Source organism: Scomber scombrus, chromosome 15 (genome assembly GCF_963691925.1).
Source record: "Scomber scombrus chromosome 15, fScoSco1.1, whole genome shotgun sequence".
NCBI lineage: Eukaryota > Metazoa > Chordata > Actinopteri > Scombriformes > Scombridae > Scomber > Scomber scombrus.
The window spans coordinates 10918970-11039954 of NC_084984.1; the positions used below are offsets into that span (position 1 = coordinate 10918970).

Sequence of the window (120985 nt, forward strand, 5' to 3'; positions counted from 1 at the left end):
TCATTAATTTGCCTTCTCATTTTTTTTTCTTTTTGCTTTCTTGTTTCTTTTGTTGTTCATTTTATTTTGTTGCAATATATATATATATATATATATATATATATATATATATATATACAAAAGAATATATATATATATATATATATATATATATATATATATATATATTCTTTTGTTGTTCATTTTATTTTGTTGCAATATATATATATATATATATATATATATATAATATATATATATATATATATTAACCCTATATTAACATATTAACCCTAATGTAATGAATTTAACTGGAAGTAGATGCAAACAACAGACATAAGGCAAGCAAATATAAATTGTGCTTGAAAAAAAGTGGTATTATTATAACAATAAACTTTGCAATACAGTCTTCAGTTCTGTTTACATCTGTACACACAGAATTTAGCATGAAGGGATTTGCCATGAGACTTTTTCCAGTCCTAATGCTTGTGCATCTTGTCATCTTGGACTGTGTGCAAATATGCTACCTAGATGGTCAGAGTGTCGGTCGGCTGCCTGGCTGTGATGGCCGTAGGAGATGGTTGTTTACACAGAGCATATTTCCATCCGTCTGGGGAATCATCCCTCCAAGGAATTTTTAGGGCCACGCTTAAGGGCTCCTTAACGTCAGAAAGTAAGAGAATGTTTGTTAGCCTGTTTGTGATGTGTTAGTACTCTCTTGGCAGAGTTAATCTAAGATGATGAAAATGAGAATATATAACCAGTCTGTGTGATTCAAACTGTTCATATATTCACAATACACAACATTCAGGGAGATTAATGTGTAATGAACAATAATGGAATATAACTAAGTACTTTTATTAGAGTACTGTACCCAGGTACAAATTTGAGGTACTTTACGAGAGTATTTCCATTTTATGCAACTTTATACTTCCAGTGCACTACAATTTAATGGGAAATACTACTATAGTACTTTTTACTCTACTAGGCCAACATTTATTTGCACTAGTAACTAGATTACTAGAGTTCATTAGGTAATTAAGTACTCTTAAATTTATTGCTACCATTTATTTGACATCATAGTCACTGCAAAGCCAGGAGATTAGCCAGCTGAGTGTTTATGAGTTGTTTGGCAGGTAGCTACTGTGTACACGTGTTTAATCAAATGTCTCTTAAAAGTAGATATTAAGATGGCTAATGTCTATTAAACTGCACTGAACTATAACAAATGTTAATATAGTGAACAATAAAATAATGAATAGGAAACGTGTAAGAAATATTTATAGTGTATGAGGTTAACCTAAATATCCAGGTATGCAGGTGCTAGCTCCTAACAAAGTAGCTGAATAAGGTCTAACAGGCATGTATGTGAACTGTAGCTTATGTACAGGTATTTCACATTCATACCACAACAACAAACACAAAGCTTCGGCTTACTTTGAGCAGAAATCTCCCAGGGCCTCACACAGCAGGATTAGTAGGTTAACTACCTTTCTTTGCTGAAGCTTTCAGGTGTCACGAAACGGCTCAAGTTCAAACTCCTTCACAATCCAGCTGTTAAAATGGAGTCACCATTTCTGCCCATATAGGTAAAACTTATATTCACATAAAGTGACATTATAAGTGTTAAAGAGCACTAGTGTCATAGTATTGCTCTCTCTAAAAATAGCACGATAGTTTCTGGAAATGTAGCTTAGTAATGAATACAATTTATTCCGGTGTTTTACATTAAATGTCTTCAAATTTATCATTTTAAGTAGGGCTGTAACTAATGATTATTGTCATTGTTAATTAATCTGCTGATTATTTTCTCATTGAATTTATGAATTTTTCAGAGTCGACAGTAATGTCATTAATTAGATTATTTTGTTCGCCCATTACCTCATTTCCCAACCCATTTCCACACAAGGACCAACAGTTTAATTTGATCTCAGATTAAATCATATTGTTTATGATCTGTTGTTGTTGCTGAATGTAATCAGGTGTTTGTTTTAACCCTCATCAAGTGATTGCACTAAAGATCTGGATTGACAAACTTGCACAGTTGAAAAGCAGCATTGTGAGACAGGTAATCCAAAAGTTCATCTGAATAATTGACCTCACATCTTGGCTTACTGTTTGACAAACACATACCCAAGAGCAGGTGGATTTCATAAATTATATGCATTCAAACTGAACAATATTTATCTAATTTAAAGTCTCACAACCTAATAATGAGTCTTGTTGAAAGGTTTGGAAGTACCTCACTCTTCTTGCTTTCAGAGACTAAAGTGATACAAAAATGACAATTCTTTCAACTCAGAAATGTTGTAAAAAAAATCATTCAGAAACTTTCCCATGTGTGTGATTTTTTTTAATTTTGCACAGACCTGAAAACCTGATATTTGAGGATAGACAGAAAAATCAAAGCAATATACAGAGTAGCCATGTGTTCCCAGAGCACGTTTCTGTCTTTCTGTCTGTAAATTTATCACAGCTGGTGCAGATTGAGCTTCTGATACCTGACACAACTGACCATACAAGGACAGCTACGTCTCCCTCAGCAAATGTGGGACCTCTCCTCACTGACAGATTGAATGCAGGCTCACTGCTCGCAGCTGCAACAGCCACAAAGTTGTAATTTTTAACATTGAGACATATTGATGTACACAAATACCACTGAATAAATGACCTTTGTTACATAGAATTTTTTTTTTTAACATTTTGGACAGTTTTGCAGTGTCATATTGCATTTTTTATTATATGCATACATTTGTGTATAGAAAGAAGTACGTCAGCATGTGTCCCTTACTAATATGGAAGTTGTAGAGCAGAATCGCTCTTAAGATGCAAGTAAAGGACATTCATCTCATGAATTAATGTTAAACATGTGAAGTTACTCTGGGAATTAGGGACCATGCAATATGAGGTATGTATCGGGATAGGATTATAGGGTTTCTGCAGAAAAGAAACACCTGCAGTATAATGGCTCCTGCAGTATTTTTACAGCCATGCAAGACAATACTGCATCAATCACTGGTATTATTATCCCCATTTTCACAAACAGTTCGACAGGGCCTTTCACTGACCTGCCACTACTGCTTATTGGACTTCCTTTCACATCTGTTATTGTTGCTTTCCCTGTTTAATCATTGCTCTGATGTCTTCAGTATTGTTCTACAATGTAGGAAAAAAGTAAAGAAAAACCCTTGACTGAGTAGGCGTGTCCAAACTTGACTGGTATTGTATTTTATGCCCTTTTGCATTAAATTACCTAGGACCATGTTCTAGTTCTGGAGGTAAAACAAAACAAACAGCATATCTGAGACTTACATGAACTGTTATATGTCTTTCCATTAAAAAGTTTCATGTGATGTGCAAAAAAAATATTTTGTTTAACGGAAGACATTTAGACATCATAGCAAGGAAAGCACAGGTGTAACTAATAACCCTAATTATGGCTGCACTCAATTACAGTCTCAAGGCCCTGCACATGCTGGAACATTAATATTATATATTACACCTCTGCTTTTCCTGCTATACAGCAAAATATTAGCTATGAGAAAGATCTATTAAACCCATTGGCAATCCAGCCTGTGTCTGTGAGTTTTGTCCAAAACTTTCCACTACTTCTTTCATCCCTTCCTTCACGACGAGTCCAGTCCAGTCCTGTCCTTTCACAAAGTAACAAGATGAGGAGCGGACTGAGTGGAGGATATGGGTGGGTGAGTAAGGTGAAGTGGAGGATAGTTTATTTGCTAACGTCATCATCAATAGTGGACCAGTGCCAATGATCAAGTGGTCCTGTAATAACATGCTGCTCAAGCCAACAGTATGCGGCATCACAGGAAGAAGAATATATCATAGAACAGAAATAGAATACAATAGAAAATAACACTGATGTGATGTTAAGTGCTATATACACACAAATTAGCTGGTGTTTGTCTTTATTGGTGTTATTTAAATGTGTCCTGAGTGAATGTAATCTAGATTTTTTTTTGTCAGTGGTTACAATGAGCCTTCCTTAATCCCACCACCTCCAAAACAAACATTAAAAGAAAAACCCATTAGTTTACCTGAAGAGGATGTTAAAGAAGCATTCAGTCGCAAAACTTTCAAGGAGGGGACAGAGGCCGACATCTATGTCCTATACCAGTGGTCTCCAACCCTGCTCCTGGAGAGCTACTTCCCTGCATGTTTTAGGTATCTCCTCACTCTAACTCGTTATCAAGCAGCTGAGGCTCGTCAAAGGGCTTGATAACGAGTTGATTATTAGAATCAGGTGTGTTAGAGTGAGGAGATACCTAAAACATGCAGGGCAGTAGCTCTACAGGAGCAGGGTTGGAGACCACTGTCCTATACGCAGGCTGCCCCCTTGTGCTGACATTGTGTATTACACTGTTTGATGGCTTTTTGTCTCAATAAAATGTATATGTTTCTGATTGTAAAGGATATTGTATAAATGTCTTGTTTTATATCAAACACCTAAAATGGAGATCATGGAGTGTCCTTTCATGTCATAGACCAATGTTTAAAACTAACTGGAGTGTACTGCTGAGATACCCTATTCCAAACTTGCACACAGTTCCACACATACACTTAGAAGATTTACAGTATACCACAGTGTGATCTTTAGACCAGTGGTCCGGCTTACGGGCACCTCAACATAGTTAGTAAAGGAGGGAGGGAACAATGGACATTTGTAAAACAAGGTCAATTAACAGGTTTTTGCCACCTGTTGTAGTGTAGCTTATTAGTAACACTGTACATTTACAGAAAAGTCCTACATGCAAACTTTTAGGTTACTAAATTGTATTTATGTAAACATCAGTTCACATTTGTATGTTTTGAAACTAAGCAGTGAACTGTACTGTGGACTGCTGAGTTAAGAAACAAACTGTGAGCTGGGAGGAATTTGAGGGATTTGGCCGGTGCTATTCTGTCTAAAACATTCTTTCAGTATCAAATTTTAACTCTTTTCTTTTTTTTTGTATTGTTGCTTCTTTTTGCAACTTTTACATAAAATACTTCTATATATAAATAACCCAATATATAACACTTTATAATAAGCTTTCAGAAGGGTCAAATGTTTTCAACTATTTCTTAGCAAAGGCTTTGTGTCATGACATGCAAATTAAGTTTTCTTATGGGGTGCCGATTGTAAAATTTCGGTTACACTTTTATGGCAGAGATATATATAATATTTTGCTTACTATACTCACATTTAGCTCATTTTCCATTCATTTGAGACAATTATTCATGTAAAACATGTTATATAGGGGTTGGAATCACCAGAGGCTCCACGATACGATAACATCACGATACTTGTGTCACGATACAATATTATTTTGATTTTAAATATATTGTGATATGCTGCCATATATTGCAATTCATTCCATTTTTTTCAACTGCAAATTATATCCCCAAATGAAAACTTCCTCCTGCACACTGACTGTCCCTTCTGCTCCACAGAAAACAAACTAAAGACCTCTAGTGGACTAAAAAAGGAATAGATTTTATTATTCTAGTACCAAAAACTTACATTTTCATTCGGAATGTATATAATAAAAGATTGATTCTTTGCATCTGTGTATTGATACAATATTGCCACACAAAAATATTGCGATACTATGTACCATCAATTTTTCCCCCACCCCTAATGTTATATAATAGTTAAAAATGTGAATGCGTAAAAAAATATAATATAAATGTTAATTCCAAATCTAAATATTAAGTCTAAATATAAATGTTAAATATTAATATTACATTTTAAACATTTAGACTAAATGTTAATTCTAAATCTTAATCTAAACATGAAGTAAATCTAAATCTAAATGTTAAATGTAAATCTAAATGTTAAATGTAAATCTAAATGTTAAATCTAAATCTAAATATTAAGTCTAAATCTAAATGTTAAACCTAAATCTAAGTGTTAAATGTTTCATTTAAATATTAAATCTAAATGTTAAATCTAAATCTAAATGAGCTAAATGTGAGTAAAGTGGCCTAAATGTTCTAAATATATCAGCTTTAAAACTGTAACCAACATTTTACAATCGGCACCCCATATTTCTCTCATTGTGTTCACCATATGTGTTGTTCCATGTGCCGTTTATTATTGAAGAGATGTGTTCAACTCTCAAATTTACATTTTTTCCCGAAAGCACTTGAAGGCAACAGGAGGGATGCGTTTACGGTCAGTTCAGACCTCATCCGACGTCACTGCCACTGCCACCATGTTGGATCAGGAAGTGGGCAGAGTCGAAGCAGGAATGCCGATCCGAGCTTAACATTATAAGCGACCGTCTTTACTCGATCGGTCGACCGTTTTTCACATTTAACACTCAGGTTAAACACTTGTGTGGCTTTCTGACCGATCGAGTAGGCGCTTTTCTCCGGATTTGGGTGTTCGTTTGGGTTTTTTTTTTGCAGCAGCCAGATATGACTTCTCTCACGCAGAGGTCCTCGGGCCTCGTCCAGCGGAGGACCGAGGCTATCCGCAGCGCCGCCGCCGACAAGGAGAGGGACTCCGACGGGGAGGAGGACGAGGCGCGCCGCGGGGAGGAGGAGGAAGAAGAAAAGGGGGACTCGAAGGAAACTAGACTCACATTGATGGAGGAAGTGTTGCTCTTGGGCCTCAAGGATCGAGAGGTGTGGGCTGTTTTTTAATCTTTTTTTTTTTTTGCTGGTAACTTCACTCCACGCTAGCACTTATATTGCGTCACCAAATCGTGTTTGCAAACGTCAACAAAGTTAGTTAATGTTTTCCCAGGTTTTTCTTTAACCCACAGCCACAATTATACGCTTTAACATGAACGCTAACCAGGATGTGTTGTAAAAATATATATCAAGTAGCCTGTATATTTGCAATGCTACTGTTTTAATAAGTACGCATAGTTATTGCATTTTTTGTGTGTGTTTTAAGTTGTGCAGATTGGTGCAGACTTAGCCACATAGCTTTGCATTAACTTACCCTAGCAGTTTTCTTGACAGCTTGCCAGCAACGACGTGACTCCCCTTTTTCAACCTGGAAGAGGTTTACCTACCACCCATCAACACGTCAGCGTGGCGAGCTAACAAGCGCTGCACCTTAGCTCATGTTTTTTCTATTCCTCGTTTCCTCACTCCTCCTCCTTCTACTCCTCCTCACAGGGTTACACGTCTTTCTGGAACGACTGTATTTCCTCCGGTCTTCGTGGGTGTATGCTGGTGGAGCTGGCCCTCAGAGGGAGGCTACAGCTGGAGGCCTGCGGTGTGAGGAGGAAAAGCCTGCTCTCAAGGAAGGTGAGAGCTTACTGGTGATGTGGGTCAGGTGTTCAGAGGAGGAAAATGAAACGATCCTGTGTTTCAGTGTACCCTGACAAAAATGTTCGCCTGTGTGAGCAAAAATCATGCATTTCTGTATCAGAAGAATCTTTATTTGGCCAGTTGTGTTTACACATAAGGGACTTTGACTCCGGTGTACAGCACATACACTAAATAACACTATAATGTTGAGAAATATACTCAAGGAATGGCCATAGACAGGTGAGTCACTTTCATCTGTAGCACATTTCATACACACAAGGGCAGACTTTACAGTTAGTGAAGTTAGGCATCTGCCTGGCGAGTAATGTAACTATTTTAATTCATCATGCCCCTTACAGAAGGTCCCCAACGCACTTAAAAAACTGTTTACTTCTGCTTCAGAGGCACACATCATACTACTACATTTACATGTTAGATAAATGTTACCGTTGATTCAGTTTCTGCTCATAAAATATAGCAAATAAAATATGATGCATTATCATTCATGAAGCTATACAACATTGTACAAAAAAGTTAGATTTAAAAGCTCTACTTTGAACACAAGTTCAGTACATTTAAAGACATTTTGCTGATAATCCCTCTCTGTCACTCTTAACTTTTGAGTAAAAATTTGAATGCAGGACTTCAACTTTACAGTATTTTGTAGTGTGTGGTATAATAGTTCTACTTAAGTAAAAAAAAAAGTGACATCTCATGTGTCACCACTACCATTACCAACACTCCCAGTTTTCCCAGCTTTACAGTAAACCATTAAACAAACAGGATAGAAAACCTATGCATGAAAATCCTCCACTTAACCTTTCAGCCACCCATACAACATGCATACACACACACACTAGTGATTTGTAGTATCTCTCTAAGATCATAATCTTTTCATTAAACTTGTTGTATTGTTGGCTGAAAAGCACACAGGCAATTTGAGATTGTGATTCCTGTTCACCCAGGATGTGAGTTTAGATATTAGCGGGACTGACGGAAACAGTCATCCTAGTTCAAACATGTGTTTTTTCTTTTGTTTGCTAAGGTGATCTGCAAGTCGGATGCCCCGACGGGAGATGTATTACTGGATGAGGCCTTGAAGCACATTAAAGAAACCCAGCCGCCAGAGACAGTTCAGAGCTGGATAGAGCTTCTGAGTGGTGAGATAAGCCTGCTGAGTTTGTTAACCAAAGCCTGTTGTAATCTGCTCATTATTCCACCTGTTGACCATGTGGATGACATGTTTTTTTTGTTTTTCGTTTGATTCATTCTTAAACTTATATTGAATCAAATTAGTAATCATCTTTTTTTAAATTACCCATCTTGAACAACTATATTAAAAGCTATACACACACATCATGACTAAATTCAGACATTTACAGTGATTAAAATGACATTTACATACAGAGTGTGGCTTTAATGTCTTAAACTGGATTTCTTGTTATTCTTTAGGAGAGACCTGGAATCCCCTGAAGCTGCACTACCAGCTGAGGAACGTCCGAGAACGTCTGGCAAAAAACCTGGTGGAGAAAGGCGTTCTCACCACAGAGAAACAGAACTTCCTGCTCTTTGACATGACCACACATCCGCTCACCAACAATAACATTAAACAGGTAAGGCGCAGGGGTCGTCGGTGACTCTTTGTCGTGTAATGAAGGTGATCGAGTACAGTTTTCCTTTCATGTGGCTCATAGTTTAAATGTAACCTTTCCTGATTTTGGATTAGCATCATGACAAGCATAGTAATATTGCAAATTAGCAATTACTAAACTTCCTCCAACAGTATACGTTCATGAGCCAGATCTGTTGTACTGCAATAATGTTACTTGACTGCTATGCAAAATATAGCCATGCACTTTCTATCCTGCAGCGTTTTAAAAAACTCCTGCACATTAAAGCTGTTCTCTTTTTTCTAAAAAAAAAAAAAAAAAAAAAGGCATTTAGACGAGAGACAGTAAAAAAGATCTTGCAGTTTTGCTGGGTTGTGTTTTACAGAAATTTATTTGAATGCATTCAAAATTAATATATCAATGAAATGTAAGTTTCGCTTATGATTTGTTTGTTAATTTTAGGGCAGCATCAAACACTTATTTTCTTTTCTTGATTAGTGTTGTAGTCAGAAAAATGCTAAAAGGGTGAAAACATTTTCACAAATTCTCAGAGCCCATTGTGATGCCTTCAACAGCCAATTAGGGCTGGGCGATATGGGCAGAATCAAATATCACAATATTTTTGACCAAAGACTGCCTCTTAATTTTCTTTCTGTCGACGAATTGTTGCCGCTCTCGCTATTTTCTGTACTAGTTCCTTCACCTGGTTGAATGTATGTGATGTTTAAAGGTGATGCATATAACAGCCATAAAACACAACGGTTGATGTTTTTGCCTGCAGCGCCTCGTCAAGAAGGTCCAGGAATCCGTTTTGGAAAAGTGGGTCAACGATCCCAACCGCATGGACAAGCGGGTTCTGGCCCTGATCCTCCTGGCCCACTCATCCGACGTCCTTGAGAATGCCTTCGCCCCACTCCAAGACGACCAGTACGACCTGGGCATGAAGAGAGTCCACACCTTGCTAGAGCTGGAGCCAGAGAAAGAGAGTGCAAAGCCCAACGCCAATGAACTAATGTGGGCTGTGGTAGCCGCATTCACCAAATGAAAAAAAATCCCTGATTCGGTTGGACTGGAAGATCTGGCTATGGTCTGTTATTTAATTGGTTGAAGGACTTCACTCTATTGAGACAATCTATTTTGGTTGGGGAGCTTGTTTTGTACATCTATATCTGGATGACATTTTGGCGGTAGTCCATATTAACCCAGTGCAATCTGATTGGTGGTGGGCCTCACCAAGTAACTTTTGGTTGGTTGGAATGGTCTCTAAATGACAAATGACTGGCCGCTCTCACACAGGGAGGTAAGTTATCTACCGCTGCGAGACCGGATATACTTATAAAAACATCAACACTACAAACAGACGGGCTTCTGTTATGTTAGATGACATCAAAGAACAAAGCAGGTGGCAGCAGTAGTCATGGTGAATATGAAGATTTTGACTGGGGCCAAGTTTTCCCTTCTACACACAGGAAACATCATCTCTCCGTTACTGCAAGATCAGGCCAGAATCAAAACCCTGGTCTCATCTCCACACACACACTCTCTCTCTCTCTCTCTCTCTCTCTCTCTCTCTCTCTCTCTCTGTCACACGCATATGCAAGGATAAAGGATAGCAAATCACACGGTTGATGGTCTCCTGCTTCCACGTGTTCGTTCCCGACTTGCATCGGGAGTACACGCTGAGGGTCACAGTGAGAATAGACTGTCTGAATGTCTTATTATTCATTTATCTCTCCTCTTTCTCTTTTGAATCCTCCTTTTTTTCTTCTTCACTTCAATTTTTGAAGAGGAAAGAGAGGACCCAAATCAACACAGGGGTTCAGTCGCTGCATCATCGAGCGCGAGCCGGATAATTTGGCCCTTTTTATAGACCTGAATGAAGAATATAAAACTTGAGTCTAACAAAACTCTTAATTAGTTTCCTGTTTCTGCAACGGTCCAGTCTGTGCGACCAGTCTTCCATTTGTACTTATGTTGCTAATCAATGCTTGGGAGTAGCCTGCCATTTATCAACTATTTTGCACAGTCAATAGCCCTGTATGTAGGATGATATTTATAGGGATTTTTTTGTTTGTTTGTTTTGTTTGTGAAGATGAGGTTGAAAAATGATAAACTTTAGCAACCACAGTATAAATATCTCACACTTCGTCTACAGCTATTGATCTTGATGAATACTTAAAAATCATTCCTCTGGACATGTAGAAAAAACTTCTGCTCACGATTACCAAGCGGAGCTGAGATGTTTAAAAAAGAAAAAAAAATACAGTTATCTAATCTGCTCCAATTTGAATCTCTGTGTAAAGAGCCTGCACAAGATTTACAGTATGATCATTAGTGGTCACTTAGACTTTACAAGCAGGCTGGGAAATTAGGTGAAGTTAGGCAAATAGGCTGGTTTCACTTCAGAAAATGTTACAGGGTTGATTCACCCAAATCATATAAAGAAAACACATTTTCTCAGCCCTGATGATATTGATTCATTGATCTAGGTTTTGAGATATTTGCCTGCATCTTTAAAACAATGAGAGTGAAAGGAATTTCCTTTTTTTAAGATGCTCATCAGCAGGAAAGCATTCAGAAGGAACATTTCTTTCCAGTCAGTTTTCCAGTTACTGAATAAAAAGCAAACCGCAGTGCGAACAGCTTTTCAATTGAGCAGCCTGAAGAAATGATAAAAACTGATAATGACGTGTGGTTTATATGACCAGAACAGAAAGAGGTTAGTGAGAAAATGTATATATTTTTATTTTCTTTGGGTGAACCATTCCTTTACGTTTCCCTCTTGCAGTATAATGTATCTCTTATTTTGTACGTCATGTCATCATTGAGTGTTATTTCTATGTTGTACTGTTTCATCATACATGCAGATGATGGGAGGGATACCTGGGCCCCAGGTGAATCCTCTTTAAAGAGTGAAACAGTTCGACAACGACGCACATCCATTGAAACAAGAAAAAAAAAAGGATCTCCAAACATGCTTTTAGCGCAGGTGTAAGAAAACTTGTGTTTCAATGTGAAATTACGTCTGTGAGCATCATTTTGGTCTCATCTACGTATGAAGTTACGTCACCTATTGTTTCATGGCATACTTAAAAGTTATGTCCTTTTTTTTGTACCTACAAGAGAAAAAAAAACCTACAGGTATGAAGAAATGTTGACATCTGTTTACAGCAAAGAGACCATGCATGCTATTGGTGGAGGGCCGGGATACTTGTGGATTTAGCTGCAGAGAAAAGGCTTGTATGTAATTATTAGTCATTTTATGTGTACGATCTAATGGAATTCAATGAAAGGGATCTTCTCTCCTATCCTCTATAATTCTGTATGCTTTTGTATTACCACACAAAATAAAGTAAGGATCCTTTAAGTGCCTGAATTTAGAACTTTTGCTGTGATGGTTTTTATTTTGCATTGTACAGCCTGTATATCAGCTTATTCTTTCCTATTTAAAATCTTTAGCTGTTAACTAATTCAGAAGCTACTCTTCCTGGGGTCCATGGGGTGAAAAAAATTCCCTCGAATTTTATATAAACCAAAAGTTTGGAATGGGAAACTCCAAACATTTGTGTGCATACAGATGGGTGACAAACTAACGGAAAACCCAACAGGAAATGACTTGGTGTGGAGTAAGGCTGCCATGAGCCTCCATCCTCAGTGCAAGTCTGTGGATCTCTATTAGAGGGATGAACATTCCTCCACAAGATATTCCCTCATTTATATATACAACCTCTATTTAATCATGCAATCTCATTGAAACCATCACAGACATTAAATAGATTTGAAGATGAAATATAATATATAGAGATGCTGGTGGAGTGCGTTGTTGTACACATTGGTCCAACTTATTTGAGATCTAGTGACTGTAAAGGCCTTTGCATTTTATTAACATCATTTTCATACTCACCAAACCATTCAGTGAGTCCTGGTGCACAGAAGAATCAGCATTTGATATGTTTCTTCACTCTTTTATTCAGGTTTTTCTTTTAATCTGTTCTCTGTCTGTACATGTACTTAAATATATAGATATATCTATATTTTGACAATGGAATAAAATAACTAAATTAATAGTTTGCTCTCATATAACTTGCTGAATTGTCCCCTAAATGCATCATACAAATAACTTCATGTGCCTTTTAGTCTGATCTGATAAATTGTGTCAGATTCAAAACAAACTCAAAATGCTGAAATGAAACGACACGATTTGGAAATATGATTACATTTGTAAGCTGATCACGAGAAAAAACGAGAAAACATGGAAACATTTCCTTGTTGCTTCCTTTGTGCTTCTTAAATGTGAAGATTTGCTGGTTTTCTCTGTTTTTTTTAACACTAAGCTGAAGATTTTAGAGTTTTGGAATGTTCAATTTTAAGACCTCCCCTTGAGTACTGGAAACTAAAGTTATTGTTACTTGTTATTATCTTGCATTTTATCAAGTGAATCATTATCAATTAACTCAAAACAAAATCATTGTTAGTTGCATTTGTTTTTTCTTACTGCCATTATGGTACACATGACTAGATACAAGATTGAATGAATATGCATATTTTATTAGCATCTCAAAAAGATAGAGAGACAGTGAGAGTCTCAATAATTCCAAGTCTTCAATTAACATAAAGGTTACAGACTTAAAGAGCAGTGTCTTTCATGCATTAATGCCCATGTACGGTATATTATGTGTCCAGATTACATGTGACAGTCAGCATCTTCCAACAGTTAACTCTCCTTCAGATGGTGCTCTTTGCCCCAGTCGCCCACAGCTCTGAATCAGTGTTTCAACAGAATCCAGATTTCCCTGCAGAGCTCCAGTCTCGTATATGAGAGCAGTCCAGGTGACGGTTCGCATTCAGCAACTCCATCCAGGTGTTTTCACCAGCGTACTGTACATCCCGCTTGGGAGCCAAAAAAATGTCATCCATGACGAGTCCACAGCAAACACTCTTCTGCTTTGGCTTTGGCTTTGGCTGCCATCCAGTTTGATATATCTGATTTTTCACGATGTACCTTAACATCAAATCTCATTTGATTTTAGTAACATTCTTGTAGTTCTTGATCAATATTTCCAGCAGTTTGTATCTCCAGTAAAGATCATCTCCAACTTGACGCAGTTCGCGTGCGCAAAGATCAACAGTGGCAGGAAGATCTGAGGGAAAAACAAGAATTGGTTGAATATCCATGTTAAAATATAATACACTTGTAGAAAGGTAATTTGGAAATGAACCAAATTCAATTAAACTTAAATAACTCACCTTGGTCAGCCATTTTTATAGAGCAATAATGTCTGCCTATTTGGAAAAGAGAAGAAGGCTTTATAGATACAGCTTTTCTTTTCCCTCGGCGATAATGTAGCTCTGTAGTTATTGTTTGACAAGAAGGAACTAGTGTGAGATATTGAAAGCATTGCAGCTTACATAGGGCTTCAGTCATGACGTCACAGCTGAGGAATCCCCTTTAGTCTCAGCCAAGCACCTCCCTCACATTAGGTACACAACTCTGTTTACAATATTGTTGTGGGCTCCTGTAATCAGCTGTATTACATAAAATGTTCACCATTTGTACATGTTGTAGATGACAACACACACCTGTATTGTTTGTGCAAGGAGGTGTTTTGTACTTTTAGTTTTTAATCGACATGAATGTGATTTCGTGGGCAGACAAAGGGAAACTTTTACAACAATATATCACGCACATGTGATGTAATAATGTTAGAGGAATTCTGGTTTTTCAAAGAGGTCACATGTCAGATGGTTACTTCCCTTTGTACACAGAGTAAAAACAACATCTTATCCAGCTGCAGTGTCTCATGGAGCAATGTTTCATCATGACAGACCACGCTGTCCCATAGATAGAGGCTGAATTTTTGAGAACACTTATATAATCCCACCATAAAGATTTATTGCGTTTTTCAGAGTCAAGTTTGAATGCACAACAACAGGAGCATCAGTGGCTGATGTTGTGTGCTAATGGGGCCGATGGTGATAAGATATTTGGACGCTCAGGTTGTTTTTTTGTCCTGAATGTACATCACGATCAGAACAAAAACACGGATTATATAAGAAAAAAACACCTGAAATTAAAAAAACCTTTCGTGTCATGTTATCACAGGACTCTTTCACATCAAAACATGATATATTAGCATCAAGATAAACCATCCAAAGTAGACCACCTTCTTTGGCTGCATTCATTTAACAACAAAGAAGCATTTATTACACCAACGCCACCCCTTATTATATGACACACACACAGGTAGTGACATAGATACAGCAGGGACTTAAAGGTTTGGAATGTAAAGTTAAAGATAAATGCGCATTAAACTTCCTTCAAACCCTTGTGACTGCTATCACGAGATGTAGCCTTACACTAAATACGTGACATTATAGACAAGTTGAGGCTTGCCCTGCTGCTGTGGCTTTCTTGAGAAATGGGGAAGTACCATGGAAATTACAGCAGCCTGCAGTCAGGTGACCTGAGCGCTGCCGGCTGACTTCATACAGTGTTTTATTGTGGGCCAGTTAAGTGTGATAGAATAATCCAAAAAGGACTCAGGAGAAGCTTTTTTTTTCAATTAAAGAATAAGATGAGAAGATACAGAAACGCAATTAGAAATTAGTAAAGGGAAGTACAGAGAGGGTTTAATGCTGAGCAGATCATGCAGAGTGATCTCATGGTTGCAGAAGGCGCGAGCCTCGCTACTGATAACAGTGTTAGGAAATGTTTTGTCCTCCAGGATATCTCTTTTACTGCCACATCTTGAGTGAGGAATACGAAGAAAGAGAAAGAGTTAGAGAGGGCGTTTTCAATGTACATGCTTATCAGTGTTTCTGTACTGACAAAATATTTTGTCATGTGCTATTATGTATGTCAACAAACAGCTTGTTATTGGTTTTGACACAAAAATATCTCCTAATGTGTGTCATGGAAGTGCGACAGGCAACAAAACATTTAACATCATCTATAAATAATGTTACACTAAACATGATTGACAGGCTAGTTTTAACTGTTATTCTCAAACTCCTGATGGGAGTGGATAGATTGTATACAATCTTAATGGTTATAAGGATCCTTTAATGATATCAATATTGTATGGATCAGGAAGAAAAATTTGAGGTATTTATAGTCTACTTTAATTAGCATTTCCATTTTATGCTGCTTTATACTTTCACTCCAAAGGAAAATATTGCACTTTGTACTCCACATTTATTTTACAGCCTTAGTTACTTTTCACATGAGGATTTGGCACAGTGGATAATATAACAAGCTTTATACAACACACAATACACAACACATTGTTAAAGATTAAACCAGTGGTTTGACTTTTCATATCTTACAACAAACAATGTCCAATGTGTGACCCCCCCCCCCCCCCCCCCCCCCCTCTAAACTTCTTACATGGTTTCATATCAATAAATGTTCTAATGATCCAATATTTTTTATCCAAGATTAGAAAAAAAGTTCAAAACCTGAAAACAGATTTGTGTATCAGAACTTTGTGTTTTCTTCTTTCCTTCCCCATTAATCAGCTCATGACCCCTCAGATTTATCTGGTGACCCTTTGGAGGGGCCCGACCTCTAGGTTGGGAACCACTGGACTAAACTAGCTAACTATATATAAAGTAGTGTAAACTAGCTCCACCTCCAGCAGCTACAGCAGTAACATTCTGCTCTAACACTGATGCTTCAGTATTAATTATATAGTAGTATATATATTAGTATATCAGTCAGATAGACCAAACTGATACTTTAGCTGTAATACTGTAATTACATCAAACTTATAATACTTTTTTTTTTTTCATGCAGGCCTTTTTCTTGTAATGGAGTATTTTTACATTGCTGTATTGGTACCTTTATTAAAGTAAACGTTCTGAAAACTTCTTCCACCACTGCTGAATTGCAATCAGTGAAGTTGTAGCAGAATTAGATTACTAGATCAAAGGTCATGAATGAGCTGCTGCTGACAATATATGTTATACAAAGAGTTTTAACATATTGAAAGTGGTCTGTATTGAATCATGATATGCTAAGGTAAGACCATAAACAGTACCACACAGGGATCTTTTTTGAGATGTAAGAGAGTGCAAGAGTCTCATTTCTAACACTGAACACACCAAAATTAGGCTTTTCCACACCATTTATTTATAACAATGGTTTCATTGACAAAATATATATTTGAATGTGTTTTAAGTAAATTTTTTTATCATAGTATTATAATGAAAATTCAAATACATGATCTCCAGTGTTTCTAACATCCATTGAGTAAAATGAACTCTTGTCTTAGAAATGGTTCATTCTATAAAAATAGATAAATGCATAAAATCAAACTCACGTTCACGACTAACTTCATTTAGGTGAAAGGAAGTGTCACCATTTATTGTTTTATCATTTATACTATACTAGTTTTATAGTAGTATAGAATTTAATAAACTAATGTAAACATATTTATATTATATTATTATTCAGAAGTGGAAATAAAGTACATTTACTTCAGTACTGTATTTAAGAACAATTTTATGACACTTGCATTTGACTAGAGAACAACTTTATATTTGTACTTGTATACATAATTTAATAATGAGGTACTTATTGTTACTGATCAGCTTACTTACATTTTTACCTTTACCTAGCCTCCTGCTTACATGTCAGTATGTCAGTGCATTAGTGATAACAACAACTACGATAACAGCTAATATATAACATGGACAAGGGCCATTCTGCGTGATGAGTACTTTTAGTACATTACTTACAGTTTTTGATAATATCTCTGTTCTTTTATGTAAATAATTAATGCAGGACGTTTTTGTTTTTTTTGTATATTGCTACTAGTGTATTTACTTCAGTAAAGGATATGAGCAGTTCCTCCACCACTTAGAAAGTGCAGTAATATCTAACTGATGACCTGTACGCACCTTCATTATTCACCAGATGGCAGCACACTCATATTCAACATTATAGTTTGACACACGTCAACACCATCTACCCCATGTACTACAGTATCTATAGCTATACTGTAAAATTATGCAAAGGGTTTTTTTTGTTATTTTTTTGTTATTTTTTTGTTATATACATTTAGTCAAAAGGAAAAAATTCTTGTTTACCCGAGAAGAAACTTGGAGCTAATTTATGCATATAAAATTGTCCTTAATAAATTATATATCACGTCTTAGCATTTTATTATTACGAGGAATACAAGGTGGGTTGTTCTGTATGTTTGTTTTTTCTCTCCAATTCTAGGAAAACAGTCAAATTCAAAGAACTGTAACAAAAGAAGTGTGAAAAACAAAAAGAGGAACTAAAATGTCAGGGAATTCAAATATGACATAACAAGATATCATTGAAAATAACTTCTTCTTTCTTTTTAGATTCAATAAAAACGAAATCACTTTTTTGTTGCTTTTTTATTTTGCAGCTTGAATAGAGAATTATAGTATAGTATAGTATAGTATAGTATAGTCCAGTATAGTATATTATAGTACAGTACAGTATAGTATAGTGTCGTATACAATATCGGTTACAAATAAGGAAAAAGTTTGTTTGTCTATTCGTCCAATTGATTTTATGTATATATGGTATGAGCCAAGACTTGTAAGTAGTTAAAAAGCTTTGAAAAACATTGTTGTCCATTATTTAAATAAAGTGCTATTTAAATAAATACATTTAAATATCCCTACTATAAAGCGTGACCATGCCTGATTTTCTAGATAGGGAAATACAAGGTGCACATCAGATAGACAGGTAACTATGACGTAAGGGGTGCGGTGTGAGCGCTAGGCCAGCCCACACTGTGGCTTTAAGAAGTGAAACAGTCAACTGTCAGTCAGTCAACAGACCTGCTGTAACTGCACTCTCTTGCTGCATCTGTTGCATTTTTCAAAACCATGAAAAATCTCCATTTCAAGGATTTCTTTTGGGTGAGTTTCTGTTTATGTGTTTTGAGTTGTGTGATATCTATTAATATATTACTTTAAACACAGACCTTTGGTTTAAAAAGGAAGGTGTGTTAGTAGACTCAGCCATAAAGAGGACTTGTTGGCAGTGTAACCCCGCTGAGTTTCACAGAAGTTTCCCTTTCTATTTTTATTTTTGTAATGGAAAATTGAATATTTGTGGTTCTCATAAAATAAGCTGCACTTGCATTACATATTCCACTATAACTGAATAAACACACCTCTTGTATTTTATATGGATAGACAGTCAATAACCAGGCACATGATTTTGACATGCACATGGTTCGGGTGATTATAGGCTGTTGCCCTCAGCTTACCTAAATTATGGAGAAGTGCAGTTCAAAACATCAATTTTCACTCACAGTCAAAGACACTGAGGTTATACTGTTTATTTATGTCTGTATTCATTGTTGTCTTGGGAACTTCATTATGTGAATTTAGAGTAAAATAAGCTTAGACAGTCTGCCAGTCGTACAGTAAAGGATTGGGTGTTTTCTGAGATCTGTCAAGGTACAGCATCTGTTTTGAGGCAATACTATTTGCATAATGTAATTCAATATAATTTAAACAAATAACAAAACCGTGGTGCACTTTCTTCAACCAAAGATGACGATTGAATGAAATATTTTCCATCTTATCGACAGAACTCTGAGCTGACTTGCACAGGAGGCTATGATGCCATCATCCAGTATCTCAATGATGGCAAGAGGACATGCAAGGAGATGGAGGACTTCATGAAAGCCAGGTAATGAAATACTTAAAATACATCATGATTTATATATGTAATAATGCATAAATATCTCCATGTAAGTTGTGTTCTAGCTTATCAATATTGTAATCTAGATCCTACTTACTGGTCAGCTGTGCCATTTGGAGCACTAGACTGATTGTTATCACACAATTAATAGGCAACAGGACAGATAGGCACAATATGAGCTGTAATGACTAGTCGATAAACTGATTAGTCGATTGGAAAAAAAATTAATCTGCAACTATCTTGATAATCATTTTTCAAGTAAATATACCAAAATTGTTTGGTTCCAGCTTCTTTATTGTGAGAATTAGCTGTTTAGCCTACATAAGTTTGGGCTACAAAAACTGACATAACAAAATCATAAGTCCTGGTAGTTCAGTCTCATGGTGGCTTTGTAATTAACTGTATCCGTGAAGAGTGCTTTTCTGTGTTTGTAAGAAAGAGACAAAAAGAAGAAGAGAGTGTTGAGAAAGTCAAAGGTGAGAGACGAGAGGAACATGAACTTTGTGGAGTCATTTTCTGTGGGTTACGAGGTTTATTAATGAGATGTTTATGACGGATTTGTTGTGAAGGTGGACAGGTGGAGATCAAAGACAGCAATGAAATAGAAGGATTAAACATCTCCGCAAGGTTGAAGTTGCTCAGGAATGAACGCTCAGATGCTCATGACGGTGAACTATGTGCAATAAGGTCAATACTGAGAGAAGGATCAACACGAGAAATACGTAATTGCAGACAAAGCTTGAACATTTTGCTAAAAATTTACAATTATTATAACATCTTATGTTGAATTTGTCTGAATAAAGTCCTAAAGTGTTGGTACCTGGACATTACTAGCTACCACTGCTAAGAAAATTCAGTGTAATTATCCTTTTTAATTTGAAAATGTTCTCTTTTTTCCCTTTCCATTCCTCTTCTTATTTATTCATTTATTTATTTATTTTGTGTTAATAATAGTATCATCATTAGTACTATTTTTTAATTTTTTATTTACTTTCTTATTTATTTATTTGCATGAATAACCACATCTCTTGATTTCTCCTCTGCACTTACATACACAGTTACACCCACACATACAGGAATTAATTTGATTTCTCTTCTTTTCTGCTGTTACCACTGTACATCCTCAATGCTTGTTTTGTCTTGTTGCATGATTCCTGACAAGTCATTCATTGTATTATGTTCTGTCTTGTCTTGTATCACTTGTTCACTTATATTTAATCTGTGAATGTTGTGGTAGAAAAAAACAGCTGTAATAACATTAAATGCCAGAAAGCAAGGTTTTCTGATAAATTAAAATAGTAATTACTTAAAAGAATTGATGTTTGTCCAGTTTGATATGCATTAATGAACAGCTGGACTTGAATATACAGTTAATCAAGGTAATTGTAATATTCTGATCAGGATGATAAATCCTAACTCTGCAGGAGCAGGAACAGGAAATAGTTTCTACAACACACAGTGCTGCGGCTCTTAACCTCTTATAACACACCATTTATTGTGAAGCATCATAAGAATAGATTTTATGACATTTATAAAGTTTGGAATTTGAAGTTCCTACTTCCTCATTTAATAATTAATCTGGCCTCTCTTTCTCTCTGTACCTGCATGAGTCCACTTGACAGCCAATGATTCAGGAAAGTATTGATAAAGCAAAGGCGGATATGGAATAATATCTCAACTGGAAGTTCCCCAATGTGAAAATGACACGCTTTTTTTTTTTATAAACCACAATGTTTTGCAAAATATCAGCAGTCACAAATGTACAAATGTACATTGTATTATACTTATAAACAAATGTGTGTTGGTATGCATACCCCATATATTTATTCATTACATAACATCCTCACCAATTGACTTGTAAAAATGCATGCAGTTATTTGAACTAAATACTATGCACTATGCACATGCAGCTGCACAGAGAGCCCTTGGTGTGTATTTTGTGGGTTGCACTTTGTCATATATCAACCGTTCACAAAGTTCCCCATTATGTAGACAGCTCTGACTATCTTCCTTTTTCCGTAATCAGTACTGTGCAAAAAGTCACGCCTGACCAAAAAAATGGTGTAAAGTGAGAATGCGTTCAAACATAATGCCATGAAAACAGCAGCAGTCCTCCTCAGTACACTTGCACACAGTTTTAAGGTATTTGACAGGTTGGTCGTTCATGCATCTTGGAGAAGTTATAACAGTTCTTGTGTGGATTTCGGTGTCTCAGCTTCTTCTTCCTCTTCATGTTCTTTACAACTCTGGCTGTATGTTTGGGGTCATTGTCATGCTGCAGAATACATTTCAGACTAATCCCTCATAGTACTTCATTATGGATAAGAATCTAAACATCTAAAGTGCCTAAAACCTTTGCACAGTACTGTATGTATCTAGCTCTTATGTTGGTATTGATATACAGTACCAGTCACATCAATGAGAAAGTGTGTCCAAACTTTTGACTGGTGCTGTATATTTGTATATATACTGTATTATACATTCAAATCACTTCGAGAGATGACACACAGAAAAGGCTCCCAGTTTAGCACATGTGATCTAGCAATTATTAAAGGAAGTATAAAGGCTGATTACCTTGTACAATTCATTTTCAGTTCAACAGTTAAAGGGTTCCCCCATTCTCTGTCATTCTTTCTATTACTGCAACAATTATTTCTGGCGTTTGGTCTATAAAATGCTAGTATGCAACTTAAAATGTTTTATTCCGATCAGCAGTTCATAATCCAAAGACATTTGGTTTACTATCATAGAGGGCTAAAAAAAAAAAAACAGAAAATATTCACATTTAAGAAGCTAGAAGCAAATTTATTTTGTTTTGGGTTTTTTTTGGTTAAAACATGCCTCAAAATTATTTATCAAAATAGTTGATGTTTAATTATCTGCTGATTGACAAATTGTTGCAGCTCTAATTATTTATATGAATGCTTCTGTTCTTATCTGTTTTGTTTTTTTCCTTTCAGGGCATCAATTGAAGAAAAGTATGCCAAAGATCTCCTTAGTTTGTCCAAGAAGGTGTGTGGACACAATGAGATGAAGTAAGCACGCTCAGTGTTGAGATGCTGTTATTTGAGATTTATTTAAAGTGAGCCTCAGATGATGAAATGAACGAGTCTGTCTCTGCAGAACTGGCAGAGTACTTCTTAATCTGGATTGACAGGCCAATGCAGAGAGAGGAGAGAGAGAGAGAGAGAGAGAGAGAGAGAGAGAGAGAGAGAGAGAGAGAGAGAGAGAGAGAGAGAGAGAGCGAGAGAGAGAGAGAGCGAGAGAGAGAGAGAAAGGTCATGCGTGGGATAGTTGTGACTCTGTGGTTCACAGTGCAAATGTGCAAATATTCTGTGGAAACACTTCACTACAAAACTAACTATTAAGCAATATGTATATTTTGCAATGTTTTTGTTGTTTGTTTTAGAGAGATTAAATATAGAAAAGACACCACAAAGTGAGTCAAACAGCTGATGCATTATTTTGCAGTCTTAATAACGTGGTTTCGGTTGGTCAGATTTAATGTGTTGACATAGTTGTGTCTGTATCAGCAAATCTAGTTCCCATTCTGTCCGCGATCACATGGCGAGTGTGGCATTGTGTCTGCTGTTTCTGTTTGGAGGTGTTACGGTTTGGATGAGGAAGGAACATTAACGGTGGGGGAGGGTGAGACAGGGAATATTATTTACTTAGTTGATTATTAATAATCCTATAATGGTGCCCTCTGGGCTTTTCTAGTAAGCAAACAAAAGTTACCATGTATATTCAGAGTTTCTCATGTTAATCAGTAACTAATGTGTTGACTGCATTTCCTCCCTCAATACATTTGCAGAGCAGATTTTGAAAATATTTGAAATCAAACATGGACTACATCTATGTTTTGCTTCATTGCTGTCTTCTTGTTGTTACCTCCATCAACTGTCAATTGTTCAAATCGCGCTGCACACGCACCCGTAAAAGAAAAAAGGGACCCCACTTGTAAAACATGTCAAAAATATTACAAAAATATTCATAGGGTACCTTTAATATCATCAGTGCGTGCTGAGGTGGATGATAAAAAGTCTTATTGATGTTGATTTTGTAATGTGTGAAATCCCTCTGTAATTCCCTTTTCTTTTGTTTTTTAAGCACGTTAAAAAGATCCCTGGACGTGTTCAAATTACGTAAGAGCTTAAGATATTTGAGTTTCTAAAGTTCAGGCACCATTATTTACTTGTATGTCTCAGTTCATGCTTTCTATGTTGGCAAAAATTTAAGTTTGGTTTTTTACCCCTGCAGAGACCGAACATGTGAGTTTGTCACACTTACAACTGGCACAGAGCATGAGAGAAGAGGCCAAGAAGCTGGAGGAATTCAGAGAAAAACAAAGAGAAGTGAAGAAAAAGGTCTGCGGTTTTAGTGTTGTGATGCATTATTGCATCAAGCTGACACGTTTACAGATGGTGACTAGATATGATGTTGCAATTCCAGATGGAACTACATATGGACGCTCTCCACAAACAAAAGTCTTCACATTACAAGAAGACATTGGATGTAAGTAAAAACATAAACATGCTTAAAGGTCGCCCAGAGTAAATTATTACAAGCTCAATATCAAATAATCTACTTCAGGGACACTTTTGGACTTTCCCTGAATATATTTTCTCACTTTCTTTTCCTTGTAATGTGTTGAGCTGATTAGCTTGTGGACTTTGAGTCATGTACAAAATCCCTAATACATGTTGACTGACCTGCAACATTTTAAGACACAGTGTGTTATCTGCATTTAAATATCAAGAACTGATATTGCTAGGCTTTTTATAACTGGTGCCACACAGTCTCCAAGGTAAATGAACACCAGAAGTATTTAAACAAAGTGACTCCACCAGATAACCCTTTTTATGATTCATGCCAGAAGAGTTTCAGGTGTGTTGTGAAAGCAGTGAAAAAAGCCATTCTTATCCCTTCCCTGTTCTTCCTCTTTGGTAGAGGAAGTTCTGTAGACCAGTCTGGGAAGTGAACTGCAGGGCATCATCATACACCATAAAAGCATCGCCAAAAGAAGAAGTGCTTCTCATGCACATAAAAATTAAAAATAAGTCAGCAGCACTAGCAGAAATGATGTCAATGGATATAGGCTGTCCAGAAATAGATTCTGCTGAATGTGCCTTTTACAGATGTTGCTATTGTTCATAATTTAACAGCATTAAAAAAAGATTCTTTGATGGTAACTGTGGTGCCGTCCCCAGTCAAAGAAGACGTATGACCAGAAGTGCAGAGATAAAGAAGAAGCAGATCAGAACGTGAACCGAAACACCAATAACACCAAGAACATGGAGAAGGTACAGTGATGACAGTGAGCTTTCGCACTGATGACACATTATTATGTTATCCTCTATCTTCGGTCTTACCCATGGTTTGATCTGAATTCACGAAACATTAAAATTTCAGTTCCATTGTGCATTACTATTTGACTTTGCTGGAGATATGGCCACTGTTAAAACATAAGTGTTTGCATAATAAATGCACCATTGCCTCAAATTTCCTCCATCTACTGTGTGTGTATCTTATTTATCTCAGAGAGACATCAGCTTGACGTTAACGCTGCATTATTTCCTTATGGTTAGTCATGTCTATATTTGTTGCATTTGTTGCACTTGTTCTGTTAGCTGTACACACATTGTCGATGACTTCATGTGGTTTTTCTTCATTCTCCTCCAGCTCTCATCAAAAGCGCAGCAAGCAAAGCAGAATGCAGAGGAAGCAGGTAAAAATAAAATGTGTGAGGAGCTCTTGTAGATTCTGAAATACACAACCAGGCTGATTTGAATATGGCTTTAGCGTTGATACACATAAGAGACTCTAGTATGTAAAAGTATTTTAGAGGAGGCACTTGTATAACGGGTGTGTTGGTGTGTATTCAAAGCCATTATAATCAACATTTCTAAATTAACAATGCACAACTACGTCTATGTAAAAGGAGTGACTCATAACGATGAAACCACAGATAACTATCACAGGACTCAGCTTTACAGAGCATGTTCAGCTCTGTCTTTGTTTTACAGCATGCACCTTCATTGGTTTGGTTTAGCATGTTTTCCTGACGCAGCAGGCAGATGTTTTCAGTGAGAAAACTTGAAAAAAACCAAAGTGTCTGCCCTGCACCAAACAACACACAGCAGAAAGTTAATGCAGTGGAGAATTTAGCAGGTAAAAGCGCAGTTGTTTCATTCAGGAGCTGGTGGAGAACAAAACAGAGCTAAAAGGAGAGTGAATATTGGACATACATTTGCCAGGTGGAAAGACGTGGCTTAAAATAATAGCTAATGTTCCTCTATATCAGCTTGATGTATAGATAGGCAACTTCATATACTGTAACAAGTTTTCCATGTTATAAATTCTGTGGTATGCTATTAGTTCATGCTATAGGCTGGAAATTCCCCTATACAAATAAATCATATGTCCCTGTTGTTTTTACAGATTGTTTCTATGGGGAAAAAGTAATAATTTGAGGTTGAAATACTGATGTATGTGTTTGATTCTCAGACAAGATATACCACCAGAACGTGGCTTCACTGGGAAAGGTTAGAGATGAATGGCTGAAGGAGCACATCAAGGCCTGCGATGTAAGATTCTCAAAGACTCAAGATTGATAAAATATGAATATGGCATCACACATCATTTTAAAATGAGTTGAATGTTTCCTCCACAGATGTTTGAAAAACAGGCCACAGAGCGGATCAGCTTTCTGAGAAACACAGTCTGGACTCACCTCAACCAAATGTCCCAGCAGTGTGTGAACAGTGATGAGGTGAGGCCCAGTTCCAATAATTAAAGGCAAAAAAGATTATTATAAGAATTGTACTTTATTACAATTATTTTAAAAAACCATCACGTTTATAAATAAAAACAAGACATAATCGGATTGTGACTTGCTTGCACTTTCCCCTGTTTGTGTGTGTGCATAGTTGTATGAGGAAGTGAGGAAATCGCTGGAACAGTGCAACGTTCAGGAAGATATTGAGCACTTTGTGAACCTTAGACGGACCGGTGACAAACCACCAGGTATGACTGGAGGAATGCTATGTCATTAATAATAAACCGGTGCAGGGGTGCTAGGAACGCAGCCGGAGGAAGTTTATTATCAGACAAAAAGAAGAAGAGGTGCGGAGTTCAATCTAAAACCTTTTACAAGTTGCCAGTATGTGAACAGTGTCAACCTTCCTCTCTAACAGCCCCAGTTATGTACGAGAACTTCTACAGTGGTCAGAAGCCTCAAGCTGGAGCTCCACCCCCTCGACAGCCTCCACCAGTCATCAGGTAAAGATCCATCTACTTCTTCATTTATACTTGCACTGTTCATTATTGTTTACTTTGTTTTGTGGATTTTCAGGAGAGGGCCATTACCTAATCCCACGCAAAACAGCACCGGTACGTCTTGTATTTACTCTCTTTAATTTACAATTCAGACATTGTGTATTAAACAGGTATTTTTGGTGGTGGGATTGGAGCTTGTAGCATTATTATAAACTACATGCTTCTGCTTTTAATACTTAAAAATCCCCTTTGGATATGTTTTAAGATGTATGTAAAGTACTCTACTTAATCCATGTCTGATATAGTATTTACCAAAAAAGTAAAATGATCTTGTTAAAATCCCTAAAATTAAATTTTTTCCTTTTCCCTCATTAAAAATTACAGAATCTATAAATATATTTAATTTCAAAGGTTTTTGTGCTGGACACAAGATGTCTTCTATGTCACTGTAAAGTCGATTGTCAGTCTATGTGTACTGCAGCTGGAAGTTTCCACCTCATACTTGTCTTAGTTGAATATTTGACCATGATTGGTGCCAGACCAGTTGTAATTTCACACATAATGCTCGAAGGCCTACCCTTTAAAATGAGAATTTCAATGACCATGAAGAAACCTTCCACTTTCAGAAGATGGATGTGGAAATAGCCTTCTAGTTTCAAACTCTCCACAAACATCATTCTGCACAGTGAAACTTTAAGTAGAGGAACTTTAAACATCACATAATTTTTACTATTCTTTGCTTGGTTGCAGGAGACATAATCTACTCAACCGTGCAAGACACAGAGTACAGTGTTGTCCAGTACTAACAGAAGAGTCATTGTTGATCCTGTGCAATGCTGGAGCTTCATAATGGACGTTAAGGCTACATACTCCTCATCACTTCCTCCTTTATGATTTCCTGTAAAGATAAGGCTTTACCAGAAATTCAGTGTCATATACATATATATGACGGTGAGGTTTGTAGCATTTTGAAAATATCACTGTGTTATAAGCAGTTCAGAAAACATCATTATTTTTATTTTTATATTCTTGTGTCAATCAGAACATGCTAAAAATGAGACTCAGTATTTTTAGAAATAGGAACCCTTACAATACAGAAGCTAATTAGACAATAAAAACATAAAACCAGCTAATCACTATATAAAAATAAGTCAAATCTGCTGTTCAGATATCAAGCCTCTTTATTACCCACATTAATGTGCAACACTATACTCTGCATCATTGCATCCTATTTATCTTCAGTTTTGTATTTATTTTTGGGTCTGCACTTGATTCACAAAATGAGGTAAAGTGTCACCTGTTTACTTGTTTTCATTTCCTCTTAAATGTGAGAGTAGCAGGTCAGCTGACTGTCATCTTGTGATTAGAAGCTAAAGGCTTACTGTTATTTATCTGTAGCGTGCAGTATATGGATTACACACTCTGCATCCTAACATATTGAGTCTTTGTGTTGGCTTTATGTGCTGAGCAGGGTCATTTTAATTGTAACAGAGCTAGTGTGCCCCACATTGACATGCCAATAACTTAAATACATATTGATATTTTCTGCATACCTGAGGATGATTGTGGGAACATTTGCACATTTATTTTGCTTTATTTATGTCATAGAGCACATGAACTGTGAAAGGAAAATGCTACTGAAACTGCAGGAGAGATTATTATATATGGCATTGCACTGTGCAAATAACCTGGTGTTGGTTTTATATCAATAAAGTTATTGTTCTTCACAGCACTTGAAGTCTGAACGTTTCTCTGTTTGTCTTCTTGTTTTCATAATTGCTTCTGGCAGGTGACAGATTAGATGTTTTCATCACTGACCTGGGTGTGGTGACCTGCCCCACCTAGATTTAGAGGCTGGTTGAAATCTCACTCTTCTTCCCGGTTAACTTACTGTGAACTTTGCAATTACAACAGTAGCTAAAATTATAGGAAAAATTAAACGAAGTTGGTTTAGTTGCTAAGCATCCACTTAATTTTTGGGTTCATACATAAAATTCTTAAATAGATTTCCAACAAATCTTTAACAGACAGAAAAAAAACATACTTTTCTGTGTAGTTTGGTGTGTCAAATAATATACTTTCATATTAGGTTTGCAAGTTTCCATAAATTCATAAGAGTAGCTGCAAATAGGACATTTCTTTGAAAGGTTTATGTAATTTGGTACTATATGGGAAATGCCTTCATTATAGTTTTTAAGAAATAATTCAAAATGCTTTATATACTTTAACACAAACAAACTACACACTAAAACATTTTTCTGCCAGTTAAAGAATTGTTAAAAATCCAATTTTAAATTAAATTTATAAAAATTTTAAATTATATATATTATAATAAAAACCTACCAACAACTACATACACATGAATCCAATTACGAGTGGGTAAATAACACTGTTATCACATTTTTTTTCTTACAATTTGTACCAGATTAAACCATCCTCGCTGTAAAATGTCTTTAAAAGTAAGTGTTAAATGCCTGCAAATTACACAGAAAAGTTCCAGGAAACTAGTATATAGTTAAAAAGACAAGTAAAATAAAATATTTCCCATCATTTACATAATACTTAAGGTGCAAGTTAATTTTGACAATCAATCATGACACATTAAAAGGCTCAAATAAAAATGAATACAGTTTTATTCCCACCATATTTGGCAACATAATTTTCTCTGTTTTTTTTTTTCCTCTCAAATTTCAGTCTCTTTGCATTTCATATTAGTCAGTCTTCCTCATGTGGGTGACAGTTCATGATAACCATCATTCATCTTTAGGATGCCCCACATTATGCCCACTGATTATCCGCTGGTGTCCATCCTGATTCCCGGAGTCTAAACAGGAAGCACTTTGTCAACAGGGCTTAACAGTATGTGCAAAGGCCTGTTGATAGTCTAAGATAAGGGTATGCAGGTTCTTCAGTGGCAAATAGATCCTTTGTTGGTCCGACATCACGCAGCATGCTCTGATTTGATCAGATCCAGAATCACATAGATGGCCTTCTCACCTACAGCAGAAAGACATGATCAGAGCAGATTTAATGCTGGAGAAACACAAAAACATATTTAATTTTTATGTGCGGACAAATCTGCATAAAAAACATATATCTCCATAATATTAATATTGTTATGGTTTTATTTTTTGATTTAAAGATTTAACAAATTGAATGTATTATTTAACAAAAATAACTGCGCAGCCATGCTTTCATAAACTTTAGAGAAGAACTGAAATGCTTCCATCTGTTAACCCATTTAAGCCAGCCAGTATTTGTACACATTTTTCCACCATATTTCAGGTTTTGCAGTACAACCTTGGAGTTATAGAGCAGTATAATTATAATGAAAAATGTCATTTGTCATGTTGTTTCACTTGGGTTTACCTTCTAGACTCATCCGAGGGTTCTCTATCTTCTTTTCAAGTAAAGAGTCCATCAGCTTCCTCAGGTGTTTGAAGATCACACCGATCCTAACAGGAGCCTTTAAGAGTGAACACGGATTAAAGTCAATAAACCAGGAATAAGATTTGTTTTATTAGTCTACAAAATCAAGTGTGGCAGTCCCAGAGCAACCCCCGTGACCTCTGACCTGGAAATGCATCCATCCGTCTAGTGTTATGAGCCGTTCTCTGTGCTGAATATCGATGTCACCTCCAAACAGCAGCATGGGAAATGGAGATATCAGAGATGTGTCTCGCAGGTAGATCTTAGTGTATTTAACCTGTGGATAAATCTTTATTAGCACAACTGGGAATTACTGATAACAAATATTACACACATAGACGCACACTCTTCATCCATACCTTCTCCTGGTACAGCAGCCAGCCGTGTGTCTGCAGATTGCGGTTAACGGACGAGGGATGGACCTGAGCCTTGCCTTGCGGGGTCTCCACTGTGCAGGCCACCCGCTCGAGCACATCCACAGAGGTGGTGCACAGGACCCGGGCCACGCTGTCGTAGAGCCCAGCTGTCAGCACTGCGTTCAAGACGGAGATCAGCGGCTTGGACAGTGTGGCCGCCTGCTGCTTTGAGTGAGAGGAGGAGCGAGACGACCAGAAACCTGCCTGTTCCATCATCCTCATCAGGTCGTGCTTCACATCCTGGATAAGAGTTAAACATGTGGATTAGACAGGAGGTGGATAAGAAAATAATATGTGTGCAAATGTACAGTATGTGTGTGTATGTGTTACCTCTATTGTAATGAGAGCCGTTCGATTAAGGAAGTGTTTTCTGCAGAAGGACATTTCCACTCTCTGCCCCTCATTCTGTGAGTTTTTCCACCTGACAGTATGACAGGTTAACAGAAGAAAATAGGCTATAAGAAAATAACAAAATCGGCAGCAACTCAAGGACTGAAAAATGTAGAATTTCATAGAAAACCAACAACACCTTCCACAACTACTAAAAACCCCAAAACATGCAACTTTAGGAAAATACTCTGTTAAGTCAAGCTTTTCAAAGTCTTCAGAAAAGTCTGTACCCCAGATAGGCATTGTATATGGTCAGGTGATCAGAGTTGGCCAATGCCAGTGCAGCTTTGGCCAGGTTGGCTTCCTCTTTTCTATTCATTGGTGTGGAGAAGGGAGACTTTTCAGTGATTGCAGCCGCGATGGTTGCCTGAAAGAAAATATGAAACAAATAATGATTGAAAAATATATAATTATGACACAATATTAGTTATTAGCAGTATTTATATAATAATATACCAAGATATGGTCATCACACAGTTGTAAAATATCTGTTAAGAGTTTTCTAAAAAGAAGATAGTGGGACGTACTATGGGCTCTAAGCAGCCGAGAATGGCTCCGTAGATGAGCATCTTGCCAATCTTCACGTTGACGGGCAAGCTTGCTAGGTGGTGTCCCAGAGGGGTGAGGAGATGATGGTCGGGGTGACAAGCACCGATCTTCCTCAGAAGATTAACGGCGTTACTGACTGACTGAGACTGAGGAGCATCCAGGGCCCTGCTCAAAAACTCCTCCGGGGAGCCGTACTGACATTTCTATCAGAGGGGAGTGAGGGGGAGTGAAGAACGTTTAAAACAGAAACTTCAATGATGTTTCCACATGTGGTAGTAGGCTAAAGTGATTGGCTTTGTGTGACTGGAGCATTAAATACCATAATATGAAGACAGAGCTCCTCCAGGGGGACCCGTAGTATCTCTGGAATGGAGTAATCCATGAAAGCATCAAACCTGCGGTGAAATGGATGTTAAACATGAGCAGAACAGATCAGGGTGTGACATGAAACAGAAATGCTGACATGTATAGTTTCTATTTTTGTCTCATGTGTTGACCACATCCCATTCATCTGAATGGAAATGATCATTATCAGTATCAATTTTACTTTCTGTTCTTGCAGAGTTTATGCAGGTTCACCAAATTAAATTAAAGACTTTTCATGTCATTTTTTAATACCACATAGAATACAATTTAATACCTGTTTAATGATCATTATGATCAAAGAATGACAGAAACCAATAAGGTCTGTTTTAAGACTTTTATAGACCTGTTGATACCCTGTTTTGATTCAGTTACCATCTCTACCTTACCTGAATTTTGGGTAGAGTCTGAAGCAGAAACCATTGCGGACACGTCCTGCTCTCCCCTGCCTCTGGAGGGCGCTGGCTTTCGACACAAAGGTTTCCACCAGAGAACTCATCTGGCTGCTCTCATGATACCTGAACAACACAACACATTGGAGTTAAGTCTCTATGCAACCAACTTCATTTATGTTTACCCATTAGTGTAATTATTTTCTTTTCTACTTACTATTCATACACAGAAACTGACAATTATATAAAATATATTTTGACAATTCTTGTCATAGGAGCCATTAAGCAGATAAAATGACGTACATACCCTGAGGACAGCAATCCCTTTTAACTTCAAGGAGATAATAAAATCACACTACAATGTGAAAGAATTTTCTGACATTGTTCATGAGCACTTACTTATTTTCTTTGGTCTTTCCAGTATCGATGACAAACACGACGTCAGGAATAGTCACACCTGTCTCAGCAATGTTGGTTGACAACACAATCTAAAAGAGAGACAAAGCAGAGCATCACAGTCCAGATTTTTAGAGCTTATTATGAATGTATTGTATTTCATCAGTTTCACAGTGCTTCATTATGAGTAGTACCTTCCTCACTCCATTGGGGGGCACTGTGAAGGCTGCAGCCTGGTCTTTTGAGGAGAGAGTCGAGTGCAGAGCAACAAGCCTGTACCTTAAATTGACAGACAGAACTAAAAGTGTTTAGTTTAACAGTGTTTGTGTTTCACCATTTCTTCTGTTTTCAAAGTCTGGTGCAGGACTATTGTGAGTGTTTATTGGATAACAGTACATTACATTAATGTGTGTATGTCACCTGCTTTTATCCTTGAATCTCTTGTCTGAGGAGAGCAGGTCGTGGATCTGCTGGATATGAGCCAGCCCTGGGAGGAAGACGAGAACGGCTCCATCCAACTCTGCAAACTGTGGGGATTTGTCTAGCAGAGCGCAAAAAAATTTCCCAAAATGTTACACATATGAAAAAAGTATGTCTACAAATGTACTTTATGCTGCCTGAAACAAGCAGGACAATGTGTTGCACCTAGGTAGTCCAGAAGGTCAACCAGCAAGTCCATGTTGATCTTATTGGGGTTCATATACTGCAGCACCTGCCGAGTCCTGCTGCTGAAGTGGTCCAGGTCTGGACCCAGGTCCCAGCCTGAAGACGAGTCCCTTATTATAACTTCCTGAAAGTTCCCGGACATTAGAGCATTTGGTAAAATAACAACAGCAATTTATAAACAACAGTGATAATATAACATTAAACACAGATGAATAAGTCTGAGATATATCTGAGATATTACTGCCACAGAGAGCCAACATTACCTGATGCTGTAATGTTTTGCCACCTTTTTGGGAGATAGAGATGCTAACTTCCTCTTCTTCTTCAAGAATTTTCTGGCTGTACTCTGAGTCCTTTTCCAGGACGTAGCCTGTCTGCTCCACGATGTCTTCTAAATGGAACACCTGGAAACAAAACCATGAGAGTTAGAGTACAGGATTTCCTGTTGGATAAGTTCAAGTTCAAGTTCCAAATTCAAAAATGCATCTGTAGATGGAAAAAACAGATGCAGCTTATCCCTGATATCCACCTCCAAAGATGCCAGTAGAGATAAATTAGATGACTACACATAAACAACAACAGTGCGTCTAACCTCCACTGGGAATGTCCTGCCAGGGATGGTGATTACTGGGCAGCGGTTGAAGTAGTTAGAGAATTTGTTACAATCCACTGTGGCACTCATTAGGATCAGCTGCAGGTCTGATCTCCTCAGGACAACATCTTTCAAGATGGTTAGCAGGAAGTCTGACTGGACACTGCGTTCGTGGACCTGAGAAGATGGAGGTGAGAATAGAAACCTGAGGGTCAGAAGGACACTCTAAATTAAGTCATTAAAGATGTTTTTAATCCAACAGAATCCGTGTATACCTCGTCTACAATAATGTGCGTCAGGGAGCTGAGGTGTCTGTCATGCTGGAGTTTCCTGAGCAGAACTCCAGTCGTGCAGTACAGCAGGCGAGTCCACTCCCCGGACTGATTCTCCATCCTGATCTGGTATCCGCACGGCGAAGACTGAAACATGATTTCCACATGAAATAGGATTGTTAAAGCATGCAAATGTGCATCCTATCAGCTTGCATTATTGTTTGCAGGAGAACTAACACAGTGTTTCGAATTTGGGGCCACCAAGCCTTTAGATGTCTTCGTAAAAGTTTATTTTCACCTTCGATCCTGGCCCGTCCTCACAGCCAAGCTCCTGGCTGACTCTGCAGGCCAGACTCATGGCAGATATCCTGCGGGGCTGGGTCACTACAATGTTGCAGGGCTGTGCCTCTTTACCCCCAGTCAACAGCTCCTCCAAGATAAACTGAGGAATCTGCGTACTCTTTCCACTGCCTGTCTCTCCAGCCACCACGACCACACGGTGGCGCTGCAGAACCTCCAGTACATGATGCCGGTGTTGGAAGACAGGAAGTTGCTCTCGCTCTGCCTGGAAGGTAGGATACTCGTTGAATGACTTGGGTATATTTTACGTAAATGTCTTAAAAATGGTAAATTATATAATATTTGAGTGTGTTTACCTTTAGTTTGTGGGCCAGTGGTGACTTTTTCAGCTTCTTTAAGAGCTCTCTAGATGCCTCGAGTGCTCCTTCCCTTTCTCTCCTCTCTCCTGTTTTCTCACTCTTATCCTCCAGTTCTTCTCCTCCATCCCCGATGTCAAGAGAAGCCAGATTCTCCCAGGACTCTTCGGGCTCTTCGTCCCCATCCCCACCAAGCCCCAGCTGGCCTTGGGATCCAGAACCCTGCTTCTGGTTAAGGTTTTGCTGCTGTTTGAGTCTGGTTAGGAGGCGGGAGATGAACTGGTCTCGAGGTTTGTTGGCAGCAGTGCGGCTCTCTTCCTGTTGCTGCTGCTCGTTGTCCCTCCACTCCAGCCAGACATCTCTGTAGGTTGGTGGGAGGAGCGTGTGCACCGACTGAGAGTGACACATAGAGAAAGGAAGGGGTGAATCAGTTGTTAGAAGAACATTTGAAACAGAATGATGTGGCTAAATCAGGACAAGCTGCACAGGAAAACAGTGCTATCCTCTGCTAGGTTACATGTATTACCTGTCCTTTAATCAGGGTGTAGAGTGCCTGTGTGGCTGCCAGATGTTGAGCTTGCATGCTGTCCTCAGTCAGGATGGTTGGACAGACTTCCAGGACATCATCTATCCTCTGAACACGCACCCTAATGGATGCAAAGACATCACATTAATATAAAATATTTCTGAATGTGACTGATATTTTTGTCACGCATGCTCAGGACTGACAGTTTATGGTTTAAATATGAGATTTAACAGTTGTTAAATATCGAATTTACTTATTTATTCTTTAAATCATCTTTTTGCAACCACAAGTCAAAATGTGGGAGGAGGTATCTCAACATTTATACTGTTACAAATTATTTAAATCAATGTTATGTACTGTATTATTAAATGTTATCAAATCGGTTAGGGTTAGGGTTAGGGTTAGTATATATTATGAATGCCTAGCTGGTGAGAAAGAAATTTCAGGACCACAGTCATGTTCCCTTATTTTCTAAACAGATCTGGGAAGATCAGGGTTTTCATCTGTTTAGATCTGTCCTTTTAAAATTTTTCAGCACATCAAAACTGCCTTAAAGATTTCCCTCTTTGCTAGAGTATCTCTCCAGCGCTCCACCCAAAACACAGTGAGCCTGATTTACTAAGATCCCAAATAAAGGGTACTAAATTGTGTGTGCAGTGCAATAGATTGCATGTTTGGTTAGTGTGTGTTTTGCCGGTGATCTACTAGGAATAACTGTGCAAATGCCAACGGGTGCAGACAGCAGTATTTAAATGAGGGTTTTGTATCTTAATGGAGAGTTTGGACGAGCAGAAATCCCACAAGCGCAAAAAGAAATTTGATCCCATGGAATTAAAGGTTTTAGTGGAAGTGGTGAACAAACATATTGAGTTACAGCAACAACAAAATAATTACCAAAAAAACCCCAACGCCACTCTATTGGAGAGTATTTGTGACAATGTCGATGCTGTTAGTAAAACCAAAAATATTCCATTCTGTGCGTATTCTGTCATTGTGCGTCCGTCTCCTCCTCTCGTCAGTGACAGAAGTAATCAGTGCTCAGTGCGCAGCTGGTTAATACCTGTCCTTCAAAGGTGTTATTTATAGATGCTTTTGCCGTCACTCAAATTACCTCCAGGTTAGGAAAATCACAATGTTTGTGCTAAATAATATATTTGCATTTTCTCCTCCCTGTATTTTGCACACTGGGGTAAAATGCAATGCAATGCAATATTGCATATTCATTATGGCAAACGTACTAAATGGACAGCGCGTTTTATCTTGCACATTCGAAAGACGTAAGCCTCGGTGAGCCCCATTAGTAGATCAGCTTGTATGTGATGTCAGGGTGATGTCAAGTTTGCACACGTTTTTACACACGCGAACCTTTAGTAAATCAGGCCCAGTATGTAATTGTGTGTGAAAATATTTGTATATGGGAGCAGAGACACAGAAATACACACTTACCTGGATCTCCAGTATCTACCGGCAGCAACCTTGTGAAATGACGGTGGGGGGCTCTTTGGAAGGTTCTTTCGGACCCAGTCTATGAGGAACTGTTTGGGAGACTTCCCTGTCCAGCTGCGAGCTGTGTAGTCAAAATTGCGAATATCCTTTGGCTCGTTCTTTTTCACAACTGTAGAGGAAAATGTAACAATATGGTCAGCAATACAGTGTGTATCAGAGAGAGGTCACTTATAATCAATTGTTGTATTGAAAACAAATTTCAAATCATGAGCGAACACATAAATTAACCCCCACCCAACACTCTTTATTTGTGGTTAGTGATGTGATGTATGTGTGTACAGCATCTATTAAAGTGTATTATTCTTGAACCATATCAGTAACAATGTGAAGCTACATTATGAGTTATATTTTACAATTACAATAACTTGTAAATCATCTTGAAACCTTTTTAAATTTTTTTTAATCTTGGCTCAGAAGGTGTTAATTTGGGAGATGTACCTTTCTGTGCAGGAGGTTCCTTTTCAGCTTGTTCAAATAAGTTGAAGCTGAGATCTTCTTTGTCCTCAGTGACAGGAACTACTTTTTTCTCCTTTTGAGGCACATCCACCACTTTTATAGATGGATTGAACATCGGATGGGACTCCATTTGCTTCATTTCTAGAAACAGAAAAAACGTTATTCTTCTATGAAAGTCAAACGTAAGTTGGAAGAAATTGTTTAATCTTTGAACATAAGTGTTTAAGCAGACACACACCTTGCTGAATGATGCGTATTCTGTCCTGTGCCATCCTTTGGCCCGTTTTGTCTCCTTTTGTCTTGGAAGCAGTCGCCATTTCTTTAGCATCATACAGCTGAGCAGTGAGGATCAAATACCTATCATTCTACACAGCAAGAGACAACACACACTGTTATTCAACAACTGCACCAAGCCACACAATAATAACTTTTAATGCTCTAGAATATTAGTTTCCTAACTTCATACAAAAGCTAAAAAAAGATGAATTGTGTGGTCATTTTCCACGTTAACCTCCAGCAACAGAAAAGATGGTAGCATCCAGGACGGCAGTCATCAACCAATCTGACCAACATTTTAAAATAAAAGTATAGAGAGCACATCCACCCATAAAAATGTGGTGTAGTGTCAACATACAAATGGGCTATTTAAAAAAAATATAAAACACATTTTGGGAAATAGACTTTATTGCCAAGAGTTAGGCAAGAAGATCAAGGCCACACTCATATTTGTCTGGTAAACATCAAGCTACAGTCAGCAGCCAGATAGCTTAACTTAGCATAAAGACTGGAAATAAGGGGAAATGGCTAGCCTGGCTATGCTCAAGGTAACAAAAGCCAACCAGCACAGCTCACTACTTAACATGTGATGTCCTGTATGTTTCATCTGTACAAAAGACAACAATTTAGCTAAATCTCTGTGAAAAAGCAAAAAAATATTTCCCAAAATGCTCAACTATTCCTTTAATTAAGAAAAGAGATCTCAGCTTTAAGTGTTTTTAATTGTACTTACCGGATCAAACTTTTCGTCCAGTTCAGGATTGCGTGCAGTCTTTTTCCCCCCTTCTTCTTCCTCCTCCTCCTCCTCATCACTGCTCTGCTCTGCATACCTTAAGATCCAATCCTTCATGCTTGCAGCTTCATCTTTCTCTGTGGCCTGGCAAACACCACATTCATAAGGTTTGACACCCATAAGGTTTGACGTGTCACAGTAGGCAAGACCCATCTACCCAAGACAAATTTGTAAATAAACACACAAACCTTGGTGGTCTCTTTGCGGGGATTACTGGGTGGTTTGGGGCTTGGGGCTGCTGGTTTCTGCTGGGCGGGAGGCTGGAACTTGGGCCTGCTCCTCTGGCTCTCCTCCTGCATCTGCTGGGTAAACCCTTCTGGCAGCTCCTCTGGTAAATAGACAAATTAACAAAGTTACTGTGTTGACAGTCTTGTGTCCTCAGGGTGACATCTTAAACAACTGCTGATGCTCTTTTACCATCTTTAAGGTTGAGGCAGAGCCAGTCGAGAGCAGAGTGGAGATCACCTCCATACAGCACACTACTCTTCATCGCCTCCTCGATGTGCTCTCTCTTGAAATTGAATTTCTGCAGAGCTGTGTACAGATCCTGCAGCAACAAGCAAAACCTGAATACAACAATCTCCCACAGAAACACATCAATATATGTATTAACTGTGAAGGGTCAGAGAGTCGATTTTTGGCTTTACCAGTAATTTCTTGTTTGTGAGTCTGCCTGATACGGGCCCTTTGTCACAATTTTCCTCTCTGAAGTCATTGATCAGCTTGATGATCTTCTTCTCGAGGTCAGGTTGTATTGAAACCTGTGTTAAAAGGGAAAAAAATATATGACTCACAGCTAAATAAATTATGGGACAAGGTAATCAACAACAGGTTACAAATGCAACATTTACTAGGCATTTGTGACAGGATTTTTCTTTAAGTGTGATATTAAAGAGAAATCCTGTCAAGCTGTACAGTAAAGATAACATATACAGTTAATAGTTTGTGAACCAACAACTTACTTTAAGGATCGATTTGTCTGAGACTCCACCTGTGTCAACCTGGACAGTGTTGGCAAGACTGTAGGTCTTTGGAGCTGGAGGAAGGAAAAAACATATGTTTTACTTTGAGATTACATATCAGATTTGCTGTTACACACAGCTTCAGCTACAACTATCAGCTGTTTCCATTATGCACAGGTGAGTATCAACCACAAGTTACCAGATGGCAAAATGTGTTTACCAATCTTGAAAAAAACATTGTTTACACATCTGGCATGAAGCAAAAAATGGGGATTTTGCGATATTAATGAACTTGTAACCAGAGAAGGTTTTTTTTGGAGAAATTAGTAAAAATAAGGGCACTATGAGGAAAATATTAAGCCGTGTGTAAACGTTCTTCACCGTGAATCTGCACCCTAACAGTTTATGAAGTAAAAGCGCTAAAAGACTAGTGACTGCATACCAGACTAAACACACAATACAATGCAATCTATTCCACCACACACTAGATCTTGGAAATGTGTCAACACCTCTCTGACAGTCTGAACCTAATTGAAGGACTTTTAGGGATATATAAAGATAATGTTCTCTCTTTCTCTCTCTTGGAGTATATAAATGTTTATATTACGTCCAAATATGTACAGATAGAAGTCATACTGTAATGTTGAGTGCCTGCCTGATTGATCATGTGAGCTATATGTGTGTCTAATGGTTGAATTTTGGGAATGACACAGACAGAAACCAAACAAATTCTGCTGTGACGTTTTCGTTCTGGCAGATAGTTCATACCACCTTTTGACTTGTTCTCTTTGGCTGGTTTAGCCGGCTTGTTGCTGTGTGGTTGTTTCTTCGGCTCCTCTGCCACGCTGTTCCCCGGTGCAACAGCACCAGCCCTGCCCGCTGCTGCTGCTGTTGCGGCCGGGGCCACCGGAGCAGCCGCCGCCGCCGATTTCTTCTTCTTACCACCCATTAAATCACTAAAACACGGCCTCCTTTATGCGACTGTATGACGGCGGGTCATTAGCGAACCCTGAAAAGTGGTGGTTATAAATAAAGAGCAAAACAGACACTTGAGAGTCGCTTCACTTGGTTTTCATGACTGGACAGTGGACACTTTTTGGACCACACGGCTGCCGTACAGGAAGTAATACCGGGGCAGAAACCTCGTGTTGTATTGTGGGAAGTGTGTGCCTCCAACAATCATGGCGGACGCCTTTGGAGACGGTTTGTTCAGCGTGTTTGACGAGGAACAACAAAGTACCACAAGCAAAAAAATACCTGCCTCACTGACTCCAGAAATTGGGTAAATTATTGTTTTTTTTCTGTGTAGTAACGTTTTTTGGGGTTTTGAAATTTAAGAGGGAACCTGGACGTAGCATAACGTGTGTGTGCTGACAGTTCACGTCAACGAGTTAGCGAGCTTAAATAACCGTTAACTCGTTTAGTAGACGTCAGTTAAAATGTCTAACAGTGCAGATAAACGCCTTTTAATGTGTTTTTATGTAATATATTAAACAGTAGAAAGTTTAAAGTTGAAAAAGTCAAATGTTAGCTCATCTCTACTGTGCACATTCAGATACAGCCGGCTAACAGCAGCTAACTCATGTGTCTGCTTGTGTTTGTTTGTTTTTGTAAATATTTTTTCCAGTAAACCTGTTGGTAAAAATGGCACCGAGGCTGGTCCATCTCCCAAAGCCAAGAGGGAGGCAGACAGCGACGGTGGAGAAGAGGTGGTGTTTAGCAAGAAACCACGACACGAAGCTGTATCTGCTAATGAAGTCAAGTAAGTTGAAGCACATTTTCTACAAATTGAGCATTAAAACACTGTCTGGGTAATACTGTAAAAATGTGTGCAGATATACACTTGTTATGAGTTTAATAAGACTTTTGCACCTTCATGTAAGCTAAAGATAAGCCTTTAAATGCTATTTTGGACAAAATGACTGTATGGTCCCATCCACTTTCTTTTATATGATCTTTAATAGCCTGTTATTTTAAGACAGACTTGAAAAATGATGAACCTGTCTTGTAATATTGTGCATGTCTGTGCAGAGTGTTTAGGTGCTGTCATAAGTACTGTCAGTTCATGTACACTCAATCATGATTACTCAATACTTGAGTAATCATTTACTCAAGTATTGTACTGTACATAAGTACAATTTTGGCTTACTTTTACTTGAATATTTCCATTCATGCTACTTTATACTTCTCTTTAAGATAAGAAAAGATAAGATATTCCTAAATTTGCATTTTCACAGCAGCAGTGGACAGCAAAATAGAATATAAGAGCAGCAATAAGAAAAGCATAAAGAACAATAAATTATAAGTACAAAACAATAATATTAAAAATATGTAATAAAGATAATCGTAACATTATTTACAAGTGTAATATTTGTATTGAGTGGTAATATTCCAGAGGTGATATTCGTATTGCACAGATCAAAGTGCCCTATTTCAGTGGGAAATATTGTACATTGTACTCATCTCCAGTTATTCTGAGTGCTTTGTTTACTAGTTACAGGTTTTACATGCAAAATGCATTATTAACAAATTCTATTCTATTCTGTCTTTGTTATTGCTATAATTGTTGTTACCTTATTATAGATGAAACGCCCAGCAGTATGTAAAGTAGCTAAATTTAGTGTCCACCTTGAATGCTGCTTACACAAGGATGGATTTCTAATTTTAATCCAATAGTATAACTCACTGAAACTGTACTATAATTTACTATTACTTTGATACGTGTACATATTTGCAGATAATACTTTTTCTGAAGTGAAATTTTAATACTCAACTTCTTTTGCTATGTATTGTTACATTTAATCAAGTAAAGGATCCAAGTACTTCCTCCACAAATGGAAAAAATACAGTCTAAGACAACAGCCCTGATATAAATCCTATCTTCATAAATGTTACAAAATACATTGTTCAGTATTGGTTGAAACTGTGTAAAATAGGTGTTTATTCATCTTTGTCATTCAAATCAATGACATTGAATGTTGTCTCTGACAGGTGCAGTATTGACTTGAGATGCTGCAGAAAATGCCAAATATTTGAAATTGCTGTTTTTGATCTGTTCCAGTCTTGCAGAATTTATGCCCCAAGTGAAGGTGGAGCAAGTTGAGACTGTTGAAGGATGCTCCCACGAGGTAAAGATAGAAATATAAAGAAAATCTATAAATTGAGACATAAAAGGAAAACAAACAATTCTCTTAGTAAGGCACCACAAGCTGCCAGAACAGCGCTGCCTAATTATGATTCACATAATTTGTGTACCAAACTATTTACTGACCTCTTGTGCCCTGTGTGTCATTGCTATGATTCTTCACTAATTTATTCAAGTGTTTCCTTTAATTTGTCACGCGTCTATTTTCTCTGATTATGAATGTCAACCTTTTAATGATTCAAAATGTGGTCTTCCCTAAACAGGTCGCTCTGCCTTCTAGTGATGAATACAAACCCCTGAAACCACGAGTGGGAAAAGCAGCCAAGGTATGCTGGGCCTTTAGAGAACAGTATTTGTGTGTTATTAATCCTTTAAGGCATTGATCTAGTTAGTTAGCAGAACTAGTATTATAAATGAAGAGATTTTCCTTTGTTTTCATAAATGTTGATTGTCTTGCAGGAGTATCCTTTTATTCTTGACCCTTTCCAGCGCGAGGCCATCTTATGTATTGACAACAACCAGTCTGTGCTCGTGTCTGCACACACATCTGCTGGCAAGACTGTCTGTGCTGAGTGAGTATCATGGCATCACACATTTCTGGTGTTATTTTTCCCTTTGGTTTTCTTTTGTGACAACTGTGTGGAAATTGAATTGCTTACTGTGCTTTTGAACTTTGTGTAGAGCACTTCTGTTTTGTACACATATGAGAGACCAAAGCAGTTAAATCCAGTCTATAGCAAATATTCTATTATGTGAATATAACTAATGAATTGCAAAATGTACTAGCTTGGACTATTTGCATTGGTGGATCTGCTGCCGTTGTGTCTGCATTGTTTTTCATTGAGTTTGCATGAGTTTTGGTTGCAGCGAAGTTGTAATTTTTGCCAAGGTTTTTTACTTATAAATGACACTATCCTGCTTGTAATTACTGTTAGAAAGACAGTACGTGACTGTTTTTTCTCATGCAAGCATAAAACTACTGTGACTTTATTATAGTTATGGTTTTGGTCAGCAGTTTGTGATTGTTTTGTTCCATGTATGTATTTTGGAGAGCTGTGCTCCCAGACAACTGGAGGTATCTAAAGCTCTTAAATAAAAATGATGGAATTGCAAATACAGTTTTCTTGGTAACAAAAACTTTGAAAAATCAAGGCACAGGTGGAAAGCAATCCATATTATCTATAAGGTGAAGCATTGGATGAATTATTTTTCCGACTTACTTTCAGTTTCATTTCATAAACTGTGGTAATGTCAGATTTGATCTAATCGGGTTTACTCTTTCCTCTTCTTGTAGATATGCCATTGCTCTGGCCCTCAGAGAGAAGCAGAGAGTGATCTTTACCAGCCCCATCAAAGCCCTCTCCAACCAGAAGTACAGAGAGATGTACGAAGAGTTCCAGGATGTGGGACTGATGACTGGAGACGTCACTATCAACCCCACCGCCTCCTGTCTCGTCATGACAACAGAGGTGAGTCACAGTTGTTTCTGAAAAAGTGAACACCATATTAGATATATTGATTGCCATGCAGCTGGGGAGTAGAGAAAGAGCTGAGGGGTTGTTCTGACATGATGAACTGCTTTCCTCCCAGATCCTGAGGAGCATGCTGTACCGAGGCTCTGAGATCATGAGGGAAGTGGCTTGGGTCGTCTTTGATGAGATCCATTATATGAGAGATTTAGGTTTGTGAAGAACGCAAACAACACAGACACACTATTGATCATCCCATGCCCAATTGCCGTTTGTAGGATAGTTAGTGACATCTCCTTTTAATTTCTGTCTATTTCAGAGCGTGGTGTGGTGTGGGAGGAGACCATCATTCTTCTTCCTGACAATGTGCATTACGTCTTCCTGTCAGCCACCATCCCCAATGCCAGACAATTTGCAGAGTGGATTTGCCACCTACACAAGCAGGTGGGCCTTCTTTTGTAGTATGAGTATTATTGATCTATATTATAATCATAAGGGTTAAGTAACTTTGTCCCTGCTCTTGTATGTAAAGTGAGAGGGCTGTCTGTGTCTGTGACTGTCTGGTCACATCAGGGGATGGTAATAACATGTCGTTGTGTTTTATTGTCCTTTTATTTTGCATGATTTATGAAATGTTACTGTCTCATGTCTCCTGTAGCCATGCCATGTAGTCTACACAGACTACCGTCCCACTCCGCTGCAGCACTACATCTTCCCTGCAGGGGGCGATGGACTCCACCTGGTGGTTGATGAGAATGTAAGGACACTAATAGACTGTACTTGCAGGGGTCTGTCAGAGTTATAGGAGAGAGTTTGATAATAAAAATAAAAAAATCCACAGTAGATGTACAGTACATGATACATAACATCTGTGTATGTGTGTTGTGCTTTTCTTCAGGGAGACTTCAGAGAGGACAATTTCAATACAGCTATGCAGGTGCTGAGAGACACCGGGGATTCTGGAGGCAGCAGTGGAGGCGGCAAATGGGACCCGAGAGGACGGAAAGGAGGAACTAGAGGTGAGTGTGTCACTTTGTTTTAAATTCATTCATATACATCAGGATTTGTGTTTGTGTACTCAGATGCAAATGTGGTGGTCTCTTCAGGTCCATCCAGTGTGTTCAAGATAGTGAAGATGATCATGGAGAGGAACTTCCAGCCTGTCATCATTTTCAGCTTCAGCAAGAAAGAGTGCGAGGCCTACGCTCTGCAGGTGGCCAAACTGGACTTCAATGGGGGTATGTGCTATGTTTCAACATGCAGCTCTAGTTTTATCACATTTGTGTGTAGTTATTTTTCATACTTACATTAACTTAACAGAAATATGCAACATGAGGTAATTCAGCAAAGAGAGTAATTAAAAGCAGTCAAGCACGACTGACATTGTGCGCACTTTACAGTACTGCTGCAAGCACTTTTTCAGCTTGAGCAGGTACACACAATAGTAATGGTGGCTTTGTGAGATGCGTGCAAAGTGAAAGGATCACTGCAGACACTTGAAACAGTAGATCGATGGCAGGTGATGTGTTCTGGACTTGAGGTTGCTAATCCATTCCTTTTGGTGTGAAAGCCCCATTCATGTCAAACTGTGTGTAAAACAGATTCAACATGATATATAGATCATTGATTTTTGTGTTTACAAAGCGTAAATTCTGGTGATTATTTGACTGTGATGAGGATTAAAATGTTTTCCAGATGTGACAATCCAGAGTTGTGCTGGTAACTTTGATTTATAGCCATCTTATTGTGAACTTCATAATCTCATGATATTTTCCATTCTGGAAAGACGGTTATTCCAACTGTGTAAAATCCTTCCTGCTTATTCAGGCCAGCTATCAGTGATCAAATGTCATAATCACATAATCTACGTTTTTCAGCTAAAAGTAAACTACTTAATTATTAGCTGTATTTTCACTGAATGTGTTGCCTATCAGGTTTAAAGGTCACTCTATTAGCGTACTGAGAAGTGAGAATATTCTTGGAATTGGTGAGCAGATTCTTTCAGAAATTCCAAAATAAACACATTTCTGTGAAAAATTGCAGAGAGTTGGGGAGGGAGTTGAAATTAGGCAAGCGAAACTCCTCACCAAAATGCGGAACTTTTGGCAAGCAACGATGAATGAATCCTCCCGACTGAGTGAAACCATGGATATGGCTTATCGTGCGTACACAGCTGGTTCTGCTGTTTGGTCCAGTGGATAAGTGAAGTTGCTTCATGAGGACAAATCTCTGCATGATGGGAGATAATCCAGCAGATTGGGTTTGGATCAAATCCACCAACTTCAGGCTTTTTCTTTTAGTGTAATAAGACATGAAGTCTTACTTTGGGAAACATTTTCCTCCCTGATCTCATTTGGTTTACCCTGCAGACACTCTTATAAAGAGGTTTGTTTTGATATTGAACTCTTCCAACACTGAAGCCTTTTGTCTGTCAATGCTGTCAATTTCTTCATCAATATTGCAAAAAAAACCCCCCAAAAACAGGAAGATCAATTCTGCCAAAGATAATCTCTCATTCCCAACACTGTTTCATGCGTTTTGCGAATTTTCTGGAACAAATTAGATTTTCCTATCAACATGAGACAGATGGTATCCAGTATCAACATTAAAATAATTTCATTTGATTAAAGACATTTTCAGTTAATTGAAATAAATTGATCAAATTTGTACAAAAAGTATTGCATTGACATTTGTATTAGTAGTTTAAACAAATATGAAGCTTTCATGACTAAAATGACAGCTGAGATAATTGATTTGAATCCGTCATGGTTCAACACTAAAATGCAGCACGAGTTTCAGTTGTGAAATCCTCTCTGTTACTCTTTGCACTTTATAAAAAGCTTAACACCTCTTTTTTGACTCAGCTTCCCCTACCAAGACATGTCTGTCATTAACAAACTCACAGGGTCCAATTCTCTCTCTTTCTCTAGTAAACACTTGAAGGCAGATTGTGTTTTTTGGCACATTGTGTGTGTGTGTGTGTGTGTGTGTGTGTGTGTGTGTGTGTGTGTGTGTGTGTGTGTGTGTGTGTGTGTGTGTGTGTGTGTGTGTGTGTGTGTGTGTGTGTGTGTGTGTGTGTGTGTGTGTGTGTGTGTGTGTGTGTGTGTGTGTGTGTGTGTGTGATGAGAGGGAGCAACGTGGCTCTTCTGGTTTCTCTCTTACCAGCCTCTGTCCACCCCATCCCTCCCACTACTCCATTCCCTCTCTTCTACCTTCCTGTATGTGTGCCTTCTTTCTTCCATCCTTATCTTTTTCTCAGTCTCTCTTATTTTTTAGTTCACTAAAGAAATCACACACACCCCCTCCCCTCCCCCTCTCTCTCTCCCTCCCTGCTTTGTGCTGTGACACACAATTTCTGGGCAGTGTTAGCGGACTGGCAGAGCTGTGTTGGAGTCAGGGGACCGGCTGGTGCTGAATCACAAATCAACTGACCGAGTTCAGAACTGCAATGACCAAAAGATAAATTATAAAAAAGTATAAACTAGTACATGCAAAGACTGAAAGGTGGGCAGTGTTGTGTTGTTATACTGCAGCATTATAGATGTTTTTTATCCACTAATGGCAGAGGTAGATCAAGTCTGGATATTCCTGATCTCAAGCACGAGGAATGATTTTTACATGACATCTTCTGACCCCACCCTCCCCCTAAGACTTTTGTCAACCATTATGTCAAAATTTCCAAATGACCAACACTGAAGTCCGTGACAAAGTATCCGGGAAATTACTAAACAAGTTTCCATGAAGTTTGCTGTGGATATATTTATGGTCCTCTGAAGATGAATCGTAATGTCTTAGGTGTCCCTCTGATCTTGCTGCCATCATCAGGCAAGGCAGCTTTATTTATATAGCACATTTCATACCCAGGGGTAACTCAATGTGCTTTACATAAAAACAAACATTTAACAGTAAAGATTGGAAGCATAAAAATAAATAAATAAAACCAAAAACATAAATAAAAAAAAAAGAACCAAATTATTATAAAAGTAAAACAAATTCTTGATAAATAATGATCAGTAATTTGGATATAATGACCAAGTGGGTAAAAGACAAATAATAGAACGGCTAAAACAGTCTGGTATGTTCAGAAAATTACATCATTTTATTGTAATGCGGCCTTTAAAACCAGGAAAAGACAACACTTTTGCTGTATCATGATATTAAATTCTAAGACGATATCTAGTCTCATATCACGATATCGATATAAAATCAATATATTTCCCAGCTCTACTGAGAACATTCTTGCTCCTAAGTGCGAATGGTTTGTATTTCAGAGACTCTGGGGTCACTTCTGGAGCTCCGTTCTTTGGACAAACTTATGAATTTTTGACCCATTACTGGCAAAGCTCTAAAGAATTTGTATATGTTAGTATGCTTTCATAGTCCAGGGTGCAATGACCTTTTCAGGCACTAGGGGCCACAAATGGAGCTTTAGCCTGATTAGTACACTTGCCTCGACTTAAGTATTACATTTTACATTTGTTGGAAATCTTTAAAAAAAAATCTGTTCTGTGAGTAAATTTTTGCATGCATGATATAAAATTGATATCATGGATTTGAGCCATAGAGTTAGCTTGGACTTGGGTTGTATTTTATATTGGCCTTAACATACATGTGTGTTTGTCTGTGGTAATGCTTTGTTATTAAAGTATAATACAAGGTCCCACTGACGCTAAAGTCATTTGTTATTAAAGAATACATGCTGGGCCCTCAGACTTTGTGGAACTCCAAGACTCTGACTAATCTGGGCACAAGAGACCGGACGGTTTCCGAGAATGGTCTCATGAATAAAGTCAGACCTGTGACTAAGTTTCCACACGGCCAGAGATGGACAGAGATAGTTAACAGCAACAAAACAATGTAATGTGATTACTACAATAAGACAATAGTTGTTGGCAATGGCACAGTTCAATTCACACACATTTTCCAGACAATGTTTTGGCAATAAAATCTCACTTCAGTCAGAGTGATTTAAATCTGTGAATTTAAAAAAAAAACTGTCAACTGAACAATATGAATATTTGTAAATATTTTTACAAGAAACAAAATCAGATCTACAACAGAGTTAACACAGACTTGAAGCAAATAAGCAGCATCATTTGTTCAGTCCCTGGGTGGTAAACGTTTTCCTGTAAGCCATTTCCTGAAAAAAAACCCTCTCCCTGGTGTCCTGGATTAACCACACATTCTGAGAAACATTATTATATTTGAAACATTGTTGAGTTGTTAGGACATGCATGTTCAAGATGTGAGAAATGACTTTGTGCTGATTTTCAAAATACTTTCTGAACAGCTATGAGAAGTTGTTGTTAAGAATGGCCGGATTTGTTTGTTCCAGATGATGAGAAACGCCTGGTGGAGGAAGTGTTCAACAACGCGGTGGACTGTCTGTCCGACGAAGACAAGAAGCTCCCCCAGGTGAGGAGAGCTGAACTCTCACACTCTTGCTTCCTCACAACTGGGGTGATATTTTGACAACCATTCAAGATGTTCATACTCCTGCGTTTGAACCCACGGCTGCCACGTTGTAATTGTGAGGGGGAGAAAAAAGACCCTCACTATATCCTTCAAAAACACTTTCTATTAACTGAAGACAGTTAAGCAGCTCTGATGTAAATAGCAACACACATAATGTCAACACGGCCTGAAACACTGAGCCCCTGTTGTTCTACCCCGCTGTGTTGAGTCACACTATGAAAACCAGCCATGTTGAGGTAATAGTAGTTAGTGGGTAGACCGCTACAGCACGAGCAACAGCAAAGCCAACCATAGATCACACTTTTCCACTATGAGGGTCAGATACTTTTCCATTTTCTGCCTCTGTGGTGCTTTCAGCTGTGAATTTATGAACTGGCGAGCTTAAACTGTCACTAAACCTTCGTAAACAAATACTACAAATAGTAATCTGCTAACAACACTCTTTGTATTCCTCAGGTGGAGCATGTGCTGCCGCTGTTGAAGAGGGGGATAGGAATCCATCATGGAGGCCTACTGCCCATCCTGAAAGAGACTATAGAGATCCTTTTCTCTGAAGGTTTGCTCAAGGTACGACTCTCTCTGCATCAAGATGCTCATCAGAACACACCAAAACAAATCTGACTTATTCCACTCTGCAGAGTTACTGCAATGGCTTAATTATTAAATGATGTTCAAGAAATGTTCTGACATAGAGACAATATAAATAAACCAGAAAATGTATTTTACAAGAGAGACCTGGCCAAAATGGCAGTGCATAATACCTTAGTTACATAAAAACACATACATTTACAACAATAAAATCTAACAGAACAAAAGATAAAAGGGACCATTGAAAATTGATTGGTTCAGTCCAGGCAGTTTCTGCTGAAATGCACGAGAATAATTAGAGGTACCTTGTAATGTTTTTGACCACTCTCTGCGCTATGGAGCAGAGTTTTTATGAGCATGTCCCTGATTACTTTAATATCTCTTGCACACACATGAAAGTACCCTGATACTCAATGTACTTTTTCAACGCCAGGTTCAGGCCATTCCACTGATCAATAGTTGGGGTCAGTAAGAAAGAAAACTGCTAGCAAGCAAACACCTTTAACAATGCAGTATCTAAATACTTTTTTTTCTCAGATATATTATGAAGAACAAAATACATTCAACTTATTTATTACCACTCCAAGACAAACAAAATGCATTTTGGTAAACATACATTTGTTTAGACCAGCAGTTACAGTGTCATAAAATTGAGATGAATTTGTCTTAATGCTGCCTTTTTATTCTCATCCCAGGCTCTGTTTGCCACAGAGACATTCGCCATGGGCATCAACATGCCTGCTCGCACTGTGCTCTTCACGAGTGCCCGCAAGTTTGATGGCAAGAATCACCGCTTTGTAAGAGAACACACACACACACACACATACAGTTATTGTCACGTTTGCCAGTCCGGCCATGGGTGCATCTTACAGCATGTCCTCCGTGTCGGTTTTCAAGATGGCGGCTGCATCACAAACCTTGACAAATTACAGCTAAACAGTACACTTAAATATGTTTCTGAATACATTTGAGGCAAGAAATAGGCTAGTTTTATTGTTTGATCTGAGTTTCGTGAGTTGCCTTTTTTTCTTCCAACTTAGAGTAAACTACATGCACATTTGTTTTGGTCTGTGATGCTGGTGCTATAGTGCGACATCTAGTGGCTGATAGTTGTGTATTGCAACTTTAATATCCAGCAGAGGAGGAAATTCTGTCAGTAGCAGCACTGGATTGGTTCCCTCCTCCTACATTACATGCAAATCCAAATGTTATGTTTTGGAACTGCAATTTTGACAGTAGTGGCTGTTGACACACTTAAGTAGGAAGCTGAACCCAAAATCATGTCGTTTATGTAAACTAGGCAGATTCCTTTGAAACATTTTCCTGCCTTGTGAGGGAATGCTACAAAGCCCATAAACATCCAGTAATAGAGCCACATGAAGCTAATCATCCTGTTACTGTACCTTCACTAAATTCATTAACAGTGCTATCTCTTTAAAAGAACAACGCTGCCCTGTGTGCACTGTGGTTGTCACACTGTGTTTTGCTCTGAGGCCTTTATAAGGTCTTAAAGTGCTGCAGCTCACATCGCCACATAAACAGCCACGTATTGTTTATAAGAGCTGGGGGCTGTGCGTGGAGCTGCTTCACTTAGAAGCACCCTTCATCTTCACTTCATACACATGGATTTTCAGCTCTCATACACACACAGACACACACACACACACAGACAGACACACACACACACACACACACACACACACACACACAAAGGCTTTAAGAGAATGCGAAAGGGAAGAAAACTGCCCTCCAAGAGGTTCATCAGGAACATCTGGTGCCTTTGATAGTGCCAAAGCTCCACGCAGGCACTCACACACTTAAATACACACAACTCTCATTCCTGAAACACACTGTGTTTCAAATCAAGTCCTGATCTCATGGCATGCCTGAAATGAAGATCAGATCATTTAAACACAAAAATCTTATCTGCCCTTTTTTTTTTTTTTTTGAATTTTGCATTTTGCATTTTTATTGCTCAAAGACCAGTAGATAACGAGCTTAATCACAGTCATGTGCAGTACAGAGAATATTCCTCAGAGACTTGTGAAAAGCTGGTTGTCTCTTCCTCTTGAGACAGTTGCATCATCTAGAATTATGTTACAAATTCAATACTTGCTGAGCACTGATTGTTGAAATACTTCAAATATGTTCTCTAACATTTAGTTATATTCTCACTACTCTGCCTGCCTTCTTTTCTAAGTAGTAGAATATGCCATTTCTTTTTCAGTATTTGTCACAACAAGTAAACACAATGTTACAGGTGTATAAAGCAGTCACTAACACATTTCTTTGTTCTTAATGTGATGTGTGTTTTCACGTGATCTAGATAACTTCAGGTGAGTACATCCAGATGTCTGGGCGCGCTGGGAGGAGAGGAATGGACGACAGGGGAATCGTTATCTTCATGGTGGACGAAAAGATGAGTCCAGCTGTGGGCAAACAGCTACTCAAGGTACCGTGAATATAGGAGTTATGAAGCTTTTTGCTTTGCCAAATACAGCTACTTGTCTTCCATCACATCTATACAGACCTCTTCAGTTCTTATCAATGAAACATATTTCATTGCTGCCTTGCTCAGAATCTCTTTGAACGATTGACTAAATATCGTCAGAAGTGACTTCTAAGTAGCTGTCTGTATGGATCGTCAGGCCATGAAAGCCTGTTTGTTGTTAAATTGTGGCCAGAGACTCTTGGTCTTGTGTCTTTGATTTGACACATTTATAACTGCTATAAATATGTGGCTGCATAACTTTTGAAAGAGATTTTGTTAATGTAAAACTGTTTGTTGGCACTGTTGCGGCGCCTAACTCCTAGAGCGTCTTGGATAAAGATGTCAAACACATATCTGTGGTTCTGGAGGTTCGGAGGTTGTGATTACAAAATCTCATTAAGTCTTTTATTTCTTGGAAGTGACTTCAGACTGAATTCATTATATATGTATTTTTTGGCATCCTTGCAAAATATTAATAATGCTTTAAAAAACACACACATTAATCATCAATTATGTTTATTTTTAATGACTGTTTTGTTGTTGTTGTTTGTTTGTTTTTTGTTGAGCAGGGCTCAGCAGACCCTTTGAACAGTGCTTTCCACCTGACCTACAACATGGTGCTCAACCTGCTGCGTGTGGAGGAAATCAACCCAGAGTACATGCTGGAAAAGTCTTTCTACCAGTTCCAACACTACAGGGCTTTGCCTGGTGTCGTGGAGAGTAAGCGTGTTTTTCCCCATATGTTATAGTTCACACTCCAGGCTGGATGAGATAATAACAACTAGCAATACTCTTTACATTCTTGAACTACAGGGATACATGCTTCATTAGTGCACTACATTGTAGGCTATTGAAGATAAATCAGACTTTTCAGATGTTGAACAGAAAAACATTGCCAATTTTGTTCTAGGTTGTATTTTAATCATATTGTTCATTTTCTGTGCAGAAATGAAGAAATTGGAGGAGCAGTACCACACCATTGAGATTCCCAATGAAGAAGGCGTGGTCACTTACTTCAAAATCAGACAGCAGCTGGCCAAACTGGGCAAAGAGATACAAGAGTTTGTCCATAAACCCAAATACTGCTTGCCCTTCCTGCAGCCTGGGCGTCTTGTCAAGGTAGGGCTTCACCCACAGTTATACTCTAAGGACAATATTTATACATTTTTACAATTTTTTCATGTCACTTAATGCCTCTTTGTTGTTATTGCACAGGTAAAAAGTGAAGATGCTGACTTTGGCTGGGGAGTTGTTGTAAACTTTTGCAAGAAGTCTAATGTGAAGGTAAGTCTGTGTCACGTTGTCACATGTATGTGAAGCCATTTTCATGTGACTGTGACCAATATCCATTTCCTCTTTTAGACCAGCACAGATTTAGAGCCACTGTACGTGGTGGAGGTCTTGGTCCACTGTAGTAAAGAGAGTGTAAAAGATGCAGCGACTGAGGCTGCTAAACCTGCTGCTCCGGGGGAGACTGGAGAGATGCAGGTGTGTGAAAGTGCAGATTACAAACACAAATATGACCTCATGTGTCTGTTGTCAGAGTGACAGTGATTTATTGTCTTTTTTGTCCAGGTGGTCCCAGTGATGCTCAATCTCCTGACTTCCATCAGCTCAGTTCGTCTTTACATCCCCAAAGACCTGAGGCCCTATGACAACAGACAGCTTATGCTCAAGTCTATACAGGTACAAAACGCAGCCATCTTGAAATGGGGGATGTTGAACCTAGTGCAGATAAATCAGAATCAAAACCTCCTGTATATAATTTTAATTTCTTTTCTTTCCCTCTAACCGTTTTGTCATGCTTCAGGAGGTGCAGAAGCGTTTCCCGGATGGCGTTCCTCTGCTCGACCCTGTAGATGACATGGGTATCAAAGACCCTGCACTGAAGAAAGTTATTCAGAAGGTGGAGGCCTTTGAGCACCGCATGTACTCCCACCCACTGCATAGTGACCCCAATTTGGAATCTGTCTATTCTCTCTGTGAGAAGAAAGCTCTGGTGAGAAACCACGTATTTGTATCTTTAGGTTGTGTGTGGGGAATTAAAAGTCAGACCATATGAAACATTGCTAAATGTCAAGCCAGTAGAGATGCTTTTGTTACCATTAATTAACTGCTTTTATCTTTCCTAATTATCAGTTCCCTTTTGGAAAGATACAAATCACTGACCTTCAATTGTCTTTACCTGTTAGACAGATCGGCTGTGGCTTAATATACTCGTACAGAAAAAGATAGGAAGAAAACAATCATGTTGTTCCTACAGGGCCTCACGCTCTATTATACTGTAGGTCAGAGAAACAAAGCTTTCATAGTTTGACTTTATTTAACACCACCGACTTGTTTTCAACAAGTGGTATCAATGACCTTAATAATGACCCAACAGGGTTTAAATACCTAGAACTTCCCACCAGTCAGTTAGAACTGATGAAGCTTTGGATGAGAGGCCAAATGTCTTCAAGTATCTTCAGCCAAGTCCAGTTACCCTCGATTCGACACTTCGCTGGATTCACAGTGTCAGTCTTGCTCTGTGTGCCTGTGTAACTGCATAAGCAAAGTCATTAAATGCTCCACGCTGGCCAATATGCTCTCATCAGTACACTCTAATGATGCAAGCCTTTTTCAGCAGGCCTGCTACACATATGTCCTGAAAAATGCATCTGCTGATTTGCAGATTAATGAATGAAAATAAGTAAAACCTTATCTCCACAACGTAAAAATATCAGTACATTTATTTTTAAGCAGTAAAAATAGCTCAAGATCACATTTAGCAAAAGCACTGAAAGTAAACAGAGTAAAGTAAACAGGGTAAAGTAAATGCGCAGCTTAACTGGGAAAGGTACAGAATAAAAAGAAAGTAAGAAAATAAATTGAATACAGTCATCAAACAGTCAAGTGTATTTCCTGTTAAAACTCACAACATTTCCTATTACAGGGAAGTGAAGGAATTCAACATTAGAACATATTGGCAACACTTAAGGAAGTCTTTTAAGAATAGGGAGCACTGTAAACTGCAACCTTTGAAGATAAAAACAAATCTGCCTAATCCATTGAAAATTTTACAGGAATTTATTAATTAATTCATGATTTTCTTTATTTGAAGCGTCCAGTGCATCATAGCCCATCCTTCATGGGATTGAAAGACCTTTACCAAGCATCCATGCTTACGATATGACAGCTTCCAGTCATGTTGGTCATATATGAATCTAAAGGGATCACACTGAATACATAACACCAACAGAAAAAGAAAAAGAAATCTAAAACATAACAAAGAAGATCATATTAATAATAATAAGCAACATCCAAAATAATAATTCACCTCTTACTGATTATTCCAAAGCAGAACATTGAACATTTGCAGTATCAAGAGATTGAATACCATCTCTTATGGGAGCATAAATGTACCTTTTTTTTCTTTGATAAATAAAATAAACACAAATAGTCATATTTAAATTCAAAATAAGTACATTGCTTTGGTTTAGCCCAGATCTCATTTGCCCAGTTGTGTTTAGCTTTGTGAAACACATTTTCCCTTTTAAAGATACAATATTAATCTTCTCCAACTGACTGAATGGCACACACCTCCCACTGAATCGCACCAAGTTCTCACCCCTTATCTCCTCTTATCGATATCAAACTGCACGGTCATGAACTTCACTTGTAATAAAATATAATAAATTACACTCACACACCTCTAACGTCTATGTGTTATACAGAAAAATCCCGTCAGACTGTTAAGTTCAGTAAAGCATAACTTACTATTGGTGCAGTTGAAATTACATTGTGATGGGGAAGAAACACAAACCAGACCATGTTTGACAATTTAGATAAACATTTACATCTGTCTGTGGTCGTGTGTGTGTGTGTGTGTTTTAAATGATAGGGTATACTGTACAGTCTAAACTGGATTACTTTATGTTTGACTGGCAGAGTAAGAGTTTTAAGATTAACCTGCTCTTCTATTAACATCTCTCCAATCCTTCAGCTAATCCTTGTCTTGTTTCTAAAGCTGTCCTCCGCTTCTCCTTTTATAATACTCAAAGTACTTTATTTGTTTAGCAAAGCAGGTAGCACATTAAGTCACACCTCAAATAAACACACCATTGGCTGCTAAAGTCGACACTATGGTGATGCAATGTAGACTAAAGTTCGAACAGCATTCATTTGAACACTTTTTTTTATGGTTTCTGTGCTGTTGGATGTTTTTCAAGCATTCACTTCTTGGAATACAAGTCTAAACTTTGTGATAGTGATCCTCAGTATCTCTCATGCAGCCACTAGTTGGGGGGGAAAATAGACAGCTCTTTTTTGCTCCAGTAATAAAAACGGTGCTGTTGCAATCTCTCTTTGTGCCTGTGGCTCTGAGGTGTGTTGTAACAATCAGGGGTAAAGGCTGAGGTCAGTAACGGGCCTCGTAAAGGACAGATAAGCAGGCAGATTAACAACTGTTGGCAGTCAACTACAAATATTCTACTTCATCACTGTGACAGTGTTTGAGACTAGCTCATGTGAGTGTAACACAGCTGGTTGTTTTCACAGTGCATTTAGTAGTTAAAAAGGCTTTTTCTTCTTCTTGAGCCTCTCCAGGACACTCAGGATTGAAATAAGTTATAATATTTGTGCTTTTAGATTGCAGCAGATGTTCGAACAGCCAAGCGAGAGCTGAAAAAAGCTCGGACCGTCCTACAGATGGACAAGCTGAAGTGCAGGAAAAGAGTTCTGCGGCGCCTCGGCTTCGCCAGTCCCTCTGACGTCATCGAGATGAAAGGCAGGGTCGCCTGTGAAATCAGCAGGTAGGGAAGGTCGGAGCACACACCCAGCAACTTAGTGACAACTGACACTAGTTCAATGCTATAGGAAAAAGTATTGATGTAACAAATTGCGTAAGATTATTTAATAAATGTCTGCTCATTCTTTCCAGTGCCGATGAGCTCCTGTTGACCGAGATGGTGTTCAACGGCCTCTTCAACGATCTGACGGCTGAACAAGCTACCGCCCTGCTGTCCTGCTTCGTCTTTCAGGAAAACGTACGAATAAATTCACGCTCGCTCACACAAACACACATAATTCCCCTAATTCTCTGCGCAAACAAATATAAAGTCTTTCCCCCCACATTAAGATAAGCAGTTGATTCTCATTCCCACACATCTGAGCTTTAATTGCATTCTTGGCCTCTCCCCCGTGTGCTGCAACCAAAACAGAAACCTGAGGCTGACATGTGTTTGTCTTTGCCTAATGAAGCAATCCAGTGTCAGATGGTTCGACAAACCTTTTCTTTGGCTCCACATCGGCTCATCTTCTGAACTTAACACATTTGTATCCAAACTGAAACTTGGCTCCCATTGTCTTCGTCTCTCTTCTGTGTCTCACTCAAATGAGAGGGAATGATGACAAATGGCTGTCCTGTTTGCATACAAATATAGGACCACTGTGTGTGTGTAGCTGTTGCCTGTCGTTAAAGAGCACCTGCTGCTAACTCACTCATTCAATCTGTATGTTTCTGAACCACCCCCCACCCCATTCTGACATGAGAGAGAATTTGTAGATTCTTTGCAGCAACATCCATATCCTTAGCATTTTCTACTGCCATGGCTTTGTGTTATATTAGAATCGGCTCTACTGGCCAAGCATGTGAACACTTACAAGGAACTTGACTCTTGTTTTTTGTTTCTCTCAATAAACTCACACACTCATAGACACAGCAGAATAAAAAACAAAGTTGAAGATAGGCAAAAGACAAGAAATAACAAGCTAGACAACAACAAAAGGAATAGTTTCCCAAATACACTTGACTAAGGAGATTTGCTTACCACTGCAGCTGGGAAAAAGATCCTGTGATGAGTGAAGAGCCAGGAATGAATTATTCACTGGAATCATACACGTCAACATAGTGATAACTTCCTTTTCACCACAAAATACACTTGATCCCTTTTAATCCTTTTATTAAATTCCTCCAAAGTCTTCACTAGAAATATTATGACTAGACAGACACCGAAGTAAACTGCAGCTTGACTCACAAGGTGGTATTTCTTGTTTCAAAACCTGTCAAATACTGAGGTTAGCACCAAATGCCTGATCAGAATATTAGTATGGTTGAAATAAAAAAAGCTTGTGATTATACAGCATTTCATAGTTTACAATTTTGATATTTGTTAAATGAAAAAAGTAGAAACATCAAAGTAAGAAGTTAAAAGTCATTTGGATATCTGTACCAGCACAAATATCCAAACATTTCAAACAATACCCAGAGATGCGTTATTATGTAATGTCAAGGTAGTCACTACCATGCGATGGTTAACTAAAAAAAAAATACTGCTGAAGTGTATCTAATCGGTAAATATGAGACTGGTTTTGAAAGAGAATAAAAAAAACCTTAAAAAAACTAATTAGAATTAAAACATTTCCCAAAAGATGAAACTATTCCTTTAAGAGCAGTTGTAACAAAAGGTAACAGGCAGTCAGGTGTTGTTAACAGTCATATTGAAGTAATAAAATTAATAGTTTTATTAGTTACCAAAGACGAGCGGGATCAAATGTTTGAATGTCAGAAAGCAGTAGCGTCATTCCTGAGTTCTTCTCGTTATAGCATTAAATATATTCCGTTATGTTAGGGAGGAGATTTGATCCGTTTCTTCACAAACGTGCCTGTAGGAGGTTATAGTTACAACCTATTTTTCTTCAGGGCTCGGAACATTATTTACAGAACAAATGTTTGAAATTTGCTATCACAACAATTAACGCTGTCATTTTGCCTTCCAGGCCAGTGAGATGCCAAAACTGACTGAACAACTCGCTGCACCCTTGAGACAAATGCAGGTGAGACAATACAGAACAATCCCAATTTGTATCTGCAGTTGTTTGAATTTGGTGGAAATATGAATACTGTTGTTTTTGTGTTCAGGAGTGTGCGAAGCGTATCGCGAAAGTGTCTGCAGATGCCAAGCTGGAAGTGGACGAGGAGACGTATCTAAACCAGTTTAAGCCTCACCTGATGGATGTGGTGTACGCCTGGGCTAACGGAGCCACATTTGCTCAGATCTGCAAGATGACTGACGTCTTTGAAGGTGAGGCACTGACATGAATATCCAGCAGACGTGACAGGAAATGAAAATGCAACTCAAACGGGACGTATCATGCACATTTCCAGGTCTATTTTTATATTCTTATATCCCTCTGTTCAGCCATTAAAAGTCTCTCTGAGGACCCCCTTTTGATGAGCCCACTCTGTTCTGATTGGTTAGCTTATGGAAGCTGCCCTTCAACCGACCTCCTGCAGCTCTGGCTACATAAACAAACAGAAGTAGCCACATTTCACTTTTTTTTCTCATTCTTTATTCGAAATTGGAACTTTTCATATACATCCATACAATATTAAGCCCAAATCTGATCCGAAATATGCGAGTGGACAATGTGAACAACTCTTGAAACAATCTTGCTGCAGAATGAACGGCTGTTTCTAATGTACGAACTAGGGCTGGGAATTAATCGAAAAATAATCGAAACCGACATTTAGAAACTCTAATCAACTTAATCTTGCTCATGTCAATTAATCGTGGTGTTCACTGTTGCCATGACAGTAAAGGTTGCATATCTTTAAGAAATTTGAAAACTCATTTTAACCCAAACCATGATCTTTTCATAGTTCTAATCAAATAAACTAGACATTAACCACAGCGTCACACCTTAAAACATCATTATTTTCACTCCCTAAAGATACTCATGTGCGAAAATATCACAAAATATGGTGTGAAGGCAGCAGTGTAAAATACAAAACAAAAGAAACTGTGAAAATACATAATTGTTCATCAAGGGTGGAGATAATCGTTCATTAATCGTAATCGAGGTTAAATGTTCAATTAATCGTGATTTTGATTTTTGCCATAATCGCCCAGCCCTAGTACGAACACTGATGCCATCACAAGGAAGAAGTAGGGGTGGCATTCTTCCAACGTTCACCTCAAGTTTTGTTATGCTTTAACAAAGACATCCAACATCATAACAGTATAAAAATAACATGAAATCACAAAAAAGCATGATAAAACTGAACCAGTGGTTTTTCTTTTGCAACTTCCTCATCACCTTCTTCTATTACATCATAACTGCATTACTGGGCATTACATCTATTTAGGTTTTCACAATAAGTCCATGACTTGGCTGAAAATGTGTAGCAAATTCACCCCTTTACAACACCTACTGTTAAAAATCCATTTCACCTTTGATTTCTTGGATCAAACACAGTCAGCTGCCACTTGGAGGCTGCAAGAGGCTGCCTGATTGATTTATTGTTAGAAGCCAGTACCATCATTCCCCTCATACTTTCTGTCTCTGACTGCCAACAACGACCTCGGCTGTGAAATGTTGGACGTCAGCATAGTAAGGAAGTAACGCAGAGTTAAGACACCAAGGCAGTATTAGATGTGGTTTTGTGTGTGTTGGAAAATGGAAAAGAATTGAGACATTTCTGAAGAAAATTGTATGAAATTGTGTTTTGACATCTTATATTTTCTTTTATTTCCATTCAATTGGATACTTGGCTATGAATTAAATGCTTTATTTTACAGATTTGTAATTCATATTTTAATATAAAGACTCTCCTTGATTTTTTCAAACCAAGTAAATGTTGTGCTTGCTTGATGACAAATTCTTCATCCTCAGCTGACCTGCTGTGCACAGACCAAAATACTCTGTTACCTTAGCAATTAATTGGCAGTTTATCAATTGAACTCTGTCTCTATTTTGCTTATAATTACTTCCAAACTACGCAGTCATTTCCTGGAAACTTTTTGGAAATTGTTGAGAAATTGTGAAAATTCCTGATCCATAAAATAGAGTTTAAACAGATCCAGTAAATTGTTAAAAAAAAAAAAAAAAAAGAAAGATGATTGAAAATGATGATGAAAAAGAGTTTAATAAATGAGCTGTTACATTCTGCAGCAACACTATTGATGATACTGACGTCAATCCAAGGCTTCAAACTTAAAACATACCCCCCAAGACCTCTGTGTCCTCCCATTGCACTTTGAACTATGTATGAATTCATTTTAGACTGTGGTGGTAAAATCAGCTGTTATTGTTCAATGTTAAACACACCGAACACTATGTGGCTTTGTGTCTCCGCAGGGAGCATCATCCGCTGCATGCGCCGTCTGGAGGAGGTACTGAGACAAATGTGCTCTGCAGCCAAGGCCATAGGCAACACTGAACTGGAGAACAAGTTTGCTGAAGGTAGGAAACCTTGTAGTGCTGTTATAAATGTACTTCTGACACAAATCTGTGCTCCACAACTTTGAAGACACAATCCACCCATCTTATTAAACATGATTGTCATCCAAAAGGCTGTAAATTTAGAAGCAGGTGCTGTTTTCATTGTTTTTTTACATAAAAAAATACATGTAAGTACATTTTCCCCCACTGACCGGATGACACTCTAAAGAAACAGCTGTTTACATCTCTGTAAACTTCAATTAATTCAGTTTAATTTATCTCTCTGCAGGAATAACGAAGATCAAGAGAGACATCGTCTTTGCTGCCAGTCTCTACCTATAATGATCATACATCTGTGCAACATGGTGGACCGTTGCTACTGCAGGATTCATTTAGTTTTTGACCTTTTTGTTTATGATTAACCCCCTACAGATCTCTAACCCTCTGGTCTAGTCACACTGTGGTCAAATAGTGTGCTGCTAATCCGCAGAATTATTTGTCTTTGTAGGTCGGTTAAAACTTTTCTCAATGGAAAGATTATTTATTCGTCCCTCAGATCATTTTTCTGAACAGTTTTTTTCCCATCACACCTTACCTGGACTCTAACCTTGAGATCTTTTATTGACGGAGAGATCCTGGATGTACTGCTGCCACGAGGGTTGGGTTGCCCGCCTTGTACTGTTTGATGTCAGAGTCAGTTTAATTGTATAACTTTATGAGCCTGAACGTCTTGATTACGTAAGCACACGTTTTTTTTTTTCTTTGGCTTGTAGGTGAATGCATCTATGTGGCCAGAATATATTGAACATACATACTTTTTATTTTTTATTTTTTGTGCTCACATAAAGCAAAAGTGGTGCATCATGATAAAAGGTAAACAACACAAGTTTTAATTTTACATGACGGCTCATGACATAATACATCAGACACTTCTTTTCCATTTGTGTTCATGTTGATAAGTAAAATGGCTTTATTTTTCCTTTTTTTCTGATTTTAGACATTTGTACATATTTAACTTTTTTCAATAAAAATCTGTATGTGATATGTTTTACATACAGATTACACATACAGATCATACAAAAAGTACATTGTTGTCTGTTCACTTGATGGTATTAGTTCTTAGATACACAGGGAGCTGTGATAGCAGCAGTAGCAGTCCAGCAAAGGCAACATGGGACTCAAACTGACGGCCTACTCTTCAACTTTCTAACCAGATATGACACAAGTCAGGCGTTCTCCTTTGACTATATTCGGTTAGATGGTTGGAGAATCAGACGGCAGTGGCCTGGAGTCAGCAGCTCCACATGTGAAGCAGTGTAGCCCCCTCTGGTTTAGGATTAGCTTTAGTCTCCCAATACATTCTGATGCCTCTTATAATTAGCCCTTTAAATAACCTAGTCAGCGTTACAAAACTCTGCTGTCTCTCAGGGTGTTGGAGTGAATTTAAAACTGATCCTAAATCAGATCTTTGAGCAGACTGACTCCAGGGCAGGAAAAGCACAAAGCAGGGTTACATTCACAGGTTTCCAACCCTCCTCTCTCTTTCACTCCCAGCAGTGGTCAGACCCTTTAGTGGGTGCATGCAGTTAAGTCTTCCCACCGGCTCAGTAGATAGATACATGCTATATGGTTCCCGTCCTTAGAGAATCTCTAGCCCCTAACTTACATCTCACTGTAAGCATATACAAGGTTGTCTCGGCACTTTCCTTCCACACGGAGGGTTGGCAGACAAGACGGCAAACTGCCTAAAATGATAGTCTTTTAAAATCTAAAACAGGCCTGAGGTGTAGCTTCAAAGTGTCTTGAATGTTTCCTCTGGGATGCACAATCATCCGCTAACTTAATTGAAGTAAAAACCCACGCGGTAAAATCCAAGCAAGGGTATTTGATGAGAATCTGCGTGAGATGAAAGGCTAGAGAGCTGGGATCCTGGGTGTGCGTTTGGACAAGAGCAGAGGTATCCTCGCTTAGCTTAGTTGGGACTTTCAAAGTTTCCATTCGTAGGGGTCTCCTGCAGGGTTGTGTGGGGGATGTCCGCTTCTTTATGGGGATCCTTGGATGGCTTGAAAAAGTCAGACACGAAAAAGACCTGCAATATACAGAAAGAATTTTTAAAAATCCCCGTCCACTTAAAAATGTGCTAATTTGCTGTGTTTACTGAAAGTCTGAGTTTAAGACGTGCCACTATGAGCACTACAATCTGTGAAATCACAACTAGTTTGGAGCCAATTGTGGACCAGTATTCAATTTACACAAATGTGATGTAGAAACTTAAAACCTACAGTGCAAAAAAAGAGTGAACATTTCAGTGAAGCTTTGTGTTTTTTAAACTATTTAATTTTGGATTTCTAACAAGTAGATTTCATTTAAACAAATACTAATGAAGCATTTTACAAGTCTTCAAATGTCTGGAGGGGATTTTTGATTATTTGCATCTGTCATTTTGGGAAAATATGCCCATTTACTTTCTTGCCGACAATTAGATAAGCTAGTGCACATGGAGAGGGTTATCAAAGTTAAGAAGCTACAGATGTTTGGCTCGGCTTAGCATAGGTGTTTCCAGGGAAGACTGGAAACACCTGCTCGTACAAATGGTAACAAACTGCCTTCCAGAAACTCTTAATCTCACGTATAAGTATGTTATATCTTGTTTGTTTACTTCATACAAATGACAGTTGGCGGTTTAATGGGGAAAGTTATGTGCCAAACTATTTTTTTGGCTAGAAGAAGCGACTTCCTGGAGTCTCCTCTGGTTGCCTGGCAACCTCAAGGTGACTCCAGGGGCCAAGAAACGGTTAAGTACGTGACCCATGAATAATATCACAATTTGCTGTATTTACAGTTTGGTTTTTGTACAGACTAAACAAACAGGTTACATGTTAATCAAAGGTGCAGGTAAGTAGGTTTTTTGGGTTGTTTTTTTAAACCTTTGGATGGAACCAGGCTAGCTGTTTTCCCATTTAGTCTTTATGCTAACTAGTTTCATACTTAAAATAGTACTTATTCATTGATATTCTCATCTACCTCTTGCCACAAAGTGATTAATGTCGCACTATTCCTTTAAAAAGCACCAGTCAAGGGCAATGAATTTGTCACCAAACAGCTTAGTTTAAGATAAGGGCCCAGCACTTACCACCAGGATAGCCATAAGGGCTCCCTGCAGGAGTCCAGTCAGCACATCACTCCAGTGGTGTTTATAATCTGACACCCTCGACAGTCCTGTGTACACTGAGGCAGCAATCAGGAAGAACTGGATTGTGGGTCTCAGCAGCCTCGCCCATTCAGCCTGGAGACGGGCCTGCAGGTAGAGCTGAGGAGGACAGGAGAGATATGTTTCTAACATGCTGCAGTCACAATAAGAACAACAAAAAAAGTGTCTCTGGCAGTGATAATGACAAGAATAGCGAGCGCGAGGTTAGATAGTCTCCTGGATAATCGGTGTAGTGGGCGGCATTCCTGCGAGACAGGCAAATGAGCTGTTGTGATTTTTTCTGATTACTCACTGTGTTTACATTTCCACACACGAGACTAGTCCATCACGCAGGAAAATGTTATGGAAATGGTTTCCTAATGTTCGTATCGTAAACAAACTTCTGAAGTGAGAAAATGCTCCTGCAGCAGTTTTCACACACAAGTCATGACAGGAACAGGAACTTCACTGATAGGAATCATCTGCTTGTTATATAATCACAACAATAATTCAATCTGATATTTAAATGCCAGTTTGGTCTTTGGTCAGCTGAACATCAAGTTCCTTTGTGACATAAACCACACCATTCATTTTGTTTGTATTAAAAACAGGGTGTGTCTGTTCTTTTTTATTTTATGTCTGACTCAAGGACAAACAAGTGTAGCCGCTTTATCTTCTTATCTTAAACTGTGTCAGTTAATGAGTGGTGTGAGAAAAGTAAAGTACTATGGGTAAAATGTTCATATGTCAACTGCTGTTTCTTGAACTTCCAGTCCGTGCAGAGGGGGAGAGCTTTGTGTTGGCGCCAGGACTTTGTCCCTATGTCTATTTATATCCCCTAATGTTGGATGAATCAGCAGCCTATAAAATGATCAGGGCTGGCCAGTAAAAGCAGCTCTGAAGGACACTCAAAAAAAATGCTGCAAATCTCTGACCAAGACAGTGCTACTGATAACATAAAGAAAATATAAAAAGAAATGTAAAGACATCTTGAAGCACTGCAGTTTAAAGCAGTAATTTGACATTTTGGATATATGCCAGGAGTTTTATAAGAAGATTGAGACCATATTTATGTCTGCATGTTAAATATGAAGCTAAAGACTGGGAATAGGGGGAAACAGCTAGCCTGGCTCTGTCCAAAGGAAATAAAATCAACTTACTAACACCTCTAAAGCTCTCTAATTAACATGTTCTTCATATCTTATTTGTCAAATCTGACAAAAGTGTAAAAGTGACAAGTTATGGATTTCGCTACCTTTGAACAGAGCCATGCTAATTGTTTCTGCCTATTTCTCATTTAATCAGCTGCTGCGTTTAGCCTCATAATTAACACACAGATATCAGGGTGGTATTGATTTTTCTCATGTAAGCATATCTCCCAAAAATGTATTCCTTAACGCTCGTTGCACATAAGCTTAATATGCATTAACATGAATGAAAAGATATCAAAAGTGTTTTCAAAAAACAGAACGTCCTGTTTTGCCATGTGCATTTGAACACAACCTTCCAATAAGCACTAATTTAATTGCAGATTAACATGCAACAGTGTTTGATACTCACAGCCAGGAACATCATGCAGTACATGGAAAAAGAGGAGTGGCCAGAGTAGAAGGATAACCTGCAACAGAAGAGACACAAGCATGGCTCAACACTTTGCTATGTGTTTAATTCATTTAATTGGCAAATTAAATCTTGTTGTTGTAATAGGTCATAGTCACATCTGTTAGACAGAGACAGAAGCCCACAACATCACATCCTGGTGCATCTATATTAGGAGTCTGACTGACAGGTAAGTGTGTTGGTTGCTGTGAGCATCTTGGGGAAGTGACTCATCAGGGAGATGTGGAAAACGGCGGTTTAAACGAAATGCACCTTCCACCCCAGCCCTGCCTTAGTTACTTCCTGTTTATAATAACGGTGCTGCACTGCAATGTGTTTCATATGGTTGTCTGGACCACGTCTGAATACACACAGACACACACATACCATACTATAACCGTACACCAGCTCATTAGAGTATCATTACACTCTGGCAGTCGATGAAGAGTTTGGGGCTTCACGGTGCACATGATGAAACATGTATTTTAGAGTTGGTCTCTAATGTGGACAAATAACCTGTAGCTTTTTTAAGTAGCAGGTTTACCAATATGTCTGGATAAATTTGGTGGGTAAGTCATTGACTGGCCAGAAACCACAAATATGATGGAAAGAAAAACAAACTTGTTTCCACTGTAGCCTCACCACGAATTAAATCTGTATCATTGGCTTTAAGAATTTTGAAAATATGTCAACAAATATCGGATGGATTACTCTAAGATTTTCAACAGATATCAATGTTTTCCACAGAATAAATCCCACTGACTTTGGTAATCCCCTGACTTTTCCTCTGATGCTACCATGACGTTGACATTTTTTTAGTTTTTAATGAAATGTCTCATGAACTGTTGGATGGATTGCTTTTAATTTGGTTCAAGAATTCATGTCCCCTTTTGCATGAATTCTAATAACTCTGGTGATCCTCTAATTTTTCATCTAGTGCCATCATCAGATCAAAATTTGGATTATTTCAATACCTTGATTCATGTCCAAATACCTGCAAAACTGATCAATTTTCCATCTGCCTCAGTTGTATTTTGTGTTTGGTGCTAATTAGCAAATGTTTAGCATGCTGACACACTAAGACTGTGAAAAAGGTAAACATTATATCTTCTTAACATCGGTGAACTCTCTGTCTTAGTCTGTTAACTCTTAGTACTAGTATTGTTAGATTACAGTAAAGCAGGGAATTCAAATCTGGGGATGGTGGTATCCTGAAATTAAAATGTATTATTCAGGGCTGTAATTAATAAGTATTCTCATTAGATTGTTCAGTTTTTCAATTAATGAATTAAGTAATTAGTCTATTAAGCTGTCATACATGACACATTTCTCCAATTAATAGTCCAAATACCCAAAGATTTACTAGACTAACTACTAGCTATATGAGACTCAAATCTGGGGCCGAAATCAGAGTTGGCATTTGTGCTTGTTAAATGACTCAATCCATTTTCAGTATTGTTGTTTGTTAAAGGATAGATTCACATTTTTTAAAGTCTGTCATAAAACAACAGTCAGGTTCCCATATGATTAACGACACAGGTTTTTCTTGCTGTAATCATTCCTCATGCTGGCTATTAGAGCATCTCTTCCAAATGTGCTTAAGTGATGGGGGCCAAAATCCAAAGTCCTTGTTTTGTCCTTTAATTTTCTGTCAAGTAATCAATTAATCAGGTGTTTGTGAGTGGAAAACCCAGGCTAATCAAACTTGGTAACAAAACCCAACATTCCAATGCAATAATAATGCTGACCTCTGCACATCCTCAACAGATTAAAACTGCAAGTTGGTCTGACCCTGTGAGCAACACTCATTGTTTATTAAGTAATGCTGTCAATTCTGACCAGGACTGTGTTTCTTATAGATTTATACCTTATAAAATAACTTTTTTTACAAAGAATTTTTTTTACCTAGTGCATCTTTGCCTTTTAAATGCAAACTCACACACACACACACAGCTTCGACAGTAGGCCTCCTCTACTCCGGGAAATTTAAATTAAGCTAAGGAGGAATCATATTACAGTAAGATGATCCAGAACAGGCTATCCCGACCTGCTCCCTCGTCTCCTGCTGCACTTTCACGATTAGCGTCTAGCAGACCAACACACACACACACACACACACACACACACACACACACACACACACACACACACACACACACACACACACACACACACACACACACACACACACACACACACACACACACACACACACACACACACACACACACACACACACACACACACACAAAAGCTGGAAATATTATGTGTCTGGACATTAATCTTAAAAATCTTGGATATTTGCCTTAAATCATCCTTTCTCTTGGTCTGCTGATAAATGTTCATTTCATTATGATACATTAAAAACTAACTGCAGTGTGGTTAAGGGGTTCCAGGAAACATCAACAATATTGCACCACACCCTGTAAATGTAGAGTAGATAACCCACAGGGAGACAGAGAGGTGGGGGGTGAGGAGGTGGGCACAATACCACTCCGCTCTCGGGGAAGGCTTTTGCTTTAGAGTAAAGAAGAAAACAACATACACCCCGACCTTTAAGTAGAACAACCTAACCTTAGAGTAAAGTGGAATAAAACTCAACCTATAAACACTTATTAACATTGATACAATCGTGACTATTTAGGCCTCTGCTTCTATAATTACTGCTGGTGTCGGAGGTTTTGCTTACAGAATGAAAAGTGGATATCCTCTCCGCCCTTTATACTTCCTTCTGTTCTGAGCTGATAAAGCATAGAGAACCTAATCAAAACATGTCCTACATTCCTGTGACCTTACTCAATCCCACCTCTGGTTTCAGACTTCAACTGCATCTTGCACATATTCACTGGAAACTGTTGAAATGCCCAACCTCACAGGCGAACGTTGTAATAATTCCTTGTTATTGCCGTTATTGCATAATCAATCATAGGTTGCCTACTAACGCATTTAACCTTCGAACTTTGTGGCTGCACCAGGAATTACAAAACAATGGAGAGCACAGATTTTAATTTTTTTTTCTCTGTGAGATTTTGTTAATCTGTTATGCAACAAAACAAGGGTGAAGAGTCCAGCAAGTTTAAATGAGGAGCTGATTTCAACATGAACTATTTAATTCAGCCATTTCTGAATGCTAGAAAAGATGTGAATATAATGGTAACACCAACCTGCCCTCATTGGACATCCTCGCATCTCCAGTGCAGGTGAACTCATCGTTGTAAGCCCCTGACGAACAGTTGATAAATTTCCAGTCAGGTTTGCACACATCCAGGAAGTGCGGCCTGAGCCGGCCAATAGAGTATTTGGCTATGTCTGTCAGAGACTGGCTCATCGCAGCACCGAAGAGGAAAGTACCGACTGCTTTGTAAACACAGGCAACATAGCTGCCGAAAGATGACTTGGATTTGAGGCGCTTTAGATAAACTGAAAGGCATTCGCCAAAGATCATCTGTAAGAGGGAGGAGGGGGGCAAAGAGAAAAGTTACCTTCGATATTTAAATGTACTTGCAACATCAGAGTCTGCAAAATTCCATAATCCAATCATTTTACATTCAACATAGGATCTACAACAATGAGGTATGTGTCAGAAAGGTACAGTCTATTACAAACCTATAACATTATAGAGGAATGTCCACTTGTGTGAAATAGCACATAATATAGAAAAGATAAAGGCCAGAGGATGATGTCCACTTAAAATCAATATGTATATAATACTTCATTTAGGAGGAGGTGATTGAGACCAACTGAATGCTAAGAGTCTCACATCTGTCACATTGAGGTTGCAAACTGCTGCAGCAGCTGCAGGTTAATTGAGAGCTGGTAACCTTTCATTTTTAAAATGTTAGAGTTTTGAAAGTCCATAACATGCTGCTAGCAAATTAGCTCACAACAGTTAATGGTAGTGATGTCATGCAATTAAAAACACATACATTATTACAGGATAATGTATTTAGCAGCAACTGTGGATTAGGAGAAAGGACAGAAGTAAAAAGAGTGTAAAAAGGTGAAAAAGAAAAAAGGAGGAAGAGGAGTAAATGTAAAAAAACCAATAAGTAATCAACCATTAGCAGTGAATAACACAGAAGCACTTACAGTGAGTATTGTGATGGGAATCATAACACCTCCTAACAACTGATAGGAAATGGTGTCTTCTTTATAGGGGTACTTGATTGAATCGTCATTACAGAAAAAGCCTCGGTGGAAAGGTTTGTGCTGCAAATTGAGTATTGCAAATGGTAGTCCAGCTAGCAGAGAAGTAATGAGAGACAAAAATATAGGTTAAAAGATCATGTCACTGGGCCTTGCCCTTACCCATCATGCAACAGTGTGTGCCTATGCAAAGAAAAAGACAGCAGCCAAGTTGCATCCTTTGCATCCCCAGAAGGCATTGGCTTCCTCACCAAACTTTCAGGAACACCAGGTTGAAAATATGAATGGTTATAGTGTTGGCATGGCAACCGTCAGTTAAAAGCTGATAAAGAGAAGACGTTAATGGAAAAAAGTCAAATTTAAGGGCACAAAAATGACATTTTCAAGCAGGTTTGGAGTGCAACTGGAGCTGTTGTTCCTCTCCGTTTGAAGCTGGGATCGCTGCAGTCGTGTTTTATCAGGGATTGTGTTTCGAGATTGGTTTCCTGTTCCTACTGTCGAATTCTCACCGACAGACCCAGTGAGCCACAGCTGTCAGCATGTGAGAATAAACAGTTGCCCACATGTGACTGAAACATTCACACACTACACACTTTGTCTTTGCTTCCTCTCAATACAAAAATGACTATCGCTGTCTCCTCTTTATCTCTGTTCTCTTTTGGCAAAACCACACACTTTCCCTCTTCCTGAAACGGACTGTTACCGCTCTCTCTTCCCACATAATCTCACACACCTTCCTTTGCCAGACAGTGAACGATGAAGTCAGTCCTTAAAAATTAGGCTACGGTAATATTTACAGGACAAGAAGAAGTGTTACAGATCGGTTATGGTTACTCATGATACATAAAAGCCTGCAGGCAGCGATGGAAGAGATAAATCACTGATACCACAAAGCAGTAACAGAAGAAGCACACACTCCAGCAGCGTTTTCCGCCTCTGTCATTCTCCAAAAACAATCGGTCTATTCCAGAAGAGCATTCCAGCTATTTTAAAGAGCAGAGGGACACAGCACGCAGCCTCCATGTCTGTTGCATTCATTAACAACAGTGACCGAAACTTTCACCCAGGAGATTAAGACAACAAAAGCTTGGCCTTACTCTTTGGAAGCAGAAGAAGAAATTGTTAGGTGCTTAATGTTATGTGTTTAACAGCTATGCAGACCTGCAACAATTAGTCAGTTAATTGATTAGTCGATTAGTCACCAACTATTCTGATATTCAATTCAGCGTTTTGAGGGTTGTTTTTTTTTGGTTTTTTTAATGTCCGAATTCTCTGGTTCCAGCTTCTCAAATGTAAATATTTTCTGGTTTCTTTAGTCCTCCATGACGGCAAACTGAATATCTTTGGGTTTGCTGGTAGAGATAAAAGATATTTGAGGAAGTCATCTTGGGCTTTAGGAAATGATAATCAACATTTTTCACCAAGAAACTAATCAGATGAATCAATAGTGAAAATGATCGTTAGCTGCAGCTGCAGCCCTACAGATATGACTAGATTAAGTTGTGGTTTGAAACCGAATGTCAGTATATGTGTTTGGTTGTTTCAAATGATTCAGACTGCTCTTATTGAAAATATAGTCTTTAAGATCGATTAAACTCTGTTGTAAATCTATATAAATAAATATATATGTACAGTAACAGTCAAAAGTTTAGATACATCTTCCCATCCACTTGTATGAGAAAGTGTGTCCAAACTTTTGACTGGTACTCTATGTACTTCATATTTATACTTTATATACAACAGCAGATCAAAATGAAACAAATTGCCAGCTCAAAAAAAAAGTACACATATGCATATCAGTCCGTACAATGAACGAAATGTCCACAAGCGAAATGTGGGTCAAGACCCAAGACGAAAGCTGAAAAACTAAAATCCTGGTGGATCAAAGAACAATACAAAATCCGGTACAAATCTTTGGCAGAAATGTTGATCAGCCCTCTTGCAGTAGGTGAGATGTTGACAGAATAGCTGTTTTGTTAGTTGACACAGGATCTAAAATGGACTCAAAGCCTGTTTCTCTTTAGTATTGATTGTTTTTAAGTGGACATCCTCCTTCACCTGAAGCTTTACAAACACATCTGCAAGAGCCGATGTGGGTGAACACCTCTAAAATTGTCATTACATGAAAAAAGTCTCACACAGGGGGTAAGAAACAGTAGCATAGCTAAACAAAACATACTGCAATAGTTGATTTCAATGAGAGTAAGTGTGCTACTGTAACAACTACTGAACAAATGAAGTTATCTCTGTTATCATACAGGCCACTAGAGGTCTGAATAGAACCTAAATAACGGTCTAGGAACTTGTTGGTTCTACTTCCTGGACCCTCCTCACATTGGATTTTGACATTTTGACTTGCCATAGCAGGAAAAGCATGTGTAGCTGATAAGAATAAATATGGCTTCTTTCCATGAAGGTGTGCCAGTAAAGCCATTACGTTACCACAGCTGATGTACTGGCACACCTTGATGAAGTTATCGGTTACAACTCTGATTGACAAGTCAAAATATTTTCCCCGAGACAGGTCATGTGTCTATATCAAACCCGCCTTGACCAACTCCTACTTACGCAGCTAATGGGCAGGGTGAAGCCTACAGTGTAGAGCACTGTGGAGGTGATTGTGCTGTGGTGGAAAGGGTACTTGATGCTCTCGTCGTTACAGAAAAAGCCCCTCTGGTAGGGGCGGATCTTACCCAGGTTAAAGGCTGCCAAAGGCAAACCTCCTGTGGAGGGAGAGATCAGGACGAGTTACTACTGGTGGAAGAGGTCAAAAGTTAAAAAAATAAATAAAATAAAAATAAAAAAGCAAAAGGTTGAGCTCTTCAAATCTGTCATCTTTCAATTCAGTCATTGTAAGAAACGAATGTGTGCCAAATTTAATTTGTGACAGAAGTGAGAGACCCCAACCTCAATTAAAGAATAAGGCTGGCAGTATTTTTCCTTTTGTCATCAAAATGTTTTCATCCCATGAAAAGACAAAAACCAACATTTCATAGCTTTGTCTCTCAATACTTACTGACTTCTGCAGCCTGTCCATGGATCTCAGCCACATTTGTTCCTACCAGGCGTAAATCTTTAAAAGCTGATCAGGAATATACACCTTCAACTTTTAAAAAGGCTAATTTTTTTTGTTGTTGTAGTTTTTAGGAAACATTACTCCAACAGGACTGAACAGGGCATTTGTTGGGGACTATTTTCTTGGCGGATTAACACACATTTGGTGCATTAGTGATTATTTACGGTAGCAGGACAGTATATAAGAGATCAATTCAAAACAAACTACAGCACCTATGTTAATCATAATGAAGGAACATATCACATAGTGCAACGGAGGGACTCTTTGATGTGTTTTTAATCATTTTTGAACAACAATGTAGATCTATGACACAGAGAAACAAGCTAAAAACTGACTTGTTTGAATGAACAATTCATTGTTGGTTTTGGTCTTATATTAATGAGATGTTTTAATGCTGATGATAAGAAATATATAATTATAGCCAGCCATATCCTTTTACACTGAGCCCAGTAACAAACTCTGCAATATTATGTGTAAAACTGCAAAAAAATAAAAAATAAAAAAAATACACAATGACTTCATTACAGACAAAAAACATGACGTTATCTCTGGGCAGGTTCACATACTGGAGGACTGAGAAGCTTCTAGCTAGAGCACCGAATCACACTGGCGTGAAAGGTGTTGTGGACACAGTTAAGCACTCCCTATAGATATAATAACATAAAGATAACAGATTATGCTAATAGGTTTTGACAGGTCAAAGTCTGGATGTAATGCTGCTTTCATTTCTCTGGCTGGTTGGTCCCTTAAGCCTGCTGTATGGCGGGGAAAAGATAGTCATTCGTCCGTTCAAGCAGAAAATTAGGGTCAATTATAGAGCTGTAATGCACATTTTCACCATCCGCAAATGACAGAATATACACAAACACATTACATCAAACAATCAAACACCTTCATCCCAAAACTGTCTAATTCTGTTCTGGTGCCGTTTCTACAGCTGTCAGTGTCAGCTGTGCCATCCTGAGTTGATTGGCTTCAACAGCTGGAAATGCCACAAAGTCAAAATGGCATCCCTCCCCCTCAAGTCATTTTCTAACCGCACCAAGCAGTAGTGTTGCACTTTAACTTGATCCCCTCTCTATAAATGTACAACTAAAGGACTAACCAACACAAACATACAGACAGAAAGAAAGAAATGTGGATATTTTAACATAATACGTATTAGTAGGTTTCCAATAAATCTCTCACCTCGCCTGCTCAATATTTTTATTAAAAACAAAATAAACCAGAGCAAACAATCTATCCCTGCTCATTATGCATGTTTTTTTATCTCCTGACCTCTTATCAAACCTGGTTGCTACAAGCTTAAACATAATACTCAGTACATGTGTATGCATGTTTGGTAACAAATCTGGATGACTGTGGGTAGCAGCCTCAGTCTGGAGACAGACTATCAGATGCTTGGGTATAATTTAATAGTGTGTATGTATGTGTGTGTTTGTGTGTGCTTAGCGGAATAATCAAATTTGCTTATGCATCAGTCATCCATAACCTGACATGCCAGATGGTTTGTTGCACAGAACCATCTGAGGAAAGGGCAGGCACTTTCAAAAAATATTTGGCAGGTGAATGGATGAACCATCTATCACTGTCTATTACAGTCTTAGAGAAAAAGCGGGGTTTGTGGCACAAGCACATAACTTGAAGCCTGACAAGACAGATTCTCACGTGTTGTCGTGATCTCGCAAATCCAGCTGCTTTGCAAGCACAAAATCACCCAAACAGCTCAGCATACTGCTTCTCGCCGACTGAACACATGTTCTGTAGTAAGGCACTAACAAAATTATGCAATATGAAACACATATGTAGCCTGGGGGGTTCAGTAATACTTCAAAACAAATGTTGTCAAATTTCTCTCAAGAACAAATGTGTAACTGTAGGAAATACTGAAAGGTATAGCATTGAGTCATGGTGTATGTCAATCATTCATGATTAGTTATGAAAGGCACTTAAGTCTGAGAGACAAAGTCTGTCTGCGTCTGTGCTGCAAAACTGAAACCGCACAGCACTTTTACAGTCATTCATATATTCAATATATAGACAGGCTGCAAAAAACTGAAATAGATTAAGATAGAAGACAGAAAATCAACTATTTTGATAATCGATTAATGCTCAGATTCTTCAGGTTCCAGCTTCTTAATTGTGATATCCTCTGATTTCTTTAGTCGTGTATGATAATAAAAGGGAAACAAGAGGACACTGTACATTGCATCTTGATATGATCGACATTTTTTGCCATCTTCTGGTGTAGTGTAGCACGAATGACTAATCAATTAGTCAAGGAAATAATCTTAACTGCCAATGAAAATTGTTATTTGCAGCCCTTAACATGATTAATGCATGAAAGTCACCCTCCACTTAAAAACATGTTTTGTTTGTTGTTCCCACAGTTGCATGTTTGACCTTCACTGTGCAGAATGATGTATGTGAAGACAGACACGAGAAGGCTGTTTTCACATTCATCTGCTGAAAGTGGAAAGTTTGTCTGTGCTCAGTGAAAATCTAATTTGAAGCGGTGGGTCTGTGAGCGTGATTTGTCACATTACAAATAGTTTGGAAGCCAATTCTGGTCAAGTATGCAATTAACACAAGTGTGATGTGGAAACTTAAGGCCTCCTGTGCACATACAAGAATAGACAAAGGGGAAGAAAATATCTTGTGTCCAACAGTTTAACTTTTGAGATTTAATATATTAGCATTAGAGTTGTTCCGATACTGATACAGTAATCGGAAATGCCTCCGATACTGCCTAAAATAATGGATCAGGTGTCAGCAAGTAAGCAAGTCTATGCATCGATCCGATACCAAATAATTTATTAATACACTTTAAAGTATTTTCACACCTGGATAAAATGAAATCTATTATTCTCCAAAACAGCAGCCTTTATGGCAAGCTGCTCTGTGCAGCCACTGGCAAACTATTGTTTTAAAGCAGTGAGGAAGAATTGATAATTGATAAATAGTTTAATAATAGCAATTTGGCAATATTTTACACTAAAAAGCTCAACCAGAGAAAGAATGTGCACTAGTGCTGCTACTTCCAACACCAGCAATCTTAGGAAAGCATTTAAAAATGCATTACATGAAAAATACCAGTCATATCACATCCATACAGTGTTGATAGTATACAACTTTTTTTCTTTTAACACAATGGTATCAGATTTGTACTTGGTATCAGCTGATATGCAAGTTCAGGTATCGGAATCGGTAAGAAGAAAAAACAGTATCGGAACATAGAAAATGGGCATGTTTATATCAATTTTAAGATTTTAAGTTTATTTTTTGTGGGAAAACTTCACCAGACACATTATTACTGAAAGTACAGTATTATACATACATCTTAAAACATGTATGCAAGGGATCTTCCATTATGTGCCTATGAGCATCTGAAACTACTGAAAAGACGTTGGCGTGACTCACTAAATTTGCATAAAATGTAAATTAATCTAATTCCTCATTGTACACTATTGAGAGGGGTTAAAAAGCTACAGTAACACATCACCACGCCTACTTGAAGAAAAAGAAAAAAACACTATAAAATGCATAACAAATGACATAAACATACTGTTCGATTAGTGGCAACATTAGAAGTTAAAATAAACTTGTTAAACATATTAAAAGTCTGAGTAAATCCCACTCTTGTGCTGCTGAACACACACCACTCCCTCTTCACGTGATGGCAAGCAAGTTAATATCCGCACAGGAGGATTATATCAGGGCACTAATCGGCTTAATATCAATAATAGCAGCAACTAACAGTGCACCACAGTTGTTGGAAGCTATAAAAAAAGATCTTTTAAAAGACACGTACCTAAAATCAGACAGGCGACATCGAGCAGGATAAAGGGGATTCCTCTTGTCTCGAACATGTTGGCTCTCGTCTGTCTCAGCCTCGACTCCCTGGCTGCTGCTGCGTCCTCTGCTGTAATAAACACCAGGGGGATGCTCCTCCTTGGGACGTCGCTGCAGCCGCTTCCGATTCACTGTGTGAGGTCAGAAAATCGCTACAGCAAGTGCTACAAAAACGCAATGAAAAGCCGACGCCCTAGTAAGACACACAAACACAGAGGCTGCAAAGCAACATACCGGTGGTAATCAAGCGCAGAAAGCCGTCCCGCTGCTGCCGATGTCGGTGTTGTTGTCCTCGGGTGGCGTGGAGCTGCAGCTGAGTCGGCTCCTCCGCTGGTCTGTCATCATGATTTAAAAGCTGCTTGGAGTTTAGTGTGTGTGTGGGGGGGGGGGGGGGGGTTTAGCTCTCAATCTCAGGGGGGTCCGAGCATATGGATAAACACCTGTCCAGAGCCGGAGTCTGTGTATATGCGTGTGTGTGAGAGAGAGACCGGTGGCACACGAAGCTGTTTGAGGGCTACGAGACGCTCCGAAGGCGACCAGCTGCAGGCCTGATGCCGCATTCAAGAGCTTGGAGGAACGTCGGAAATACGAACATTTGCCTAATTTGTTGACCTGCGTGTCTTACACAGTGGTTGATTCGGTGAATTCTTTTTGAAGCAGCACTTTTTAGCGTCAAAGACCCTCTAAACTGACACAAATTAGACCATGGACTCCCATCTGATAAGATTGTGTCTCGGCCAGGCACAAAAGGGTGATAAGATGTTTACTTTTAGATGTGAAAGTGTGTGAAACCCATGACCAAAGTAGTCATACAGTCTGCCATTGTGTTATTTAATGATGGAATTCCAGTGAAAATCAATTATTCCCCTTTTTGCCCCCCGTGGAACCCCTTCAATGACCCCTAGGGGTCCCAATATCCCACTTTGAGAGCCACTGCTTTAAAAGGATAGGTTCACAATTTTTCAAGTAAACACTCAAAGAGTTTCCTTGCTGTAATCATCCCTCCTGTTCATACTGGCTATTAAGAGATAATTTCAGTGTGCTTTCAATGTGAATTGTGGGGGACAAAATCCCCAGTGTGCCCACATTTTCATTCAGTACAGAAAACTTTTTTTTTTTTTAAATGTATCTGAAGCATATATGAGACTTTACTGGATTGTGATTATAAATGTAGCAGCATTTTAATGTAGTGGGTTAAAGTGGAACTACTAGCTACTTTAAATACTACTGGTTATATTATCCATAACAATGAATGAATATGTAATCAAAGCTCTCAAATAAGTGTAGAGGAGTAAAAAGTCCAGTATTTCCATATAAAGAAGGGGAGAAGTAGAAGTAGCATAAAATGGAAATACTCAAGTAAAGTAGAAGTACCCCAAAATGGTACTCATGTAGTACTGGAGTAAATGCATTTTCCACCAATAAGTAGCGTTGGTTATATCAACAAACAGTTATAACAGTACTTAAACACTCAGTACAGGCTCACAGTATTAAAGGATAAGTTCACAATTTTTCAGGTCATTGCCACACAATTCCATATCATCATCTGTAAAAAGGACAGCCTGCATGGCCCGACAAGGCTACTAGACGCCAACGCAGTTGTGTTATACATCACGTCTCTGATTTTGAATGCCGACATGCTATCTAAAATCACACATGGGGGCTTTATGCTGGCTCTGTTTGGTTTGGTGTAAAAAAAAAAAAAAAAAAAAAAAAAAGCAAAGTCGGCATAATGATGGGTCTTCTTAACAACAATATTGTGGGATTTCTGTATAAAATGTGTTGATGTAAATTATGGGGGCCAAAATCCACAGTGTCCACACAGTCATTTTGTGTAAAAATGCATTTAAAAATGTTAAGTGAATATCTGTCATATTCACGTCTTTTTAGCATCAGATTCCCTCTTGTGTCTCCTCATATGGTGTTTCCCTGTTGAGCTGTGGTGGGAGTATAAAAAGAGGGGCTTTGGCAGCCTTAAAGAGTAATGTTGAAATATATTGACATAATTTGACTTATTTGGACATCTGAAACTTCATATCAGCTTCAGATAAATGTTTAAACACATTTTTACACAGGAGGAAGACTGTGAAATTACGCCCCCATCATTGCAAGTGCATTATGAAGGGATCTTTTAATTACTAGTATGAACAGGACGGATTATTATGGCAAGAAAAACCTGCTCCAGTGTTCATTTGGGCATCTGACTGTTGTTTTAAGACAGATTTAAACAATTATTATCTTGTCATTTAAATCCAGCAGTTGATTGTATCCAAAAGGGTATTGTTGTGATCTCCCAGATGTTTATGGTCTGTCTGGAATGATAACATGTTTGCCCAACACGAAACCAACGCTTAATTCAAATATTTCCACACATCCAGGCTTCTTTGCTCCAGCCTGCCATAGTTTATCTAGTAAAATGTAGACATCTGTGGGGACGAAAATATATATCAAAAGGATAACACGCAGCTGAATAAGTTCAAAGAAGTAGTTTTGATGTTCTTGCTAAGGTTAGTTTAGAGAACACTATGAAACATCAATAAATCACACAGTGACTTTGCTGAGGTCACAGATGGGGCAACACCTGGCTTTGATATTTGCTTTATATACAGACTAGCCTACCTACACACCTGGGGTAGGTGGAGCATGGATAGCACAGATTTAATGAGCAGTATTTATATTTAATATCTGCATATTAGTTCCATTATTCATGTTTGCCTATTCGTACATTCAGCATTATTCAAAGATGGAGAAGGAATAAATCATAATCTTTGATCATAATTAAAAGAATATATAACTAGGAAATTGAATTTCTTATGGAAAAACCATATCTGACATAATAATAAAACATAAATAGGGTGAATAAGAGTTATTGTCATTGTCATTGTCCTGTTCATTTGGCAGAAAAATAGTTAATCACATCACATTAATTCAACCTATTCAATGCAGAGTACTTTCATATGTCTTAAAATATATCTGGAGAGGATCTTTAGCCCAGGAAGATGATCTCATCAACTCTGGGAACATTTATCAGGCAGGGAGTTACAAAAAAATCCACTGGCACCACAGAGGACATTTAACCAATAAGAGATCAGGGTGAACGTTAGTATACTGAGAAGAGATACAATTATGTATTAATCCCACTTGTTAGATTGTATTTGTGTACTGATCTGTCTGCAGTTTTTTGCTGCAGTTATATGTTCAGCTCAGTATGTAGCCTTTAGGTATGTCCATATATTTCATTATGTTTGATGGTTGAGCTGACCTCAATATCAGCTCACTGACCCCATCTAGTGTTTTGGATGTTAAGCTACAGTAATGAAACAAAAACACAACACACATGCCTGCTCTGCAGAGTTACTCTTCTCTATTACTTCCATTTAATGCTACTTACTTTAAATTATGTATGTTGGGTTTTGTTTGTGTTGTTTGTTGTTGTAATTTATCTATCTACCCATCCATCTACCTAATGAAATATTTCTATATTGTGGAATTGTTTTCTCTTTAAGGAATATACTAGTACTTTACCTACGACTGAATATTAAGCCCTTTTATCACCCACCTGTTGCCCCAAACTGCCTTGTAGTGGTTTTTATCTTTCTCAGTGTCAGTGAAATCCAGAACAGAAATATATTGAAGCCATATCTTAAGTCATACCTCTTAAAGATGGTGTTATTTTACTTATTTGCACTTCGAAACACAGGTGCTAATATCACCCATAAGCCTAAACACATTACCATTACTCCAGTGTTGTTGTTTTGAAGTAAAATTTCAACTAATATATATATATATCAATCAACTTATAAATGATGCAAAAATGAGCAGGATAATGTAATATTTCATGATAATGAGATTGAGTTTAAAATTGTTTGAAACTTATTTCATACTTTTATGTTAATGTTGCTTTTGTCTGTATTTATTCACATTAGTTAGTTTACAATGTTTTACTATTGAATATTTAGTTCCTCAACATGAGAACTAAATAAAGGTAAATAAAAAAAGATAAAATATTTATGTGTTTTAAAATCATTATGGGCTGGATAAGAAGGTAAACCATTTTAATATATAATAATCATATCCCTGTCTTTTGCTCCACCTTAATGTTAAGACAATTAATATAAGATAAGACTTGATAAATTACAGTAGATCACTTAAGCAAAGATTATAATAAAATACACAGAATGCACAAACATGTTTTATTCAACTCATTTACATCAAGTGAAAAACAAATTCAAAACTAAATTGATGTCAAACAATGTAAAAGGGTAATAATTCATAATTCAGAAAGTGCCTCTTTTCATGTCTTTGGTCATCCACCAAAAATACAGCTCTTTTTGATTGCCTCAAACGGACTTAAGTGCTGGAGCAAAATTTAAGGACAGAACAAACATAAAATAACCATTGAGGCAGTTGATCAAGATGGTAATATGTCTCTAAACCTACAGCATCTCTAGATACTGTGAGTGCTCAGTAATACACTTAATGTCACATTTTCTTGTCTTTATTGCACTCTGAACTTTTTCCATTTCTGTGTGGGAGTGTATAGTATATCTAAGTACACAACGCTCATATCTGATTGACAAAAACAAAAATATCAAGATTAATAGGCTCATTCTGACTTGTTAAGTCGTCGTCAGAGTCAGGACAGTAAATGGTAAAACTGCCAGTCCAATTTTTCCTTTTTTCCATCCGCTATGTCTTCACAAATTAGGTATATGACAAAAACACTAATTAGTCTACATTTTTTTATAAATTAAACATTTAAAAAATACATTTATCTCATGAAACTGTGAGGCAAAGATACATGTTTCATACTCATCAGGCTTTTGTCATTTTACAGACAAACAGCAAAGATTAAATAATTTAAGGCAGGTTTTTCTTTGACTCGACACTACTCACTTCATTATAAAGGCGAATGGCCCATATGTAATACTGTCCAGGCAACAACTGCCCCTTTAAAAACTGAAATTATAATCCTGCTAAACGGTGGCATTTACAAAATAATAACAAACATAAATAAAGGAATTAAGGATCAATAATTTATAAAAAAGGTATGTTTTACAAGGCCATTCCAGGCTTTTAAACAAGTCCTTCATTTATTTACCAGCATGTCATTCACTTTCATTCCACTGGGTGACTCTGTTTCCCTACATATAAAAACTTGAAACCGGTTCAGGTTCCACTGGTCATCCTGATGAGACAGTGATAATTAAGGTTTTACTCCCACAAGGCACATGGTTCAGAGAGATGTTATAGCTCAAACTTTAGGCTCTATGTTTTCTTTCTGAGAGGCCTTGCCTGAAGTTACAGAGGAATATACAAATGTTCAATTACAGATGGATGTATCAGACAGGAGATTTGTTGATTATTGTCCAAACGAAAGTCCACTCCTGTTGTGTAGGTGAATGTCTTTCTTGAGCAGTTTGAATTTTGTGTTGCCCTTTTTCAGACTGAAACAAAGCAACAAGGTGCTCCAAGTCCTTGAAAAGTAAAAGGTCTTCACATTTTTTCATTTAAGGAATAGTTCAGCATTTTGGAAAATGCACTTATTTGCTTTCTTGCGGAGAGTTAGATGAGAAGATCGATACCGGTCCACAGATACCACACTTTTTTTTTTTGTTAAATATGAAGCTACAACCAGGAGAAGGTTAGCTTAGCTTAGCATAAACACTGGAAACAGGGGGAAACTGTTAGCCTGGTTTTGTTAAAGGTAACAAAATCTGTCTACCAGCACCTCTACAGCTCATTGATTCACATGTTTATCTTGTTTATTTTTAGCTGTACAAAAAATGTGTGTAAAAAGTGTAAAAATGACAATTTGTTCCTTTTATTTGGATGTGGAAGTCACTACATCCGGCCAAGAAATAGCCAAGAAACGCTAACTGTGTCCTGGCTGTAGCTTCACATTTAACAGACAGATATTAAAGAGGTATTGATATTCACATCAAATTGTAACGCGGATAAGCTTACTTCCAAAAATGTTGAGACGTTCCTCTAAAATCAGATATAGTTCAGTTCATTGATCTGACTGCAGTCAATATGATGATGTAACTCTGCCAGCTGCAAGCTTTTATGTCTTCTTGGGGTTTGAGTTTTGCTGTTTCTGCTTGCGGAGGTGAGCTTCAATTTCGTGCCGGAAGAACAGCATCCCCAGCTGGCCATGCGAGGCCTCATTCATGGCCTTGGACTGCATACACATGCGGTACTGGTCTGGAGGGAGTTCATCGGCACATTGCTTCTCATGCCACAAGTGGAACAAGCCGCGTGATGGCGCTCGGACCACTAGGAGGTTACTGTGGAGGTACTTTCTGTAGAGGTGGACGTCTTCACCGCCCCAGCCTTTGATGTCAATATCAAAACCTCCTGGAGATAAGAAAGCAGAACAGGAATGTAATGTAAAACTATTATATTATTGTTATAGGATGTGTTGTTATGGGATGTTTCAAACCTCTTTATAGCCAAACACTTTTCAGAGCTGTGTTCACTACCTCTTAAAGGAATGCTGATTATGATTCCTGATTAGAGTGTACAGCATGTGATCATAATCAGTTTTCCCTCCACACTGCCTGGCTTGTTGTTTCATAAGTGGGTGTTGAGGACATTTTGGACAGATGCTGTATACAGCAAACTATTTGTTCTGACATATTTAAACCAACAGACTTAAGAACTACTCATACCAGCTTTTGCACAAGCTTTGTGTCTCCCTGCAGTTTTATGTTTTATTATTTTGTCTGTCTCTGTATCCTGTTTTTAAACTCATGCTCCAGGGCTAAACAAAGATAAGACAGGAATTTGAACAGAGAAGATGCTTGTTTGTTCCTATGCACTCATGGCCTAAATGACACATTTCATTGTTTCTGAAGAACTTAAAACTGCACAACTTGAAAGGCTTTTAAAGTAATAGTCCCACATTTTGTAAAATAAGTTCATTTTCTTTCTTGCTGAAAGTTAGATGAGAAGATTGATACCACTCATATACATAATTATGAGTGGTATCCTGGCTCTGTCCAAAGGTAACAAAATCAGCCTACCAGTATCTCTAAATCTTACTATATACTGTAGTTATAGTTTGTTTAATCTATACAAAAAAAGAATAAAATACAAGTTGGGGGGAGTCAGTACTCCTGGCCAAGCCTTACACAATCCCCCATCGTTGTTTTTAATGCTTAATTTTAGTTGGTATGGATTAAACAAATGTGATATAAAGTGTTAATTAGTAATTAGCTATATAATTGCAGTTGCTGGTAGACAGATTTTGTTATTTTATCTATTCATATGCTACAGCTGGAAGCTGGCACCTCTAAAGTTCACTATTATATTCACTGTTAGGAAAAGAAGTATATAAACAACAATTGTGGATTTTGTCACCTCTGGATAGAGGATGGCTAGCTGTCTCTCCCTATTTTCAGTCTAAGCTAAGCTAAGTGTTTCCCAAAATGTCAAACTATTCTTTAAAACAGACTTCTGCCCCTCCTCAAGTTTTGTTTTGTGTGAGTTAATCTGCATACTTGTGTGATTGTGTTTGGGCCTTAAACAAACACTTTCAATTTCACTGTTGCCTCTAACTGATTTCACATTGGAGAGAAACATAAGTGATGTAAATCTGTCTATAGATCCAATATTCGTCACCTAATATACAGACGCAGAGGACATGGGGCTATGAAATATGCTAATATATGCTGCTGCTGCTACTTAGACCTGTTCCATGCAGAGTAATGTAATAAAATCTCTCCATAGTTTAGAAAACTAATGTAAAAATGAATCATTTGCGCTGTGATGTTTTTCATATCCATTAAGCTGTGGCACCATTAAAATAGCTGTTGCGATCCAGGAAGCCCATTTTATCCTGTTATGTAACGCCTCTGCACAGATAATCAACCCCCAAGCGCCACTATTTAGACATTCCTACATCACTAATCTGCTGTAGTGATGTTATGATGTTGATGTTCTGTCATAATTACCTATGTTAATAAAGTCGGACCTGTATTGGCAGGTCATACCGAAACCAAAATCCCTCCAGAACCCTGTGTCTTTCTTGATCACCTGAGAAGAAAAGAAGTGCAAGTCTTAGAGAGCTACAGACAGAAACATGTCAGCCCATCACACACAGGAGGCACTTCTAAGCATGCTTCTGTGTCTTTAAACACCTAGCAGCTGGAGAGGGGAAATATTTCAAAACCTCCAGGTTATAGAGTGCAGCACTGAGTATGATATTTTCCACAAGTGGCTTTCAGAGTTGTTTTAAAAAGGAAAGGGAGAATATAGATTTGATTGGTATGCATTACCAGCTGTTGCTCCACAGGTGGGATGTGCTCAGGACTTCCATAGATCAGAGTGGGATTGTATTGGCTGAATAACACCGGGTAAAACACCTTTTTACCTGAGAGGGAGAAAAACTGTGGTGTCACACAACTAGGCTGTGATTTAATGGGAATGTGTGCGTGTGTGCGACACACTGTGTGTCTCACCAGGCTGCGTGTTGAGACGGCAGGTGTTGAGGAAGTCAGCGGTGAAGTAGATGTCCACGTCGCAGAAGAAAAGGAGCACATTGCCTCCCTTCCAAGATCGAGCACCGATGTCTAGACCTCGTCCTCGAGAAAACTCCTCGTCCAGCTGCAGCAAAGTGTAGTTCTTAAAATTAACTTCCCTGCAGACACAGAGAGGAAGTGAAGTTAGTCAATGGTTAATGGAGATTAGACAAAAGCAGAAGTACATTTTCTTGTAGAATGCCCAAAATTAAACAAGTTTCCTGAATTTATTCAAAACAAAAGCAGTTATTGAAACTCTCCTTGCAAGATTACTTTTGAATGTATTCATTGTGGAGCTGTAACAATTAGACAATTAATCGATCAAAAGAAAGGTAATTGGCAACAATTATGATAACTGATCCATAACTTTTAGTATTTTTTTAAGCAAAAATGCCAAATGTTTTCTCGTTCAAGCTTTTCAGATGTGACGATTTCCTTTTCACACATGATGGTAAATTAAATATCTGAACATTTTAAACTTTAAAAAACAAACTAATTGAAAACATTTCTTTTGAAAAGGCCTTTGAGAAACAGTGAATGCCATTTTTCATTTATTCTAACATTTCATAGACTAAATTATTAATTAAAAATAATACAAATTATAAAATAATTAAAAATAATAATTTAAAAAGTTAGTTGCAGTCCTAATTAATTGTATGTATTATTTTGTATATGCACATATACACGTTGGCAAGATTTTTTATTTTTAATTAATCTTCATTGAATTAAATTGTAGAAACCTTCTGAAACCTTTTTGGATTGTGTGTTCTGTGAAATGCTTCAGAAAATGTCTATTAGCTTAATTATCAGCTAATATAAGCAATTCAAATAGTCAAAAATAACTTTATATATTGCTATACCCTTGCAATATAGGATACTCTTGATGTTGACAGGAGTCTCTAAACCCATTGTGCATCTTCCTGCAGCAAAACGGTCATTTTTGAGTCATAAACCTGGAGGCTGGATTACAAAGCAAGCAACTGCCCAGAGCCCCAGATTCACTCGGTGGTAATTAGTTCGTGGTAATTTGAGTAATTCATCAGCTTGTTTGTTTCCGAAGTTAAACACAAACTGAGAATAAGGTGCGTTTTTACCTGATCTCGGGGCCCTGTCTTGTGGAAATCCTTCACTTGATAATTTGCTCCCATGATGCCTATTTCTAAATGAATTAGTGCTTAATCAAATCACTACAAACCAGCACAGCACATGTGGGAATTGATGGTAATTCAGAAGAGGAGTGCTGGTTGATTTCTTGAGCTCTGGGCAAAAATGTAATTAAGCTGCCATGTGGACTCTGCCTGATGGGTACTTGAAGGCGACACAATGCAATATTTAGAGAGTGGAGGGATTCAGAAGGCCCAAAGAGAGCTTAAGTCATGATGTAATGTCCGGTTAGTCTCTGCTCAACTAGTTTCTGTAACTCAATGCAATATCTAATTTTTCACTGGCTTTCTTTCGAAAAATGAAACAGGTTCCTGGAGTTTACTTTGTATTTTCTAAGACTGCTTGATATCCTCAACAGCAGCTGCTATCAGAAATGTAAACCTTTGTTATTTTAAAAATGTTAAACAATGTTTTTGTTGTGCGCACAGAAAAACTAAAGCCCTCATTATAGGAACTACAAACTTGACAATAATGATGGTCATAACTTGGTTTTGTCCATGAACATGAAACTAAATTTAGCCAGCCAACGTCTAGGACTTATGGTAAACAATGTTTTTAAAAGGCTGCCATGGACACACTATTAGACTTTCAAAGTCGTCAGATACTGTGCACACTACACAACTTTTTGTCTTGTAATTGGGAGTCTCGAAGATGTTGTGGTTTGGTTTGCACACTACATGACTGATTGGCAACAGTTGATCATACATTACAAGATCTTTCATAACAAAATCTTCATAAAAAGATCTTGATTTGCAGTGACAAAAAAAAAACAATGAGGAAAAGAATATGGGTGAATGAATGGATAAGGTTAAGCAGGCAGCAAGGATTGTCTGTTCTGATATTTTTGCAATGGAAACACAAGTAGCTGATTCTGACAGACACCATATCATTGAGCCCCTTTCCCCCCCAAACAAACAGACACATAATATGACAGGGTTCAGGGAGCTGCTGCAGATGACAGCAGAGGAGTTTGCTCTGCTGTTATCACCCCCAGTCTGCCTCATGCCATATCTTGCACTCTAATTGGCTGTAGCTTGTTTCATGGCTCCCAGACACCACCAGATATTAAGCCCACTTGATATTTTTTTGGGTGTCTGTGACCCATTGGTGAGCTCTCAGCAAGCTCTCGGACAGTGTCCTTAAACAGTTCCAACATAGCTATCAAGCACAGATTTGGAGGTGCTGAGCCAACACTGATTTGCTTCCAATCTCTGGGATTTTGTCAGCGATTCCAAAAACTGTCGCCAAGTGGAAAATCACAGCTAAAATTGTGTAGTGTGAACTCCAATGCTTTTGTAAAATATGAAGCAAGCCACATTACATACTGTTGAGAAAAGTTTCATTCCAAGACCGGATCTTTAGTTATAAGCATAGTTACAAATGTCAATGTGATTTTTGATGAGGTTTTCCTTCTTCAAGTTCAGAAGCCTCAAGTTCCAGTTTGACTTCGGCTCATTTTGGGGCCCACAGCTCAATTTACATTAGTTGTAGGAGAAGGAAATCCTCAATTTGTTGCCTTTTATGTCTCACACCTTTTTCCACCCAAAGATTAACACATCATGACATCAGCACAAACGTTTGTGGACTAAACTGCATTTCATTCCTCCAACATGACTCCTTGTTTTTATATCCTGCTCGTGTCATTCTCATTCTGGCTGAGATATGAACAACAAACTTTAAATGGAAATTGAAAGTTAATCAGACCACAAAGCATATTCCATCACTGCTTATAAGTTTTTTGAGAATGTGGTGAGACTGAAGACAAACAGCTGCATCCAGATGTTCTCAGCTGTGGCTTTTTCCTAAACCGTAACAATTCACACTGTTTGTGACTAATGCTTTACTCTGCATGCACATTTACAGACACACAAGCACACACACACACACTTACATCAACTTCAGATAGAGGATACTGAGGAAAACTGGTTCACATGTCTCTGCCCAAGGCAGAACAAACAGGATCAAACCTCTGGCTTCATTCATGTGATGCTGGGTGGCATAACACATGGGAAAAAGTAGATGGAGAAAAGGTAGACATGCTCAGCTTTGTTACAGGAAACCAGGATGACCAGAGGAAATATGGTCTGTTTGTTTTTGCCAGAGGCTGCTTGAATCATGCTCCCCACATTTCCATGTCTCACTCCTGTGTGTGTAGTTGTTGTGTATCAGCATATTTATTCATGTTTATGCCTGCGTTAAAAACCTGTCTCTTGCTCCAATCCTCTCATTCAGCATCCACCATAAACAAGACATAATAAAAACCTTTTGATCCAGATCATAACTGCTCTAAATCCCACAGAAACATAAACAAATTGGTACTTATTTTGTGTCTGTCCGAATAACAGCTCTGCTTGACCAGATAAACAATATCATCACATCCAAAAAATGTGTGCTGACGTACAATTATTATGGGAAATTTTTAGAAATTAGTAAAATATCAGGAACTACAACAAGACTTCTATGTGCTTGTTTGTGTGTTTTTGTGCTGTCAGTCAAGACGTAAGCGCACAGAGTCCAGCCTCTATGTCTGTCTACAGCTTATGAATCCAAACAGAGTCAATCTGTTCCAATCTACACAGAGTCCCAGGAGAGATGGACCCTCCTGCTGGCAGTAAACTGTCTACAGATGGAAGACACAGAGCACAATGCCCCTGTTTGTCTCAAACAATGTAACACCAGCTGCATTCACATTTTGATTCAGTCTCAACTTTTAAGGATGGGTATGCAATTTCTCAAGTCTATCTTAAAACAACTGTAAGATGCCCAAATGAACACTGCAATATATTTTTCTTGCCATTATCATTTCTCCTGTTCATACTGATCATTAGAAAATTACTTTCAATGCACTTACAATGTAAGTTATGTGAGTCAAAATCTACAAACCTCTGTCTGTGCAAAAGTGTATTCAAAAGTTTATCTGAAGCTATTATGAAGCATTTAAAAAATGTGAACCTGTCCTTAAATGGGGCAGGGAAGCCATTCAATGAGTGAAGAAGCAAATAGTTTGGTCTGACTCCACTTTCCCATGCAAGTGAAACTTTTGGACGGTTCTGTAACCCTGTGTCTAGACAGCAAGCGTGTCAGATGCTCACACACAACAGATACGCTCCCCTTTTATCGAGCAGCTGCCTGCTCCAGCTCCGTGCAGATTCACGTCTTAGCCACGTCACACGGGTGTAACCGTGAACAGAAGCATTCATTTACGCTTCAAGTCTATTTTCCTCCATTTTACACGTGTCATTACAGTCATGTGTATTAGGCTCTGAGCGACTCCAACACGCCAGTGACCTACGCTCAACATTGCACCTCATTGCTGCATCACTGAGACACTGCACTTATTATTAATTGATTTTAGTTCAGCATTTAATACTGTGCAACCCTACCTGCTTTTAGAGAAGCTGAAGGAGATTAGTGTTAACACTACCCTGAATTGTTTTTTTTTGTTTTTTTAACTCATGGGACACCCGAATAATTATCTTATAAAATGTGTTGATGATACTGTGAGCCTTTTGAGCCTTCCCCACAAGGACACATACCTTTCTCCTGTACCAAAATGAGATAGATTCCTTCATCAAGTGTGTGATACCAACCACCTCCTTCTAATTGTCATCAAGACACAGGGGATTGTCTTTGAGCCAAGGCAAGAGACTGACCACAAGCCAGTGGTCATCAAAAGCCAGACAATAATTCAGGTGTCCTTGAATAAATACTCAGGTGTCCACATAGACAACCTTCTTTGCTGGAAAACGCACATTGATAACCTGTGCAATAGACTGCAGCTGATACTTTGTTTTCTAAGGCAATTGAGGCTGTGTGGAGTAAGCAGCCAGATGTTCTACCAGGCAATCCTAGAGAACATCATTAGATATGGAATTACAGCACAGTTTGCCAACCCATCTGTGTAACTGGAAAGCAGTAGCAGCATACACAAAACAGCTATGAAGGTAATAGGGAAGAAAGAATATAACCCCATAGAGAGCTTATACGAGCAGGCAATCATGAAACAAGCAACAAAAATAATTGCGGATTCTCAACATCCTCTCTTCTCTGAATACAAACCTCTGCCATCAGGAGGAAAACTTTATGTGCCAAAATGCAAATCAAACTGCTTGAAGCTGTTTGTTCCAGCCTCCATCAAGCTGCTGAACTCTAAAGTTAAACCTTAGTGCAACAGAGCAATAAATACACAAGCACTTTGGCATTTTTGCACTTTCATTGTTATAGTTTCTTTTTAAGCTGTCATGTTGTCAAAGTCAAATGTGTAGTCAAATGTCTCTTTTATGTTTTTAAGATGTTTTATGTGAGGCAAATGTCTAACATAGTGTCAAACGTTACTTTTATGATTTTGTGATGTTTTTTATGTGAAGTAACAGAGCACTATAGCAGTTTGCCCAAGACAAATTTCCCCTTGGATACAGTAAAGTTTACTCTACTCTACTGTATTCTACTCAACAAATAACTATTGTACAGATTAGCCATGCTAGCTGCTTCCTTCTGCCGTTATTTTGGATCCCACAACTTTTCTTGGCAAGACTCTGATTGGTTTATCCTGGTATTCTTACCCTAACCCTAACCAATCTGACTCCTCATGCCTAAACCTAACCAACCCTAGTACTAGCCAATTAGAGGCAAAGTAGAGCAGGTTCTGGCAAGAAATCCTGTGGGATCCATAATAACACTTCCCACGGTTTCCAGTCTCTACAATAAGCTAAGCTAATGTTTTACTGGTGGTAGCTTAAATTTAAAGAGTGGTAAGATTTCCTCACTATTGGCAAGTAAGCGACTGAGTGTATTACCCCAATTGTTTAACTGTTTCGTTGAGCATGAAATCGTGTGTTATCCATAATTCAGTAATACTGACAACAAAGGTCAGCTAAGATAGGACATCTGGACACTTTGTCTATCTCCTGCAATCATTTACAAATTCAGCTCCTCATAAACAAGGAAGCACACAATTATAAATGATTTATTAGTAGTATAAAGGGTGTTGATATTTTACTGATTAACAATGTTATTTAGGGAAACATGTAATTGTCTGTTTCCAGGAGAGCCGAGGTTGATCTATAATTCATCCTGGTAAGTGCATTGTGTGTGTGTGTGTGTGTGTGTGTGTGTGTGTGTGTGTGTGTGTGTGTGTGTGTGTGTGTGTGTGTGTGTGTGTCGGCACGTTAGCCGGGTAAATAATTCTCACATCTCCATATGTATGTGTGATCCCATTTTCTGAGCCTGCAAATGCCAGCACAGCCTGGCTATTGTGTGTCAAGTGGAAAAGTCCATTTAAATCCTACAACATCCTCATTCTCTAAATTACTTTTTATATCCTGTTCTTTTTCTTCCTTCGTCCCCTCAGGCATTAGCACCCTCATTAAGGCCTAAAATAGTCAGTTTGTTTACTGTAGGCGTGATGGCGGATACCTAGTAGCTCAATTGTAGAAATTGTGTCAGAGTGAGAAGCCTTTACAGAGCTGTCATGTTGTGTCTTAGCAGCAGGCCTGATCCTGTTAGTTCTGCTTAGGACAGGGGAGGGTAGAGACCAGATTTTCTCTCCGTGTTTGTTTTTTTCTTTCTCAGTAAATCTGTGTTTGTGTGCAACCATTTGCATGTATTTGCTTGTGTGCGGTTATAGCTAGAGGACTGACCTCAGACTACTTGCTGAGTCTCGACAGTAAGCCTCTGTATGTCGCCGCATCCAGGCTTCTTTTCAGTCTCGACACATTTCTGAGATGCCAGAGAAGCGCACTTGCTTTTCGCCTCATAAATATATTTCAACTGAAGACGCTAAACCGCTCTCACTTCTTTAACATCTCTGTATGTTTTCTGATGCAGCATTGCCAGTCAGCTTTTATCTTCTACCTCGGAACTTTCTATGCCTGCAAGAATTTTCAAACAATTCATATTTCCTGTTTCTGTCTGTCAGCTGTCTGCTGTTTACAGAGCAGGCGGGCTGGTGTATCCTCCCCAGGCTATTGTGTCGAAGAAGAAAATAAATGCTATGCTTTACAGTGAGCTGGGGAATCAGCAGTCAGTGCATGTAATGGAGAAGCAAAGTGCACGCTATAAAAAATGCAGACTTGTTTTGATCACTTTCAGGCCACTCAACCCTCGGGCACGACAGCTAGCACAACAATTTATTAACACCAAGTAAAGACTGTGTAAAGACACACGCTCTCCTAAATATGCTGGACAGCTTTCAAACTCTGACTGTGATTTGGTTATCATTTCATCCACTCAAAGCTTCTCCCGATCATCCTCAGCTCAACATTATCCCCTCGCTTCATCAACGCTGTCAGAGACTCTTCAGAGAGTTGTTGACCTGTCTTTGAACTGAATGCCACAATAACATGAAAGAATTGTTGGAGAGGATGTTGCAAGTTGATATGGGAGAGAGATTGTAGCTGAAGGAGCAATTTGTTTCTTTGTCTGTCCGAAACTTCTCGTCCTTTCTTTTCCTTATCTTTGCATCCCCTTTTCTTTGAGATCTTTGAGTCTCTTTTTGCAGCTGAGATATGCCCTCTCATCTTATCTTAACACTTCCCCTCTAACTTCATTTCTTGTTGTACTCCACCCCAGACCTCTTCTCTCCTCTGCTTCGGAAACACAGTAATTATTCATATGTATCGACTGGTATCTCTTTAAACAGGTCACTCATTCTTCTCTTTCCCTCTTCACACACAGTGTCCCTTCTGCCCTTCCTCACTATCTCACATTGTTTGGTATTTTTATTCTTGAGCATGTAAGGCTCAGAGACTTAGATGCCCCCCTAATGGTTTGAGACTGAGTTTAGTCTTTAAAGTACGGATGTGTGAGTGATATACTTGAAAGTTCAGCAACTGATCCTATCTATTTTAAACAATTTCCCTGGTGTCTGGCAGAATGCTTCCAGACAGAGGTCCTGATTTGCTGGAGCACTTCTTTTATTCTGCCAGTTTTGGCTGTTGGTACAGTAGAACTGGTTCAGCCTTTAAAGGATATGGCTGGTGACTCACAAGTATTGTGTGTTTATCCTTAGCCTGATATATCTTATTCCTCTGTGACTTAGACCTCCGCTGTAGGGCTGCGACTAACGACCCTAACCCTAAGCCTAACCCTTTTCATTATCGGTTAATCTGTAGATTTTTTTCTTGATTACTTAATTTGTTGTTTGGTCAATAAAATGTCAGGGGATGGTGAAAAATGTCAATCGATGTTTCCCAAAGCCCAAGGCGACATTTTCAAATGTCATGTTATGTCCACACCAATCAACAACACAAAGACATTTAGTTTACTATCAGAGTAGACTAAAGGAACAAAACATGTTTTCTTTAAAATAACTAATTGATAAATCAACTTGTCCTTGCAGCTCTACTCTGTTGTTGTCCAAAAACTATTAAAAACATGTCATTGAGCCTCACTGTTGCATTGATTGGCATCTTCCTTCACCACAAAGATTATGGTCACAGTAGTTTATTCAGAAAAGGCTCCAAAGACTAATAACAGTCATTTTCAGTCTCTAAAGAGTAGTTCCATGAGTTTGCACTACATTGCATTGATTGTACATTTTTAAAGAACTTTAGTACAAAGTCAGGAAGTTGTAATATGTAGTACAGCAAACTACCGAAGCTCTGTAAACAAAACTGTGTCCCTTACAAGGAAATACTCTCTGGAGAAATTACCATGACCATAATCAAAGCGAAGGAACATCACCCAGTGCAACTCTGTGGCTCATTAATGTGTTTTTAATAGTTTTTGGGTAAGAATGGAGGTCTACAGTGCAGATAAAGAAGTTATATCAGGCTTTGGATGCACACACAATACTTGTAACTAGATCAATTCATTGTTGATTTGACTCTACACATGAGATTTGTTGACAGTAAGAAAAGTATAGAAAATCGCCAACCTTATCCTGTAATATACACACTCAAATAATTAGCTCCTGCAGTAAAAAGCCTTTTCACTCTCATTTAAACCCTAAAAAGGGGTGACAGAGATTAAAAGGCTCCAGTCAATTTAGATCTTAGATTATGCCAGCTGTGCCATTGCAACCATTTCTCTGAGTGGGACTCATGGGAAGTAGTTTATATTGGCTGTTGATAGTCATGAAAATGCTTTTTCAGAAGAATTTGAGCTGGGACACTGTGCTACTAAAAACTACAGAGCGTGACTGCATGTGATTTCACACAGAAAGAGACATGGCTAGAGGTTATTTGGGACCAGACACAAACCAAACTAGAGGTGAATTTAATTTCTGGGAAGGGCAGTGTGGAATCAGATCAGCCGCTAATGATACCATCGCTGCTGGGAACAGATATCGACTTTGAGAGAGAAGGTGTGTGTGTGTGTGTGTGTGTGTGTGTGTGTGTGTGTGTAGTTGCACTTGTACTGTATCTTTGTGTGAACCATCCTCAAGTTTGAATGAGGTTGGTTTTTACACAAGGTAATTCTGACCAATCATCGACTCTTCTTTTAGGGTTTGAACTTGGTTTTTAGGGGTAAAGTTGTAATTTGGGTTATTTTATGTCAATTTATTTAGCACAGTTAGTTGATAAAAAACAATTGTTTAAGTTAAAGTACCCAAAATTGGCTCAATACAATTTCACAAATGTGAGGATTAGATTGTGCTTTTGCTGTAGCCACACATGTATCTAGGGATGCCACTGTCAGTCTATGTGCCAGCCGGTTGGCCAGTCCAACACAGACTGAAATATCTCAACAACTATCAGACGGATTAACATGCAATTTTGAACAGATATTGTTATTATTGTTTTTGACAAAAAATCAATAGATGCCTGAATAAAGAAAAGTATCGTCAGCTGCAGTCCAACCTGCACATGCAAACATATGCACTTTGTGATTATTTGTTCATACTGTATGTGTATGTGTAGATTCTTGTGTGTGAGGCTGGGGTCCTACATAATGGCACCACGAGTAGTAATGTTCCATAGATGATTTCTATTCATTTCAACAGCAGTCTGAAAGCCAGATAAAATAAAAGAGGTGTACAGAGTTGATTACAGGAACTGATTCACACTCAGATAAGCTGCTACATAACTGATGACTGCATTGCTAGGCTGCGAGAAGAATACAAAAAGACTGAAAGAGTTCTAGGCAGAACCGTTGCTCGGGGAGAAAAATTACAGCACAACCGTACTTTATTCAACATCTTTCTTTCATTGACTATACCCCCTCTTATTTCTGCTAACTGTTTTCCATTCAACGCCTGTCTCTTACAAACCTTCTCAATAACTCTTTCAAGAATTTTTCCACACTAAAATCAATGATTTTGTAAGTTTGCTGTATGTGTCTGTGTTCTTCCTTCCACATTTTTCAGATTTGTGCCTTCATTAACGCTTCATGTGACGATTTTCAAGTATTTAAAGCTGCCTTCTTTAAATCTCCCCTCAGCGACAGCAGCAGGCAGAAATACGTAGAAACAAAGAGACGCTGTGTGATACTGGTGATAGTCCGACTGATTCAAGGCCACACAAAAACCTTCGGGGATGGGAATCGACAGACATCACCATAGCAACCCCCTTAGGGAATTTGTGGCTCAAACCACAGTGGATCTGACTCTTCATCAGCTTGCAGCGATCATCTCTAGAGGTGTGGGTGTCAACGTCCACGTGAGAAGCTAGCGTGAGTCAGGGGCCGAATACAGGCCTGTTGTAATTTATCTGTGTTGGCTTGTAAAGGTGGCCGAGCTCTCGGCTCCTCGGCATGGGTGGCACACTACTCCATTATTCATCAGGCAGATGACTGGCTATGGCAGGACGCCGAGCCAGGAGGTGTGTGTTGTTGTGTGTGTGTTGCGACAGAGAGTGACAGATTACAAAATGCAAATTAAAAAGGTTTCTTGTGAATGTGCAGAAATGTGTGAAAATATTTTTACAGCTTCCAAGTGCATGACCGCAGCTCTGTTTGTTTCATTACATAAATTGCAATCCATGTTCTGCATTTGGCCTCTAATTCAAAGACCTGATCTTGGCTGTGGTTCCAACCCACCTGGATGTATTCTCCAGTGTGCTGCGGACTTCGCTCATCTGCTCTTTCCCAAAATACACCACTGTCAGATGGACCCGGCCGTCCTGACGCACACAGACTTCCCTGTACACAAAAAACACACAGGGGAAAGGACATTATAGATGAAAGGGTTTTTGAACTGAGCATCTGCGAGGCTTGTAGGAAGGAAAGGAACTGCCATAAAATGAGGGGTTTAAAGAAAGAGGTCCTGGCTTAATTATTTTTAGTGCAACTTGAACACTATTCTGACAGTTGATTCATCCTTTCAATCATTCACCAAAAAATATGTTAATCATTTGCTTGTTTGAGCTTCTTATGTGGCTGCTTTTCTGTTTTATAGCTTTGTAAATTAAATGTTTTGGCATCACCTTAGAGTCTTGGAGACTGCAATGGGTATTTTTCACTATTACACATTTTAACAACTATAACTATTAACATTTTATAGAATAAATTACTCATCAATTAATCAAAAAGAATTGATATTTCCATTGATAATGAAAATAATCATTAGTTTAAGGTCTAATCCCGACTCTCCTCATTCTGACACAGCACTACGTTAAAGCACAGGGAGGGATTGTACTGTATGTGAGCACAGCAGAAACCAGGTGGGAGATGCCTGCAGGCACTTTGATGGAGACATGTCAAATATATCACAAACATGCTGAAGATAATTCAACTCCTCTCCCACAAGACACACACACACACATATGCGCAGATGTCAGAATTTTCCCAGAAGCACATGGGGAGAAAAAATCTAATAAAACTCAACTGGATGAACACAAAATGCTTTAAAGAGACTAAATATGTGTAGAAGATACTAAGTAAGTCATGAATAATAACATTTTTACAGTCATTGTAGATGCCATTGTGTAAAAGGCTCTCTCTCTAAATGCCTGCTTTATTAGAGTAAATTGATTTTTATAATTATTTCATCATGTAGTCAGAGCAGCATTTTCTTTTAAAACTCCAGAGTGCTTGTCTGCAAATGTTTGCAGTCTGTTTGTGTTTGTGTGGATTCACATTTTATCTCTATTATGCACTTGGGAGACATATCATAGTTATTTTCCAGCCTAACATATGATAAACACAGTCACTTTCCGTTATCACCCCTTAAACACACACTCACACACATACACACGCATGTGGTTTTTTTCAGTACACCTTTAATATGGATGAGCTAAAGTGTTTGCTCAGCAACTTGACGAGGCTTTCAAGCAAGTATACTTCTTGCCATGCTGTATATCAACTACTGCTGGTCTGCCCAGGGGGGCATTTTAATGGCCCGCAACACTGCTACTAAGCAGGATTTACCATGTAAAAAGAGCTGTGATAAGCAGCAGCAGCAGCAGTAACACCAATAAATCACAGACATTAAGGAGGTTGTTTCCTCAACTGATGGTGACAGACTGCAGAGCTGAAACAAGCATGTTTTGCTGATGAGTTTTGACTGCCAGTCACAACCTGAATGTGAACGTCTTAAAAATGACAGTAGTTACTCTTGTCATTTTTGCCTCGCAGGGCTTTAATAACAGAGATTCAAAGCTTTATCTTATACACATACAAGGCCTGGATCTACTTGTGATTAAATATATATACTGTGGTATATTAGAGATGCATCAAAAATATGTGTGCAATTAAGATCTTGTGCTCCTAGAAGTACGAACATGCTGAGCTGGGATCTGTAAGGCTGTTTTTCATGTCAGAAACCTTTAAAACCCTCTCAGATTTGTTTATGTTCTGATTATGCCTACCAGCACCAAAATAAATTAACTGATAACACAACATGTGCAAGTTCAAAATGTTAATTACATGTTCCTTCAAAAAAAAAAAGAAAAGAGGGAAAATTGCCTCCCTGATGTTAATTTTCTTTAATCTCCCCCGCAGTCGCCGTGTGAATCACATTTTCCTGAATTCCCTACTTATGATACAAAGAACACATCTTGAATTATTTAATATGGGGCTTTTTGATTCAAGTCGCATTGTTTGCATTACCTAAAAATTAACAGCTGGGAGTAAAATAAAGGAATTAGAGAGAAGTTGAATGACTATATCTGACCTGAAGTTGTGCATGAACTGTTTGAACTTGTCTGTGCGTTTGGACAGCGGGACGATGATGTTAATTGGGACACTGGCTGTGTCGATCCTCTCGTTTTTCACCTTCATCAGTGGCCCGAAGGGACGGAAGAGGATCAGGCGTCTGAATTCATTACTCGACTCCCCTCTGAACGTCAGCTCATACAGCGTCCCTTTGTCCTTCTCTGTACGAGTGATACCTGATGGGTGGGACACAAAGATATGAGCTCATGACCACATAAACTTAGAGACAAGTGAGGGAGACCATGCATGTTTTTCAGAGGTGTATATAAAACAGTAATATACAGTAGAGAAGCACATGTCAGATGTCTGAGAGGTAGATAAGAAGATTCACTCTCATGTCTGTATAGTAAATATGAAGCTAAAGCCAGGATAAGTTTAGCTTAACTTAGCTTAGCTTAGCTTAGCTTAGCAAACAGACTGTAAACAGAGGGAAACAGCTATCCTGACTCTGTCCAAAAGTTTAAAAAAAAATAAAATCAGCTGACCTTAGCTCTAAAACTCCCACATTATATCTGGTTAGTTTGATCTGTCCTAAGTTTAAAAACAACAATTTTGGTGTTTTTGGCGGGACCAGTGTCAACAAGACACCGTCGCTTTTACACTTTGGTGTTTGTACAGCTGTCTTTATGCTAAGCTAAGATAACCATCTCCTGGCTCATAGATGCAGCATTTATTATTTCAAACAGGTGTGGCTCTCTGTGAAATAATAATGTGTATTATTTTTTAATTGGTAGGCTATAGTTGTTAAAGGGCGGGATGTGTTATTCTGGTTGCAATGGTCTTGGTTTGAAAGTTGTTAGAGCCAATTAGGTCAGATATAATCTGTTTACAAGGTGATACAAAATCTTTTATATCACCATATGAAACCACTGATTGTTCAGAATTTAATACAGATCTGCCAGGACACCAAGAAAGCTTCATCTGGGAACTGACACAGGCTTAGCTCACACTCAAGACTCTGCAATGCCCTTTTCTCCAGATATGGTCACCACACAGTAGGATTTTCCATCACAATCAGTGCATATTTCTTGGCTGTAACTTAATCCTTACACACTCTTCAGGTTAAATTTGAGATTTACATCTGAGAGCAGTAAAAACAGCTTTGTCAGCTTTGTTGCATTCTTCACATTCAGCAACATTCATTAAATTCATTACTGCTGTTATGTTCTCTTATTAAGGCACCACAATATAGTGTGGTTATGAATGTTGAAAATAGTGTAAAACCCCAAGAATACACGTTCTCTGCTCTCTGAAAGCCTAACTGGGGATTAATCACACATTCATTAATGACTGATGAGGTTTATGAAGGTTTATGTTTTGTATAGAGACTAATTATGAGGGGATACTGTGAAGAGTCAGAATATGAACAGTATGTGGAGGTTAACGGACACATATGAGAGTGGTATAGAGCTTCTTATCTGACTCATCAGAAAAAACGTGTGTTAAAGCTGTAAATCAGCTGCTACTTATAAAGTCAGCTTCTATTAACTTTTGACAATATGTTGCAGATTAAAATAAGACTATGAATGCAGGACAAAATGTAGGCTAATTGTAATCTACAGTCCCAAAAATCTGATCTGAAATCTTGTTCTACATTGAGTAATAATGTCACATTCTAGTTTCTGTGCCTGTTCATCCTCTGCGTCTCTTTTTGACGCAGTGATTTTGTTTTCCCTGTTTTCTCTGGGGTGAGGCCTTTCTGTAAATCCTTTGGGACTTCTTTGTTTCTTTGTGCCAAGGACCCTGTTTATCCTTGTTAGTTTTTGACATCTAATTTAGAAAATCGGTGGGAACAAACATTTTTCAAGAATCTGAGCTGAGGGAATATCTTTTTTAGCATCAGTTTAATCATTATCTCTTTGTGCTTCTGTCAACAATGTTCTGTGGAAGACTGATCTGATACTGTGTATATATGTGGAGGGAAAAAAAGAGAGAAATAGGGCATATGAGGCCACGCGAGACATTGTCCGTGCACTCTGCTATGGCTGGGCAAAGAGCCATAACTGTACATACACATATAAATGTACGTGTACACAACCCAAACACACACAAAAAGAGAGGCTATTCTGGTCACCCAGACCAATTTTCTTATTGCAGGCCTTACGTCAGCCTCCAGAGTAAAGTTGTTTTTCAATTACTCTGCTATTACTAGGGTTATTACTTGTAAATTGACCTACTATGGTTGGTTGGAAAGAGAAGCAAAAGGGAAATGGGATATAGAAAGTGAGAAGTGAGATGCAAGAGAAAACAGACAGCTGTAGAAAGAGGAAGAAAACACATCACTGGATAGAAACACAAGTCTTTAAAGAGAGCTTGAATGACAGAAAAAGATCAGACAGATAGACAGAAGATGGGAAATAAAGAAAAAAAAGAGAAGTGTGAGTATGAAAATCACAGTGAAAAAGAAGAAGAAGAGAAAGATTTACAGTCTGATAGCAGCTCGAATTGAGTTCTTCCTGGTAAATTGCCTGGCTTCCTGTGATGGGAGTCCCCATCTCCCAGAGGGATGCAATAAGCTTTCATTTAGTAAATATGTTGAACAATTTAGCCTAAATGCCTTCACTTCCTGTGTCTGTTTTTCTGTCTAACCGCACTTCTCTGTCCTTTCCTGAGCACAAAGCTCAGAGACTGGCAAGTTCATTTAGCATACCGCCAGTGTTTGTGTGCAGTTTCAGCTCACCAGCTTGCTAATGCAGCCCTGAAAGCTCCCTAAAAGATGCTTTTGTCAGTCTGGTGATTTAGATTGCCTTTCACTTGTCTGGCAGGTTGGATAAATTGCTGCTTGTTCAAGATTTTTCTTAAAATCAATGTTGAAGTCCATTAAAGAACATTAAGTGCAAAATATGAGCAGGAGGGAGTCGCTATTTCATTCTTAGCGAGCTGCGCTCTCCTGCTGTCTTGGTGAGAAATTGTAGAGGCTGAATACACACAGATACACACAAATGTATGCACATCTATTAAGATCCCTCTCATATCAACACACTTTGAGCACACAAGACCACACACACGCTCACACACATGTCAAAGGGTTAAATATATACGTGGTGACCTGTGGCTCAATTCCTCTGAGCAAGGTGCCCGTGCCCCTATTACTCACTTTTAAACCCCCATCCACTCACGCACTGAAGATGGTGACCTTCAAAGAGTGGATCACGCACACATGCACACACACACACACACACACACACACACACACACACACACACACACTAAAATACCACGTTTGAAGAGATGCTCCGCTGTGAATGAGGAGCAGCTGTGCTCATTTCCTGCAGTTGTGATCAGAGCTGAGCAGGACAGGATATCCTGGCTGCTCTTGTATACAAACCCACTAACAAATTTCTGACCTTCCAGGGATTCATGTAAAATGATCAAAGGTCAAGTATAGTGTTGTTAAGATAAGAGCAGCAACTAGTTGATTGGCAGCTATTTTAATAATCAAGTTTCAGTAATTTTTCATGTCCAAACTCCTCAAAAAATGCTGGGTCCAGCTCCTCAAATGTAAGGATTTCTGCTTTTCTTTGTTTTATATCATTTTAAATTGAGTATTTTTTAGCTTTGAGACATTTGAAAATGTCACCTCCAATTCTGGGAAACAGGGATGGGATTTTTTATTGTTTTTGACATTCTATGGATGATCAATTAATTAAGAAAATATTGTACTGATAAATCAGTAATGACAATCATTGTTTGTTGCAGCAACATAAAGCTAGTGTGTTTCAGATTTGTTCTCACCTTCTATGAAGTCAGACGGCGTGTAGACTTTGCTACCTTGATTCTTTTCCGCCGCACCCCTGCTGTCTTGTTGGGATGTGGGCGAGTTAAGGCTGTGCAGAGCCGTCTCCAGCACCTCCCCCAACTCCTCTCTCTTGTCTTTCCTCACAGGCTTCTCCTCAGGGTGACGCGTCAGTCCCATCTCCAGCTGGTACACCCTCTGCAGTGTGAAACTCTCAAAGGGCACCACCGCATATTCGCTGGGCAACCTGGTCCCAGCAGTCACCTCTGCTTTCGACAGCTGGCTCCTGAGGAACTCCTGGAGGTCCGCCTGCTGGCTCTTGGCTCCCTGAGTCTCCCCAAGACCCCCTCCTTGGGCTACAGCCCCAGCTTCCTGTCCCTCTGCTGGGCCCCCAGCGACTCTCTTCAGGCTCTCCTGTACTCCTTTCAGCTGTTGGCTTCGCTCCTGCAGAGCTTCTTTCAGCTGAGCTATCTGCTTCTTCAAGGAGGAGATATGGAGGCGGTGTTGCTCCTCACGCTCTTGGAGGAGTGCCTGGTAAGATTGGACACCAGGAGGTCCGCCGCTTTGGGCAGGTCCTGCTCCTGCTCCTCCTGTACCGCCGACTCCTGCTGCCACCCCTGGCCCTATACCCCCCAGGCTTGGGTGGTTGGGACTGGCGCGGGGCAGAGCGTGACTCAATGGAGGGTCATCTGAGTGTGGGGGACTGCAGGTCATCACATAGATGAGTGACAAGGAGCAACAGAGGAGCACCAGCACTCCTCCAACACGGGAGACTTTGGCTAGTAATCCACGCCGCAACATCACTTCAAGTAGCATCAAAACTCACCTCTCTGAGTTATACACACACACAGAGAAAAATCATGTAACCTCACACACACCAGCCCCAATGATAAGAGTGCATTTGTGATTATGTTCCATCACCCAGCTACTTATCAGTGTGAGGTCATTTAATCTGAATTAGGTCATTGCCTCTCTACTTCCTGAGAACGTAACTGTTTTTGTCATTGGCAAAGTTACCGATCGAGGGTCAAAAGCTTGTTAAAAAACACTTTCTCCCACAGTCTCTGTCTAATTACCTCCATTTTTAGCTTGAATTCTCTCAGACACTGTTACATCATCAATCTCTCATATGTGACTCATTTGTTTGCATGTGCTCTGACTCTCTCAGTCAGTCCATAACGTCCTCTTCCTGTCTGCCTGTCTGTGTAATCAAGCACACAGGAAAGTGTCTCAGGAAACGTATTGGAATAAATGAATATTCGCCGACATCAGCCCTCGTAAAGCCGGCTGATGCATGGAGCAAGAATGCTACGTTCCATGAGAAAGTGAATCCTCGGTGGTCAACGGTGGTTTCCTCATGTTGTTTTCTTGATGACTCTGAGGGCAAAGAAAGAGAAGTATATCATTAGAGAGACAGTCATTCTTTTCTTAACCCCAACAGCTCTATCACATCATTTTGTGTTTTTCTTTTCTATATCACATCGGCATGACATTTAAAAGTGTCACATATCAGAAACACGCCAGGCTAATCTGACATGTTAGTTTAGGATGGCAAAGGGTTGAACCGCCCACGCCAAACTAAGCATTCCTCCGAGACTAGAGCTCCTGACAAACGATGTTGTCACTGATGTGTCAGAATATGAGGCAGTGTGCAGGGGTGTGTGCTTAAATGTGTATAAATCATGTGTGTTATTGTGAGTGTGTTTTCAGTTGATATAGAGCAAAGTGAGAAGTGGGACATATTCATACATTTATCTATTTATACCTGCAGTATTTATACAGTGGATGAGGGTTGGGTAACACTGCCAGACCACTCTCTATTTATTTAACTTTTTTTGTTTTGTTTTAACCACTGCGTCTCTTTAGATACATTATCTATTTTATGAAACCTGCAATGATATCTTTGTCTATTTAAAAGCATTACAACTCTCATGTGGCATTTTTTTTAATGTGGCTTTTGAATGGCTGGTGTGAGTTTCCAAATTAAGTTCATTTACATATTTTCTTTTAAGCCCACAATGCATTATATGAGGCGGCATGGTGGATCACCAGATAGCAAGTATCCTTTGTTTTAATCTAGAACAGACAGGTCTCGTAGATGTCATTGTAAGTGTGAATGGTGGTCTGTCTGTATGTGTTAGGACTGTGATAGACTGGTCAATGGTTCAGGTGTACCTGAGCTGGGAAAGGTGAATTTAGATAATGGACGGTTGGACAGTTTTATGCATGTATTTTATTCTTAATTCAGAAGAGACTATTAGGGAGAATATAAAATATCCATCTAGATCAGTGGTTGCCATCCTGGAGGTCAAGACTCCTCAAACAGTGCCAAGAAAAAGTCTGAGGCCACTTTGGGAAATACACTCATTTGCTGTCTTTTCTGAGAGTTAGATAAGAAGAATGATACCACTCTTGTACTCGAAAGGCTGGAAGAAGGGGGAAACAGCTAAAATGGCTAATTTGCACTAAAACCAAAGTTTAAAAATGACAAGTTGTAGTCATTGTGTCTGGACAAGAAATAGTCCAGATTATAACTTCCTATACAGTTTATCATACTTTTTTTGGTAAGGAATAAATAAATGAGATATAACTTGTTCATTTGTGAGCAGAGCTGCTGCTACACAGGCTTTGTTACCTTCTGACAAAGCGAGGGTTTCCCGTTTTCAGTTTTATGCTAAGCTAACTTTTCAAGCTTCATATTGACAGAAAACTATGACAGTGGTACGAATCTTAAATAAGAAAGATGAAGGTCCTCACACTGCAGCTCCCTTAGATACAATTTAATGAGACGAGTGGATGTCTCATTAAACTGCATCTTTTTTTACATTGTGTCTCTGGTCCAGCACCTGTTTGAAGTTTTTTTCTAATATTTGCTTCATTCTTGCAAAATACAGGATATTCTTATTTACCATAATGTGATCAAAATATAGATATATATTTATACAATATAGATATAAATATAGATCAAATATAGTCGTAAATATAAGATACGGTAGATTCTGTCTATTACTCAACACCAGCATTGAAAAAGTGAGTGACATTGAGGTGCATTTCAATGTGTAAATGTGAGTCTTGAGTGAAAAAAAAATAAAAATAAAATAAAATAAAATAAAATATATATATACATATATATATATATATATATATATATACATGTTTTTGCGGGAATGTGTTTGAGTGTTTGCTTTACATATCTGTAAATGTATCTCTGTGTATCAGTCTCGGTCTCTCTCGACTCCCCACACAGTCAGCTCTTTGACAGGGCTGCCTGAAGCCGAGCCCAATGAAAGGATTAGTATATGGCAGCAGTGAATACTGGACTGTGCTCTAACTGACGGCTGAATCAGGAGAGACAGGGCGTCTCTCCAGCAAGACCTCCACTGCCGAAAATGTTTGAGGAAAGGGTGCTCGAGGCTGGGGAGGAGGGTGAGCGACTGCTGGAGAGCAAAATATGGCTGCTTTCATGGAGTATCATCCTTTCAGTTACAGAAAAATCCACATGATGTCATTATATGAGTTCATAAATCTGCAGAAAAATCTGCAGTTACATTAATTAGGGCAGCACGGTGCCACTCTGTTGCCTCACAGCAAAAAGGTTCAAACCCTGGCCGTCCCAGATCCCTCCTATGTAGAATTTGCATGTTGCGTTTGTGTGGATTTCCGCCTGGTGCTCCTGTTTCCTCCCACTGAGGCTGCCCAGTGCTCCTAGTGTGTGTATGTGTGTGTGAGATGGATCAAATGCAAAGGATCAATTTCCCCAAGGGGATCAATAAAATACATCTAGTTCTGATGGTGTCATGGCACTTTAATCACTCTCTCTGGTTGGTTTGCAAGTGACCCTCATTAGCCTTATATCCGTGTGCGATCACAGCCTTGGAACCTCCTTTAAATAATTACATCACTTCTCCCAGATGACTTTGACTTTCCTGGTTTTATTGGCTTCCCGTAACAAACTACACTTGCACTAATGCCAGTGAAAGTGACCACGAGCCATTCGCACAAATGAAAGCATGCACTTAGCTGTGACATTGTGAAGGCCAATTTGTCTTTTTTTTTTTTTAAATTGAGGAACGAATTCACTACTTCGCATTTTTTTTAAAGTACTGTAAGCCTCTGATGTTTCCAGCTACAGAAGGGGCTTATCTTCACACAGTCACAAGACAGAAATCACTTCTACTTTAATTCTTTTAGCAACTTAAAATCATTAAAAACTAATAATAGAAGTGTGATGGCCAGACCAGCTGGAACATGGTGGGTGATGTCATGTCCACTCACTCTCACTTTGATCCTGCTTTCTCTCATCTAGGTTTACATTCAGTTAAATAACCAACACAATTTGATTTCGCACAATCGTATTAGTATTTTCGACATGCATAGTTTGATAAAATGTGTATATTAATTTAAATGTGTATTGGCCACGCTTAAGTTCTGTTAAGTTGTACTAATATAATTTTCTATATCTGAATTACCGTGGATGATCCAGGGGACACCTGACCTCCATCATGTAAAAGATTGGCTGGTCTGTTAAACACTGTTAAATACCTGCACATGGATACTTGACTATACCAACCTCCAGCAACAGCAAGCAGGGTTTGAAAAGAGTCTGTTTGTGTATTTTGCAGTTAATTCTGTAAGTCTAATTTAGAGTTATTGTGGTGACATTTTCCTTAGTTAATACTGAGTTAGAAGCAAATGGTCTATGTAGTGTTTATTTGTAGTTGATTTAGTTTTTATGTTTGTCCACCCCTCATGTCTGTAAAATGGTTTGGTCAGCCACTATATATATATCCCCCTCATGTGTCATTAGTTAGGTCAGTTTTTGTCTCTGTTGAGGTCAGTTGAGTTATGTAACAGCTCAGTTCAGTTCAGTTCTGTTGACCTTATTTAAGGCCAAATTTAGTTATTAGTCACAATTGCTTTGTTCTTTTTTTGGATTTTTTTGGGTAAATGAAAACCCATCCTTTGAAACCAAAAAAACCTGTATCATGTGCTTTACTGTCTACTCTCCAACAAAAAGTTATTTAACAATTTTTTGTTATTTAACAGTCATTCCAAGGCATCTTCCTGCAAATATACACTATGTAACACAATGTAAAATAAGGCTATAACTAAATAATGTTTTCATTTTGAATTAATAAGTGAATTTTCTCTTTATTTTTGCAGTATTACATTTTGTTTCATATGTTATATTGTCTTATTATCCTATTGATTGAATGTGAGAATACTATAAAAAAGGCCTTTATACGTATTTTCCAACCCACAGTCCAAAATCCATAGAAGTTAAATTCACAATGATATAAAACAGAAAAAAGGCAGCAAATCCTGTCTTTTGGGAGTGTTTTGATTGATAAAGGACTTAAATAATCATAATAAAAAATGTTTGATTGATTTTCTTTTAAATGGCTACCTGATTAATTATTTGAGCAAATGTGCAAAAAAATATAGTATACTGATACATGATGACTCATACAGTACATGATGCTGAAGCAATAATGATGCATATCTGTATTGGACAGGGCTGTATTTTCTTCCCCTGTGACATGCTGCTTTTACAGCTGCCAAATGTATCACAAACACAATGAGAGTAATGATTCTCTGTGGTAAACCAATCAATCCCCGCTGTAAAGTTATGAGAGAGAGATTCATCTTTAGGAAAGGAGGCTGGTGCGACTGAAATTTATGAGCAGGGAGTCACAGTCAAACCGCTGAGTCTCAGTGGGAATGAAAGAGTTGATTCAGCTCCCGGTCATTTGACTCCCTGTGGGGATAGGCATGGCTGCAACACAGGAAGACTGAAGCTTAATCATCATGTTTGATTTTATTGGTGGTAGAAAACAGGCCTCTGTTATTTCCTGCTTTGTGTTACTGTATTTGTGCCCATATGATGTTTACCTTTACTGAAAAATACTGGGTTTTATTTGCATATTAATTTCCTTTTAAAAATGTAATAAAGCCATTATTATTATAAACAATATCATTCCCAAAATTCATAAGGAAAATACAATGCATTTCCATTAAACTTCAATGTTTACAATTATGTCTTGTTGGCCAGACTGAAATATCTCAACAACTATTAGCTGGATTTGAACAATGTTTTCATTCATGTTCCCCAGACCATGTACCCTAATGACTTGGTGGCCTGACTTTTCTTCTGTCACCACCATTAGTTTCACATCTGTGGTTTGGAGTGAAATGTCTCGACAAATATTACAGAGGGTCATCAACTTAAAGGGGCATATAAAGCTTTTTGTACCGTTTGTGGTTTTTCTGGTATTTATACAATGTCATGGTGTCAGATATCACTGCTAAACTAAGTTACAACATTTTTTTGAACTTGTGTAAAAATGCTACCTGCAAGTCAAAAGCCAGGGAACAACCAGCCTAAAAAACTGCATTTGCAACCCATTTCCATTTCTACCTTGTCAACGAGCATGCCCATAAACGTTAACGTTGTTTATGTCCATAGTTCAGATAGGATCTCGGATCAAACATGTATGGATGTATTTGAGAAGTTAATATTTTGAGTAAAGAAAAAGAGGTGAAGTCCTCCTACTACTGTCAGTAGATGGGGCAGCTTCCAGAAGCTAACCAATCAGAACAGAGACAGGAGCTAAAACGGCCAGTTTCAGACGAAACTGAGGGGTATATCGGTGAGTATAAGATAAATACTTTTTCTTTTTGTTTTGATTTGGAGGTTGTTGTTTTTTAACTGTAAATAATACACAGATATACCAGTATAACCCCAGATTAAAAATGCAGACCTGGAAATGTGCATAAACGGTCTCCTTTAACTGTATATCTTGCATCTTCATGGCATTTGGTCAAATTTTTAACAGTACTTATGTTTGTAAGTAAATTCCTGTAAAACTATAATGACATTCCCATCCCATGCCAATCAGCAAATGTTAGCACATTAACAAGCTGAACTAATATGGTGAACATGATAAACATTAAACTTGCTGAACATCAGCATCTTAGCTTTATCACTGTGAGCATGTTAGCATGCAGACTTCAGCATTTAGTTCAAAGCTTTCATGCTGTGTCTGAGCACAACCTCACAAAGCCTCACGGCTCATGTCTGTGGACTCTTAGCCTTGTTAACACTGCTAAGCACATTCCCCAAGACAGTTTCCCCCCTGAGTTACAATTTATCTGTGTGTTCACTGAATGTTATAGGCTACAGATAACTGTTGATTAGAGACTTCAGCTTCAAACACCCAAGAACTAAAGATGTTGTGATTTCCAGTAAACCCAAACTAGGAGGTCATTACATCATATGATTGTGTGACTTTGTGTTTGGCACATTAGCACAACACCCTGGAAAGACCTCACTCAACATTACGTACATTGATTTTGTATTTTATGCTCCACTTTACAGTATAATTCAACACATGCCTCCTAGTAATATCATTACAAATTTGCGACAGCAAATTAGTTTAGTTTGAAATGTGATGCCACCTAAATGACGTTTTCTGTCCACACGATGAAGAAATATTACTTAAGGAGTCTGGCAAGTTGCAATGTTGACAAAATATGGCAACTGCACGCTGTTGCAATGTCAATTCTGAACATATCAAAAAAAGGTTTGGTGACTCTTAGCTGCTTAAGTATAATTATACTTTAAGTTACATTTAGGCAACTCAACACACTTGGTTAAGGTAAGGTAATGATTGTGGTATTGGATAAAAGTGACTTAACAGCAGGCTGAGAAGCACCAATTTACTGCCATCTTTGGTTGAAAGTCTGTTTCACCTCAAACAACATCCACTCACTGCAGGGTGCAGCCTAACCTCAACCACTGTATTTCTGTTGCCTGAACCTGACAACACGCGAGAATCAGCATGTTTTCAGTCTTCGTGTCAAGTAAGCGACAGTCAACCACTTCCATACAAGAACCTAACACTTCTCTTCCTGGAAGAAACTTTCCCACCAAACAAAATCCTGGCAGCACTTATGTTTCCTTAATAACATTAGTTTCCTGGTGTTTGTGTCAACCTTAGCTGCTCATCCTGCTCTTGCACAGTCACCATTGAAGACCTCATGGAATATTATTTACCTAAAGTCTTGTCTGTGAAACAAAACTAATACATCTACATATAAGATGAACGTTGTCTGACTTGTGTATCAACAAAGAAACAGGGCATAGGAATCATTTTCTCCACTTCCTGAGATGACATAACTGATAAATGTGTTTTCTCCCCCTTATCACATCTCTCATACTCTCTGCCAAGAATGCAAACAGAGATGCAGGGAGGAGAGTTGGAGAGGGTCAGACACTGAGAGATGAAATGAAAGATCAGGCTGTCATAAAGGATGGGAAAAAAGTGAAAGGAGAAAGAGAATGATTTAGTATTTGGTGGCCAGAGATGTTTCCAAAGCACAGATCGGCAGCATCTGGTTCAGCCCCCGAAATCACTTCCTCCCCTCCTCCTGCCGCTTCCTGCCCAAAGGGTATTTGTGTGTGTGTGTGTGTGTGTGTGTGTGTTGGTGTGTGTGTGTGTGTGTGTGTGTGTGTGTGTGTGTGTGTGTGTGTGTGTGTGTGTGTGTGTGTGTGTGTGTGTGTTTGTGTGTTTGTGTGTGAGAGAGAGAGACAGTTGTATGGAAAATTAGTCCAATAAGAAAAAAGACATAGAAACTACAGGAGCAGTGAGTTTGCTATTGGAAAACAGAGAATAAAATCCTTCTCTGTCCTCTGCCCCTTTTATGGTTGACAGTCACACTAGTACAGCAAAAATCGCACACAGCTGACAGGTTCAGAGTGTGTTTGTGCCCCTCTCTGTACTACAGTGTGCACAGGTCAACCTTTAACTGTCTGACGCATCTGAGAAGCAACCTTGTGACCCTCTCATCATGACAAATGCAGCATCTCAGACATGCACGCTGTGTGATTTAAAGAACAGATTCTCTTTGCTCTCTGATGGTATTTATTATATTGAAGCGAAAACATGTCGTAATGATGTAGGCACTGTGAACATACAGTATGACATTTTCAAAGGCGGATGTGTTAATTTAGAGGTTGTGAAGAGGCAAGTGTCTGTGAAAAAACAAACAAACCACAGGAAAGATAATGTATCTCGTTTCAAAAATATCTTATCAGTGCGTTTGCACATTTTTGCGCTTAAACATGAAAGTCTGTACTCTGCTCATTTTTGCTCACCATTTCCATGTGCATACAAGTTTTAGATTTAGACAGATTAGATTAAAATATTTTGTTTCTGTTCCTTGGAGACGTTATTTTCCATTAATTTCATCAAGTGTGTTTTAATTTTTTGCCAATGTTACATTATCATTGCATGGTTCATGATGGTTGGGGACTTGTGTGTGACGGATTTAAAATATAATCTTTGTAGCCGAAGCTTAAGATGGATTAATAGTTGTGTGTTAAGAGGTTAAGGTGAAGCTACACCTTATAGCTGACGTGCACCTCCCTGAAAATGTAACACAACGTCAGGGCTATGGCTGCTATGGAGAGACCACATGGGAACTGCAAGTACTATGATTGGTCAGCATCATAGTGGATGAAACAAAAACACAGTGACTGCATGGAAAAGTCTCATATTAGAAAGAAAGAGGAAAAAGAAAAAATGTAAACACTTCAGGGGAATATAATTAAAGATCCCCTCCAGACATGTAAAAGTATAAACAATTGCTTGCTTGGAATAATAATGTATCTGGTGGGGTCGTTCCACAAAAAAGCTTAATTACCTCATTAAAATCCTTAAATCTCTCTCCCTCATATAAAATCCAGAATAAATGAATATAAAAATGCTTCCAAAACAGTTGTGATGTCGCAAATCATGATCGTAGGTCTTAAACTTATTGAACACAGAGAAACTTTCCCCTTTCGGCAGATGGATGTGAAAACAGCTTTCCAGTGTCAAACTCTGAACATACATCATTCTGCACAGTGAAGCTCAAACATCCAACTGAGGGAACAAGAAGCGAAACACATTTTTGTGTGTAGGGGCACCTTAAAGTAAATACAGTAAATACATCCATCTAGAGTTGTGATGGTGCCATAAATCAAAACCTAGGCCATAGGTATCTATAGGTATTTCTCATTTTTAGTCCCTAGCAGCTAGCTGATGAATGCCCAAACTTTGCCTGTGCCTCCAGTTTGTAAAAAAGCTGTCTGGTATATGTGTTGTCTTTCAGCTCAAACAAAGATAAGCACTGATGACATCATTGGGGTTATTTTCTCCAACTTGTCAAAGCTCCTCCAGAGCCACAGAAGACATTACACAATTGCTTTTGCAAGCTGATGATACATAAACTGATCTTGAAATTTAAGAAATCCTCCTTTAAGTGCAGAGTGATTTAAAAAAGTCTGCACAGCATCACCTCATTACAATAACGTAACTGACAAAAATTAAACCAGAGTAGATGATAAAAACATTACATGACAGAACTAAAGCAAGTTTTCAGAGTCTGCTAATGGATTTTCATATTGTATGTAAATTAATCGAAACTAATGGATGCCTTAATCAGTGGAGAAACATAAAATGATTAGCTGTAATATTAAGCACACTTTATGGATAGTAAAGGAGCTAAAACATGCAAAAACCACTGCTACCAACTCTGCCTTCTCTCAAATCTCATAGTTTTTTAAGTGCTCTTCTAAAACATACACACATGCACACATGTTTACACGAGAGTGCACGGATGCATTAATCTTTTAGAGAGCTCCCCCTCCTCCCTCAACCCTTTCCTATGTAAGTGGCCTATGTGATCATTACAAATAACCTGATAACCCACATAACAATGTATGTTTATGCTTTGTCGCACACTTTGTCTCTGTAGCTCTCTCTACAGCCTCGGGTTAGGTTTTGTATTTGTTACAGTCAAGACTGGTAATGCGTTTATGTGTATGTGAATGTGTTGGCCCCAATGAATGTCAGGGCTTCTTGTCAGACAGCTCTGTCTGAACCTGCCCTCCGGCTATTGCACTGTAAAAATGAGGAATGTCCTCTGTCAGTGGAGGAGAGGAGAAGAGAGATTAATTAAGATAATTTTTTTTAAATGAGTGAGAAAAAAGGAGGCTGGGAGAGTGTCAACTATGCCCACATATTACTTTAGGGAACTATTAAGTGGGTAGATCAGATACATGTTGTGAGGAGAAAATGAAGAGCAAAGCGAAGTGAAGTAAGTATAAAGTGAGCATGAGGGAGGGAAAGAACGAGCGTGAAGCGAAGAAAGGTTTCTTTGATGTTTCTTGTCCCCTCAGGTGATTCTCCCTCCCATTCATTAGGGGCCGTTTTCCCCGGAACCTTCCTGTCGATGTGCCATCTGGAAGGCCCTTTAAAAAAAAAAGACACACTACACTCCTTACTTCACTAAAGGCGCCCCGCGTTAACATTCACTACACTACACCACACCCCTCCTCTCCTATCCTCTCCTCTCCCCTCCTCTCCCTTTCTCTCCCTTTCTCCTCGTTGGTCCCTCTTCCTCAAATTGCTCCATTTCTTCACAGTTAGGTTAGATTCTATCAGATGAAACTTTAATAGCACCCATGGGGAAAATGGGTCATTGCAGCAATGGCGAATGTAGATAGTCAGACAAATAGATAGATCTTAATTCATACATGATTCATGGATGTGTGTCACTGTACGTGTTTATAGATAGAGTTTGTCAAGAGTAGAGCCTGACTGCTGCAACAGTATTTGATACATTCGATTTTAAAGCTGCACTAATCAATATTTTTATATTAACAACGGGTCAAATGAGTTTGTGTAATGTGAAAGGGGTTGCTTGTAGTGATTAACTCACAGAAGAGAATTATCACCTGACTCTGCAGCCCTACAGAGCATTTTAGTGTCTTTCAGCTCATTGTTTCGGTTTCACACCCAGTGTCTTTAATGTTTTGGTTCACACTCATAGTGTCATTTTGGCTGCAGCAGACAGCTGTTTTCAGCAACAAAAGCTCTGATACTCCTACTATATGTTATCTGTCAAGCACTAGTAATAGCAATCAGACAAAAAAGCAAAAAGGAGACTGAGTATTGGACTTATATGCATTATATGGCCAAAGACATCACTCCAAATTAATGTTCATGTTGCTTCATGCCTGCTGGTTGTGTAAATAAGCAACTGCTTGCCAACATATTCAGCATATGTCGCCTTTACAAAGTAATAATATGTCAATTCTCTGTTTACAGATTGTTGTTCTGCCCCAAAGTATATTTATATTCTAGGGCTCTACTGGAATGTGTCTGCATGATTTACAGTGATAAAAAAACTAATACCCTCCTTATTGATCAAATACTGGCCCCTTATGCAACCCCTCAGTTCAGCTCGGTTCAGTCTGTAACAGGCAGTTGTAGCTGCTGTGAACCCACTCTGTTCTGATTGGTCAGCTACAGATACAACTTCCAGCTCAAGAGGCTAAGTAAATAAATAGTAGTTGCAGGACTTCACTACTTTTTTTCGTTCTTTACTCAAAATAGAGACTTCTTATACAAGTTCAAGCCTGAATCCAATCCGAAACACAAAGTACCTGTGATTTCAACTAAAGCTACCAACTGTCATATGACATATGTAGAATAATCTGATGCCATGTATCTCACAGGAAGTAGATATAACATTTCAAACAAAGTGTTCAGTGCAGGCTGAAGACCTGGCTTTTGACTTGCAGGGAGCATTTTTACTTAAGTTCACGTGAAGTTTTGATCTTTGACCATTTTAAACAAAGAGATCTGCCATCGTAACACTATTAAAATAACAGAAAACATACAAAGCATGAAATGTCCCCGTTAAGAGATTTATATATATATATATATATATATATATATATATATATATATACATATATACAGGTATATATATATATATATATATATATATATATATATATATATATATATATATATATATATATATATATATATATATATATATATATATATATAAATACAGGTAACATATATATATACAGGTAACATTTATATATATATGTATATATATATATATATATACACATATATATATACATATATATATATAAATGTTACCTGTTCTCCCAAATATCAAGATAGGTATATGGTATTGGCATCAAAAATTCAGTATCCAGTATTGGTGTATACATTTGATACATCATATTTTAACTCATCTGAATTTATGTCGGCCTATAAGTAACAAGAAATTGTACTACAGAAATTCAGTAATTTAGAAACAATGCAGTTACATAGTTTGTTTATCAGACAGTTACGTTAATGCCCTGTTCATCACATATCTTGGTCGCAGTTCTTTTTTTGTAAGCACTTTTTAGGCATTTTATACCTTTACTAGTGAACTGACAGCAGAGGGATGACAGAAAATGAAAGGGGGAAAAACAAGCTGTAGTCACCTGCTGTACTTGAACTTTGGATGAAGCGGTTTATGGTTGGCGCCTTAAATCCCTTAAATCCAAATTTTAAAGATAATTATTTAAATACTTATGTGCTTAACGGACAATAAATCATTATTAGATTTACATTGTTGAATTCTCATCAAACGTGGAGATTTGCTTTGTTAGCATGCTTTGTCACCCGTCATAATCGAGTTACTTTGATTTCTATCCAAAGGTAACAGCGAGGAAAGACAAATATGTAGAAGTCCATTAGTGGTATACATAAAAAGATTAATCTCTTCCGCAAACCGGTGATACAATAACAACCACCACCCGATGCTACAATGTGCTATACACAGCATGTCTGTGCAGAGCAGGGAAATTAGTAGGAATGCAGTTCAATTCATATAGTAAACAACGCAAACCAAGACACAGCTCTGATAGGGTACAGCTCATTTCTGCGTAATTATGGTGCAGTATCGTTAATCTTAGTGTGTACAGGAAGGCACTCCCTTGTCACATGCTTCACAGTTGTTTACAGTGATTTTACAAATGGGAACTTGGGAATAGATGATAATAGAGCGATGACAAGAGAGCCAACAAATTGAGGTTGACACTGGTTTAACGAATCCACACATCACAAATGTTCACCATCATTAAAACATATCACCATCTTCCCAGTTCTTGCCACTTGTGTAATTGAAGCCTGGTACGGAAATGTTTAGCAAGTGACTTGTGAAATACGTTAGACAAGGTTCAGTTCAATCAAGGCCAGAGCTCATTACTTCCCTCTTCTCCCTGGACAGTAAACTGCCACACTCAGTGGTTGCATTTCTCAACTGCAGCTAGTTTGCATGCAAAGGTACAAAGCTTTTAGCAGTTAAAACAAGGTCTTTGTGTTGTGTTTGGCAATACCTGTAACAGAACCGGTTCCAACTTCATGCTGTTGATATTTCTAACTGGAACTGACAGCGGAGCTCTTAAAACAATATACCCTTCAGCGCTATTCAGAAGTTCTCAATATAATGGACTTTTATAATCCTGCATCAACTAAATGAGGAAGGGCAACTGCGATATCATGAGAGGTAATTTGTCAATACGCTGCAGGGATGTTACATGATTGCCGTTAAAATGTCACCGGCTGGATTCTGTTATCTAATCTGTGAAACATGAGACACACACACACACACACACACACACACACACACACACACACACACACACACACACACACACACACACACACACACACACACACACACTATCCCAGACATGCACATGTAGGACACACAGATGTACTGGGCATCTCAAATGGGGCAAATTTTATCTTCGAGGCACAGGGAGCACATATATGTCATCATGTATCACATCATTTCTTTTTCTCCAGTAATTCACTCATATACAGTACAGTATATTAATATACCCTGAGCATATACAGTATTTTTCTCTCCAAACTCAGCTTCTCTCTCTCATCTATGCCTGCTTGCTAAACAACCTCAAATCCCACATAATCTCCAGTTTCATTCTTCCAATATTAGGAAAAACAACTCTGCCAGCGTGCACACCAAATATTTCAGGGTGCTAGGTGCCTGTTAGTGAGTGCACTAAGCAGGATTAGAAGCATTTTGCTGATAAAACCTCCAGCTCGCTCAGTATGTTGTATGTATGTGTGTGTGTGTGTGTGTGTGTGTGTGTGTGTGTGAGTGATGCAGAGGAACACTGTGTTAAACAAGCCTGCTGCACTTTGGCTGAGTGCATGTAATTTTATTATCTGGGTCTACCCATCACAAATTATTGTGGGCGTTTTGGGTTTTTTTTATTTTTATTTTTTTATTCTTCCATGTGATTTTGCTTTCAAATGGCAAAAAAACATGATTTACAGGAATTAAAGCTGGTAGCAGGTCTTTGATGATATTTGCTAATTAATTAGACTGTTTTATTTATATTAAGTAAGTCAGAAAAGAAAGTGAGCATCCATTCAATGGATGAATAAAACCTCCTCAGTACAGCTCTCATTAAAAAGCAGACACACATTTTGACTAAATAAAAGAGTGCTGAGGGAACAATAGCCTACATGACTGGATTTAATTATAGTTGTTTTTGCATATTTCCACGCAAAAAGTTAAAACATGAAGAAAGAAAAGATCACTTAAACTCACAAACTGAAGAATTCATAATAGTAATAAGTCTATATACACGGATGTTCGCGCTACATCTAGGCTTATACGGTGTTATTTTTCTCTCTCACCCGGCCAACTTACCTCTTATTCCCGCAGTCTTCAGTTGGTTCAGCCTGACTGGAGGTTTTGTTTGCTCTCGGTGCAGCGGTGCCGTCCTGCAGCCCTCCGTCGGTCTACAGCCGACACTTGAGGCGTGCAGGAGCGGCTGTGAGTGTTTGTATCGCCGTGGTTAGTCAAGCCAACCTGGGAGAGGCAGTAAAACACCGGAACCTGACGGCTGCAGCCTTCAAAATATAACGAATACATTGGATCAGAGTCACAATCAGCTTTAATATGCATATGAGGAATTACACTCGGGTTTTTAGGGGTTTTAAATGCAAAGTTAAATAAACATATGACTATTATGCACAATCAAGTGTGTTGAAAATTAGATAAATATAGAACAACAAATGGATAATGCATACTGAACGTATACACAGGTTAAAGGGTTTCAGTAAACTGTAAGATACAAGTAGTGCAAATGACTGCTGAATTAAATATTGAATTCAAGTTATATACACATTACGAGCACAGTAGGTGGGTATGTACAATATGCATGTGTATACTGTGTCAAGCCGGACAATATAAGGGGCAGACGATATTATTTCTGAATATTGGCCTATGTATATTTTGTCATTATTTGATCCATGAATTTTTAAAAATATATTTATAGTTATTTATAGTATGTAATTATACTTACTCATAATTATTAAATTTCCAGTAAAAACTAGAAAAACTCATTTTATAGTATATATATATACATACATACATACATACATACATACATACATACATACATACATACATACATACATACATACATACATACATACATACATACATACATACATACATACATACATACATACACATATCCAATAGACTAATTTGGGATTTGGTATTGTACCGCAGCATAAAAGGTGGTCCTGTTTTACAGCTTGTACATCATGATGTGTCGTTATTTGTAGCACACTTTTAAACATGTCATCAGTTCAAAATTGTGCTTATAAGCAATTTTCCTTACACATATTAAAAGTCAGGAAGTATCAAGATGACACAACAATGCTATTTATGATTTTTGAGTTGTTGAAGGACCTATATTAGAATAAAATGCTCTCCACACAAAAAACAGGCTAAAGTATGTGTCTATTATCCTAAAATACCAGAACTGTTCAATGTGATGTGATCATATTCACAATAAATGTTAGTCTTGATATGAAGTGGGAAGAAACATTTATTTATCACTAGGTGTCTAATACTGAAGGTTTTCCAAGGAAGTTTTGTCCATTAAATGTGCTGAGCTTGATACCAGCACTCCTCTCCATGCAGGGTCCACCGGTCCACCCACCTCCCCGCCTCCCTCCTTCCTTGCTCCCACATAAAGACAGCCTTGTTGTTTGATTCAAGACACCGTTACAGCAGGAGGAAACACTACTGCCTTTCATTATAAAGCCAACAACAAGTCCAACTGATTCCAAATGTGAAGTCCACATAAAGATCCAGCTCAATCTAAACTGACCTGAGAAGTTATGCGGACTGGGGTCACAAGCAGACAGCAGACAAGAAGCAGAAGCAGAAATGAGAGGAGTTAAAGTGAGCATGTAGTCTCTCTTATATGGATACAACAAGTGTATGTTTCCATTGTCCTGAAGGGGATCCTTCAATGTCCAGTATGAACAAGAGGAATGATTACAGCGAGGAAAACCTCCTCCACTTTTCATATGGACATGTGACTGTTGTTTTAATACACACTTGAAAATTGAAAACCTGTCCTTTATCCAGATAAAGACTAGATAATTATGAACAGTAAATGTTCAAATGGTTCTCAAAGTGGGCTCAAGGGGCTCCCCAGCAAAAGGGAGAATAGTTTATTTTCACTATAATTCCATCCATAAGTAACACAATGACTGAGTGAATAACTGTTTTGGTCACGGGTAAAAAGCAAAGATCTTATCAGATAGGCATCTGTTTTCTAAATTGAGTCAGTTTAGGGGTCCTTGCCTTAACAGAGACTACTGCAATTATTCCATTTTAATCAAATTATATCTACAGTATATCATTTGTTAATACTTTATAATAGGACACCATGTGTAAAGATTGTAACTGATTGTTTTAATGATCATAAATAAATAATTTAGTGTAATGTTTTGTAAATCAGTTACAAACCATTTACATGAGAACATTTTGGGGATTAAAGATAGTTAAAATCTACTATCCAGAGGC

The 120985-nt window shown here is 38.4% G+C and overlaps 6 protein-coding genes across 7 annotated transcripts; 3 read left to right on the forward strand and 3 right to left on the reverse strand.

Moving 5' to 3' along the window:
* Window positions 1-6204: 6204 nt before the first annotated feature.
* LOC133995406 (Golgi phosphoprotein 3-like) lies at window positions 6205-12238 on the forward strand. Its single transcript, XM_062434791.1, has 5 exons — window positions 6205-6609; window positions 7111-7242; window positions 8291-8405; window positions 8698-8858; window positions 9637-12238. The coding sequence occupies exons 1-5, from the start codon at window positions 6400-6402 to the stop codon at window positions 9898-9900; spliced, it is 882 nt and encodes a 293-aa protein (XP_062290775.1). The 5' UTR covers window positions 6205-6399; the 3' UTR covers window positions 9901-12238.
* A 6428-nt stretch (window positions 12239-18666) lies between these two features.
* On the forward strand, window positions 18667-28665 carry pstpip2 (proline-serine-threonine phosphatase interacting protein 2). The gene is made up of 14 exons (XM_062434853.1): window positions 18667-18758; window positions 19439-19539; window positions 22512-22586; window positions 23662-23696; window positions 23812-23918; window positions 24004-24066; window positions 24762-24854; window positions 25234-25279; window positions 26059-26138; window positions 26225-26323; window positions 26481-26577; window positions 26748-26832; window positions 26906-26943; window positions 27580-28665. Exons 1-14 carry the CDS (start codon window positions 18726-18728, stop codon window positions 27633-27635), a joined length of 1008 nt encoding a protein of 335 aa, XP_062290837.1. The 5' UTR covers window positions 18667-18725; the 3' UTR covers window positions 27636-28665.
* A 740-nt stretch (window positions 28666-29405) lies between these two features.
* On the reverse strand, window positions 29406-40539 carry dhx29 (DEAH (Asp-Glu-Ala-His) box polypeptide 29). The gene is made up of 28 exons (XM_062434242.1): window positions 40241-40539; window positions 39470-39543; window positions 39155-39268; window positions 38925-39054; window positions 38696-38835; window positions 38448-38591; window positions 37677-37803; window positions 37421-37579; window positions 36923-37091; window positions 35477-35597; window positions 34951-35343; window positions 34593-34859; window positions 34298-34441; window positions 34023-34199; window positions 33694-33834; window positions 33410-33554; window positions 33185-33305; window positions 32959-33043; window positions 32768-32856; window positions 32366-32494; window positions 31933-32008; window positions 31592-31816; window positions 31295-31431; window positions 31005-31095; window positions 30618-30914; window positions 30404-30535; window positions 30199-30295; window positions 29406-29826 (listed from the first exon to the last, which is right to left on the reverse strand). Exons 1-28 carry the CDS (start codon window positions 40416-40418, stop codon window positions 29771-29773), a joined length of 4158 nt encoding a protein of 1385 aa, XP_062290226.1. The 5' UTR covers window positions 40419-40539; the 3' UTR covers window positions 29406-29770.
* Window positions 40540-40640: 101 nt separating this feature from the next.
* On the forward strand, window positions 40641-62492 carry mtrex (Mtr4 exosome RNA helicase). The gene is made up of 27 exons (XM_062434225.1): window positions 40641-40751; window positions 41097-41231; window positions 42531-42597; window positions 42878-42940; window positions 43074-43186; window positions 43909-44083; window positions 44205-44295; window positions 44403-44527; window positions 44742-44840; window positions 44982-45102; window positions 45190-45321; window positions 49419-49498; window positions 50015-50125; window positions 50842-50943; window positions 52473-52598; window positions 53207-53357; window positions 53584-53756; window positions 53853-53921; window positions 54000-54125; window positions 54213-54323; window positions 54448-54636; window positions 57264-57427; window positions 57556-57661; window positions 59394-59450; window positions 59536-59698; window positions 61755-61859; window positions 62128-62492. The coding sequence occupies exons 1-27, from the start codon at window positions 40651-40653 to the stop codon at window positions 62178-62180; spliced, it is 3108 nt and encodes a 1035-aa protein (XP_062290209.1). The 5' UTR covers window positions 40641-40650; the 3' UTR covers window positions 62181-62492.
* Window positions 62493-62705: 213 nt separating this feature from the next.
* On the reverse strand, window positions 62706-78192 carry plpp1a (phospholipid phosphatase 1a). Of its 2 annotated transcripts, none has more exons than XM_062434228.1 (7): window positions 77936-78192; window positions 77661-77832; window positions 70717-70868; window positions 69792-70072; window positions 66589-66646; window positions 64972-65148; window positions 62706-63927 (listed from the first exon to the last, which is right to left on the reverse strand). In XM_062434228.1, exons 2-7 carry the CDS (start codon window positions 77716-77718, stop codon window positions 63811-63813), a joined length of 843 nt encoding a protein of 280 aa, XP_062290212.1. In that variant the 5' UTR covers window positions 77719-77832; window positions 77936-78192; the 3' UTR covers window positions 62706-63810. The 2 variants fall into 2 exon arrangements, with proteins under 2 accessions (XP_062290212.1, XP_062290211.1); XM_062434227.1 differs by lacking the exon at window positions 70717-70868 and adding an exon at window positions 73342-73496.
* A 5470-nt stretch (window positions 78193-83662) lies between these two features.
* csgalnact1a (chondroitin sulfate N-acetylgalactosaminyltransferase 1a) lies at window positions 83663-104256 on the reverse strand. Its single transcript, XM_062434226.1, has 7 exons — window positions 103219-104256; window positions 99443-99659; window positions 97369-97470; window positions 86167-86345; window positions 85984-86078; window positions 85660-85741; window positions 83663-84061 (listed from the first exon to the last, which is right to left on the reverse strand). Exons 1-7 carry the CDS (start codon window positions 104033-104035, stop codon window positions 83769-83771), a joined length of 1785 nt encoding a protein of 594 aa, XP_062290210.1. The 5' UTR covers window positions 104036-104256; the 3' UTR covers window positions 83663-83768.
* Between the last annotated feature and the right edge of the window lie 16729 nt (window positions 104257-120985).

Coding starts and splice junctions, on each gene's coding strand:
- mtrex (XM_062434225.1), top strand. CDS start 40,651: ATGGCGGACGCCTTTGGAGACGGTTTGTTCAGCGTGTTTGACGAGGAA. Junction 45,322..49,418: donor CAAACTGGACTTCAATGGGG/GTATGTGCTATG, acceptor TGTTTGTTCCAG/ATGATGAGAAACGCCTGGTG. Junction 53,358..53,583: donor TTTGCCTGGTGTCGTGGAGA/GTAAGCGTGTTT, acceptor TTTTCTGTGCAG/AAATGAAGAAATTGGAGGAG.
- plpp1a (XM_062434227.1), bottom strand. CDS start 77,718: ATGTTCGAGACAAGAGGAATCCCCTTTATCCTGCTCGATGTCGCCTGT. Junction 70,073..73,341: donor TCACCCTGCCCATTAGCTGC/GTAAGTAGGAGT, acceptor TCCCTCTTACAG/ATGATCTTTGGCGAATGCCT. Junction 63,928..64,971: donor CCCTTATGGCTATCCTGGTG/GTAAGTGCTGGG, acceptor TGTATATTGCAG/GTCTTTTTCGTGTCTGACTT.
- pstpip2 (XM_062434853.1), top strand. CDS start 18,726: ATGAAAAATCTCCATTTCAAGGATTTCTTTTGG. Junction 23,919..24,003: donor AAAGAGAAGTGAAGAAAAAG/GTCTGCGGTTTT, acceptor TTGCAATTCCAG/ATGGAACTACATATGGACGC. Junction 26,139..26,224: donor AGCACATCAAGGCCTGCGAT/GTAAGATTCTCA, acceptor TTTCCTCCACAG/ATGTTTGAAAAACAGGCCAC.
- dhx29 (XM_062434242.1), bottom strand. CDS start 40,418: ATGGGTGGTAAGAAGAAGAAATCGGCGGCGGCGGCTGCTCCGGTGGCC. Junction 34,442..34,592: donor AGGACGGGCCAGGATCGAAG/GTGAAAATAAAC, acceptor ATCATGTTTCAG/TCTTCGCCGTGCGGATACCA. Junction 30,296..30,403: donor ACGGATGGATGCATTTCCAG/GTCAGAGGTCAC, acceptor TCACTCTTAAAG/GCTCCTGTTAGGATCGGTGT.
- csgalnact1a (XM_062434226.1), bottom strand. CDS start 104,035: ATGCTACTTGAAGTGATGTTGCGGCGTGGATTACTAGCCAAAGTCTCC. Junction 97,471..99,442: donor CAGTTCATGCACAACTTCAG/GTCAGATATAGT, acceptor TTTTGTGTACAG/GGAAGTCTGTGTGCGTCAGG. Junction 85,742..85,983: donor CACCTGTGGAGCAACAGCTG/GTAATGCATACC, acceptor TTTTCTTCTCAG/GTGATCAAGAAAGACACAGG.
- LOC133995406 (XM_062434791.1), top strand. CDS start 6,400: ATGACTTCTCTCACGCAGAGGTCCTCGGGCCTCGTCCAGCGGAGGACC. Junction 7,243..8,290: donor AAAGCCTGCTCTCAAGGAAG/GTGAGAGCTTAC, acceptor TTGTTTGCTAAG/GTGATCTGCAAGTCGGATGC. Junction 8,859..9,636: donor CCAACAATAACATTAAACAG/GTAAGGCGCAGG, acceptor TTTTGCCTGCAG/CGCCTCGTCAAGAAGGTCCA.